This window comes from Petaurus breviceps, unplaced genomic scaffold, assembly GCF_028583685.1.
Source record: "Petaurus breviceps papuanus isolate PSGF00001 unplaced genomic scaffold, PetGlider_PUasm1.0 37, whole genome shotgun sequence".
Lineage (NCBI taxonomy): Eukaryota > Metazoa > Chordata > Mammalia > Diprotodontia > Petauridae > Petaurus > Petaurus breviceps.
This window is the reverse complement of record NW_027186296.1, coordinates 95,961,382-96,105,560: the sequence shown is the minus strand read 5'-3', so window position 1 is coordinate 96,105,560 and position 144,179 is coordinate 95,961,382. Positions and strand designations below refer to the sequence as shown.

Genomic DNA, 144,179 nt, shown 5'->3' with positions numbered 1-144,179 from the left:
CCCCAGCTACTTGTTTTGTTGGTGTTGTTCAGTTGTGTCGGTCTCTGTGACCCCATTTCAGTTGTGTCGGTCTCTGTGACCCCATTTGGGGTTTTCTTGGCACAGATACTGGAGTCGTTTGCCATTTCCTTCTCCAGCTCACTTTATGGATGAGGAAACTGAGGTAAACAGGGTTAAGTGACTTGCCCAGGGTCACACAGCTAGTGTCTAAGGCTACATTTGAACTCAGATCCTTCTCTCTCCAGTACCAGCATTCTATCCACTGTGCCACCTAGTTGCCCATATCTCTAGTAATCACCTAGTAAATGTGGTAGTTATTAGAATTTTCTCTCTGGCTGTCATTTGGTTGTCTGCTCATTATCAAATTTTAGGAAACGGATCCATCCAGATACCCAGAGAAAAGGCAGGGATAGGGAGTATGTTTGTGATGTCTTGTCTAAAAGTCTAAGAGTGGCACTTAACTCATCCTTGCTAGTCTACTGATGGGAATGGGGGTTAAGAGGTCATTGATATTTACCCTCTATTCCTTTAGAATGACTTACAGAGATTGCCCTGCTGTCCCTCCTTCAGGACCACACTTGAGCAGCTCAGAGATGAACAAACCACTTCTGTTGTTCCCCCTTTCATCCTTCTGAAGCACCCGGATATAATTGTGCAAATTAAGGACATACATACAAGACAGAAAGAACCCATATAGAATATGAGTTATAAATGCCCTGGTGCCAGGTCACTAGGCAGAGTTTCCAAGGGACAATCTTTTATCATTTCCTCCCTTTACCTCACATTAAAAAAAAAGAAAAAGAAAATTAGATTACTCCACAGGTCTAGGGGAAGACATCCAGTTGCCTTTGGGAGCATTTACCCCCAAGGCCAAATAGAAATCTCTTTTAGCTTTATTATTCCCTTACACTGTCAGCAACAACTTAGTGCAAAATATACCTTTCCTCTGGTTTCTTACCATTTTGCTGACATGTTGATAAAAACAAAATGGCTGGCTCCTTCCCCTCAGCAGGAGTCTTGCACTGCATGATTTCCTAGAGCCATCCTTCGAACACGCTGGGAGGAAATGAAATGATGAGTGGATATGGCATAGGGTAAAGGAAAAAAAAATCAGGAATTTTCATAGAACCTAAATTGCTTTTCTAAACCCCAGGCACGCTCTTTAAATCATAAAGTACAAGGTAATCATGAAATGCACTGAAGGGATCCTTTCTGGAATCAGGGAACCTTTGTATGATAAAGTAGGAAATTTTCAAACAAGTCCTCCTTGGAGGAGAGAGGGAAATGGAGGTGGGTGGCAAAGGTTTTTATTAGAGGATAATAGAGTAAAGGAGGAAGCTGGAACAGAGGAAAGAGCCCTCTTGCAGGAATCGGGAAGCCTAGGGTCGCGCCTGTGATTTATTGTGTAACCTTGGGCAAGTCAATTCCCACGCTAAGCCTCACTTTCCTCATCTGAAGAATGAAGAAGTAGGGCTAGATGGTCCCTTAGGGTCTCTCTCAGATCTGAGTTTCTGTACTTCCTACCCAAATTAGAACGGCTGTGGAAGAAAGCCCAGAACACACAAGATTGGGTGACCGGTTGGGCGACCGGTTAGGCTCCTTAGTCATGCTAGCCATCGGCGACAGCACCTGTCCAGGTCTCTGAGATCCGGGCTTCCTGCACCTTGTATAATGAGGCGGCAGAGGCGGAGCCAGCACTGCCTGCTAAGCAGGAGGTAAACCATTAGAAAAACAGGTCATTTGGAATACAGAACTATCATCTTTGCTAACATTGCATTAGCGCATAGACCTGCCCTGCTTTCAAGAGGAATCGAAACTTGCGATAGGAGCTGGGATGAAATAGACAGCTTGGCCTCAATGAAAACAAATTGCTGCCAATTCTGTTCCTCTGGAACACAGGTGGTGCGCATTATGCCGGGAAATGAAGCCAACTCATTTTGCTCGGGCAGGAGCTGCCTGCGCCAGAGTCTTGACAGGCAGCTAGCCTTTCAGCGCGGCAATCTGTGTGAGGCGCCTTCCGCGGCTGGGGTTTAAAAGCCGCAGATTGAAATAAACGCGAGGAAGATTGCACGCAGGTTGCATAATGTAGCCAGTTCGCTTTTGCAGAAAGGCCTCCCACCTCTCAGAAGCGAAGCGCCAAGGCCCCCTGGTGGCAATGGCCAATAAGAGAGCGGCTTGGTGTTGTGCATGCTAGGATTTTCAGAAGCCGCTCAGCCTCATTCTAATGATCCGATGCTCTCACAAGCATCTTTGTGGTTTGGTGCATAACCAAAACGAAGCAAAAGTCAAAACAAAACAAAAACCCATGAAACGAATGATGTTTCTCAGTTTGTGGGGGAACCACCTAGCCCACGAACTGCGTGGATCTGAGTGCTTCAAGATTATTGGCTTTCTTGCTTCAGGATAGCAATCCCTGGGCGCTAGCCCACATCTGGCTAGGTTCGGTACTGTCTCAAATTCCTCGAACCCCCGTGGATATTCAGTGTTATTTGTGCAGGACTCTCCCATTTCCAAACCAGGCTTGCATCTTCCACTCTTTCCTCCTCCAAATCATTCAATCCACTTGGCTAGATTCGGCTTGCTTCTACACGGAATCTGTTCCTGCCCCTCTCCTGTTAAACACAATTCTGGGACTCCTCGTTGTCCCTAGTGCCAGTCAAAGAAAGTCCAGACTCCTCAGCGTGGCAGCCAAGGGCAGCCGGCAATCTGGCTCCAAACTACCTTTTCAACCTTATTTCCCACTGCTTTCCCTCAAATATTTTATGCTTCAGCCGAAATACAAGACTACCCATCCCTCCTTTCCCACCTCGGAACCTTTACCCACACCCTCCCCTGTGCTTGCAATCCCTTCCCTTCCATCTCTGACTGCTTTTCGCTATTGATACCCTACTCATCTTTTAGGCTTAGTTCAAATGCCATTTGCATAGTGAAACCTTTCTTGATCCCTGCTGCTATGTGTGTGATATCTTCCTTATCAGATCCCACAGCATCTTATCCACCCTTTTCTGTGCTTATTCACTTTCCCATTTATTTTTATTTACATACATCTTATCACCTTTACCAGACTTTAAGCTTTTAGAAGGCAGATATTATATCTTATATTTTTATGTTCCTCAACGGTGCATTGTACTTAATATTTAATAAATATTTGTTAAGTGAATGAATGAATGAATGCAAGGTACTATCTTTTGAGAGATGATACTGTGTTATGGAAAGAGAATCAGGACTGGTATTAAAACCTGGATTCAAGTCTTAGCTGTGTCATTTACAAGCCATGTGATTTTGGAGAGATTATTTGACCTTTCTGACCTTTAGTTTTTTCTTTTTCTGTTTTTGCATTTTGGAGGGCAATTGGGGTTAAGTAACTTGTTAACCTGCCCAAGGTTACACGGCTAGTTTTTTTGGTGTGTGTGTGTGGGTGTTAAGTGTCTGAGGCCAGAACCAAACTCAGGTCCTCCTGACTCTGGGGCCTGGGCTTTACTCACTGCACTCCCTAGCCACCCCCAGAACTTTAGTTTCTTTATCTATAAAATGGGTATAATATTATCCAGTCTACCTATTTCATTGGGATATTGTATGGACTAAAGGAGATCACATATGTTAATTTATCAACTGATTGGATGGGGAGGGAGATGGAAAAGTCAGACTGAAATTTTGAGCCTAGATGACTGAGAGAATAATTGTATCTAACATAAAAATGGAATCAGTAAGAGGAGTTGGTTTTGGTAGAGAAAAGGTACATACAGGATATCAATGTCCAGCAGGTAGTTGAAAAAGTGAGACTAGAGCTTAGGAGAGCAGTTCAGACATTCATCCCATATAACAAAGAAGAATAAAGAGAGGGAAAAAAGATAGATCAGTAAAACTAAACTACACTCATCTCACCAAGTCCAGCAGTACAAGCAATGCTCCACACCCATAGTTCTCCAATTGGTCCATTATCTTACTTTTTTCCCAAGGCCACGTTCTGTCATTACAAATAGAGATCATTCTGTTTCCTTCTTTCATTCTATTCACATTGTTGTCATTTTGTATATTGTTTTTCTGGTTCTGATGACTTCAACAATTCACATAAAATTTCCCAAGTTTCTGTGTTTTCTTCATATTCGTTGCATCTGATGGGAGTAACATTCCATTGCATTCATGTACCACAGCCTCTTTTGGGACAGCTAGGTGGCACAGTGGGTAGTTGCTGGCTTGGAGTCAGGAAGGCTAAGTTAAGATCTGGCCTCAGACCCGTAGTAGCTGTGTGACCCTGGGCAAGCCACTTATCTCTGTTTGCCTCAGTTTCCTCATCTGTAAAATGAACTGGAGAAGGAAATGGCAAATCACTCCTATATTTCTGCCAAATAGGGTCATAGAGAGTTGGAAAACAACACCACCAATAACAAAACCCCATGACCTCTTTAGTCATTCTCTGCCCAAAGGACATCTACTTTTAGTTCTTTCCTACTATAAAAAGTGCCACTACAAATATGTTGGGGGTCATTTTATATATGCCTAGAAGTGGCATCTCTGTGTCAACAGGTTTGGACATTTTAGGTTGCATTTATTTTTTTTCCTCTGCCTTATGAAGAAAGAATGATTTTTGTTTTATTTTCTCTCGAATACCCTGTTTGTAGGCCCCTGGCAGCCTCCTCAGCCTCAAGCAAGGCATTTCTATTTAAAGTACTGTCGCCAAACTGCCTAGTACGATGCAGTGCCCATGGTATTATTGTGCAGAGTAAATGCTCAATGAATCCTCACTGAATGCATAAGTGAAAGAATGAACGATAATAATAGTACATGTGCTAGGGGCTGAGCATACACATACAAAGAATGAAACAATCCCTCCTCTCACAGAACCTACATTCTAACTTATTCCGGTGTCTTCTATTGATTAATGGTGTTTTGTAGATGATAAAGATGTAGACAAATTCTAAGAAGAATCTGAAATGAGTCAACATATGGCGGGTACAGGATAGGATGACAAATGGGGTTTTGGAAAACATGGTTCAAGTTTAAGAAGTTAAGAGCCCAGTGTCTTTTAGACTACACACTTATCTATATATCATTGATATTTTTTCAACATGGAATATGGGAAGCATTGAATAATATATAAAAAAATATATAAAAAATGAAGCTGATTATTTCTTAAGAAAAGAAATGTCCAAACTATGATATACAATTGGGTGAGGTAACTACATCAGAATCTGCTATCTGTGTGTAGTTAGGTCACTGGCCAGGTAGAACAAAGTCAACATTGAAGAGACAATGTAAAAACTTCAATCTAACCTATTCAAACAATTGTTGAAACTGAAAAGTAATAAATGGTAAAAGGCAAAGATATTAACTTTGATTATCATAATTTCCTGAAACCAACTTACCAAATGTGGAGACAGGAAAGTTTGGTGGAAAGAGAATGGATAAGGAAGTCAGAGGACCTAGGTTTATATCTTGCCTTGTGGTAGGAGCAAAATCCTAACTCCTGTCCCTATACAAACTGGTGTAGTTTTTTTTTCCCTAAGGTATTGAGACCACCCTCAAGTCTTGCTTGGCTCACGTGCTGACATGTCTTCCTTGCCACCTGGGTGCAATACAGTCATGAGGAGACCCAAGGGTGCTCTGATGTTTGGTTGGTGGATGATGAGAGAGCTTTGCAAGAGAGCTTTGTTCAACTGAATCAACTCTAGGTGCCCTAATGCCTGTCCTCCAGCTATGGGCTAAAAATCTCATTAACCATTGAATGATCTACAGTGGTCTCATCTTGCTCCAATATTGCACCTAAACTTACCAGGGGGCTGTCCTGAGTCAGGTCCAGTCCATAACACTTCTGATACTTCCTACCTGTGTGATCTTGGATCACTTAACCCCCTGAACTTCAGTTTTCTTATTGATAAAATGAGGGAGTTGAACTAGAAGACCTATGAAAAGCAGTTATCACAAGGGGGAGGCCAAAAAAATCCATAGCTGTGTTAGCCAGCCAACAGCTGATCTCTTTTCTAGAGGAAGAGAGATTGGAGCCAAGGGCAACACTGGCTTCAAGATGAAAATGTAGTTCTAAAACACTAAAGAGGAGGAGGAGGATGGAAGACCATGACCAATATTAACTTATCAAACAGTGAAAAGCAGCAGAAGTGAAAATAGGTGTTCACAAGTAAGAGCACCGGCTCCAGTGTCAGGATGACCTGGAGATCAAATCCCGGGCTCAGACACTTAGCACCCACCCAGAAACACCTGGCCGTGTAATCTTGAGCAAGTTACTTAACCCCAATTGCTTAGGGGTGGCCAGGTGGCTCAGCGAGTAAGAGCACTGGCTCCAGTGTCGGGATGACCTGAATCAAATCTAGGCTCAGATACTCAGCACCACACCCAGAAATAACTGGCCATGTAACCTTGAGCAAGTGACTTAACCCCGATTGCTTAAAAAAAAAAAAAGAAAATAGGTGTTCAGAAAGCTGTGTATGACACCCAACTGAGCCATGTTATACCAAGGATATTCATTGATCAAAGTGGCAGAAGAAAGAAAATGAGACAGATTTGTTGGTATTTCTGCATCACTCCTTTTGGTAATCTTTGGGTATTTTATGTCCAGTCTGGGTTTAGATACAGTCAACATATTTAGATATATTCTTGTTTGGAGCACCTATTTTCTCTCTCTGACATCAGCCAATATTAATTCTGTGGAACATACTGCAATGGTGAAATAGACAATGTGTCAATGTGTTTAAAAGAGAAATACAGGGCAAATAGCAGGAAAATACATTAAACAATAAATAATCTCAATGCCTATTTCCCTGAACCACACCACCTTCTAACTCCCAGAAATAGCCTAGCTTTTCCCTATAACCTTGGGAGAAGCAGCCTACCAGTGGATCTAGGGAAAGAGAATGTGGTGGGCTAACTACTTGTCCATTAGATAGCTTTGAAAGGTGCTTCATCTCAATGTCTGTAGTAACATCTCACCTATAAGTTTTCAGAATTATGTGGCATGGCTTCAGTGCAGAAGAGAAAGGCTGGAAGGGTGTCACCTAATCAAACCCAAAGGATGATAGACCCTGGAAAAGTCTTGTGTCTGCAACATTGTCAACAGTCTGACATTGCCAAAGGGTGGGAAACAAGTCTCCATGTCTCCAGTGGGAATCCAGTGCAAACTCCAGTGGAATGAAGTAGGGAATGAGGGAAATTCTTCTGTATTATAGTCATTTTCTTCCCTTACTTTCTTCTCTTTCCTAGTTTTTTCAACTTTTGTGTGCCCCATTCCTAACTTCCCATGCAATTTTTTGATAATGTTAACCCTTATGGAATACTCATTAGGGAGATGTATTTTCCTTTGAGGGAAGGCAAAGTGCAGTCCCGTAATTTTTCTTTCTCTTTTCCCTCACTCATGCTTAGAGATGGTAGAACTCTTAAAAGGAAATAATTGATTGGGAAAAATCTTTGCATGAAATATAAGGGCCTAATATATAGGAATTAACAGAAATATACAGGACAAAGAACAATTCCCCAGTGGATAAGTGGTCAAAGGGTATAAACAAATGTATTTCAAAAGAAGAATTGCAAATCATTAACAGATATATGAAGGACAGCTTCTAATCAACAATAATAAGAATTACAAATTAAAACAATTCTAAGCTCCTATCTCAGATTCAGCAAATTGGCAAAACTGACAAAAGAGTCAGATGATCAGTATTGAAGAGCTATGGAAAGACAAGCACTCTGCACTGCTGGCAAAGCTATGAATTGGTTTGAACATTCTGAAAGTGATTTGAGGTCAGCCAATAGGTGACTAAAATACCTTTGAAACAGTGATCTCACTGCTAGGCATTTGCCCCAAGGAGATAGCATACAGAAAGAAGAGTCCCATATATACCAAAATATTCCTAGAAGCACCTTTTTCTGTGCTAGCAAAGACTGAAAAGTAAAATAAATGTTCGTTAACTGGGGAATAACTAAATAAATAAATTGTGTACATGAGTATGATGAAGTTTTACTATGCTGTAAGAAATGATGAATGTAAAAAATTCAGAAAATCACACAAAGACATAAGAATTTATGCAAAATAATGTAAGTAGAACCAAGAAAAGATATATGCAGTGACTACAAGAATGTGTTGGAAAGAACATTTAAAAACCCAACAAATCTGTATTTTGTAATGGCTAAACTTGACCCAGGAAAAAGTGTTGATACCCAGAGATCTATGAGTACAAAATATTGCATATACTGTCAGACATAGTTGATATCTTGGTGGGTATTGCTGAAATGCTTTCTTTTTCTTTGAAAATATTTATTGCAGTGGGGGTAGGGGAAGAATCTATTCAGAAATGAATGTAAAAAATGTAAAATGCAATGCAATGTAAAAATATTTTTGCAGGGGGAAGGCAGAACAATTGGGATTAAGTAACTTGCCCAAGGTCACACAGCTAGTAAGTGTCAAGTGTCTGAAGCTGGATTTGAACTCAGGTTCTCCTGACTCCAAGGCCAATTTTATTCACTGTACCACCTAGCTGCCCCATAAAAACATTTTCAGAGAAAAGAAAAGGGTTGCTTATATGACAAGAGCAAGAACAGAAAGACAACTTGTGTCCTTCACTAGTACCTGTGAAATGTAAAAAGACCTAGAGGAAGTTCATTGGGTGGTTCCTCCCAGAATATCTCCAGAACACAAGAGATAAGAATTGCACAGAATAAACAACCATCTGTGTAGATGGAGAGAGATTAAAGTCTATTGAAATACTGAAATACATAACACAATAGGGTTGTTCCTGGGAGGTCATGGCAGATATATGTGCCTTGGGGAAATCACTTAACCTCTGGATCTGCAATCTCCTCATCTGTAAAATGAGATGGTCAGATTGAATGATTTCTCAAGTCCTTTCCAGCTCTGGATCCTATGATTCTGGATCTGGGATATACACTAAAGGGATCTGGGTGATAAATATGACAAATAAAGACATAAGGCTGTAAAATGACTATGTGTCGACTGTCCATTAGGAGCCAGCTCTTTAGACTTGTGTGACATCAGCAGGGCTAAGCATCGTTTTTAGGCGCCAGCAGGATCACAGGTCATTAAACTTTTCTTAGCTGCCATTGATTGCTGAGTTACATAATGGTTTTGATCATCAACCCTCACCCCACCATCTCCTCCCTTACCTAGCACAGGTCTCTTTATTTAGCAAATAATTAACATCTATTTACTAAAATTGACCATGGAGTATTAGTATTACAGGTATCTTTGCCTAGGAGAAGAGTATCTGTGCATATACCATCTCTGTCTCTCTCTCTGTCTCTGTCTCTCTTTCTCTCTCTCTCTCTTTCCCTCCTCCCCTCTCTCCTTCCCTCTATCATTCCCTCCCTCTCTCTATCTCCTTCTCTTTTTCTCTCCCTCTCCCCCTTCCCCTTTCTTTCTTTCAATGCCAGATATTAAAAGAATCACCTTTAAAAAATAAATCCTCTGAGAAGCCCTGCTAAAGTAAAGTATCCTACTTGGGTGACTTTCTGATTGATGCTTATATTTGTGCTTTCTTCAACATGCAGTTCTATTTCAGCTAGTCCACCGAAAGACCTCACTCTGAAAGGTGTACTGCTTATTGTTTTTCACAGAATTTACTAAGCTGAGTCTTTATCTCCCGTCTCTGCTAGGGAGCAGACTTACTATGATCAAGGGTGCACAAACAAAACCTGACATAAAAAAAAATAGACGAAATAGAAAATGCTCCCCCGAGTGGTTACATGTATAAATTGTAAGTAATAACCTCCACAAAGAGCCTTTGAGATTTGAATTATTTACACTCTCTTAATCCTTTTACCTTCCAATCAAGATCATTCCAATAGCTTCAGAATCAGGTTTCCAATTGTATTAAGCATTTAGAAGTGATTTCTTTGTCAGTTATTGCATTGGGCACTTTTATCAGCTCAATACACTTAAACACACACACACACACACAAGAGTTAGACCCTACTGATTATTTTCTATTGTCTCTCATCTTTATCACCACCAAAGATCATATTTTTAAGTGGTCCCTGCCAATTCTTTCACTGAATTAAATATCAACATAAAATGCTAGTAACAAATACTAAGAAATTAAACAAAAATGTTGTCTCACAATCAACTCTAACTCAAATCAATTCTTTCTGGCTTATTTAGGATATGATTATCCATTCATTCATGAAGTCATTTATTCAATTCAACAAGCATTTATTAAATCCCTACTTTGTGCCAGGCATTGTGGTGAAATGGGGGTCAGGAAGACAAAGGAAAAAACAAAAGTCCTGACCTCTAAGAACTTATATCAGAGGGAAACAATGTGGGCATAAGGAAATGCAAAATAAAAACAAATAGAAAATCATTTACAAAGAAAGGGCACCAGCAAGTGGGAGAATCAGGATAGGCCTGCTTTAGGAGGTGGTGGTGATTGTTGAAGGAAGTCAGGCATTCTCTAAGGACTACATTCCAGGCATGTGCAGAGCTGTGGAGGGGGTAGATGAATTTTACATATGGGCAACTGCAAATACTATAGGTTGGCTGGAATGTAGAGTACTTGGAGAATAGTGTGCTTGGCAAGGCAGCCAGGAATCAAGCTGAGAAAGACCTTAATTGTTAAACCAAGGGGTTTGTATTTTATCCTAGAGACAAGAGTAAGCCCCATGCTTTAAGAGTCTCAGTCTGGTGCCCGTGTGGAGAATGGAGTAAAAAGGAAGTAAGGAAGTAAGAACAATGTTCAGGAAGTAAGAACAATGAAGTGGCTATTACAACTATCTAAGAGAGTAAAATATCTTTATTCTAGTTCAATTCAATTCCACAAATATTAAGTGCTTATTATGGGATGGAAGAGATACAAAGTTGAGACATACCATATATGCCTTCACTGAGTTTATAGTCTATTTGGGTGATGTGTGTGTGTACAAAATAGCATGCTATGTATTAAGATATATAATATATACATAGAAGTATATTATATAAATGTATGTATACTTATGAGTGTATGACAACAATAATAATAGCTAACATTTATATAGTGTTTCAAGGTTTGCAACGTTCTTTATATATGCTCCATAATATACTTGAGTCTTCACAACAACTCTGGGAGGTAGGTGCTATTATGATTCCCGTTTTACAGTAGAGGAAACAAGGGCTGACTCTTGAGGTTAAGTGGTCTGCCCAAGAGCATACAGCTGAAAAGCATCTGAGGCAAGATTTGAATTCAATTCTTTCTGACACCAGCTTCAGTTATCTATCCACATGTGTATGGAGAGGGAGGGAGAGAGAAAAAGAGATACAGAGACAAGTGGTAGGAGATACACACACATGTAAGTCAAAATTGTAGCAATTACATATATGTGCTATATATGTGTGTATTTAAATGTTCGTTATATTATATATTAGTGTATAATATACACATGTGTGCATATAGATATACACATATAACAGTATTAGCAAGGCAGAAGCCTCAGGGTTTGAATTTGAACTACTCCAGAGGATTTTCTCGATATCATTTATATATTTAACCATGTTAAGAAGTCCAAGGGAAAAAAGGAGGGGGCAAGAGTGAGTAGATCAGCCTTATCTCCCCACTACACTCCAATCAAGCTGGATACTGACATTTTGGCCCATCTGCCTTGTGGCTGAGCCCACAGGACCTCTGGGCCTTACTGTCTGTTTGGCCACTAACCCCTCAGGCCCACCTACCCTGCCATCTGCCCTGCAGCTGGGCCCTCAGGGGGCCTGGGCCTTCTTTTCTGCCCTGCAGTGGCCTCTTCCTGGATATGCTGTCTCCTCCTATTAGAATGTGAGCTCCTTGAGAACAGGGACTGTCTTGCTTTTCTGTTTGTACCTCCAGTGCTGAGCACAATGTTTTACACCTAGCAAAAGCTTAAAACAAATGCATTCTACGCTTTCATATATAAATAAGTACATATATATGATAACAAAACATGAACAATAATAAATAGTAATAGTTAACATTTATATAGCACTTACTGTAGGTGCCAGGCACTGTGCTAAATGCTTGAAAATGATGATCTTATTTGATTCTCATCACTAGGTGCTATTATTACCCCATTTACAGGTGAGGAAAGCGAGGCAAATAGAGGTTAAATGACTTGCCCAGAGTCACTCAAATATCTGCAGGACCAGCTCTCTATCCACTATGCTGTCTAGATGCCTTCTGGCTGAAAAATGTAAAATTACAAACCAGGTGCAGTATAGGTCCAAGGAAGGAAAGATCTTTTCTAGCAGGGAAGATGGGAGGGAGGTTTGCTTTACAGAGCAAATGAAATCATAGCTGAATCTTAAAGGATAAGGAGGAATTCAGTAGGTAGAGGCAGGTGGGGGAGGGCATTCCAAGCATAGGGGATGGCATGAACAAAGGTATGGAAATGGGAAATGGGAAAATGGGAAAGTGTGAGTAGTATGGTTGGGCTAGAATAGAATACTTTGAAGGAAGTAGTATGAGATAAGGCCTAAAATTGGGATAGGCCTTGAATGTGAAGCCAAAACATATGGATTTTATTTAGCAGGGAATAGGAATCATTTAAGAGTTTAAAGGAATAACATGATTAGACGTGTTCATAAGAAAAGATTAAGCTGGCAGTCGTGTGATGGATGGGTTGGAAGGGCAAAGCCTGCAGGTGGGAAGACTGGTTAGGAGGCTCTTACAGTCATCTAAGTGGGTGGTGATGGAGGCCTGTACATAGTGGTGGCAGAAAGGAGGGAACTGATGGCAGAGATATTTCAGAGGCAGAGTTGATAAGACTTGACAGCTGACTGGATGTGGGAGGTGAAGGAGATACAAGAGTCAAAGGCAGTGGCAACGTTTCAAACATGGGTGATTGGGTGGTGGAGCCAGAAGCAGAAATAGGGAAGTCAAAGGGAGGAGGATTTGAACAAGAGATAATTAATAATAATAATTATTCTTAAAACTCTTCCTCCTTTTGGCTGTCAGGTTCTGGGATGTGTGACTTGTTGCTGACATCTTAGGGAGTAGTTGAAATTTTGAATAATCAATTTAATTAAATTTTTAAAATTAAAATCTGAGAATACTATTATAGAGATGGCAAATGAAAAAATGAAGCCAGACTGGTAGGGCAGATGGGTATATCTAATGATTAAAGTGTTCTTTTTACATATGTACTTTTCTTTCTGCTTTTCATTAACATAAATAATAATTTGTTTTTTAAAAAATGGCTTACCACTATCAGGAAACAAAAAGACAGAACTTAAAAAATTTGGACGGATTCGTTAGGCTGACTTTGAGATGACAGAATATCTTTGCTTCAGCAATTTTTTAAAAATGTACAAGCTTTCTTTAAGGGCAGTCACTGCCTCTAGTGAGGCAGATTCATCACTCACCTTCTACAGTGATGAATCTCTCTGGACGTGGACTAGACTGGTCCTCAGACCACCAGAAGATCCATCCTTGCTGGGTTCATGCTTGAGGTCTTTCCTGCCTGGTAAGGTCTGCTGGTGCTTGTGCTCCATGACATTTGAGAACCCAGTGACATCTCCATTCCATCACAAGGCCTTGGTGTAGAGTTTGGTGAATATGCAATATCTAATGTTATGGTATTTCAAGTGGTAGGAATATTTTATTGATGCAATTTTCTTATACTTCTTCGCACCAATTCTAAAATAAATTGTATCTATTAAGCTTTTCTACATTAGTTCATCTTTGTGAGTTCAAATTCAGCCTCAAACACTTACTTGCTGTGTGACCCTGGGCAAGTCACTTAACCCTGTTTGCCTCAGTTTCCTCATCTGCAAAATGAGCTGGAGAAGAAAATGGCAAACCATTGTAGTATCTTTGCCAAGAAAACCACAAAAGGGGTCACAAAGAGTTGGGCACAACTAAACCACAAAATTTTGACATGGAATGGGGGGATGTATGGAACACTGGAATCTAATGGCTCTGCCATAAATATTATTGGGGTGACTTTGGTCAAGTCACTTCATTTATCTAGGTCTGTTTTCCTAAATGTATTGGGAGAGATGTTTTCTATGGTCCTTTTCACCTCTACTAGTCTATAATTTCTAATTATTTCCTTTCTCTTCATAAATTAACTCAGTTTTTGTCTTAATTTATTATTGAGGGAAATTGAGAGAGGACTGGAGTTGAGCCCAGGGTTAGGATTGTGGACTGAGATGACTTTCTGGGGATTATATCATTTGGAGTCTCTAGACCCAGGTCCTCTTGACTGGACTATACGCTATTAAACCCAAAGCTGCAGACAGAAAATAGGGTCAAATTAAAGTTTTTGGAATTTAGGGGAGACCTGATTACGTTGGAAAACAGAGAAAAGGACCAATGGAAAGAAAGAGACCCAAGGTACTGGAACAGAAGAATCAGTTTGTGAAGAGGCATAGATTTAGTACTTACCATTTATCAGGCACTTTGATAAGTGTAGGGACACAAAGAAAGGGAAAAGACATTCCCTGCCTTCTAGGAGGGTCACAGTCTAATGAGAGAGACAACATGTAGACAATGATGTGCAAACAAGCTACATCTGCCATAAATTGTAATCATCAGAGAGAAGACAATTGTATTCAGGGAGATCAGGAAAGATTTCTTGTAGAAGGCAGGATAGTAACTGAGACTTGAAAGAAGCCAGGGGAACCAGGAAACGGAGATAAAGAGGGAGAGCATCGAAAAGCCTAGGGCAGGCGCCATGAAAACTCTCAGTTGGGGGATGGGAGGATCTTGTGCAAGGACTAGCAAGGAGGCTAGTGTCACTGGATTGAAGAGCGTATGGAGAGTAGGAGTGTGAGGAATAAGAAGACTAAAAATGTAGGAGGAGGATGCCAAGTTATAAAAGTTTTTAATGGTAAATGGACAATTGTATATTTGATCCTGGAGGTGATAGGGAACCGTTGGAGTTAACTGAAAGGGGGAAGGAGGCAACGGGGACACAGTCAGACCTGCACTTGAAGATTAATTTGAGAACTGAATGGAGGATGGGCTGGAGTGGGGTGATCCTTGAGGCAAGGAGACCAAGGGACAAGTCTGGCTATCTTACTGTCAAAAGGGAGGAGATGAATTTAGGTCTTGACCAACAAAAAGGATCCAATTCAGAACAACTACATAAGCAGTTCGCTACTGAATCTGTAAGATAAATACAAAAATGGTGTTGTAACCATAGTCTAGCTCAGACTAGACAAAATGAATCTAAAGTGGGTCCAGTGTAAAGGGTTCTGTATGTTAGTTGTCTTCGTAGCCACAGATATACCAGTAGCAGCACCAACCAAAGGCCCATTATGTAAATTTATAACTCAATTCCATAACTTTTCATTAAAGATTTATCATGTGCAAAGCCCTGTGCTAGGCACTAGAAATACAGAGAAAAAAATGAAAAAGTCATTGTCTCTAAGCTTTTATTCTATTGAGAAGATAAACCATGCTTAGAGATAAGTAAGTACAAAGTATATAAAAGTCATATGAAGTAAATTCAAGAGGGAATGAGCCTTAATGACTAGAGGGATCAGGAAATATCTTGTGTAGGAGGTGACATGTGAGTTGTACTTTGAATGAAGGTGGGAATTCCAAGAGAGAGAGGTGAAGGAGGGCATTCCCAACATGGGGGAATATTCATCATCTGTTTCCTTTATATGCACACAAATACTACTCCTCCATGTTCACCTTCTGACTATTATGACAAGCCATTATAAAAAACAATTACAGCATACTTTAAAAATAAGAAATATTGTAGTTCCCAATGGAGGAGGAATATGTACAGGGCTAATATAAAAAAAAAATCAATAAAAAAAGAGAATAAAGGAATCCTAGAAATGTGAGTTACTTGTTTGAACTTGTTTTATTCTTTCTGCTTTTTTGATTTCTTTACATAGAAAATTGAATTCACACTCCTCTTCTCCACCAAAAATGAATAAACAGATTGAAATAGAAGCAAAGCAAAAGCAAAACCAAACCAAACCCAATAATTCTATGATAATGAACAACTGTGAGCAGATGCATTTTCTTTAATGGTAGTGGAAAAATCTAAGTAACAATAACTCACATTTATGTGTTACATTTATATTACATGTATGTATTTGTATGTGTACACATTTATGTTCTTACATACAACCTTATGAAGCATTTTAATTATTATTACCTCCATTTCATAGATCATCAAACTGAGAATTTCAGTGACTTGCCCATGACAGTCACTCAACATAATGCAAGGAATTGCATCCAGCTTTTCTGACTCCAGGCATGATGTTATTTCCACTAAACCTGCTTGTTTTTCAGAAGGAGCTCATTGGGATTGAGTTATTTACTCTAACAAGTTACCCCATCCCACTTAAAGTGACTGATAAGATGCTCAATCAGGCAATTAATCAATCTCAACCATGGGCTTTAGATTTGAGAAAAGCCCTTGGAACTGGATTCACTACACAGGAATCAGGCTGAGGAAACTTGGCTTTGCCATGGGGTCTTCTATAAATTATCAAGCTGGTTGAGAAGCAGCCATAGAACAGGCATGACTTTCCAGTAGACCCCTGTGATAGTAATGGCAAGTAAAGATTCCCCTGTATTGGCTTGGTTTTCAAATTGATTGTGTTAAAACCCAGAGTTTGTTAATCCCACCTGTGGGATGGGCTTGTTGATGTGAAAAGAAAGTCCTGAACTGGGAGGAGCTGGTGATGTAGATTTGGAGAGACACTAGAGAGAGGCGGAAGATCTTTTTGGAAGCAGCACCTGGTGGAGAGAGAGAGACTAAGAGAATTGCTGGTGGCCGCTTTGAATTGCCCTGGACTTTTGAGACCTGCCCCCTGAGCTGCCAAGGACTGAGGAGACATGGCTGTTTTGCTGGTACTTTGTCTGTCTGTTTTGATGTTGTTTTGCCAGATTTGTCCACTGGTGAAAGACAGTCCTTTTGTTGAAGAAGTCCTGGAACCTGGCTGTTCGCTAAGAAGCCCTGAGACTGTCCTGCAGACAGAGAGTGAATACTGTCCACTGGTGAGGGACAGTACTGTTGTTGCAGGGGTCTGGAGACTGTCCTGCAGACAGAGTGAACACTGTCCACTGGTGAAGGACAGTGCTGTTGTTGCAGGGGTCTGGGAGCCTTTCTGTTTGTTCAGAAGCCCTGAAGAAGGATTTTCTTGTTGTATGTTTACAGAAATCCTGGAAGAGGGCTTTGCTAATGTGTTCAGGGGTTCTAGGACTGTTCTACAGACAGAGGATAAATTCATGAAGGGACTGGCAATGTATCTTATGGCCTTGCTAAGCCTTGTCTCCCCAGGAACTAAGATTGCTGAGAACTTGCCTCATGTCAAGATGAAGAAAAGACCTCCATTTGGGTATTAAGTGCTGTGTTTAAACTTGATGTAACTCTGGGGTAGATTCAATTGTGATCCAGGGGTGGGGAACTTTTGACCTTATGTTTGGAAACTAATCTCCATTTGAGAAGAGGGGCTTTGTGGTGGACTTAATTAAGGTATAGCCTAGGGGTGGAGAAGTATTTAGAACAGAGACTTTGTAATTGATTGAATGATTGGAAGGTCCTGGGGTGGGGTAGTCCTTGGAGATTATTTAATCACACTTAGTAAATGCTGTATTTTGAATGATGTCATGTTTTGATCTTCTCTGTTCTTGGTTTGTCACTGAATAAAATAGAGAGCACCTATGCTGGTATTTTGAACCTGGGAAGTTGCCTTTCTTTTGGCATTACATTACAACCCCCTGAGAAGGAACTGCCTGGGAGGGGTGGGGTGGGGAGGGTACTTTAGCTTAAGCCTTGGTTTAGGTCTTACTCTTTCTCCTAAATTCTTTTATGCCCCCTCATCCCCACCCCCATGCCTGGCCAGAGGAGGACATTTCAAACTTCAAAGAGTCCAGAGGGTATTGAAGTTTCCTTCTTCCCATTTGTGTCCTAATAATATCCCCCAGTCTGGCTGACAGAAGTGCCTGCTTTTGGAGCTAAGGGGATAGACTGGATGTAGATTCACAGCTTCACAAGGAACCCAGAAAAGAAGCTACACCATACCTAAAGGGAATGTCTTATGTACCCCCATGAATGGGGAAAAAAGAACTTCCAGCAATCTTTGCCAAATTTGAGGCTTTCTCCTGAACTCTGTTATGCATTTGTAGGAAAATGTTTCATAGGCTTTTAGGATGATGCTTTGTAGCTACTTAAGGCTGACTGACTAAATTCATCCTCAAAGATAATACTGGTGAGAACAGACTGGTGGGGGTTAAGCCTTTGGTATTAGAGAATCATCCCTGTCTTCTCTGGGGTACCCATAGGACCTTAATGGCAAGACGTAGTCTTGCCTAAGACTCATCTGTGAGAGTAGGAATTGGGATAATAATAGCAATAAATAATAATAATAATATTCAAGCAATAAATAAACATTTATTAAGCTCCTACTATATAATATATACTGTGCTGGGCACAAAATAGAAATACAAATAATGAAACAATCCCAAACCTATTTCTAGTACTGCTTCAAATATGTAAATTCATCTACAACTTTCTATTCAATTTATCATGGTTTTGTTGAATGCTTTCTTTGTATCTAGTACATTGGGGTATATCAAAGAAGGAAACAGAGTCCCTGATTTTAACGTACAGTACTTACCCAAGGTAATTTGTGAGTTTCTAGAATAAGAAATAGTCTTTGGGTCATAAATAGCTACTAGTCCCATCCAACTGAGTCATTTTAGGAAACTTTTTAAAGTCTGAATTTCTTAATTTGTAGAATGAGAATATTAATACTTACCCTCTTTGAGTTGTCTTGGGAATAATTTAACAGTTTGTAAGAATATTAGCAAAACAGCAAATCTTAGGTATCATAAGCTAAACCCTTTATTTTAAAGATGAGGAAACTGAGATTTAGAAAAGTTAAGTGACTTGCCTAAGGTCATTTGGTCAGTTAGTGACAGAGTTGGAATCAAAGTCTCCTGATTCACAGACCAGTTTTACTTTTCCATTATTTTTTAAAGAATGAAACGATAAACAGTTCATTCTCATTGTACTATATGATAATGGTATAACTAGATATAAATAAACTAATTAAAAAACTACTAGAGAACAATATGTGTGTTTTTTGCAAGTTATGTGTGTATACACATTTTACTTAAATATCTTTTTGTTGTTCAGCCTTTGTTTTTGCAGAGAACCACTGACATCATGGGATGACTTGCCAGTGAATTGGATTTGAGTAAAGGAAAGTTGCACAAAGTTGTTAACCTCACTTTCTCTACCTGACTCATCAAAGTCCAGTGGCAAGACAAAACTCAAGATGACTGGCAATGGTCAGGGATGTAATGGATGACCTTAGCATCTTCCATGTCTGATTAGCCTCTAAGCACCTTTGTGGCTATTGGAACAAAGTGTTCTCATGGATATGAGGGTCAGTTACCTTCAATCTGGTTTATCCTGTCCACTGAAATGGTTCACTAGGGTGTTGCTGCTGTGCATGCTACCGATTCTTTGAGCCACAGGTTAAGAGTTGGTGAGGGGTAGAAAACCTATCTATGTATAGCATATGTAGTGATATGAGTGATTGGATGGTGGAGCAAAGATTGCATATCTAAGTAGTAAGAGATATTCAGAGTAAGGGAAAGATCAATGTGGCACAGTGTTGGAAAAAATTTCATGACCAAGGTCAGTTTCAAGCCATGATCTAAAAGATTTTGGCATTCTAGATGGATAGTATGGGTATTAGTAAATAGAAGGAGCAAAGGCAGCAGGGTGCCTTGAAATATTTGTTGTCTGAGCAAGATTATTTCCCAGGGACAGTAAGTAGATAAGCCTAACTTTAGGGATTAGGAAGAGAAGAGGTTGTATTAGTAAATCGAGGTTTTAAATGTCAGTCCTGGTTTTGTCACAGACTACATGTGTGACCCTGGCCAAGTTGCTTCATCTCTCTGGGGCCTCAGTTTTCTCAAGTGAAAACTGAGGTCAGATTGAGCTCCCTTTCTGCTCTAAACTGTTCTGATTTCTAGGATTTGATCCTATACATAAACAGGGGGTGATTTTAGGTTTTCGAATCAGGGTACTATATTTTAGAAATAATAATCTGGCAACAAACAGTACATAGGGTAGATTAATATGGTGAGATCAGAAGTAGTGATGATGTTATCCATAGTCATTAAGGAGCACGGGCTTTAGAACTTGAATTAGGTTGATGACTGTGAATCAAGACAAACAAACAAACAGATGAAGTATTTGCTAACAGAGAATTGAGAGGACTTGGGGACCAGATAGGAATGGAAGAGAGGGTCAGTCAATCACGGATTTTACTTCAGGGCTTCCCCCTTTTCACTATTCACCAACCAATGATATAGGCCTATCTTGGATGACAAATTTACTCTTTTTCTTCGACTTTAAAACGAAGATGCATTTTGTATTTTCTATCATCATTGGACCCACAAATTCTCAATAAAATATGTATTAATTTGAAAATTGTTCATCATGGGGCAGCTAGGTGGTACATCAGATAGAGCACTGGCCCTGGAGACAGGAGGACATGAGTTCAAATCTGGCCTCAGGCACTTACTAGCTTCGTGACCCTGGGAAAGTCACTTAACCCTGTCTCAAAAAAAAAATGTATGCCATTAATTAATGTGAAGCAGCACTGTCTGAAATTACTTCTAGTTTATTGATATGAATTGTTATTAATTAGGAACATATGAAGGAAGAGAAATAAGTAGGTGGGTCTGGTAAGAGAGATGGAGCAAATGGAGACCCAGGGATACAAAGGACAAAATGTGACAGTTTGGTGACTGAGGTGTTTCCTCAATACCTTGCTCTTTGGAACTCTCACATTCTTTTCTCAGACCATAACTCTCTTCCTTCTATCTTTCCACTTGTTTCACTCCTCCCAAACTATTCTTGAACCCCATCATAGGCTTCAGTCACTCCCCTCCTTGCTTTCTCAGTCCATCATTCCTTCTTTGGCTTCACTTTCCAATCTTGACCCTATGGTTAACCAGTTCAACTTAACATTGTACTTTAACCATTGAATCTCTTGCCCCACTGTTTTATCACAGCACATTCTTTCCAAGTCGCAATTCTGAATTAGCCTGTCCATCTACCTTCTCCATTAGGACTTTCCAAGCTGCTGAATGCTGATATAGGAATTCACATAATAAAATTCACTTTATACTAACACATAATAGTGTCACTAATTTATTTTATCTTATTTCAACTAGGCCCTCAGTGATGTACAGTAATCCATTTACTATGGCAGTTATTTTAGACCTTCTCTTCTATTAAAACCACCTAGACCACATTCTCATCCCTCCCTTTCTGCAGAGGACCTTATATCATATTGTGTACTGAGAGAATGAAGGCCATTTATCATGTACTCCCACTTCTCCCCAATTCTATACTCAAGTCCCCTCAATATTATCATCCATTCTCTCCTTCTTTGCTCTTGACTCAGGGGAAAAGGTGTTCCTCTTTGCCAAGGCTAACCCCTCATCTCATGCCCTCAGTCCCATTCCCTCTCATGTTCTCAAAGGGCTCGGCTTTTTAATCATTTCCTTTCTAACCTTCAATTTCCTTTTATCCACTATCTCCTTTCTTGCTGCCTATAAAAATGCCCAGATTTCCATCCTTAAAATACCTTCCCTTGACTTTGCTATCCCCTCATATTATAGTCTTATTTCTCTCCTTTTTCACAGTCAAACTCTTAGAAGAAGCTAATCTTGGTAATGGCGTTACCATTACACATTGCCTGAACTTCCTTTCCGTTCCCTCTCTTTGTAACACTTTAAAGGCTGGCTTCTGACTCCACCACTGAGCTTAGGCATCTGTCACCAAGGTTACCAAGAATTTCTACATCTCTCTCCATATAAGTTCAGCAGGCTTTTTTCAGTCCTTTTCCTTCTTGATGTTTTCACATCATTTGACACTACTGAACACTCTTTTCTCTGACATGGCTCTCCTCTCTGGCATTTCATGTCACTGATATAATCTTCTTTTCTTCCTACCTGTTGAATATCCATCAATATCAGTTTCCTCTGTAGATTCTTTTATCTACTCTATACCCCTTTCTTGGGTGCATCCCAGGAATTTAGCCAGGACCCTCTTTTTTCTTCTTCTCTCTAACCTTTCTCTATCTAGGTGATCTCATCAGATTCTGTGGATTTAATTATCATCTCTATGTATTTGACTCCCAGATCTATATAGCCCACTTTCATCTCTCACATGAGCTCCAGGGCCATGCCACCTATTGCCTTCTGGACATCTCTACAGGGATGCCCCATAGGTAGCTCAAATGTAGCATGTCTAATAGGGAACTCATTTTTTTTCCCATAAATTCTCTCCCACTTCCTAATTTCCCTATTTCTATTAAGAGCACCATTACCCTTTCAATCACCCAGGTGTATAACTGTGGAATCATCCCTCCTTCCACTCCTCTTTTAACTTAAGCATCATCCCCATCTTTTCACTCCTATAGCCCCAAGTCCTTGTCATCCTTGTCTGGTATGTTGAAGAAATTTCCTTTTTAGCCTCTCTGCCTCAAGTTTTCCCCCTCCACAAAGCTGCTGGAATGATACTCTTAAGACATGTATGACTGCTTCATGCCCTGATCAAAAAACTTCCAGAAACTCTATTGACTCTAGGATAAAGCACAAATTACTCTATTGAAAATTTGAAACTGCTCACAATGTAGTTCCAATACCTCTATCTAGATTGGTTTTTATCTTACTGACGTTCACACATGCCAAACTGTCTAGCCAAAATGGTCTAATTGCTGTTCCCTATACATAATATTGTCTCTCCTATTCTCCCATGCTAGTGTAAGGGAGGGGTCAAAATCACCTATATATCTTAATTTGTTGAGATCATGGTCTTTGGCACAATGGACAGAGTACTGGATCTGAAGTCAGGAAGATCTGAGTTCAAATTCAATTTCAACCATTCATTTGGCTGTTACCTTGTGCAAGTCACTTAATTTCAGTCTGCCTCAGTTTCCTCATCTGTAACTTCATATAACAATAGCCCCTACCTCCCAAGGTTGTGTGAAGATAAAATGAGATATTTGTAAAGCACTTTGCAAATCTTAAAGTGTTATATATATATATATATGTATATATATATATATTCTAACTATTTTTTATTAATTTCATAAAGTCCCTCAAACTGACATGGCACAAGAATAGTGTTCTGATAAGCTGAGTAAAATTGGTCATGTTTCTGTAATCATCTATAAATTACTAAGCTAGTTAGAATCAGATTCATTTGAAAGTTTAGGACAAGAGAATGAACTTCTTGGGGGTGGGGGAGGAAAGGACTCCTCTTTGGCTTTAGCCCAAGTGCTTCCTCCCTCCCCACCTTGACCAGAGGAGGTTTGAAGGGTCCAGAGGATGTTAGCATCATCCCCATCTTCACACTGATGTCCTGGGATCAGCTGACAAAAGTACCTACATTGAGAGCAAAGGTCAGACAGGACTTTAGGTTCACAGTTCCATAAAAAATCCAGCAAAGAAGCTGTACCATACTTAAGGGAAACTTTGTCAAGCAATGGGGAAATGTGTGTTTGTCCTCTGAGCTTTTGCCCACTTTGTCCTGGACTCTGTATGGACTTGCAATAGAATGTATCACAGACTTTCAGGAGAACCTTTTGTATCAACTATTTTTTACTATACTACTTCAGTAAATACCATTTTCTAAAGGTAATTAGAGTTGACTGACAATTTATTTTCAATTGATGATCTTAGTGAGAAGCCAGTGGACTGAGAGAATAACCCCTGACTTTTCAGAGCTCCTCTAAAACCCTGATGGGGAGATACAGGCAAACTCTGGGGACACAATTCATCAATGGGAGTTGGAGTTGGGATAAATAGAGCTTATATAGGCTAATAATCTCCCTCTTAAAACTTTTCCCTCCCTCCATGGCTCACTTAAGGACTACTTCCTTCATTAGAGGTCTTTCCTAATTCCCCAAGTTCTAAATACACTCTTTCCTCAAATTACTTTGTATTTGGAGTACCTCCTTGTAGCAGGACAAAACTGTCCCTTGAACATGATTGGCCCCAGCTTCCCTGATGCAGTTTCCTTGTCATCTAGGAGCAGAAAAAATCCCAGACATGGGGAGTCTGGGCCTCTGACTTGGTGGGTGCCTTAGACCATGTGAGTTGCCATATTCAGATGATCTACTGACTAGATACATTTCCAGATGGAAACAAGAAGGGGCTATGTGCAGAGAAGCTAAGGGTCACTGTATCCTTCTTGCATATTCTTGATGTGTTAAGGCAAAGTATATATCCTTTGCTAAATGTTTGATGACTTTTGAGTGCCTCATTTCATCCCAACATTTCATCTAAATGTTGGTGAGAGCTGGTGTTAGAGTTGCTTCTAACACCCTTCCAGGGTCACTTCCCTGTCTCTTGCTCAAAATGGCTCCAGGTATTCTACTACTGGACTGGCTTGCTGTGCTACATATATGTCCAGAAGTGTGTCCAGTTCTTTCATCATCTTTTTGCAACTGATCCAAGTATTTTACTCTTCCCAGGTTGATTAAGGACTTGCTCACAACTAGTTTACACCTTTGATCTACTGAGAGGCTAGGGAAGTCTGGGCCTTCTGTGTTTACATTAATTGTGGTGTGGGTATTCTACTCTGATATATTTAATTTGTATATATTTTGTATTTACTTACATGTGATCAAGTTGTTCTCCCCTTGTAGAATGTAAGTTCTTTGAAGGAAGAGATTGTTTTGCTTTTTTTTTTTCAAAGCAATTGGGGTTAAGTAATAGCCAGTTATTTTGTGTGGGTGCCAAGTATCTGAGGCTGGAACCGATCCCGGGTCTCCCAACGCTGGGGCCAGTGCTCTTACTCACTGCACCACCTGGCTGCCCCTGTTTTGCTTTTTTTTAATGTTTTTGTATCTCCATTCCCTAGCACAATGCTTTGCACATAGAAGAAACTTAGTAAATTTTGATTTAAATGCACTAATAACCTTTTTAAAAATGCATTTTATGCATGTTGTCTTTATCTCAAAACCTAATGACGAGTTTTTCTCCTATTACAGACTAAACCTTCCTTAGTGAGAAAGAAAAAACAATTGAGTACACATATCCACTATAGTGGCCTTGTCTGACAATGTATACAGTATTCTTCCCTACTAATTCTTCACAATCTTTCTGCTGTAAGGAGAGGGGAATATTTTGTTATCCATTTCCTGCACCTTTACTGGTTTTTCAAATGCTCAGTTTGTTTCCTGTGAGTGATTTTTAAATTTACATTGTTGAAGCCATCTTGCATATTGGTTAGTTTTAGTTCTGTTGCATCAGTTCATGCAAATTTCCCCATGTTTCTCTGAATCTCTTATATTAATTTATTCTATTGTATAGTAATAACCCATTATATTCATATGTCAATTTTTTTCCATCCATTTCCCACTGGGTACCCAATTTGTTTCTAGTTCTTAGCTAGCACAAAGAATATTTTGAATATGAGTATTTTGGTATATATATGAATATTTTGGTATATATAATCAGACATTTGTTTCTGTCTGACTTCCTTTGTACTGAGCTCAATATATTCAAAAAAGAATCCATTTCCTCCCTCCCCCCAAATCCACCCCTATCCTCTGCTTCCCCTTTTCTCATCAAGAGCACCACAAACCTACTCATCCAAGTTTGCTAATTCGGAATCTTCCTGTGCTTTTCATAATCACTTACCACATCCAATCATTGTTCAAGTCTTGATTCTTCTTCTTCCACAACATCCCTCACTTGTCCTCTTCATTCTACTCACACAGTTATTACCTTAGATTAGGCTTTCCTAGACAAATGCCTTCTATGTGTTATTTCTGTAGATAGAATGCAAGTTCTCTGAGGGCACACACTATTTCCTCTTTGTAGCAACATTTTTTTTCCTTTTATATTTCCAATATTTACCATAAAGCCTAGCCTAGCATATAGTAGGTATTGGTAAATGTTTGTTGATTGTGCTTGGTGGTGTGATGGCTGGGTCAAAATACACAGGCGTTTCTAACTTTTCTCACATAATTCCAAATTAATATCCAGAAGAGCTGGGTAAATTCACATTTCCACTCACAGCTAGTGTATAGTTGTGCCCTGTCTCTCATAACCCCTCCAACATTTACTTGTGTTACTTTTTTGGTCATCCTTGCCAATTTTCAAGGTATGAAGTGAAACCTTAGAATTTTAATCGGCATTTCTCTTACTAATAGCAATTAATTTCATATGGATCCCTCAGAGTTTACAATTATCCTTTTGATAAATGTTCATATTCTTTGACCTCTAGTTGCAGCTCTTTAGGAAATGGGGTCTCGAGTTTCTTCTTTTTAAAATGCAGAGGTTGGGACTAGAATCTAGATGACCGCTCCAAGGTCTCTTCTGTCTCTAGATCTGTATAGAATCCTATGATAGGTCCACGTAGCCTAAATTAAAAGCTAGGATTTCTGGAAAAAAAAAAGTGCTATCACCAGGAGATAAAACAGAGTTCATAACAGACGACACGTACTTCCATTATATAACAGATCTTGTAGTTTAGAAAATTGCAGACAGCCTGCTAACCAGGGGGGGATGATCACAGATCAGCAACTCCACTGTGACACAAATATTAAAAGGCTTTCTACTTAGGTTTTATGGAAAGGTACGGACGAGAATGGCACATAGTGGGTGGTGTGCAATTTGCACGGGGGTACGGAGGGAAGAGGGACTGAGTTATGGATCTCCCGAAGCCTCAAAGCAAACCTAGAGATGTGCACGGCTGGACGTAAAGATCTCTCAGGCAGCAACAGGCTATTTTATTAACTGGGCCTCTCAACCGGGTGAGTTGTCCAGGTGCTGTGTTGTCTTAGCAACCGTGTGGGGGTGGGGCGGTGCAAGGGAGACCAGAAACTATCAAATCTCCTTTCCAGTCCTCCCTTGCCCAGGAGTTGCGCAAGCGCAGTGCACTTCCTCCGTCACGTGCTATAGAGCTCATCATTGGTTGCGCCATTGAGAGTCAGAACTCTGCTGAATCAACACTACACCCCCCCCCCCCAACACGTGACCACTTAGCGGCATCCCTGGCTATCCTCCTGCCAATAGAGTCCCGGGGGGCTGACGATGGAGGCCCCGCCCCTTTCACCATCTCTTCCTCTTTTCGCTTCCGTCCGCACCACGTGTTCCGTCGCGCCAGGTCCCCTCCTCCCTTCCTCCTCTTGCTTCCCCATCTGCCTCTTCCCACTGGCTAGCGGGATCTGCCGTAAAATGTCGTGAGCGGCAGTTGGCAGCTTTACGGCTTGGCTGTTCCTGAGGCGAGCCCGGGAGCGGCCACCGGCAGGCAGCACCGGTCTCCCCGAGTGTCCTCCGCTACCTCAGCTCGGACGCGTTCCCCTTCCTCCTCTTCCTCCCCACCCCGGTCCCTCTCTCCTTTCCGATCTCTCTCCTCCCCCGGTCCCTCCCCAGTCTCCGGAGATGTGAGCGCTGCCATGAGGCTGTGGTGCCCCCCTGCCCCTGGATTGAGGCGGCAGGTGTCGCGGGAGGCGGGGAGGGGGGGGCCGGGGGTGGGGTGGGGAGGGCGGGGTGTGTGTGTGTATCGGGGGGAGGGGGAGTCTTGCTAGGCACCCCGCGGCCGGAGGCATGGAGGAGAGCATGGAGGAGGAGGAGGGCGGCGGCGGCTACGAGGCGATGATGGACGATCAGAACCACAACAACTGGGAGGCCGCCATGGACGGTTACCGGCAGCAACCGCCTCCCCAACCGCCGCCCCCCTCCTCTTCCACCTCCTCCCGGGAGCCCCCGGGGGTGCAGCTGCTGGCCGTGGCGGCGGCGGCCTCGGAGAGGAAGGGCCCCAAGGAGGGGCTGGGGCCGCCGCCCGAGGCCAACGGGGTGGCGATGATGATGATGAAGAGCTGCGACGCGGCCGCGGCCAAGGCGGCCACCGCCCCCACCCCTAGCGCTACCATCAACATCAATACCTCCACCTCCAAGTTCTGTGAGTCCTCTCCCGACCCTCGGCCTCCCTCCTCCCTTTGTCCCGCGGATCCCCCGCTCCCACAGCCTCGAGCGGCCGCCGTCCATCGTCCGGAGAGCCCAAAGTTCGCAAGATCGTTATCTCCCCCCTGGCAGCCACCCTCCCACGGTGGGGAGCCCCTCTCTCTTCTTGCTCCCCCTGTCCCTTTAAAGGTTCCACCCCCACTGGGGAGGGGGGGGGAATGTGCTGAGCTGGCCCTAGTCCAGTCCCAGAGGGGTGGGGGCGGGGGGCATGGGGGGGGATGGGAAGGCAGACACCTCCCTCCTTCTTCGGCTGCCCAGAGACAGCATGGAGGTGTTGTTTCTTGGGCTTTGGCCGACCTGGGCGTCCTGGGGGAACTGCAAATGCAGGTGACCCTTGTCCATAGCTCTGACTTAAAGAGACGTGGCGGGTGGGGGCTTCTATAGGGAGCACCATGTTTTTTATTCGTTGGGAGTAGTGATAAGACTCTTGAAGAAGTGATACGGTCTGCCTTTCAAAGGCGAAGTTTCTGAAAAGAACTTTCTCTAGCACCTGTTCCGGATGGAAGTTTGTTGTTGAGTGTAAAACTTTCTGGCCCATGGGTGATCTGGGTCAACACTGAGCATATTTGGGCTTAGAAACGAAGATGGTATACGCTTATTTTTAAGATACCTGCGATAGGGATCCTATTTGAAAAGCTCCTCCATATTCATAGTCCTCTGAGTGATTTTCTTTTTAAATCAAAGATGTCAGTCATAATTAGGTTATTTGTAGTTCCCCCCTTCCCCACTATTATAAGGACTTGGTATTCAGTGGCATCTGATAAAGCAACTTTGAGACTAGGTTTTCAGTTACTGATTAATTTTGTCAGGCTGTACTAGTAATTGCCCAATTTGCTGTACAGATCGAGTATTTGACTGAATTAAAGCATTGAATTACATTATTATACATATTTTTACTAGAAGATAATGTATCAATGCTCATTTTCACTTGAAGATGCTATTGATTCGTAATTGGCTTTTTGTTGTGTGGGTGTGGTGGGAAAAGATTGTTCACATCAGTAGTTTATCCTTGAATTGTTATTAAGGTCCGGGTTGGCACTTATTAGAATATGCAGATTGACTGGTTGACTTGTACAAGAGCTAAGAAAAGCTTGGTTTGATGCTTAATATTTACAGATATTAATGTGAAAACACTCAAGTTGGAGAAAAAGTTAATAAATGAAAATCAGGGGCCAGTGAATATGTTTTAGGTTCTATTACATTTTGTTATAATTAAAAGACGTTTGAAAATAATTTGATCTGGAATTCAGGGGAAAAATATATTTGGGTTTGCTTGTTAAATCCTAAGTAAGACTTCTCCACATCGTTTTGTAGGGGAGTTGATCTGTTTGCAAAGAGGTCAGTTAATGCATACAGACCTTAAAGGACACATGTCTTTCCTTCTGCCTATCTGTCTCACAGGTTGCTTAAAATCCTTGTTAGCATTAAATTTAATTTTTAATTGATAGATGGCAAGTTTGTGTACTGGCTGATCTTATGTATTTCATAGCTGTATTACACTACTGCTATTGTTTCAGTGTTTATTCTTGGTTCTGTTCTATCCTCATAATTGCCCATTTCATCACTCCATATAACACATATTTTGCTCTTAGTTATTTTCTGCATGTTTAGTGCAGTGGAGCTGTGCTGCAATAAATTTTTTTTTTTGAGGGAGGAAGGCAAGGCATTTGAGGTTAAGTGACTTGCCCAAGGTCACACAGCTAGTGTGTCAAGAAGTGTCTGAGGCCAGATTTGAACTCAGGGCCTCCTGACTTCAGGGCCAGTGCACCACCTAGTTGCCTTGAATGCAAGCTTTCTTAACGATTCCTAATCTCTTTTTTCACCCCACTATTTGGCAAATTATTGCAACCTAAATATTTAGATGATAGATTGCTGACTTGACTGCTTTCAGCCTCGAATAACTAACATCAAAGATTTTTAAAGATTTTTATGTGTTGTTTCTCTGGTTTAGACTAATATACGACTTTCTTGAGGTTTGTCAACCTACAATGTAAATTAATTCATTATTTGTGTGTCTAGTCTTCAGTGCAGTTGTCAGCAAATAGAGTTTCTGCCTAAAGTACCTTCAGGCATGACTGTAAAATTGACTAAAAATGACATTTTTGCTTGTTGATTGTGTTTTGAGATGGAATGATCGATTTAGCTAGAGAAGAATTCACTGATATCCTAACTTTCCAGACTCAATTTTATAGATAATATCAAATATTTTTGCAGTGAATTTTTGGTATAAAGATGTTTCATACTCCAACAGATAATATAGTTTATCTTATAACTCAGAGAATTTGTTCAAGTTAATGTTCTAAATTTACTCTGCAAAGATTTATTGCTAATAGTTTCTATATGGCCCTTTATAGCTGCAAAGCACTTGAAAGTACATAATCTCACCATAGTCTCAAGAAGTCAGTACCATTATTTTTATTTTTCCCATTTTACAGATGAAACAGTTTTGAGTTGAAATAATTTTTCTAAGATTGTACAACTAACTATTAAATAGCAGAGCCAGGACTTAACTCTAAATCCAATTTGCTTTCTACTGTTTAATTTTTAGACAAGACCTATGATTTCATTGTAAGAAACTCCCTCTACCAATGCAAATAAGCAGTTTCTCAGCACCTCTTTAGTCTTAGAGAGTTACCTGGAGCACTGAGGGGTAGTGAACTGGCCTAAACCTATCCAGTAAGTGTCAAGATGCAGGACTTGAACCTATGTTTGCCTGACTCAGCCTGGCTATGTACTGCCATGCTATTTCTCCACCAATTTATTGTGCTACCACCTCTAAATTAGTACCATGAAGATAAGCAGTTATTAGAGTTTTGATTATGACATCTCCAGCAATTCAAATGATGAATAAACTTTTGGTTTATTTTTTGCCAAATTTAATATGTTCTTAAATTGAACCTTTATCTCTAGTGGAGGTCTTGATAGTCTGTGTACTTTTCCTGTAACTACCACATAGAGATTGCGTTCACTTCACATTATTGCTTTGCAGCCTAAAGAACCATGTTGTAATTTTAGAAGTGCATAGTCCTGTAGTGCAGTAACTGTTCCAGAGGAACTCAGATGATAATCTTGCCAGCTGTAGAAAGTGGCAAGCTACCCTAAGGAGCTTTCTGTTCTTAAAAATACTTAGTGAAGCTTTCTCAAATTCCAAGGCTTCACCTAGGAAGAAAACACCTCTATCGGAGTTAGGCCTGAAGCCATAAAGGAAAAGATTGGGCGAGTATATTTTCAATGCAATTTCAAGTGTTTTATCTTCTGAAGAGTTAATTGGATGGAGTAAGTAAAGTCTATTGAGACTTGGCAAGTAGCTAGAATGTTACAGACTATTTCTGAAATGATTTAGATATGGTAAAGGCCTTAGAAATGTTGACTGACCCCTGCATATTACAGATGAAGCTAAGGCTCCAAAAAATTGTGGCTTTCCCAAAGTCACTAAATAGCGGAGTTAGAATTTGGACCCAGAATTCATCTAAATGTAATGCTTTTATCATCATTGGTGGGAGAAGGGGGATGTAGGGGAATGAAGGAATCTGACTGAAGAAGAAATTGTGTGTGTGTCTCCAAAGTTTTTAATTTAATTTATGCTTGTCGTTGCTCTTATGAAACATTTTGTTTGAATCGCGACTTTACAATTGACTCAAGGATTTTGCCTTGTTCAGAATGTCTATATCAATACTGCTACAAAAAACAAAACCCGAAAACAAAAACCAAGAAATCTCTTTGAATAGTCTTTCTTAGCCTACTTTTGTAACTGTTGTTTTTTCCTTGTGACTTATCCACATATCTGCCGTGATTTGGTTTGCAACTTGGCAAAAAAGCAAACCAATAAGTGGGGCATCGTTTTGTTCTTTTTAATATTCAGAAAGCAGACATAAATGATTTTTGTTTCCCATTTTACTGACACACTCTTAGATGCAACTGTGAATCCCATCTTGTACTATAAATGTCAAAGAACTTATTTTTTCATTATCAGAAGGAAACTGAAATAATGTAGATTTTTGAAAGACATTTAAAATACCACTTTCTACTTTTAAAATTCTGACTGATAAATTTGGTAAAGGGTGAGCTTGGCTAAAGCTTTTAACCTCTCTGTCATGAATCAGAGTAGGAGAATATTCTGACTATGTAAGTGAAGAAATTTATTTCAAGTTCTATAAAAAAACTATAAACTACAAATATAATTATCATTCTTCGACATATATTAAAATATTTACTCCACTGATTTTTATTTTCTCCAAAAGATTATTAGTGACTGATTTCCTTCATAAATCCAGTGGACTTTTCTTGTTTCTTATTCTCCTTGACTTCTTTGTGGCAACAGATACTGTGGACTAATCCACTCCCTTGAAATTCTATAGTGTCTGAAAAAAAAAATAGGAGAACCAAGCAAACACAAAGCCCTAGAAGTCAGGTGAGAAGATAGTTTCAAGGAGGACTATTTTAGCTAGCTGTTGTCAGGTCAAGAAAACTGAGGACTGAGAAAAGCCTCCTGAGAGATACTGCACAGAAGCAGTCAGGTAGCAGGTAAGAGGTGGGCTTGGATTGTGCTCTAGTTCCACTTGGGACATTTATTGTGTGCGACTCCTTAGCCTTTATCTTTATCTACTAAGACCTTATTTAATTATACTAAAGTCTGTGGAGGGAGTTGTCTAATTACGGATCCCAGGAACACGTTCTTGTTTCTTCTTTGCTAGTATTTTTTTTTCTCTATAGATCTCCTAAATTTCTATCTTTTATCCTCTCATCTGTACTCCTATTCAGTATTTTCAGCAGCCTGGAAGATAATTTACTTGAAGAGTTTGAGATGATTAGGGAATTCCTAGGAACAAAATAGAATTTGTCTTTTCAAATTGCTTTTCTCCTCAGAAACCATTTCTTCTTAGCTATTCCAGTGGTCAGTTATCATTTCTTTAGTCTCCCAGGTTAGAAACCTTGGAGGTATAGGATCATGATTTTAAAGCTAGAAGGCACTTTAAATTGTCACAGTCCAACTGTTACAAGTGAGAAAAAGTTAATCCCAGAGAAGTAACCTGAATTGCTGAAATCCACACAGTAAGTAGTAGAACTGGGATATCAACCCATTTCAGTTTATTTTAGATCCAACACTCTTTCCTTTACACTACCTCCTTATTCTTTTTCATCCTATGTATCCAACTTGTCTTTAGTTGACTATTTCTTCCTTTTGGAACGGGTGTACAACTTAACCCTTCTTATTCTCGGTGGTCCCACTCGACCAAATGCCTAGGCTTAGAGCAGGAAGGGGCAACCTTCATTTTACCTTCTGTTTGTATTATTGCAATAATCTTATGACTGTTTTAACCAGCCTCCATTATATCTATCCTATACATTACTTTCTGGCTAATCCTCCTAAAACATTTTTCTTAATGTTCTACCTTGCTCAAGAGGCAGAGTAGAGTAGTAGGAAGGATACTGAAGTCAGAAACTTGCTCACTGTGTGACTGTGGTTTCTTCATCAGTTAAATGAGGGACTTGGATTAGATTGTTTCTAATAACCTATAAATTTAAATTTATGAACCTATAGTACCTTTTTTTTTTTGCCTTATTAACCTGTAATTTGGTGCTGAGTTACCTAGCCAATCTTATTTCCTTCTAGTCTTTAACACATATTTTTTTATTTTGCCTTGGTGGGTTTTCCCCCTTGTTAGAAACATCTGAAATGCTCAACCTATTGGTATTTTTTTTTACAATTAAGAAAGCTGATATATAGAGAAGTTGAGGTTTTTGCTTGAGATCATAAAAGGCAACTCAGAAACCAAACTCTTTCCAGTGTGTTATTACAGGATCATAGATTTAGGGCTGGAAAGGACCTTAGCTTTTGAGTTCAACCTCAACTGCCTTAGCATGCTGCAGGTGAATAGAATTGATCTGAATAGTCATCACATTTGTGACAGTGACTGTAGGATGAGCCTCCTTAAATTTGGGGCCAGTATTAATTTGTCTTGAGGCTAACATAGTTAAAATTACCAATAGCCCTTTTGTATACTTACGGTGACACTTGAAAATTATGGATGCTACTTTTTTTTTAGAGGGGTGAGTGGGTAGGATTGTGTAGGTCTAAAACATGACTAGAGGATGAAATGATGTTCCCTGCATCAAAATCGTTTCTAGCTGCCCCATTGCTTTTTTTTTTTTTTGCATTTGCCGTTTAGGAAGAAATGCTTTTGCAACTCTTATTTGAAGTTCCATTTCAAATTGTTTGGACTTGTCTGGGCATTGCCTGATGAGACATGTTGATGACAGTCAAAAGATTTCAGAGATTAAAATTTGGAGTTATGACAGTTTTTCGTGGACTACTTAGCAATGACCACTGGCTGACTTTCAGGAGTTGCTGAGATTGAGTAGATTGATATAAGTACATCAATGGCTATGAATCAACTTCTATAGTTAAGACCAAGTCTAAAATATTAAAGTTTTTAAAATATTTCTGAGTTTAGTAGTCATTTGTTCCCTGTGCTAAAGTTACTTAGTTATTTTGAATCTTTTAAAATTTAAAGTTGACAAATTGTGAAAATCTAGGCAATTCTGAAAGATATTATAGGCCCTCGCTGTTTTCCCAAATAACTTGGTTTATCAGGCAGGACTGTACTAGTTAGCTTGAATGGCATCAACTTATGTGTGTATGCCTCAGACTGTTTGATATATAAACATTTAATTTGGCAATGGTTGCTGAAGTTGTGTGGGAGTTGAGAATACTTTTATTTATGTTGGAATAAATTATATTTTAATTGTTACCTAATTACTAGCAATTTGGCATTTCTAAAACCTTATAAAATACCAAATGTATTTTAACCAGCTCTACCTACTCTCATATTTATTTTTATAAATGCTTACTCTTCTGGTCTGAATCACTTGAATGATAAGTGTAGTATCACCTGAGATTATGTTTGAAACAAACCATGCTTTTCACATTGTATAAATATTTGTTTAATATAAACTCCTTGAGAGTAGGGATTATATCATTTTTTATATCCACAATGTCTAGCATAGTCTCTTGTGGACACATAATAAATGTTTGTTGATTGATCTGGTAGAAATAATATTTTTTACTAAATAATTTAGCAAATATTTTTTGTTAAGGTTCTTATCACATGGTGGTGTGCAACAAACACCAGGCATTAAACTGACTCTTTTGGCACAATTCCTAGAGTGCTTAGTCTGGAGTTAGGAAGACCTGAGTTCAAACGCAGCCTCAGATACTAGTTGTGTGACCCTTGGCAAGTCACTTAACCCCACTTGCCTCAGTTCCTCATCTGTAAAATGAGCTGGAGAAGGAAATGTCATGCCACTCCAGTATCTGTGCCAAGAAAATCTCAAAAAGTAGTTATGAAGGGTTGGACATAACTGAAAAATGACGAAACAAAAAAACCCTAGACATTGATGTTTTTACCTCTTAATAAACTAGTTATTGACATTATATCAGTAATTAGAGAAATAATGCAGGAAGACAAATTTGACTTTATAGGTATTGAGCCTTAGAATGAGAACCTATGATTGCAGTGTAATAGTAGCATTAAAGAGTCATGTGAATTTAAGGAAATATAACAGAGGAGGGAAAGGGTGGTATAGATCATTTGGGTGAAGAAGAGTGGGAGCAGAAACAGTAGTATATGAGTATTTTACAGATCATCTGGAAATCAAGAAGAAATTCTTGAGGTTGGGAAAAACTCACAAGCCTATAGCAGTATGCTTTGATAAGGATGGGGGACTTGAGCTATCTAGACATTTCTTGTAGCTCTCCCTGCTTGAAGTAGGACAGCTAATAATTGGGTTTTTTTTTTTAGTTACCTTAATTATAACTAATCATTCAAAGAACAAGATATTGACAAGTTAGAACAGAGGTGTCAAACATGCTCACTTCAAATACTCCCCACTGCAGCCCAAACTAGATTAAGATGTAATTGCGAAATATTTAACAACATAAATAAAAATGCAATAAAGTATAGATCACATTGCATTTGAAAACTAAGTTCATATGTGCTCCATAGGGATCTTTTATGTATGATTGATTGAAGCCCTTTCCCCTTCTTTTTTTTTTTGATGCTACTGGGCTAGAATATTAAGCCAAATTGGTAAGAAATTTAACAGGGATTAATATAAAGTCTTTTTCTTGGGTTCAGGAAAATCAGTTTTATGAATACAAGATAAGGGAGTTAGGGATAGAGAGCAGTTGAGATTAAGGGTTGGTTTAGTAAATTTGTAAATTCATTATGAGTCACTAGTGTGATAATGGTATTCTAGAAGGCAAATGTGATCTAGCTTACAAAATCAAAGAAGTATAACATAGAGGAATAAAGAAGTGATGACTCCACTGTACTCTGTCTTGGTCAGACCACTTTGGGAATATAGTATTTGCTTTGGGGTACTACTGTTTAGGAGTTAGTATCTAATCCTTGATTTAATTCAGCAAACACTTAGGGCTGAATTCAGTGGATTAATGGTATAATTGGAAAGAGCATTGGCTCTGGAGTCAGGACCTGGATTGAAATCTCAACTCAGATACTACCTATGATTTTGAGTAAGTCCCTTATATCTCTAGGCCTTAGTGTTTACATCTATAAAATGAAAGAGTAGGACTTAAGGAGTTTCTATGAACTCAGTTGATCCAGATGAACTATATCCTTTAAGTACTGAAACCTGGCAGATGGGATTGTTGAACCAATCTCATCTTCAGTTACTCTTTGAAAGATGATGGAGAATTAGAGAAATATTAAGAGATTAGAGAAGTGCAAATATCCTAATTTTCATAAAAGAAAAAAATTTCTTAAACTATAGGCTGGTAAGCTTGATTTCCAATTCTCATAACTTTATAGTTCTATTAAAGAGAGTGTTTATAAATATTTGGTAAAGGAGTAGTTATTAGAAAGAAATGCCAGAGTTTCTTCAAAAATAGGTCATGCCAGACTAAACGTGTGTGTGTGTGTGTGTGTATATTTGAGATCATGGAAATGCTGTAGGTATATGTCTTAGATTTTATTAAAGAATTTGGGAGTTTCTTCTTGAGCACCAGTAATATAGTTAGGGCTATTTGGAACTGGGTTAATATTTAGACTCAGTTGTTAATGGTTGGAAGGAAGTCTCCAGTGGATTGCCCTATGAATTTGTGCTTAGACCTGTGCTGCTTAATATTTTTGTTAGTGGCTTAGATAATTAATTCAGAAGTCAAAAAAATCTTGAGAGACTTGAGAAAATTTTCCCAGAAATAACATCTCAACTCTGTACTTTTGATGAGTCTTTTTACCTTTAGTTTTTAAAACAATTCTTCCATCATGTAAATTATAGCTCTTTTTTCTTTTAGAGAAATAGTAAACTAAAAAAAGATTATTAAAACGTTGTGAGATTAAAGTCTTATTAGAAAAGTATAAAATTCAAGACTATTATGGCTGAATATATTGAGTATAAAATTGCATGAGCTACGCTAACAGGTTTTAGAAAATCAACCATCAAGTTAAGAGGAAAGGAAACAAACTCTTAAAGTTTACTGTTACTTTAAGTAGTACGTTTTGGAGACTTTGGTATATAGATCTGTTCCCAAATTGATATATGATATGATACTTCTTTGGGTAACAATACTGTTCCCATCAAATAATCCATCTCTTGTCGCAAATAAACTAGGTTGCTGTGCTTCTGATACTTGCCATTTTTAAGTTCTGCTGCTCTGATAGCATTTTTTTCAATGCTGGATGTGGATGGTTGTGCTAAGAAGAAAGCTGTTAGCAGGGCAGGGGTTACCATGGAGTTTAGTTGGCATGTATAGTTCATTCACAAAGGATCACAAACTTAGAGCCACAAAAGACAATCTAACCTCCTTCTGCTGGTGAGGAAAACTGTGGCCCAACCAAATTGGTTTCCTAGCTCTTAGGAAATAAAAAAAAAGTTTTAAAAGTAGTTATCGGCAATTAAGTATCTTACAGTTTTTGTTAGATGTGGAAATAACATTAAAGTTCTCTACTTTCACTTATGCTTCCTACTTTTATTTTTGAAAGTAACTTTGGAAGTATCACTGAAACAGCAGTTTTGAAATTGGGGCATATTTGTCAAGTCTAGAATGAAGAATTTATCAGTACTACTGTAATAGGACTTGATTATATTGCTTCTTAGTAAATGCCTTGCATTCATCTTCAATAAAACTCTCATATTTAAGTTGTAGATTTTGTTATGTTTGAGAAGAAGAAATGTCTTTTAACATTACTAGATATTGTCTGGTTAATTATGTAGATGATAAAATGGGAAGTATTGTGCATACTTGACTCAGCCTCTTATAGTTTCATTCTGAACATCAAGCTCTTAACCATCTCGTTTTTGGAGTGAAACTAATATTGAATCATCTTTTAGAACTGTATGAGACTAAGAAAAATTTTTTTAGAAAAGTGTGAGAGCTTGAAGTGGAACTGTTAAATCTAGAGGGAAGGATTATCTGTCAGATTAATACTATTAAAGTAATATTATTCTTTCCTTATTGACCTTTTTCCCTGTTCTATTAATGTTAGCCACTGTAGGGGTTCTGAGATAGTTGCTTAGACAGTGTCACAGATCTCACAGGATTCTGCTAGACTATATTAGTTATCAGAACTATGTCTTTAAATTATCATAGGCACTTTGCCTTTATAGGGGCAGTGCATGGATTATGAACCAGAGTTTGAGAACATTTTAATGGCATCTGAAGCTTTGGGAAAAGGAACAAGTGAAACTGATGATATCAGCTGAAATTGCCAAATACTTTCATTGTCAGATGAACTGTTTAATTTCCAAGATGTTAATTCTTTTCAAGGCACAATGGATGGCTATTTCAAATCACTGGGCAATTTTCCTTTTCTATTGAAATGGGGTACCAATTAGGAATGGAGCCATGATTAATTGATAAGAGTACAAGTGTAAAAAATGGGGAGTAGATCTGATATATTTAAAAGTATGTTAATGAAATTGTTTCACAATTTGAAATGCAGTAGATGAAAATGTTATTTTATTCTATTTTTTTTAGTAATGAATGTTATAACTATTGAAGATTATAAGAGCACATACTGGCCAAAATTGGATGGTGCCATAGATCAGCTTTTAACTCAGAATCCTGGTGACTATATCCCTATATCATATGAACAGATATACAGGTAAGACCATCTTTAAAGGACTGAACCTTTTTTTTTTTTAACCATAGTGCATTTATTTGTCCAATTGTAATTTAAATGTGACTTAATTGTTACTGCATATGTGTAGTGTATTAGGTCAATTCTACAAACCACAAAGTTATTTTCAGTACTCACCCAAAGTCTTTCTCGAAGGTGTTGTTAAAATTCTGTTTCAACTGAGGTTTCATTCTTCCCTTTTTTCCTAGCCCTACTTCCTTTTGCAGATATCATAGTTCCTCTCTCCAGACTTGAAGCCCTTTAAAATCTTAGTGTCCTTTGCAGTGAATTATCTCATGACTGACAGTAATTTTTCCGTTATGAGGAAGGTGGTTTCTTTCTAGCCCTTAAGGATACAAGAGCCAGGCTCTTTATTCCCAGGTTTATAGGAATAGCCATTGTGGACATTGTTCTATCTGAAGTGTATGAAAAGTGCATCTGATTAGCCTTGCATAATTTTAGTGTAGATTGATAGTATAAATGTTGCTATGTGCCAGGCACTGTGCTAAGGGTTGGTGAAACAAATACCAGCAGCAGGAGATTTGCAGTTGAAGGTGTTGTCAAAATTCTTATTAAGGATCTTATATTCTGATTGGAGAGAGACAACACATAGGTGGGACTGAGAAAAGGGAAGAGTTTGTACAATTGTAATAATGCTACAGACAGGAAGTCTTGGAGAGAGTTTGGGCAAGAATGAATTGAAGCCTGGCTAGAATTCTTCTTCAAATGGTGGTACCGGTGGTACTTCAAATGATAGATACTGCGGAGGAGGGTTCCAGAAGTAAAGCTTCTCAGGGTGCTGATGTGGCAGACAAGGACAAAGATTAGAAGTCCAGGGTGACATTAGTCGAAAGTCGATTAGCCAGTGAACGTTAATTAAGCACCTACTTTGTGCATGTGCTAAACTCTGTGGATACCAAAAAGGGGGCAAAGACAGTCCTTGCCCTCAAGGAGCTGAACATGAAGCTAAGTATTACAATTTGAATCTAATTATCTTCCAAGAATCTCTATTCATTCTTGCCAGTCCAACACTAGCTACTCTCTAACACAACTTTGCTTCCAAACTTCTCCTGGTAGTTCAACTTTAGAATCATCTTATGTGGCTGACAAGGATATTTGTCATAAATTGTTCTCTTTCAGTCTATGTTCCTACTAAATACTTTCTGATTATATTAATTTCCCAATGATTTGTTGTCTGTTACAAATATTACTTACCTTCTTCCTCAGTGAGACCACTTTTAATGTCTTTATGTTCAGTTCTATGTGAAATTAGAGAAAACTGTAATTCCTTGTATGTAAGTACCTAGCATAGTTGATGTCAAGGCACCTTCTTAGCAAGTTAGGTACTTAGAACCTAGAAGCTTCCAGGATTCTGGGTGACTTGAAAAAGAAAGATTGCTTTATAGCCATAACTCATGTTGTATAATAGATCTAATTTAAACACAAGATGGATGAAAAATGTAATAGGTACTTTAAACTCTTGAAGTAAAGTAATAGCCAGTTTATTTGGAAATCATCCTCCTCCCCCTCACCCCCCATTTCAGCCATCTAGAATGTAATTAAGAACATTGATATGAGTAAAAAAAGAACTCAACAAAAATAGCTGCCACAAATCCATTCAATTAAACTGATATTTACTAAGCTAACTAATTGCTCTGTTTAAGGTGGTACAAAGATAAAAATCCAACATAGTCGCTTCCAACAAGGAGCTTATAATATATTAAGTGATATCTGACAAAACATTAATAAACATATAAATGTAAGAGAGGTACATGCAGAATGGAAGAAGAAATTTAAGTGGAGGGGCTCATTTTTGGTTGAGAGATCAGGGAAAACTTCATGGTGGAATTTGCAACTGAGCAGGTCTTTACAGGGATGGAAGGATTTCAACAACTGAAGATTAGGCATTTTAGGAATAGGTTCAATCACACATAGATTATAGAGGTTATGGGTAAATTGAGATTAGGGAATGGTGAATAATCCTGTTTGAAACCTAGACTAGAAGGGATAGAGTGTGAAATAAAGACTATAAGTAGGTTGGACTTAAGTGATGGAGGGCTTTTAATTTCAGTCTGAGAAGTTTGTATTTTGTTTGATAGGCAGTGGGGAAATCCCCAAAGGCTTCTGAGCTAGGACTGAGGTGATCAGATTATTTCATCAGATGGTAGAGGATGGATTAGAGAATGAGTGGTGGTAGGAAAGGGAACTAGAAATTTTCTAGTTCCATTTTCCTAAGATAATATAAGGGCCTATATTAGATTGAAGGCAGCTAAAATAAAAGGAAAGAAATAGTTGGGATAACTATTGGTGAGGTTGAATTGAAAGGATTTGCCAACTGATTTTATGTAGGGGATTAAGAAGAGAAAAGGCAAATGTGCTGAGTTTTTAACCTTGTTGAGAATAATACTGTCATTAATATGGAAATTGGGGTGGCAGGGCATGAGTGGAAGGGTAGATGATCATGCATTCAGTTTTGGAAAAATGCAGTACTAGAAATGATGATTAATTTTCTGCCTATGAACAGTTTGCTCTAATTCTGTTGACCCTTCCCAACCATACTTGTTAGAGCTGTATATAGTCTGGTTTCCTGACAGTTTAGAAGCACTAAATTAGAATGGTGAGTTAACGGAAGTGATGGACAATAGGTATTGCTATCGACCTCAAGAGCTGACAGTGATAGATGGAAAAACTACAAAAAGACACAATTATTAATGCATAAATAGTACATGCTCATCTTCATGAGTTCAAATGTGGCCTTAGATGCTTACTAGCTGTGTGACTCTGGGCAAGTCACTTAACCCTGTTTATCTTAGTTCCTTATTTGTAAAGTGAACTGGAGAAGGAAATGGCAAATCACTCCAATATCTTTGCCAAGAAAATCCCAAATGGGGTCACAAAGAGTGGAACATGACTGAAAGATTGAACAGCAATAGGCTCAAGTCCAGAGCCAGTGCTTCTTCCTCGCCAAACACTGCCTTCTCATAAACAGCTACACATTTAATTTGTAAAGTATAAAAATATGGAAATTTTAAAATTGTATATTGGTTAAAATGGACTTTGGGGGGAATGGACAATTAATTTTGCAACAGTGATTCCTAGCATTTGTAATGACTTGTTTGAACTTGTGTGTTTTTCTCTGTGAACAAGCATTTTAAAGTGATCATGCTATGTTCCAAAAGTTTGTAATTTGCGGATTGCTAATGTAATGGTTAACATGCTCTACTGATCACAGATGTTGTTCTGGTACTCTTGAAAGGAGAAAGTATCAAGCCTCTTAGTTATTAGTCACATATTTAGATTTGGTTAACAATAGCTAACATTTTTGGCAAGTGATAATATAACCTTAGATTTAGAAACCTTTTGGTGTAGCTGAAAGTTGCTTGAGGGCAAAAGCCTGTTAGGAACCAATTTTTTAAGGTCTCAATTAATTTTCTTTTGGCTACAGTCCATTTGCATAGTTGCTTTAAGTTTCAGTTGCTACAAGTGCCTCACTGTTAAAGTAGGTTTTTTTTTTTTTGCAGCTGTGTGTATAAATGTGTATGCCAGCAGCACTCCGAACAGATGTATAGTGATCTGATTAAAAAGATAACTAACCACTTAGAGAGAGTCTCAAAGGAGCTGCAGGTAAGGAATTGCTTGATCTTTTTTTCTCCCCTAACCTGTTGCAAATGACATTAACATGCATAGTATAGTTTTAGGGAAGTATTCATTTAACAGTTCACAATTCACTGTAATTATCAAGGCTTTCAAAGTTGATTAAACTGTATAATTCTTAGTGTGGGGATGTGCATTTCTTTTTAAAAGTTGAACTGTAAATTGTGGTGGTTTTTATAGTGAGTCTCTTCCTTTTCTTGTTGTGCTACCCCTCCCTATGGTCCAAGGTGTGTAATAGGGCCTTAAATGACAGCATTTGTTGCTATGTCTTTTTTTATTTAAAAACAAAACAGAACAACACAAAACCTAGGCAGTTAGGTGATACAATTGATAGAGGGCTTGACTTAGACCTAGAATACCTGAGTTTAAATCTAGCCTCAGATACTTACTAGCTGTGTGACCCTGGACAAATTACTTCATCTCTGCTTCAGTTTCCTCATATTTAAACTGGGGTTAATAATAACACTTATCTCCCAGAGTTTTTGTAAGGATCAAATGAGATATTTGTAAAGAACTTTACAACGTTAAAGTGCTGTATAAATGCTATCATAATGGTTAGCTGTTATTTTTAGCTATAATTCCATACTTTATATTTAAGCTATTTCCTCCTCTTTCCTCCCATGTCCCTTTAACATTCCTTAGAAGTTGATGGCTTTCTTAAATACCTCTGGGCACAAGTCATATTTGGGTCCATATCATCATAGATCATAGATTCTAGCTGGAAGGGATCTTTAAAAGCTTAGTCCATTGATTTCATTTTTAAAAAATTAACGCATTTTGTCTTGACACATCAAATACATACTTGGAAAACCCTTTTTGCCATTTCTCGTGATCTTATAAAAAGAATTGGCAGCACTTGTAATTCAACATCAAACAAATCAACAAGCATTAAGCACTAGGAATACAAGCACAAGCAAAAAGATAGTCCCTCCCCTTGTGGAGCGCATATTCTTTTTTTTTTTTAAGCAGTTGGGGTTAAGTAACTTGCTCAAGTTATATGGCCAGTTATTTCTGGGTGTGGTGCTAAGTATCTGAGCCTGGATTCGAGCCCCAGGTCATCCCGACTCTGGGGCCAGTGCTCTTACTCGCTGAGCCACCTGGCCGCCCCATGGAGCTCATATTCTAATGGGGGAGGATGAGACATAAAAGGAATTTGAAAAGTGGGTAGTTTGGAGAAGGTTGTTGTAAAATGTAAGGGACTGACTAGTTAGAAGAAGGGATTGCAGGGTAGTGGAGTGAACTTGCAGAGTGAGAAGGCCAAGGGCTGAGGGAGCTTGCATCCTGTGCAATGGTGGGGCAAGTCTAGAGTCAGTAGTGGAGTCTGGAGAGAGGAAGGAAGATGTAACTTTTTAATCTTAAGAGTTAGGTGACTTGTGTAGAGTCATGCAGATAATTTATAGACTTGGGATTTTGAACCAAGGCCTAACTCCAAATCTAGTGCTCCTTAAACTGTATAATTCTGCCATCAGTCTTCATCAACTTTTTTTCTTTTTTATGAATTTTATTTTCAAGAAACGTTTCAATTTGTGAACAGCAAAAGCAGGATTGTATAAGAAACCATGAAATACTTTTATGTATAATTTGTTTTTTAAAATTGTACATATAGATAACGAAGTTGAAATAAAATTGCCCTCTATTGACTTTAGAATTTTTGTTTTCAGTTATGTATTTTTAAATGCTTTATTTATATTGAAACTTTTTATTTGCATCTCAATCACTACCACTAACTCAGTGGTAATTCTGCTTTTTGATCTCAAGATCTTTTCACACTCTTAAAAATTGAGGACCCCAAAGAACTTTTGTTTATGTGGGTTATATCTAACAATATATTAGAAATTAAAGCATCTTAATATTATTATGAGACTAGCTTTGACCTTGCCCTGAAAGGGTCTTAAGAATCCCAAGGGTCCCGTCCCCAGACTACAATTTGAAAACCACTATACTAAGTCATCTCATCCCCACCCAATAGAAACTTTCCCCTATGACAAGTAAGTATAATCAAGGAAAACAAATCAATACAAAGTCCTAGTTTGGAAAATGTATCCTACACCTCTGGGGCAGCTAAAGGGTACAGTGGATAGTAAGCCTGAAGTCAGAAAGACTCATCATCCTGAGTTTAAATCTGACCTCAGACATTTACTAGCCGTGTGACCCTGGGTAAGTCATTTAACTCTGTCTCAGCTTCCTCATCTGTAACATGAGCTGGTGAAGGAAATGGCAAACTACTCCAGTATCTTTGCCAAGAAAACCCCAGATGGGGTCACAAAGAGTGAGCCATGACTGAAAATCCTTCACCTCTAGTTTATTACCCTTCTGCCAGGAAGCAAGGAGCATGCTCCTTTGTTAGTATCATGAAGTCATGATTGGTCACAATGTCGTATCAGAATTCTGAAGTCTTTTTTCAAAAGATATTTCACCCTTTCTTTTATTATGGTAATTGTGTAAATTGTTCTGGTTCTTATTTTACTTAACATTTCCTACAAGTCTTTGCAAGTTTCTCTAAGTCCTTCATATTTGTCATTTATTTTGGACTTGAGATCACATTCTGTTTACCTTAATTTCCATATCTGAAAAATTAGGAAGTTGGACTACATGGCCTCTAAGGTTCTTTCCAGCTCTAAAATCTACGATGCTACTTTGTTTCTGTGTTCCCATTTGTTTCCACTTCTTTGCTACAGTTAAAAATGTTGGTTTAACATTTTTTTTGTACATGTGGTCCTTTATTTCCTTGGGGTACATGCTTAGTAGTAATATGGGTTCAGAAGAGCGATTATATTTCAGTGATTTCTTGGGTATAGTTCCAGATAGCTTTCCAGAATTGTTACCAATTCAAAGCTTCCATCAGCCATTTACTAGTTATGCTTCACTTCCAAAGCTCTTCCGCCATTTGGAGTTTTCTTCTGTTGTTACTTTGGCCAGTCTGATGTTTATGTGGCAGAACCTTAAAAGGTTATAAAATTTGAATTACCCTCATTAGTGATTCAGAGCATTTTTATGTAGTTGTTGATTGTTTACATTTTCATATTTGAAAACTGTCTATATCTTTTGTCCACTTATCCTTTGGGTAGTTAATGTTGTTTTTACATATTTCTCTCAATTTCCTTTATATCTTTTTTTTTTGCCTTTTTTTGGAGGGGGAAAGTAGGACAATTGGGGTTAAGTGACTTGCCCAAGGTCACATGGCTAGTTTTTATGTTAAGTGTCTGAGGCCGGATTTGAACTCAGGTCCTCCTGACTCCAGGACTGGTGCTCTATTTACTGTGCCACCTAGCCATCCCAATTTCCTTTTGGTATCTTGAATTATCATACCTTTATCAGATATTTGGGGCAAAAATATTTTCTAGTTTACTTTCCTTCTAATTCCATTTGCATTAATTTTGTGTAAAAACCTTTTAATTTCATGAAAATGGCCAAGTAAAATTGAACATTTTATCTTTTGTGATCACTTCTAATTCCATTCTCTTAATTTTTAATAATATGAACTTTTATATTTAGGTCATATATCCATTTGGAATTTATTGTGATGTATGGCAGCTAGGTGGTGCAGTATGATTAGAGGTAATGTGGTATTGTAGTAGATAGAGAGCACTGGGCTTGGAATCAGAAAATCCATGTCTGTCCTCAGATACTTGCTAGTTGTTCAATGATCCTGAACAAGTCACTCAGTCTTTTTCTGCCTCAGTTTCTTTATTTGTAAAATGGGTATAATAGCATCAGCTGTGTCCCAGGGTTGTTGAGAGGATCAGCACAGAGCCTCATACCTAGTAGGTGCTTAATAAGTCCATCCTCCCGTCCTATGTCTCCTCCCCTTCCCCCCAGTCCTTTATGGTATTTAGAAGATTTTAAAAATAAGTTATGACTTACCTTCTAGTTTCCAGTATTTTTTGTATTTGGAAAACAGTGAAAATTTTTACTCAAATGAAATGTTTTCTTATCGATGAGCATGATATATACAACATGGCAGAGTAGAAACAGAACCTCCTCTCGGCTCCTGCGCTCACCACCTCCAATGCATATAAAAGGGGACTCTGAACAAACTTTGGAGCTACAGAACCCACAAAATGCCACAGAGAAGCTAACCTCCCACTGAGGACAGCCCAGCAGGCCAGCAGGAATTGGCCATACCGAGGTTTTAGCCCCAGGGTGGGCCTGACCAACCTCCAGCTGGAGGGACTCCAAATCACCAGCATCTGTGGTGGTCCAGAATTATCACCACATAGATGTTAAGGACAAAGTGAGAGGTCAGTGCAGTGTGGACTTTGGGAACCAGTAGTTGGGAGTATATTGGCTTCTGCCCCCGGGGCGAGAAGCCGCTGCCCTGTGGCAGCTTCAGTTCCTGGCCTGCAGATTGTAGGGGGACCAAGCCACCAGTCTGAGGGGTAATTGCTCTTGCTTTAACCTGCTTGGATCTGGATTGTGGTCTAGGGTGGAGGTCCTGGGATGTGTGTCCAGCTTGCCAGAGCGTGTGGAGGCTTCAGAGAGATCACCCAACTAATACCTCTGGCAGCTGAGAAAACCCCAGCATTTGGTGTGAAGCTCCCTTGTCTTGTAGCAGAGTCCTACCTATGGCAAAAAGCCCAAAAGTCAAGTAATTGAGTGGCAACATGACCAGGCAAAAGAAGCAAAGCAAACAGAAGAATCCCAACATTAGGCTTCTATTTTGGGAACAAAAAGGATGAAAGCATGGAACAGGAGGAAGACAGTGAAATCAGAACTGCATCAAAAGCTTCAAAGGAAAATATGAGCTGGTTACAGGCCATAGAGGACCTTAAGAAGCAGATAAGAGAAGTGGAGGAAAAATTGGGAAGAGAAATGAGAACAATGCAAGAAAATTACGAAATTGAGAGTCAACAGCCTGACTGAGGAAAATCACACCTTAAAAAGTAGATTAACTCAAATGGCAAAAGGGGCTCAAAAAGGCAATAAGGAGAAGAATGCCTTAAAAAGCCGAATTTGCCAGATGGAAAAAGAATCTCAAAAGCTCACTGAGGAGAATCATTGCTTCAGAATTAGATTGGAGCAAATGGAAGCTAATGAAAAAATAGAAGGCAATGTGAAATATTTCATTGGAAAAACGCCTGACCTGGAAAATAGATCCAGGAGAGATAATTTAAAAATTATTCAACTACCTGAAGGCCATAATCAAAGAAAGAACCTAGAAATCATCTTCCAAGAAATTCTCAAGGAAAATTGCCCTGATGTTTTAGAACCAGAGGGCAAAATAGAGGTTGAAAGAATACACCGATCACCTCCTGAAAAAGATCCCAAAAAGAAAACTCCAAGGAATGTTATAGCCAGGTTCCAGAATTCCCAGATTAAGGAGAGAATATTATAAGCAGCCAGGGAGAAACAATTTGAATATTGTGAAAACACAATCAGGATAACCCAGGATCTGGCAGCTTCTACACTGAGGGATCAAAGGGCTTGGAATATGATATTCCAGAGGGCAAAGGAGCTGGGATTAAAACCAAGAATCACCTACCCAGCAAAACTGAGTATCATGTTTCAGGGGAAAATATGGTCATTCATTGGAATAGAGGACTTTCAAGTATTCTTGCTGAAAAAAACCAGAGTTGAATAGAAAATTTGACATTCAGATAAAAGAAGCAAGAGAAGCATGAGAAGGTAAACAGGAAAAAGAAATCATAAGGAACTTAATCAAAGTTGAACTATTAACATTCCTACATGGAAAAACAATATATAATAATATGTAACTGATAATAACTGATGAAACTTTTCTCATTATGAAAATAGTTGAAGGGAATAGAAGTATATATATATATGTATCTATTTCGGAGGGTATTATGGGCGTATGAATACATATGTGAATATTTGTTTACAGGTTTACATAGAGGGCACAGGACCAATTTAATAGGAAGGGATGATACTTTATTTTTTTTTTTATAAAGCTTTTAGAACACATTCAATTTAAGGAAACTATAATTTTCAGACTTAGAGCTCTAACTAAAACATTGCTATAGTTTCCCTTTCTGAGGACGCCTAGGGCACTTCAAATAACCCACCCCCTTTACCCGCAGGTCATTTTGACCCGGGCCCCTACCCCGCTGCAATACCCTAGCATTCCAGGCCCCTAGGCCCCGGGCCGGCGCTAGATGGGGGAAGGGGCCCAGGCTCTGAGCTCCCGGAGCCTGGGCCCCACCCTCAGGAAGCTTCCCATCTGTGCAGTTTAGTTTAGCATTAGGGGATACAGAGAGCCTGACCTCCTTCTCCCCGCCCCTCCCCCCGGGGGCTGCCTCCCGATCCGCCCCCCCCCTCCCCGCTCCAGGACCCATCTCCCCGCCCCAGCGCCCAGTGGGGGGCTCGTCCGGGCAGGGGTGCCAGGGGTGCGCCTCCGCCACCACAGCCGGGGCCCCATGCTCCAAGCCCCAGCACAATATACCCAGCCCCAGCAGGGCCGCGGTAAACAAAGAAGGAGGGGGGTGACCCCGCCGGCAGCGGCGGGGTGGGTCCCGCACTCCCCCGACAGTCCAATCCTGGGTCACGTTGTTGAGAAGCAGATGTCATTATGGGTGGAGCTGACACTGCCGAGCAGCTGAAACATTGTTCTAGCCCAACTCACTCCCAGCCTGCCCTGGGAGAGGGTCTGCGCCCCAGACAGGTAAGTCGAGCTCCCTCCACCACCCTCTCTCTCCAGCACCGCCCCCCCCGCCCCAACCCCCCACCCCCTTCAGGGGAACCCGGAAGTTCTGACCCGGGCGGCCGAAGGCATAAACGCTCGAGTGAAGAGTTCAAAACTTGCTCCGGCCTCTGGGCTCCCGTGCAGACTCAGGCCCCAGAGCCTCCCCTAGCCCGGCTTCCCCTCGGGACGCTCAGGGACCGGTTCTGCTCTGGCCCTCTTCTCGTTTCCTACTGCGGGCCGAGGCTTGGAGGCAAGTGGGGGTGGGGAGGAGGGTGGCCGGGGCGAGCCCGAGGAAGGGCCGAAGAGGCCCCGGCAGAGATTTGACTGAGGGAATCTGTGCGGTTCGGAGCTGGGGCTGGGGAGCTTCCGGCCGACTTAGGCCGCGGCGGGGGACCGGATCTGGGGTGGGGTCGAGCGGGGACAAGAAGGTGGCCTGGGTGGGCGTTCGCACTCGCCTGGGACCGGGTGATCTGCAGCTGGTAGTAGTCTTTACTCGGCGCCGGGCCTTGTCTGCCGGCTTCGAACAGAGTCTCTGGCAGCAGCAACGTCATCTTGGGACGCCACCAGGGATGATACTTTAATGGTGAAATTAAGAGGTGAGAGGAATATAATGAGAGGAGATGGGGAGAGACCGAATGGGGTAAACTATTTCATATAGAAGAGGCAAGGGAAAATGGTTACAATGGAGGGAAAGAATAGGAAGGCAAAAGGGAATGGGTCGACCTCATTCTCATTGAATTTGGCTCGGGGAGGGAATGAAATACACACTGAATAGGGTACCTCACCCTACAGGAGAATAGGGGGGAAGGGGATGAGAGGGAGGATGATGGAAGGGAGGACAGGCTGGGGGAAGGGAAGTTGGAAGCACCCACTTTTGAAAAGGGACAGGATCAAAATGGAGAATAGAACAAGTGGGAGGTGGGATAGGAGGGAGGGAAATATAGTCAGTCTTTTACAATATATCTACTATGTTAATGTTTTGTATTAGCTAAACATGTACAACTCATACTGAACTGCTTATCTTCCCAGTGAGGGTGGGTGATAAGAGAGGAAGGGAATGAATCTGGAATTCAAAGTTTTAAAATCAGATGTTTATTAATAATAGTATTTATATTATTAATACTATCTTTCATGTAATTGGGAAATAAGATATACAGGCACTGGGGCATAGAGATCCACCATGCCCTACTGGAAAAGTCGATAGGGGTATGGAAGGAGGGGTTATCCTGTGGGACTGCTATTTTAGGGAGGTGGGTAGGGGAAAACGGGGAGAAAATTTGTAACTCAAAATTTGGTGGAAATGAATGATGTAAATCAGAAGTTAAAGCATTTGGGAAAAAAAAGAAAACAGTAAAGCATATATGTCAAATTTTCCTTAAAATCAGTGAAAATTTAATAAATTTTCATGATAAAAGATAAAACTTTAGTTATCTGGAAAATTCAGTTGTGGAACACTGTATACTCTGTAGAAATGGTTCCCCCTCCTCCTTGGGTGTATATGTATGTGTAATACAAATGTGTGGGCTAACAGATGACCTCACTTCTGAGGTTGATGTGCTTGTGTTGTATCATTAAGTCTTTGCTATTTGAGGACATGGGTTTATATTCTATAGGAGCAAAAGATGACTTCAGATTCCATAGAATTCTTAATGTAGTGGATTTGAGGGCATTTTCCTCTTGAGATAGCATTTTAAAATTGAAGTAAAACAACCTAAAAATCTTTACTCTTTTCATGGTATGTGGTTGAAACAGTTGGCTGCTGATGCTGCTAGTATGGAAGTTTGGAGATGGAATTCATTGCTAACTGAAAACACCTGAGGCTTATATTAATGTGGAACAGTTTTTTCCCCCACAGTGGAGAAATTATAGTAATCAAAATAATAGCTGCATCAGTGACATTTTAAATTAGACTTTCGTGTCACCAGTCATTCTAGTATTTTGCTATACAGTAATAATTCAGATTGTTGTTTGGCTTAGATTTTATTACACAGTATTAGCTCTTTTATAGTAGATCATTGTTTTCTCCTAATATTACTTATCTTAAGTGTTTATAGAAAATGTCACTTCTTGCAAACAAGTTTTTGTAACCTATTGCTGCCTGCCTACCAGCAAGGAGTGTCATAAAAATTATAGTAGCTATATCTGACTAGAAGAGGAGTGGTTGTCAATCATTTAGTGAGAATGAGATACAGCTGGTAGACTGATAGATGGAATTGTATAGTGGAACCCTCATGACATTAATGGAAGAATGCTTCCAGTGAATTGGACACATTCTCCTTGGAGAAGTTGAAGGAAAATAACAGAAAAAATGATAGAGTATGTGAAGATGTAAAGGAGTTGTGAGGTCTGCATCCATCAGAGAAGGGACATGTGACCTTTGTTTTGTATTATATAATACTTTGAAATAATTTAGTAAACCAGAATATGGAAATTTTTCCATTTACAATTATAATAATAATAGCAGCTATCATTTATATAGCACCTTTTATGTGCTAGGCATAGTGCTAAATAAATATTATCCCATTGATTCTTGCAACAACTTTGGGAGATAGGTGCTTTTTTTTATCCCCATTTTACAGTTAAAGAAACTAATACAGAGAAAGGATGTTTCTAGTATTTCTAATACGAATCTATATTGTCCCCTGTTTGAAGCTTTTTTCTGCATCTATTAACATAATCACATGACTTGTTGTTTTTGTTCTGTGTAGTTTTCTTTTTCTGTTTTGACTGTCCTTGATTTAGGTATCAAGTCCATATATGTAGTAGTAGAAAGAAAATGAAATGAACCCTTCCTTTTTTTCCCCAAACAATTTATGTAGTATTGGAAATAGTTGTTTTTTCAAATGTCTAGTAGAATTCACTTATAAATCCATTTGGTCCTGTGATTTTTTTTCTTTGGGAGTTCATTACTCTCCATCTTATTCACCTGTTTACCCTTTCCCTAACCATTTTGTCTCTCATTTTCTCATTGGGTAGATTGTATTTCTGTACCTAACTCTGTTTATGTGTGTGTTCCTTTATCTTTCCCTTCCATTCAGATGAGAGTGAGGTTCAAATGTTGCTTTCCTCTCCACTCCCTTCTTGTATTAATTTCTACTTGTGTGTCCATTCCTGTGTGATAATTTTCTCCATTCTTCCCTTTCCCCTTTTGCAGTGTATTTTTCTTTCTTAACCTTTATAGTTTTTTTAAAGGTCATCAAAGAATGACAGAATCACTCCTAGATTCTCTAATTAGATGGTCTCTATCACCACTGATGCTAATAGAATTCTGAGGAGTTACGTATATCATCTCTCATATAGGAACATAAACAGTTTAACTTTAAATCCTTTATGAATGTATGCTTATTTTTAACTTTTTATACTTCTCTTGACTCCTGTGTTAAATTTTTTTACTTCCCTCTGCTGTTTTCATTAGGAATGCTTGGAAGCCCTCTCTTTCATTAAAGATCCATTTTTTTCCCCCATTCTGTAGGGATTAAACCCAGTTTTGTGGAGTAAGTTATTCTTGGCTAGGCCTTAGTCTGGGAAAGATTTCTTTTAGGAGGTGGCTAGTGGATTCTTTCAGTTTTGACTTTGCTCTGTAATTCTGTGAGATCTAGACAATTTTCTTACAGGAAATGATTTCTTGAAATATGATGTGTGGGTTCTTTTTGGTCTTAGATTTCAGGTAATCCATTTCTTAAATTTTTCCTCCTTGATCTGTTTTCTAGGTCATTTTGTTTTTGCTATGAGATACTTCATTTTCTTCTATTTTTTTTTCCCATTCTTTTGAATTTGTTTTAATATTTCTTGATCTCTCATGGCATGAGTTTTTCTGTGGTCAATTCTAATTTTTAGTGATTTATTTTCTTGGATAAGGTTTTGTACTTCTTATTTCAAGCTGTTAATTCTCTTTTTATATTTTTGCCATGGTTTTCATTCTTTTCCCCTTTTTTGTCCTCTATCATTCTTGTTTGGCTAAAATCTTTTTTTTTGCATTTTGGAGAAGGGAAGGCAGGGTAATTGGGGTTAAGTGACTTGCCCAAGGTCACACAGCTACTAAGTGTTAAGTGACTGAGGTTGGATTTGAACTCAGGTTCTCCTGACTCCAGGGCCAGTGCTCTCTTCACTGCATCACCTAGCCGCCTCTAGTTCTTTTTTTAAATGCTTAATTTAACTCTTTCAGGAATTGATTGGACTTGGCTTTTTCTTGGAAGCTTTACTTGTAGGTGTTTTAGAATCCTTCTCTTCTGAGTTTGTGTTTCTACCCTATTGCCATAATAGCTCTTTATGGTGAGATTTTTCTGTTTGTTGGCTCACTATTCCAGCTTACTAATTGACTTTGGACTTTATGTCAGGGTTGAGCTTTGTGCTGGTGTTGAGGGAATGTCTTCCCTGAGCTTCTGCTCTCTTTTGTTCTTATGCTGCTTTCACAGCTTAGGCTGGGAGCCTGCAAGCTTTCAGTGCCACCAAAGTGGTTGTGATCCCTAGTGAAGTCTTGTCACTACCCGCCTGTTCTGAGTTATATATAGATTCTTAACCCAGGTTTGAGTTTGTTAATGTGTTTTTGGTAGGCAATTTCAGTAGTCTGCTACAGAACTCGACTGCTTTTTGCCTACTGGGAGGTTCTTCTAGTTTCAGGTGATTGAACTGCAAAATTCCCTTTGGTCTGGGTCTTTTGCCCTGATTATCCCACTACAGATTTCAGCCTGGACTGGAGGTTAGAATCAATACCTCCACCCCTAATTCTGATCTGCCTCAGTGATCAGAGCCACACAGCTGCTGTTTACTTCCAAATTTGTTCTTACTTAGTATACAGGTAGGGTCTGCTAGCAATTATTTCACTCTGTCATTGTGAGGTGCAGATCCCTTCCCCTAAATCTGAATTGTAACTGGTATTACCAGATGGAACCTGTTAATACACCCTGCGCTATTCCAGGGATCCCTTGTAATCTCTTCCTGCCTTAGTGATTCCCACCTTGGTGCCCAGTCTCATCTGTCTTTCAGTTCCTGAACACTTGAATGCACTGCACACAGTGCTGCCATGGCCAGATCCTGTCCCCAATGACCAAAGACCCCTTCAGTCCATCTCCCTAAACCTACCTGGACTGGAAAATGACCCATTGTGACTTTTTCTTGGCTTTTCCCATCAGGATTTGGTCTAGTACATTTTCTATATCTTTATTGGGGAGCTTTGGTGAGGGAGCTGGCCTGTTATTCTTCCTTTTATTCCACCATCTTGACTCTGCCTCTGAACACAATACGATTAAGTTGGAATGGAAAGTCTACGAAAAAGAATATTAGAAGAGCCTGTATAAGTAAGTTGAACTGGATTTTGGAGAGGACCTGGCTTGCCAAGATCAGCAGGAGTTTATATTTTGTATGGTAGACAATTGGGGGCAGCAAAACAAACAGGAAATGTGGTCAGATAGATGGAAAACCATGATATTAATCCATTCAAAATCTTGGGAGTAGAAGGCAGTTCAGGAGCATTGGGTGGTCAGCAATGTCAGCTGCTGTACAGAGATCATTAATGATGAGAATAGAAGAAAAAAAATGTCATTGGATTAGTGATAATATGGTGATGAGTGACCTTAAAGACAGCTGTCTCTTAATTTGCAAAGGATTCAGGCATAAAATTAACTTCTTTCCCTTTCCTCAAAAGAAAAGAGCAGTGGAATTCTTTTGTATTCAGCGAATACTTATTATTTGTAGGTGACTTCCCAAGTTATGATCAGTGAACTTTTAAAGCAGCAGTTTAGTGTGCTGCTTTCACCTTTGCCCTTGAAGAGAGGTTAGGGGTAGGGGTGTTCAAGACCCCCAAATACCAACACACTGAATGTTTTCATTCAGTGAATGAAAACTGAATTGAATGAATTCAACTCAAGTCTTCTCTCAGCCAAAGAAAAGCAAAGTTTATTAAAAGTTTACTAGTATTGGACACAGAGTAAGTGTGCTAGAAAATTCTATGGTGCTCTCACACCACATGGAGGTGTGAGACAAGATGGGGTCTTACATACAGAAATGTTGTGGGAGGAATCTAGGGGTGGTCTAGGGGAGGAGTTTGGGGAGGGTCTTCAGGAGGAGTCAGATGAGGTCAGACTCCAGTAATAAGTTTGGGGAGGGTCTTCAGGAGGAGTTAATAAGGTCAGGTAACAGTTGATTTGGGTATAGATATTTTGATAGGCTCAAGGGTGGGAAGTAGATGGACAATGGAGGGCCAAGCTAGTAACAAAGATTTGGGCAGAGCCACTAGGAAAGGCTTATGGCCTCATGCAAATGCCTCATCAAATGGGATGATTCATTCAGAGTTCAAGGGGAGGTTCCCAGAGCCTATACCTGAAAGATTCAAGGAATGCTCAAGGGGCTTCCCAGAGCCTGCACCTCATCACTCTTTTGCCTTGGAGAGCAATCATACTGACCTGGGCTTAATAGCACAGCTTTAGTGGTTGGTTAGTAGTAGTCATGGTGATTTTATCCTACCCAGCCATGTTTGTGCAGTATTTTCCTCTAAACCTTACTCTGTGCTATCTTTTGCATATGTATGCCTCCCTTTTAAACCCAATTCTTTTTCTCTTTTAACTCCTCCCCAGTTTTCTTAGCAAAATTCATTCTCTTCTTTGCTGTAGCAGAGTGATAAAGCAATTCAAACAAAATATGACAAATAAGTTATTTTTTAACTGGTCAATTTGAACACTGAAATTAGAAGGAACAAAAAACTCACATTAAAAGTCTTTACATGTAAAATGTATTTCTTAGGTGGGAGCAGATGGGAACAAAGTGAATTGAAAAGATCCCCCTCTTAATCTGTTTTCCTTCATTTTACCTTTTGATTACTTGAGGTCAATTTTCTTTAAACCTATTATACTGACAGAAGTGATGAAAGGCTATCTGACTTTGTGTAGGGAAGGTTATTTCAGTTAAGTAATGGGGCAAATTGTTTAAGGTGTGGAAAAAACTGCAGCTTAAAGAATTTCTGTACCTGTGATTTACTATTTTTACAAATGACATCTCTTTAAGAATGTTAAAAGTCACCTATCTATATGTATTTTATTTTCTACTAATAAGGTTTTGATTAACAATAAGAAAATCATGAATTAGGTAAATTAAAACACTAAATTAATACAGTATGATTTCTTTAATATCAGTCTTTTAGTATGTTTTATAAGTAATGAATTATACAAAGTAAAGATATTTTCAGGTATTTTATAAAACAACAGCTCTATATTGTACTGATGATATGTGGTACAGTATTTGGAGTCAGAACCTGGGTTCAAATCCTGTCTCAGCTGCTTACTATATTTCTCCAAACCTCAGTTCACTCATCTGTAAAAATGAGTTAGATTTTACTTCTGAGGTTCCTTCCAACTTTAAATCTATAATACCTATATCTTTGTGAATTTCATTTCAAACTTCCCAGTAATACATACAACATGCAGCATATTTTATTATACTACCCTCCATATAGTTAAATGAAGCAGTACTCTTTATTATCTGTTTGAATCAAAGCATTTACACATAGAGATTGGTTTTAAATCATTTCATCTACCTTCCTTATTCTGTGGATGAGGAAACTTGATGTCTGCAGAAAATGTCTTGCTCATTGAGGTCACAAGCAGAGCCAGAATTCTAACCCAGATCTCATTCCTGTGCTCTTCTCATGATGTAATATTTTCTCATGTGTAGAATTAGATTGAATCTGAAAACTAATTTATTTACTATGTCTTCAGAGGTTATTCTTAACTTGACTTGCAGAGGAATGCATATGTCCTTATTTCAGTTTTGCTTTGACACCCAAACTATGAATTGAAAATAGCTGTAGGGAGCTGAGGAAACAAACTTAGATTGAAAAAGATAATTGGTTAGGCCTGGGTCTGCCCAAAAATCTATTTAGCCCTGTGTCTCTGCTGATGGTAAGAGTGTGAGTTTTAAATTTTGGAAGCAGAGCAAATAAAGTGAATGTATGGTTAATTAATAATTACTTTAGTTTCAGGACTAGATTAATTTAGGAATATAAGAAAATTAGAATGGAATTGGTTTTATTATAAAGGAATAATCTTGTAAAGAACAATTTTTAACTTAAGTGAATAAAAGACAATAGTTGATAAACCCAACATGAATAGTTAAAGAACCAGTAGGATTTAAGATATAAATTTGAGTAACAGAAGCCTTCTCTGTTCTTTGATGTCCAAATTATCTGGTTTCTTTGACTTTGATGTTAATTTTAATATTCAGAAGTCTAAATTCTAAAATACTGTCATTTGTTGTTTGTCCTTTGTTCTGGAAGAGGACAAAGGGAGGTGATACCATGACATGCAAGTGAATTGGATTTAAGTGAAGGAGGGCTGTGCAGAGTCACCAGCCTCACTTTCTCCTCCAGAGCCATCTGGGTCCAGTGGCCAGATATCTATCAGGATGACTGGAGATAACCCTGGATGCAGTGGGAGACCTTGGCCTATTTAAGCTAAAATCTTTAACAAAAGGTCTCAGTTTGACTGAGGCAATGCCCATTAAGTGATTAAAGCTAGGTCATTTACTGACCTTTTCGGAAGTCAGTACTTTTCAAAGCCTCTTTCTTTGTATTATTGAAACAGTCTCCTTTCAGTTTTACTAATTTGAAGAAATATGAAAATGAAAAGTTAAACTGGAAGTAACATACATAATTGTACAATCATTGCTGCTTTTAAAAAATGTTACAAAGTGAGAGAAATGCTTTGTACATCTACACAATATGTGTGTATACATGTATGTATGCGTGCATATATGTACAAATCTGGGAGATAATTTTAAACTTATATTGTGATATTGTAATAAAGGCACATAGCTACCATTAATCCTTCCATGAAAAATTGCTGTGGGTGAAATGAGAGGGAGAATGTGAGATAATAATATACTTCATTTTGTGATAATCAATGTAGAGTAATTAAGAATATTCGCTATAAAAGTTTCACTTTTTAAAAAATCAGCTTATTAAAGTAAACATTTTGGGGCGGCCAGGTAGCACAGCGAGTAAGAGCACCGGCTCCAGTGTTGGGACGACCTGGAGATTGAATCCCGGGCTCAGACACTCAGCACCACACCCAGAAATAACTGGCCGTGTAACCTTGAGCAAGTTACTTAACCCCGATTGCTTTAAAAAAAATAAAATAAACATTTATCCTAGTGAACTTTGATTATAATGTATTTTGTTGCTTTGAAAATGTGGCAGAATGTTTATTTGATGTGAAGGCACTTTTGCTGCCTCCTTGGTTTCATTTTTTATCGCTTACAGATAGTAATTTGGAAGATGGCTTAAAAATCAGTGTTCATAGGTTAAATGATGTTGCTGATTTTACAAAATATAGCCATTTAAATAGACTCACAACATTTTATTGCAGAAAGATTTTAGGAACTTATTTTTTTTATCTTCATATTCTGATTTTGTTTAAAATTTTGCTAATTGTTTTTGGACATTGGGCACAACTATGAAAAATAATACTGCTTAAAATTAATCTTGTACCATTTTCTGAAGTATTTCATTTCAGTGGAAAAGGCAGTGCTTTTATTTTGGGGCTAGGAAACTTCTTAGGTAATGCTGTGAGATAAAGTATAATGTATTGATCTGGGATTACAGGACTCATAAGTATTTATAAAAAGATTCACCATGAACATAATTGCAGCTTATGGATTAATGTTAGTTCCTGTGTCTGAAGGGGAAGAGACATCCTATGAAGAGCTTAATAAGACCCTTCGAATTAAATCTTTAGGCACTTTGTTATTTAGTCACTTGAATGCAAAGTTGTGGGAATAGGTGAAGCTATTGAGAAATATATCAGGAAGCATGGATTAAAAACAAGGTATGAGAGACTTTAGACAGAAACTTCATGACTCCTTATTGTGAATACTTCTCTTAAAAAAAAGCAGGCACAGAATGTGATGAGTCATTGTGAATAATGTCACAAAAAATAAAAATAGACAACATTTTTTAATGCACAGGAGAAAGCTTGTTGTTGATGTGTTGTTTGGCTATTTGGATATAGTTGGACCACTCTTCCTTTTTTTTTTTTTTTGCCTTTTGGAGGGCAATTGGGGTTAAGTAACTTGCCCAAGGTTACATGGCTAGTTTTTTGTGTGTGTTTTGTCTGAGGCTGGAACCGAACTCGGGTCCTTCTGACTCTGGGGCTGGCGCTTTACTCACTGTACCACCTAGCCACCCCAGACGACCCTTTTTTTAGAACAAAGATCAGTTATTTTTAAAAGAAAAAGAAAAAATATTGGAAAAATATATGGTACGCATTTGAAATAATTCAATCTTAAACTATTTAAAAATAAATTATAATGAAAAATGAGTAATGGACAACAGAAATTACATTGACAGTGTATCTAATTTTATGCAGATATTTAACCCGCCCACAGCTCACCTATAAGAGGAGACTTAAAATGGTCTTACAGTCACCTTAAAAATTTTTGAATTATCTGTCGAGATATAATCAGAGATAACATCAGCTTAGAATATAAACTAATTCATAAGATTTTACAAATAATAAATGAAACAAATACCAAAAAATGATTCTTTTACAAATAATGATATTGAGTATATAAATAATTGCCTTATGAAACACTGGAAGACAGAACCAGTTTGAAGAAAACTTGACAAGAGAGCCAGTAAAGCAAAGTCAATCTGAGGATATTAAAAGATGAAAATGGAAAATGAACAACAGCTAGAAGAAAAATGGTGGGAAAAGACAGAAATTTTTGCAACAATTTTTCAGTCAAGGACAGTAAAGCCACTGCACTTGAACACCAGGGTAATGCCAGATGTGCTTATAGAAGTAGAGATAACACTAGCAAGGACAAAGATAGAAGAGCCTCCACTTAGGACCAATTACACATAGATGACATAGGCATTGAAGATTTATTTAGACACTTGGGTAACTGTGTGACTCCGAGCAAATCACTTGATTTCTTCATCAGCCTCAGTTTTCCTATCTAAAAAATAGGGACAATAAAAAAAAATCTCTGAGGTTTGTTGTGAGGATGAAACTAGATAAAATTTGTAAAGCAAACTTTATAGTACCGTATATACATATATATATTAGCTATTATTATTGTTGTCAACTCCTTTCTCATCCTTTTTGATTCTACCTCAACAGGTTCTTTTCCTTACTATTCCTTGATCATCCTTAATTCTCTTCATCCTTTAACTGCCTCCTTAATTGTCCTTGATCTTATTTTTCTAGCGAAACACAAACATAATCTGAACCAGCATCTGGTTCTGAAGATTGTTCTTTGAATTTTTACAAATTTCTCTTTCCTAAATTCAACTAACTACTGTTTCATTATTCTTTTCCAAGTTACCTACACAGTTTTCTTCTTTTTATTAAGCTAAAGTTTTTCTCTTTTCTCCAGCCTGCCTGCCACAGAAACTAGAAGTAAAATCAACAAAATAATTGAAAATTTTTAAATGATAATTTTGGCGTTTCAAACTTGTCTTTTCTTTGTCTCCTTCTGAACTCTCTTCAACTTTCTTTTGAACATTTTAAGGAGTTTCATTAATTTTTTGTGTTTTTTTTAATTAAGCAGTTCTTTTTTAAGTAGTATCACTATTGTTCCCCTTCTTCCACCTCTTGCCCCTCCCCCAAAAGAGTTCCTAATTAAAAGTTGTCTTCCCAAAAGACAGGTCTAATCACTTGTGTTCCACTCTCCTCCCCCTTTTTATAAGTCCCATTGGCTCCCTGTTAAATTAGTATCAAATGGAAAATCCCATTTATCTATTAAAACCTTTTATAACCTGGCCCATTCCTACCTTTCTAGTCTTCTGATTCCTTACTCCTTTCTGTTGTCTGTCTTTTGTTTTTTGAAGAGGACCATGACATTAGGAAGGTGATGACATGACTTGTAAGTGAATTGGATTTAAGTGGGGGAGAGCTGTGCAGTCACCAGCCTTACTTTCTCCTCTGGAGTCATCAGGGCACAGTGGCAAGATATAAATTAGGGAGGGCGGAGCCATGATGGCAACATAGAAGCAGGAAATTCCATGAGCTCCCCCAACAACTACCACAAATACTTATAAAATATGATTGTAAACAAATTTTAGAACTACAACACCCACAAAGTGACAGAGAGAAACAAATATCCCATTGACAGCAGCCCGGCATGTGGACAGGAAGGACATCACAGCCTGCTGGGAGCAGAGCATAGTCTTGAGTGAACTGCAAGGTTTTGGCCTCAGGGCGGCCCCGACCAGAGACAGCCAGAGCAGACTTCAGGAGAGTGAATAACCAGCAGGTGTGACAGTTTCCAGACTCCTCAATCCATAAATGCTGTAGAGCAAGTACAAGGTCAGTCGCGAACTCTGTTGGAAAGTAAGGGCATGGTCTGGCCCCTGCCACCCTGGGCAAGAGGTGGTGGAGTTGCAGCTGCTGCCCCTAGTGGCTGCCTCCAGAGCTCCTGGTCTTGCAAATCATCAGGGAACCAAACGACCATTCAGAGCATAATCGCTCTTGCTTTAAAACTATTTGTATCTGGATTGCAGTTTGGGGTGGAGGTCCTGTGATGTGTGGCCAGAGCTTGTGGGGACTGTAGAGAGGGTGCTCCAGCAGCTGCAAAAATCTCAGTGATTTGGGACAAAGCTCCCCTCTCTGGAAGCAGAGTTCTACTGTGGCAAAAGTCAAGTAATTGACAGGCAACATGAGCAAGCAGAGGAAGCAAAGCAAGCAGAGGAATCAAATCTTAGATTCTTTTTTTGGGAACAAAAAGGACAAAAGCATGGAATGGGAGGAAGATAGCAAAGTCAGAATTCCTGCCTCAAAAGATTCCAAGAAAAATACGAATTAGTTACAGGCCATAGAGGAGCTCAAGAAGGATTTTGAAAATCAAGTAAGAGAAATAGAGGAAAAATTGGGAAGAGAAATGAAAATGATGCAAGAAAATCATGAAAACCTTACTAAAGAAAATAGCACCTTAAAAAATAGACTAATTCAAATGGCAAAAGAGGCCCAAAAAGCCAGTGAGGAGAAGAATGCTTTTAAAAGCTGAAATTTCCAGATGGAGAAGGAATTTCAAAAGCTCACTGAAGAGTAAAATAATTCCTTCAGAATTAGATTGGAGCAAATGGAAGCTAATGACTTTATGAGAAATCAAGACACTATAAAACAGATCCAAACAAATGAAAAAATAGAAGGCAATGTGAAATATCTCACTGGAAAAACCAGTGACCTGGAAAATAGATTCAGGAGAGATAATTTTAAAATGATTCGACTACCTGAAAGCCATGATCAAAAAAAGAACCTAGAAATCATCCTTCAAGAAATTCTCCAGGAAAATTGCCCTGATATTCTAGAGCCAGAGGGCAATATAGAAATTGGAAGAATTCACTGACCATGTTTTGAGAAAGATCCCCAAAAGAAAACTCCTAGGGATATCATAGACAAATTCCAGAGTTCCCAGGTCAAGGAGAAAATATTACAAGCAGCAAGGAAGAAATAATTTGAATATTGTGAAAACAAAATCAGGATAACACAAGATCTATCAGCTTCTACATTAAGGAATTGAAGGGCTTGGAGTATGATATTCTGGAGGTTAAAGGATCCAGGATTAAAACCAAGAATCACCTACCCAGCAAAACTGAGTATCATGTTTCAGGGGAAAATAAGGTCATTCAGTGAAATAGAGGACTTTCAGGCATTCTTGATTGTGAAGCTCACTCTAGTGGTTTCTTATGCCAACTCTGAAATGGCACACTAGACCATGGAAGTGCGAAAATAAATCGTGGGCCAGGTAAGATCATCAATGCAGTCCATTTATTGATACCATGTGCAAGGTTTTGTAGTGTAATGAGACAAAGAAGGTAAGTATAGGTCCTTTCTACTGCTTTGATCAGTTTCAAGATGCCAGACAGTGCTGTCAAGTAGGCCTTGATGTTAATCATGTCCTTGCTGTTTCCATACCCAATGAATAGTATCTAAAAATGTATGATAATCATAAAAGGCAGCTAATATCTTCTGGCTAAAATCCCAGAACAGCGCAGAGCCCTGGATCTCAGGATATCAGGCAGGCTCTAATTTATAGCCTCATCATAGAGAAAACCAGGACTGGACTGGTCACATCACTGGAAAACCTGGAACTAACATATCGAGGACCAGCCTGATTCCTGGATCAGATGTTTTGGTTCCCTTCATCTCCCCCTCCCCCCTTTTTTTTGAGGGGGAAGGTAGGGCAGTTGGGGTTAAGTGACTTGTCCAAGGTCACACGGCTAGTTTTTTTTGTGTGTGTGTAAGTGTCTGAGCCCAGATTTGAACTCAGGTCCTCCTGACTCCAGGGTCGGTGCTCTATTCACTGCACCACCTAGCCTCCCCATATCTCCCCCTTTTCTTATTAAATAATTTAAGGGCATGTACCTCAGTGCCTAAAGCCTTGAAATCACAGGACATCATTTGTAATAATAAATAGTACAAGTATACAGAAAATCACTATAACATAATTAATATAGGAAGCAAGTGCATACCTAGAGCCAGTATGTACTGGAATGGAGAAGTTTTCTTCAGTGTACCAATAACTGTCTTTTCTACTCTTTTTGGGTCAATCCCAGGAACTTTACTGTGTTTGATATCTTTGATAACCTAATGGAAAACAGTTATTTCCATTGTGATATTGGAATCATGTCGTGCTCCCAGTAAGTGGGCTCTAATCCTGTCCCAGGTAATGTTGATCTGGGAGCAGTTATAGTAACTGAGGGTGACACAAATAAATGTATATATATATATCTGTAATCACATCATAAAAATAACCGAGTCTTAAGGTCTCTACCTCATCTTCTATATCTAATATAGATTGTTCTGATAAATCAGTTTTTGTCTGGAGTGTCCTGATTGATTTTTTTCCTGTACTTGAAGTGCTTCAGAAAATTTTTTTGCTAGTTCTTTAGCATAGTGGGCAGTATGAATTTTGAATTGTAAAGACACAGCAGAAAATGTAGCAGGTGTAACTAAAGTTATGATTCCTTATAGTACACTATGAAATACTTTTTAGGTTTTAAAGCCTTACTGATACAAACTAAGCTGTGCTCTCCTGCAGATTGGTACCAAGCATGAGATAAATCAGTTGGAAAGACAGCAAAAGAAGGTTGTTCTACAATTATAACATACTGTTAACCTCCAAATAATACATTGTGTGAGATTACAGTTTTTAAAATAACATTCCAATATAAATTCTGAGCCTAAAAAGTTGTGTGCATACATCTGAGTTAAAAATTATTTTAAACATACAAGGAAATAATACAATAATCAATACAGTTAAAATATGTAAAATCATTTTAAAATCATAATGTAAAATCATAGACCTCAAATTAAAAGGAGATAACTTTAACAATGTAGAATATATTGTGTTGGCAATGTTCCCTGATCAGTTCCCGAGCAGTGATTATTCTGGATGTTTTCTGATATAATTTGTAATATTTGAATCATGTTAAGCACCAAGAAATTGGGCAAATATTTTGTCCCAAGGAGCTGATATATGGTAAAAGAGTTCCACAAATATATGTATATACATAATCATATCTAATAACATTTGAGTTTTTTTTAATGCATCATATATGGTAAATATGGTACTAATTGTTCTAATACATTGATCTTACACAAAATGTCCTTATCTGTATTCTGTTGTGTCTTAAAGGCTACAGAAACATTTTATGAAAATTCATTTGCATATTGTGCAGTTTGGATTTCTTTTTGTAGAGAAATTGCAGATAACAGTGGTTGAAATTATCAATAATATTAGAGCAGTGAGTCTAATAACAAGAAATCTGACAAACCTTTCCCCCCCTCTTATTAAGAAATCAGGAATTTTGGAACCTGGTGGGTAGGGGAGCTGGACGCACAGCAGGGAGGTCCTTGGCAGGAATGGCTGCAGTGTGGCAGAGTTTGGGGGCAGCCAGAGGCTGCAGGAGCCACCAGATGCTAATGGAGGAGAGTCCAGACCCTGGCTGGGGGAAGCTACCAGCCAGCTGTCTGGACAGCCTGTGTACCCGCCTAAGCAGACACCTGTCCCTGGGAGTCCTCGATGCCAACTTTCAGGATGGGCCCTCCTGGGAGCCCCTGGGGGGCTCGGAAAAAGCCCGGGGGGCTGGCTGCTTGGCCAGGACAGCCTTGGGATCCATGGCTCAGGAAATCCAGACATCGCGCCAGGGAAGCAGCCAGAGGAGAGACCCGGGCCATGCCCCCGGGGGGAGCCCACACCCAACGAGGGGGAGGAGGAGTGCCCAGCTGTCGGTGGCTCCCTTGCCAAGCTCTGGGCCCCGGCGGTGCAGTGCCACCTCATGCCAGGCTGAGGGCTAAGAAGGCTCTCCAGGTGGATCACCAAGGACCCCCTCCTTCTTCTGCGGAGGTGCTCCCAGCGGGAAGCAGCCCTCCACAGCCCATATTTGTCCCCGGCTCCTCTCTGCTCCACAAGAGGTGGGTGCTCGGAGGAGGAACAGGAGGAGCCTGTGGCCATGGGCATCCAGCAGCTGAAGCACCTGTATCAAGCCTTTGATGAGGCCATTGCCACAGATGAGAGGAAGCAAGTCATAGCACATTACCACCTGCTCGTGACCCACAACCTGAGGGCTGTGCGACAGTCTGAGAGGTGTCCCTGGGCTTCTGGACGGAGGTGTGCCTGGGGACTAGCCACCAACATTAAGGTGTGACCTCCTGGAGTGGAGGGTGGCTCCCTGACCGGACACCCACAACCCTCACGTTTGGACTGAAGCTGCTTCTGCACCCCCATCATGGGTAGAAAGGGGCTGCTGCCACAAGGTGGCATTTATGGGCACATGCAGCAGCAGCTAAGCCCAGCCACAGATGGTGGTACTTAGGCTGGGCATGAGGTTGCCCCTCCCCATACACACTCCCAGCACCATCACTGGTCATTCTTCAGCTTCTAGAAAAAATAAAAGTGCAGCCTCTCCCCCACAGTAATAAACCCCCACCTTACCTTCATTTTGGGGGAGTATGCACCTTGTCACATTGTTTTACTGCTAGTGTATACTCATTTTCTGTGATGCTTAAAATTTTTTTTAGGATATAAAAGCAGTAGCTAATTGCCTTTGTGGCAGATTGGCCCAAGGCCCACTCCCCTTTTTTATATCATAAATAGGTTTTAATGACCTGGGATTATAAGGATTATGCCTGTAATCAATTTTATTAGAGAAAGATTCTAATGATTTGCTAGTGTAGGTGAGAACATTATCAGTTTTCAATTGTTTTGGAATAGCCATTGAAGCAAAAGACTGTAACATATGGTTAATTACATTTTTAACTGCTTCCCCTGTCTAACGGGAAGCTGGAGGAATAATATAGATAACACATTGAGGGCAGTTTTTAATGAATCTCTCTAGCTTATTCCTTAGTAACATAGAATTGTTGACATAGAGTATATGCATATTGATGAAAATTAGGATGAGATAACGTAGTTCTAATAATATTTGGGGGAAGAAGTTGTAAAAAACTGGAACTATTTGATCAGTAGTTCAGTAGTCATGTTGATTTGGGAAAGAGGCACAGAAAGTGAAGAATGAATTGTAATATAGGTAAATAGGTTGTGACCGTTATCTTAGGAGAGTTGGTAATCTTATGAAAAAGGTTAAAAGGATCTGTATTCTGTTTGTATAAGCTTAGCAGTATCAATATGTTAGCATACTTGAATATTTGCTATCTGACACAATATTAAAGGGAGAAGAATCATTTAACAGTAATATCATAGCTAAAAGCTTTGTATTATAAGCAGAAATAAAGTGAGTAATAATAACTCTTATAATTATTAGAATCAATGAGGTAGGCTATATTTCTAGTTTTAAGATTTATAAATGATCATCAAACTTTTGTGAGAGAAAAGAGAAAAAAATAGTCAAAAACTTTTAACATGATAGCTTTGTTTATATTTTAGAGTAAAACCGACTTTTAAAAATCTAAGTTGGTGTAAAATGTTCTTAAGTAACATGAATCCCCAAAGTATAACTAACAAACTAATTTTCTAGTTAATTGCAGAATTCTTTAGATATTAAAAAAGTGTTTTAGCCAGGGAAGGTATAGTATTTGAATCTGATCACCGTACTTTAAAAGCTGTTAATATTAGAATCTTCATAAGGTGAGCCTTAAGTAGTTTGTAAAAATTTCTGTATATGTTCTAATTCTTGAATGAAAACTAATAGTAAATTTCCCATAAAGCTAATACAAAAGAGTTCATATCTTTTACCTACTACTTGCTTTGATCATAGAAAAAATATAGTCTTAAGTGCTTTTTATCTTAAACAACAATTTCCACCAGTCATGGTTCATAGCCACATTATAGTTAAATTTATTCTCATGGAGCTGTAATAAACAATATAGATTTACTAGGTCCCTCATACTTCAGGGATTTCATTAACATTTTTCTATCTCAAATTTAAACTTATCCTGGTATAAAAGCCAATTGTTAGATTTGGCTCATTAATCTTTTTATTTTATTACTATTAATCTTTTGCAACTTCTCAGCAAGTCAGGTTCATTAAAAAAACTACATAACTGAAAACAAGTTCCTTTCCCAGGCTGAATGACTTTGCCTAATAGAGATAGTTTCTAGGGTCTTTGGCAGTTTTACAACATAAGGAAAATTGATAGGTATTCTAGGCAGGAGAGACTGGGGGAGGGGCTAATAGTGATGCCCCTGCTTAGCCAATTCTCATACATACAGGAGGAATGTTCTGAATAAGAAGAATAAATCCAAATAAATTTTTTTTCAGTCTCCTCTTTCTACATACAGTAATCAGTCAATAACTAGGATTTATCAGTAGAACCATTAAAGTTTCTTAGGTAATAATTTTCATATCTTATAGCCAAATTGTTTTAGCTGTAACGTTTTTAACTACAGGTAAAGGTATAAATACCAGGTTTTCTATATGGCAGATATAAACATTATAAGATGTAAGTAACATAACTGTTTTTACACAAATTCTTTCCTCTAATAGTTTCAATAAAATTCAGATTAAAAACTTACTTGAGGGGTGGCTAAGTGGCACAGTGAATAGAGCACCAGCCCTGGAGTCAGGAGGACCTGAGTTCAAATCCAGACTCAAGACACTTAACACTTACTAGCTGCATGACCTTGGGCAAGTCACTTAGCCCCAATTGCCATGCCTTCTACCCTCCAAAAAGCAAAAAAAATCCCAAACAACCCAAAACTTATTTTATCTACCACTATTTCTGGATTACAAATGATCCCTCAATTTTTATTTTAAAATAGAATTTTACTACAATTTAGGAAGACCAACAATAATATACAATTATATATTCAAATAATCATTTGCAAAAATTGATAGTAAATTGGGCTTATCAAGTGCAGAAGCTTTTCTCCTCTCATAACTGCAGGGTCTGATTGTGTATTTAGAGGGTTTGAATGGAGAGGTTCATCTTGCTTGTTTAGAAATGTGTGGCTGTTGCTAGTGGGGTCCTTGGTAAATTTAGTATGACTCCTCCCTTTTGCCATATTTGGGAAGGAAACTCACATTCCCTATTATTCTATAGCACTATCTCTATTTAATCTGATCTAGGACGAGAGGCTTGAATAAATTTTTGTAAAATGTTTTCAGTTAAATTTAACTTATACTTCAGTAACCCTCAGTGCTATGTTTATTCCTAAAAGTTTCCTAGAGAGTAAAAAGCTTTTAACTTTCCATTTAGAGGGAGTGGGACTCTGGGAAATCCCTTCTCCCCCAAATTGGGGAGTTCAAAGCCTTCACCTTTTAAATGTTTCTTTATCAGATGTAAGCAATATTCCAGTTCACCTTAATGTGAAATAATATAATAAATTATGACTTACCTTTAGTATCAAGTTAGGAGTGACACTATTAACTTTTTCACATTCCCTAAAATAACCAGAATGAGTTCAGTAAGACTGTTAGTTGCATTCCAATACACAAAACTTTTCTCTAATATGTGAGGCAGGTTAAATGCTTGTCCCTTTGCCTCTCAGATCTGAGGGGGAAAAATTCCTTTCTCTTATCTCTTTGTCCGCATTCAACTTGGCCAGAGTTGAATGAAGAGGAAGAGATTTGGGGAGGAAGGGATTTCAAACTTAAAAAAAATCACACTTTTTAAATGCAAATAGTTTATGCCTAAATATTTTTTTCAAATTCTATCTTGATACTTCTTGTATATATACTCTATGACTTGCTACTACTATCTTATAATAATAAAATAAAAATACTTATTCTCTTTCATACTCCCTTATCTCCTGCCAGCCGTTTATGATTCTGGTATGCAAGAAGGGAGAGGGGGAGAGAAAGAGATAACATTTCAAGGAAAATCCAGCTGCATTATAAGTCTTGAAGTATGACAAGTTATTCACACACACTCATTCACACAAAGACACAAAAACAAAGCAGAATAGATACAGAAAATAACAGAATGGATCTAAAAGCTCAGAGAATTGTAGGAGATCTCCTGAAAAAGATTAATCATTTGCTTGGCACTCCAGATGATAACAGAGGCGATAACAGAGGCCATGTAAGACTTACTTGATAATTTTCTTTTCATCTGTTTCTAATAGAGACAGCTGCATCACACTGAATGGTTTGAGCCATCTTTGGCACTTTCATCTCTGATATTAAACATATCATTGGGGTGGCCAGGTAGCACAGCGAGTAAGAGTGCTGGCCCCAGGGTCGGGATGACCTGGGATCGAATCTGGGCTCAGACACTTAGTACCCACCCAGAAACACCTGGCTTTGTAACCTTGAGCAAGTTACTTAACCCCAATTGCTTAGGGGCAGCCAGGTGGCTCAGCGAGCACTGGCTCCAGTGTCGGGATGACCTGGATCAAATCTGGGCTCTGATACTTAGCACCACACCCAGAAATAACTGGCCATGTAACCTTGAGCAAGTTACTTAACCCCGATTGCTTAAAAAAAAAAAACCAACGTATTAATATATTCCATAGAAAAAAGACAGAAATGGGCTTCCTCTTCCATTAGTCTCTCACTCATCTGTGCCCTGGTTGGCTCCCAATTTACCAAATCTGTTGTCCCCTTCTGTGAAAACCAGGGACAACATATTTCTGCATATTCCAAGAGTTCTTGTAACTAACAGCTAGTAATAAGTAATCCTCTTTCTTTTAGTAATCTTTTTAACAGTCGAAGATAATAGTTTCTGCTTTCACTTTGCACCTGTTCCATTTTCTCCTGACAGCCTTTTATTGACGCCGGGTCCTAATCTTAATGTTTCTAGTCCCTCAAGCCTGGTGACTCTTTTAGCCCTAAGACTGCTAAAAGCTTTCCCTGTTAATTAGCCTAGTCCTTTCTAGCCCTAAAAACTGCTAGATGCAAGGTGACTATTGCTTCCTTCACAAACTCATACCACGACGCTGCAGCCACTGAGGTACCTCTTCTGTCGAGGATTTCTTTTCTCCGGAGTCCCAAGGAAGCACATTCCCTCATACCATCTTTCAGGTCTCTGTTCAGGTGCCACTTGTGGAGTAAGTGGTTTCTTATGCTATCTTTAAAATGACACACTTGACCATGGAAATGCAAAAATAAATCAAGGGCCAGGTAAGATCATCAATGCAATCCATTTATTGATACCATGATCAAGGTTTTTATAGAATGAGACAAAGAAGGTAACTATAGGTCACTAAGTTTTCTAATACTGCTTTGTTCGGTTTCTTTTTTTTAATCAAATGCTTTATTAACTTCTAGTTTACATCATTAATTTCTGCAAGATTTTGAGTTACAAATTTTCTCCCCGTTTTTCCCCTACCTACCACCCCAAAATAGTGATCCCACTGGATATCCCGTCCTCCAATCTGCTCTGTCCCATATCTTCTCCCTTACCCCCTCCAACTTTCCAGTAGGGCATGGTGGATCTTTATGCCCCAGTGCCTGTATATTTTATTTCCCAGTTACATGTAAAATAATATTAATAATAGCATATATATATATGTGTGTGTGTATGTGTGTGTATATATATATATATATATATATATATATATTTTTTTTTTTTTTTTACATTTGATTTTAAAACTTTGAATTCCAGATTCTTTCCCTTCCTCCCTTGTCACCCACCCTTACTGGGGAGATAAGCAATTCAGTATAGGTTGTACATGTGTAGCTATACAAAAACATTTCCATAGTGGATATATTGTAAAAGACTGACTATATTTCCCTCCCTCCTATCCCACCTCCCACTTGTTCTATTCTCTACTTTGATCCTGTCCCTTTTCAAAAATGGGTGCTTCCAGCTTCCCTCCCCTCCAGCCTGCTTCCCTTCCATCATCCTCCCTCTCATCCCTTTCCCCCCATACTCTCCTGTAGGGTGATATACCCTATTTAGTGTGTATGCCATTCCCTCCCTAAGCCAAATTAAATGAGAATAAGGTTGAACCATTTCCTTTTGCCTTCCTGTTCTTCCCTTCCATTTTAACCATTTTTCCTTGCCTCTTCTGTATGAGACAGTTTACCCCATTCTGTCTCTTTCCCCATCTCCTCTCATTATATTCCTCTCTTACCTCTTAATTTTACCTTTAAAGTGTTATCCCTTCCTATTAAATTGGTCCTGTTCCCTCTATATATACCTGTACACATATATACACACATTCACATGTATTCATATGCCCATATACCCTCCTATATATACATATATATGTATATACACATTTCTATTCCCTTCAACTATTCTCATACTGAGAAAAGTTTTCATCAGTTACAATTATCGTTTTTCCATGTAGGGATGTAAATAGTTCAACTTTGATAAGTTCCCTATGATTTCTTTTTCCTGTTTACCTTCTCATGCTTCTCTTGCTTCTTGTATCTGAATGTCAAATTTTCTATTCAACTCTGGTTTTTTCATCAAGAATGCTTGAAAGTCATCTATGCCACTGAATGACCATATTTTCCTCTGAAACATGATACTCAGTTTTGCTGGGTAGGTGATTCTTGGTTTTAATCCCAGCTCCTTTGACCTCCAGAATATCATATTCCAAGCCCTTCGCTCCCTCAGTATAGAAGCTGCCAGATCCTGTGTTATCCTGCTTGTTTTTCCACAATATTCAAATTGTTTCCTCCTGGCTGCTTGTAGTATTCTCTCCTTGATCTGGGCATTTCGGAACCTGGCTGTAATATTCCTAAGAGTTTTCTTTTTGGAGTCTTTTTCGGTAGGTGATTGGTGGATTCTTTCAACCTCTTTTTTGCCCCTCTGGTTCTAAAACATCATTGCAGTTTTCCTTGAGAATTTCTTGAAGGATGATTTTGTAGATTCTTTTTTTGATCATGGCTTTCAGGTAGTCCAATAATTTTTAAATTATCTCTCCTGGATCTGTTTTCCAGGTCAGTGGTTTTCTCAGTGAGATATTTCACATTGCCCTCTATTTTTTCTTTTGTTTGGATCTGCTTAATAGTATCCTGATTTCTCATAAAGTCACTAGCTTCCATTTGCTCCAGTGTAATTCTGAAGGACTGATTTCTCTTCAGTGAGCTTTTGAGATTCTTTTTCCATCTGGCAGATTTGGCTTTTTAATGCATTCTTCTCATTGCCTTTTTGAATCTCTTTTGCCATTTGAGGTAGTCTTATTTTTTAAGGTGTTATTTTCTTCTGTCAGGTTGTTGACTCTCATTTTATAATTTTCTTGCATCGTTCTCATTTCTTTTCCCAATTTTTCCTCCACTTCTCTTATTTGGTTTTCAAAATCCTTCTTAAGATCCTCTATGGCCTATAATCAGCTTGTAATTTTCTTTGAAGCTTTTGGTGTGGGCGTTCTGACTTCATTGTCTTCCTCCTGTTCCATGCTTTGGTCTTTTTTGTCCCCAAAATAGGAGTACAAAGTTGGGTTGCTCTGCTTGCTTTGCTTCCCTCATTTGCTCTTGTTGCCACTCAGTTACTTAGAGTTTTGGGCTATAGGACTCTACTATCAGACAGGGTAGCTTCATCCCAATTGCTGGGGTTTTCTCAGCTGCTGAAGGTTTTAGTTGGGTACTCTCTCTGAAGTCTTCACATGTTCTGGCAAGCTGGTCATGCAACCTAGGACCTCCACCCTAGACCTCAATCCAGATCCAAGCAGGTTAAAGCAAGAGAGATTACCCCTCAGACTTGTTGCTTGGTCCCCCTACAATCTGCAGGCCAGGCTCTTAAGTAGCTACGTGGCTGTTGCTGCCGACTGCCACACCTCAGCTGCTTCTTGTTCAGGGGCAAAGGGCAACCGCATTCCTGAACTACTGGATCCCAAAGTCCACACTGCACTGACTTCTCACTTTGTCTTTAATATCTATGGGTTGATAATTCTGGAAACTGCCACAGCTGCTGGTGATCTGAAGTCCCTCCAGCCAGCGGCTGGCTGTGGCTGCCCTGAGGCTATGACCTCTGGCTCACGTGACCTCAGTGCTCCCAGAGCACTGTGCTGGCTGCTTCCTGATGGCCTGCTATCCTCAGCCGGAGGTTAGCTTCTCTGTGTCATTTTGTGGGTTCTGTAGCTCCAAATTTTGTTCAGTCACCTTTTACATGAATTGCAGGAGATGGAAACTGGAGACCTGCGCAAATCCTGTTTCTACTTCTCCATTTTGACTCTGCCCCTTGCTTTGTTCAGTTTCAAGATGCTAGACAATGCTGTCAAGTAGGCCTTGAAGGTAATCTTGTCCTTGCTGTTTCCATGCCCAGTGAATAGTATCTAAAAACGTATAATAATCATAAAAGGCAGCTAACATCTCCTGGCCAGAATCCCCAGAACAGGGCAGAGCCCTGGATCTCAGGATATCAGGCAGGCTCTGATTTATAGCCGCATCACAGAGAAAACCAGGACTGGACAGTACAGACTGGTCACATCACTGGAAAACCTGGAGCTAACTTATCAAGGACCAGCTTGATTCCTGGATCAGATGTTTTGGCTCCTTTCATTTGATGAAAAAAATACAAGAAGCAAGAGGAGCATGAGAAAGTAAACAGGGAAAAGAAATCACAAGGAACTTATCGAAGTTGAACTATTTTCATTCCTACATGGAAAAAGATAGTTGTAATTCATGAGAATTTTCTCAGTATGAGGATAGTTGAAGGGAATATATATGTATATGTGCATATAAATATATATGTATGTGTGTGTATATATGTACATGTATACAAAGAGAGAGGACACAGGATCAGTTGAATATGAATAGGTGATATCTAAAAAATTAAGAGGTGAGAGAGGAATATAATGAGAGGAGATGGGGAGAGACAGATTAGGGTAAATTATCTCATATAAAAGAGGCAAGAGAAAACTGTTCCAATGGAGGGGAAGGCAAAAGGGAATGGGTCATCTTACTCTCATTGAATTTAGCATAAGGAGGGAATAACATCCACACTAAATTCGGTATCTTACCCTACAGGAAAGTAGGGGGGAAGGGGATGATAGAAGGGAGGGCAGATTGTGGGGGAGGGTATTTAGAAGCACACACTTTTGAAAAGGGCCATGGTCAATGTAGAAAATAGAATGAGTGGGGGACGGGATAGGATGTAGGGTAATATATTGCGTCTTTCACAATGTATCTGCTACGTTTTGCGTACTTATACAAGTACAACCTATATTGAATTGCTTATCTTCCCAGTAGGGAAGATGTGACAAGGGAAGAAGTGAAAGAATCTGGAAATCAAGAAGTTTTAAAATCAAATGTTAAAAAAATGTTATTATCATTATTATTACATGCAACTGGGAAATAAGATATACAGGCACTGGGTTATAGAAATCCATCTTGCCCTACTACAAAGTCAAAGGGGCTTGGGGGTGGATATAAGAGAGAGCAAATTGGAGGAAGAGGTATTCAATAGGATTGTTCTTTTGGGGTGGTGGGTAGGGGAAAGACAGGGAAAAAATTTACAACTCAAAATCTTGTGGAAATGAATGTTGAAAACTAAAAATAAACAAACAAAAAAAGATATAAATCAGGACCACTGGAGATTTCCCGGGATGCAGTGGGAGACCTTGACCTTTTTTAAGTTAAGGTCTTTCCCAGGTCTCAGTTTGATTGAGGTAATGCCCATTAGGTGATTAAGGCTAGGTTGCTGTCCTGTATTCTCAAAGAGGACCAAAATGACATCACTATGCTAGAGTCAAGTTACAGTGTGTCTGAAAGTGACTGGACAGACCAATACAAACTCAGAAAGTTCTACTACAGGTTGGGCACAAATAGTCCATGTGAACATTTGGGGTAGACTCTTTAAATTTTTGCATCTCATGTTTCTTTTGAGTACTTCATTTCTGCTTTGCTCATAGAACACAGCATTCTCTTGTATGTGGGCATGCCATGCTTAGTGGTCCTGTGCCATTGTCTCCCATGTCACACAATTCCAAAGTTCTTAAGAGAGACCTTGAGAGTATCCTGGTACCACTTCTTCATATCACCATGTGAATGAGTTCTCCATAAAATAATCTTTTTGGCAAGCATTTATTTTGCATTTGAACAATGTGGACAGCCCATTGTTGTTGTGCTCTCTGCAGTAGAACTTGAATGCTTGGTAGTTTAGTTTGAGAAAGGACCTCAGTGTATGGTAAAACCAGGCTAGGTAAGAAATGAGGCAAAGAATGACCTATTTTACCTAGTTCAAAAAAAAATCAATCTGGGAGGGGAAGACCCTCTGGCCAACACAGAAACCATTGCTGTAAGTCTGAGCTTGAATAGTGACCAAGTAAGACTTGGGCTGAGACTTAATGTTGGCCAGTTAATGAGAGCAAGAGTGATTTGGGTTTGAGGCATGGTCCTTAAGAAAGAAATCTAGCCTGTAAACATTAAGATATAGGTAAGGGTATGATATCCTATGTGGGCAGAGGGAGAGAAGAAAGGAAAGTAGAGCAGAGACCAAACCATGACAGAGAGGGCTGTGCAAAGTCACCAACCTCACTCTCTCTGGAGCCATCTAGATGTAGTGGCAAGACAGCCTACTTCCTTCTGTGTACTTGATGACCCTGAGACACTGGCCTTCCTGCTCCATCCATTTTCACTGACTGCAAGAGACCTTTATCCATCCTCATTAATGCTAGTGCCTTTCTTCTGAGGTGACCACCAGGTCCTGTATATATTTTGTGTGTACATAGTTGTTTGCGTGTTGTCTTCTCCATTAGATTGTGAGCTCGTTGAGGACAGGAACTGTTTTTATATGTATCATCAGTGCCTAATAGTGCCAGGCACACAGTAAATGCTTAATCAGTGCTTCTTGACTTCAAATTGTTATGTTTTTCTAGTTTTATAATGGTGGTTTGAATGGCATGGCAGTGAATTTGCAAATTAATTTAGTTAGTCTAATTTTTATTTTATTGGTAAAGCCCAAAGAGGCATAAGCAGTTAATATTGCTTTGATTATTTACTTGTATTTGCTTTTGTAAAGAGTGTTTTATAGTTATATTAATACAAATTCTGTGTGTCTTGGTAGATTCTCAGATATTTTGCATGTTCTGCATTTGTTTAGAATGGAACTTTACTTTCTGTCTCTTGCTTCTGGGTTTTGTTGGTATTATACTATATAGATATGCTATATATGTATACATGCCTGTGCATGCGCATGTGTGCGCGTGCACACACACACACACACACACACACACACACACTCTGTCTCTCTGTCTGTCTCTCTCTCTTTCCGTAATCTTGAACTAACCCTGAATTCTTGGGTATAAATGCTCTTGGTCATCACCTATAATCTTTAAAATACATTGTTTTAGCCTCTTTGCTAATATTTCACTATTTTTGTGTTGATATTCTTTAGATTATTTTATACTTTTCTGCTTTGTCTCATTAATTTGTCAAGATCATATTTGTATTACAGAAGCAGTTTGTTATGATCCTATTTTTGCTCTGTTTTGGCAAACAGTTTGTATAATATTAGAATTGTTATTTGATATAATTCATTGGTGAATCTGTCTGGTCCCAGGTTTTTTCTTTGGGAATTCATTTATGGTTTGCTCGTTTTCTTTTTCTGATAGTAGACTAATAAATTGTCTGTTTTTATTTCTATAATCTGGATATTTTGCATTTTTGTAAATGTTCTTCCATTTTGTAAGTATCTCTTTTTTAGAGTATAATTCAGAAAAATAGTTTATAATTTCCTTTTCTCTTTATTTGAATTCTCTTATCCACATTGGAAATTGGTTTTCTTTTTTAATCATCAGATTAGGATTTTTTTATTCACTAAAAAGATTCCCCCTCAGTTTTATTTTTTAACGATTTTTTGTTGGTAATTTTACTTATTGTTTTGATTTTTTTGTGTTAGTATGATGTTTTTTTAATTTGTTGCTTTTTCCATTTAAAAATTAATTTTCAAAAAAAATTTTAAAAAATTTCTGTGTTCAGTTCATTGATCAGACCTTTCTCTTTTATTATGAAGGTATTTAAAGATATTAACATGACCCTTAAAACACTTCCCCGCAATTCTTTTTTGTTTGTTAATTTGCTTTGATGAAATTATGCATGAATTATGAGTGAAGGTAGAGAATATCTTGCAACCCTTTTATCTGGGTCTACTACAGATTTTTGTTAGATAATCCCAGCTGGGCTCTCACTACTAGTCAGTTGTTTTATACCTGCTTTATGAACTCAATATTCCACTCTCCATAACTCTTGTAAACCTTTTAATCCCTTCTCAAACCTGCCATGGCTCCCTTTTGCCCAGCCCTCTCAACTGAAAGCCTTGCCTCCCACTTTATAGAAAAAAATGCCATGGCTCCCTTTTGCCCAGCCCTCTCAACTGAAAGCCTTGCCTCCTACTTTATAGAAAAAAAATTAAGAAAAAAAGAAAAACATTCACTGTGAGCTCTTTCTTTCTCCCTCACCTTCTATCATTCAGATACCTTCACATGTCTCCCATGAAGAGCTGGTTTTATACCTTACCAAGGCTAACTTCTCTTTCTGCTCAAATGATCTCATTCCATATGAGGTTTCCTCCGTCATCTCCACTGTTATCGCTTATTTGGCATTTCTCTTTGTTAATTGGCTCATTTTCTATTGTCTACAAATATGCATGTTTCCCCCATCCTGAAAAATCTCTCACTTGATCCTTCCATTTCCGCTATCATCCTTTATATCTTCCCTTTGTAGCTAATCTTTTCAAAAAGTTCTGTAATAGGTCCTCCTACATTCCAGCTTTCAACTTTTATCATTTCACCGAAACTCTCTTCAGAATTACTGATGACCTCTTAGTTGTCAAATCCAATGTCCTTTTCTCAATCCTTATTTTTTTTTTACCTCTCTGCAGCCTTTGATTCTGTTGATCATTCTCTTTTCCTTGTTATCTTTTCTCTCTAACCATCTTCTGCCTTTCTAGTCTTTCTAGTTTCCATATGTACCTTGATCCAGTGACCCTGTCTTCTGAGTGTTCCACAAACAAGACATAACATCTCTTGGCTCTGGGCATTTTCTCTGGCTGACCTCCATTTCTAGAATGCTTTTCTTTCTCAAATACTTCTTACTGCCTTCCTGGCTTCCTTTAAGTTCCAACTAAAATTCTGCATTTTACAGGAATATTTTGTCAACTCCTCTTAATTCTAGTGCCTTTCCGTAGACATTTAATTTTTATTGATTTATTTTTTGAATCACCAGTCTTTAAGATTTAATGCCCTAGCACATGTCATTTTTTATACATGTGTCATTCACAGCTAATGAATATGGATAGTCCTTTCTATTCTTAATTAGTGATTATCCAAGATCCACTGTGTCTGTACTATGAGAATGTTATTTAGATTATTAACTTCTTAGTTTTTGTTAGATTTGTTCAAGTCTGAAAGGGGATCATTGAGGTCCTCAGCTCTTATATTTCTATTTCTCCATGTAATTCAATTACATTTTCTTTCATGTACTTAGATCCTGTACTATTTGGTGCCTATATATTAAATATTGACATTATTTAATTCTCTTTGGTATATTTATGTGTAATGCAGTTTTCTTGCTTATTTTTTAACTGTTCATTTTTATTTTTTCCTTGTCTGAGATTTTGATTTCATTGTAAGCACAGTAAAATATACTTTAGTTTGTCATTTTAATTCAATCTTTGTTTCCAGTGTGTTTATTGTAAACAACATATTGTTAGATTCTGCTTTCTAATCCATTCTGCTATCTTGTTATATTTTATGGCTGTTTATCCCATTCATATTCATGGCTATGGTTAATTGTGAATTACCCTTATACATTTTCCTTGTTGTCCTCTTGTCCCCTTTTTGAAGAAGGTAATAAAGAAAAATATGATCGGTACAGATAATCTCTAAACTGATGTGCTCCTACTCCACTGTTCTTCCTCTTATTTAGTTTAAATCCTGTCTACTGTTTTTAAAAGATAAGTTTTAATTGATATTTTCTATTTTTTACATCACCATAGTATCCCACGTATCTCCACCCCTTCAAACCCCCCCCCTTCACCCCCACCCCTTTCCATATGACAAATAGTATTTTTTTTTTTTGGAGAGGGGGGAAAAGGACTACACGACTGATGAATACATCAAAAAAATCTGAAAACATGTACAAGGTGTAGTGCTTATTCCCCCCCTTGAAGAAGGGGTAGGTTGGGGTTGTGTATAATTTTGTTATATTTACTTTTAATCTTTTGGTGTATCATTCTTTCTATTTATAGTTCTGTAGTTACTATGTACAGTATATTATTTTCTTGGCTCCTGCTTACTTTACCCTGCATATGTTCATATGGATCTTTCCATGATTCTCTTACAGCCCGGTATTATCCCATTACATTCACATTACATGATTTGTGGAGCCGTTTTCCAGTTGATGCTGCCTATTGGTTCTTATATTTTCTTTCTTTAAGAGAAATTCCCTTTTATGATCCATGCTTCAAAGTTAAAAGTTTGTTTTACTTGGGGCTGTTCACTTCTTCACTGTCCTCCCTCATATGTGCCCCTTTTCTTCCTCCTTGTTCCTACCTATTTCTCTGTTCAGAGTTTATTGTATTTCTCCACAAACTTTTTATATGTTCCATCCTTCTTTGTCTGGTACAGATAACAGTAAGGTTTATAAGATGCCTGTTTCCTTCGCCTCATCATCTGTGTTTGTATACTCTTCTTCTCATGCACTCCATTTATATGGACTAACAGGTTTCTCTTCTGTCTTCCTTGTTTTTTCCCTAGTTCATTTCTTTTTCTTTCCTCTCAAAACCATTAAAACAAATGAAAACTGCCCATAGGCCTTGTGTTTGCCTTTGTTAATATACCTCTTTTACCTGGGAATACTCTCTCCTTATGTAAATAATTGATCAACTTTTAGTCCTTTGTGATTGCTCAGATGGTGTTACCCTTCTTGGTTTGAGACTTGGGGCCAAGGTCAGACCCCATTCATCTACTCCCACTGCTTCCCCAACATACTTTGGGTTGTGGTAAACAGGCTTTGTTGCTCCTCTCCCTGTAACTAATGCTAATGCATCTTACCAGGACCCTTCTCAGGCTTCCTGAGCTAGCTTAGGTGACTCAGTGGATAGGACCTTGGGCTTGGAATCAGAAAGGCCAGAGTTCAAATTTTATATCAGACACTTAACCAGTTCTGTGACCCTTGACAAGTCACCTCTCCTTAATTCAGTTTCTACCAGCTTCTACCTCAGAGAGTTTTCCTAAGAATCAAATGAGATAATATTTGTAAAGCACTTAGTACAATGCTCGGCATATAGTAGGGTCTATATAAATGTAGTAATACTAATGATTTTATTAATAATTATTAGTAATTGTTGTTGCTTTCTTTTTGTGCAGACCTACATTGGATGGAAGAGCTTTCTTTGGGAATCTTGATCATTATTTAATATGATGGAGTGTTTTTTGTGTGTGTTGTATGTATGTATGTGTGTGTGTGTGCATGCATGTATGTATGTATATATCAGGGAACTGGACCTGTTCTTAGGTACTTTTTAGAATTATAGGATGTTAACATGGGACAGGATTTCAGGGTCATTTCAGCTGATCTTTATATGTTTTATAGATGCTGAAACAAAAGCATGTTTTTATTAGCTTTAATCATGATCACTTCTTAAGCTCTTTCACTTAGTGTTGGAAGACTGTTAACATTCATCCAGTTTTTTGGAGATTCCCAAATGGTCTTACTAGAATTTGTTAAGTTTTTTTTTTTTTTTTTTTTTTTCTCTTTTACTTAGTGTTGGAAGACTGTTAACATTCATTCAGTTTTTTTGAGATTCCCAAATGGTCTTATTTTAATTTTTTTTTTTTTTTTTTTTTTTTTAGAATTTCAGTATAAAAACTCAATATATCTTGTTCTGTTTAAGAGTTTAAGTAGTAACAAGCAAATTTTGTTTCCTTTTTTTTATCTTTTGTTTTATTGTCACTTTTATTTTTCATTTTATAGATCTTTCCCCCACCCAAAGCATTGTATATTGTAATAAGGAATAATGAAGGGGAAACAAAAAAGCAGTTCAGCACAACTAACAAACAATGTTAATTCTGAGTATGTGCAGTGTTTCACATCTATAACCCCCTAAACCTGCAAAGTAGAGGGTTCAAGTTTATCATTATTAGAGGATTTGATTCCTATTTTAATTGTTCTTTCCAGTTAAATTATAGTAGTATATTTAGTTCTCCTGGTTTTGTTTACTTCACTTTATTTCAGTTCATAGAAGTTTTTGCATTCGTTTCTTATGACATAGGAATATTCCTTCACAGTTCACCACAATTTGTTTAGACTCAGTTGATGGCCATTTTGTTTTTAGTTCTTTGCTACTACTACAAGAAGTGATTCTATGAATATTTTGTTGTCCGTTAGCCCTAAGGTTGACTTCTTCAGAATATATATCCCTAGGAGTAGGACTTCTGGGACATTTTAGTCTTTTTTTGGCCTTTTTTGGAGGGCAATTGGAGTTAAGTAACTTGCCTAAGGTTACACGGCTAGTTTTTTGTGTTGTGTGGGTGTGTGTTAAGTGTCTGAGGCTGGAACCAAACTCAGGTCCTCCTGACTCCAGGGTTGGTGCTCTATTCACTGCGCCACCTAGACGCCCCACTTTTTGTTTCTTTGTCTGTAAAATAATAACTTCATTTCTTCAGAGTAACCCACTGAAGTAGGGAGAGAGGTAAGAAGATGATTGCCATTGTGATAGAGATAAGGGCATTGAGACTCAGGTGAAAATGAGTTACACAGCTGGTGTCAAAGATGATAAGAATGTCCTAGCTTCTTAGAGAACTGTTTGATATATAAAAACAAATAGTTTATATTTAAGGAAAATGTAAAATGCAAGGTGGTATTGGTGTTTTTCACAGGGTAGGTTTATGACTTGGGATTTCATATTGTATGAAGTCTTCCAAACGTCTTCAAATTTTGTCTTTCTGCCCTGCGTTGAGCAAAATGAACTGTTGGAGGTAGCTATAAATTCAATAATAATTTTGAATTTTTAAGCATTATTTCATCTAAACATTAATAAATATTTTCAGCTAGGAAGAGGTCAGGTTTTTTAATGAGCCTTTTAATGTTATGTTTGTGTGTGTTTAAGGTTTCTCAGCTAAACTATAGAACTTCTCATGGTCAGATTTAGTAGTTAGAGAGTTCTAATCTTTGTTTAATTTTCAAAACGAAAGTTTCACTTCTTTTTAAGTATCAATCTTGGTGCCATTTTGGATTTCTTGCTTTTCAAATCATGGTAAGTGATCATTTTGTAGCTATTAATCATATTGCTTTTTTCCTTAGGTTTTTACTCCCTATCCAGGCCAAAAAAAAGATCACTTTTTTTTTTTTGTTGCTTCCTACAGGCCAGCCCTCCAGAACTCTATATTGAAAGATTTAACTTAGCACTTGGACAATATATGGGAGCATTGCAGAGCATTGTGCCTCTTTTCATATATATGGTAAGTTTAGGCCATTAAAAAAAAAAAGACCCTGAGGAAAAATATATTAGCTAGAACCCATAATCTGATCAGTGAGATAAATACCCTTTGAGATATTTGTGGCATTTTTCTGTCTTTTTTTCCCCATTTTTGAAATTGTCATGAAGTAACAACTGCAGAATTTAGAATAAACCACCTATTAATCAGGTAACAACACTTGAATATCTTTAAAAATCTTGATTTCTCAAGGAGCTTATAGTCTAGTTAAAGAGGTAAGACTTGTGGAGTAGCTAACAGCACCAGACAGCACAAGCCAAGTATCAAATAAGGGGTATAGTCTGGGTGCTATAAAATAAGACAAATTTATATGTTGTTCCTGTCCTATTGGTTGATAGGCCATAGCTACATCTTTTTCTTGGTCATATTTTGTAGTCTGTTAGGATGTCAGACCTTGCTCATTTAAGTTACAATTATTAACATGATTTGGGCAGTGAGATATTTTACTTAACCATCTACTCAGGCAAATAAAGAATGTATATGCCACATATATAATATAAATTTTAAAAACTGCTTCAGAAGATATATGACCTTTTTTTAGTGCAAGTACTCATTCCACCAATTTAGATCACAGGTGTTGTTGATGATTGTGTTTATGTTATGAGTTTGTATTCAGACTAAATAAAATACACAAACATAAATTACTATATTATAAGCAAAAATCATGGCTAATAGGGACTTTGTGAGTAGAATGCTGGGCAAACTAGTGTTATATTTCCTTTGTAAAAAGGTGAGTCAAATATAATCTTTAAAAAAAGGTCTTCTTTTTGTAGTCCATAAAGATGAATTTATTCATTCCTATTAAGGAAATGACATTAACTTTTTCTGTGTGAATGATTGGACAGTATTTATCCCTTAGTGAAGTCAGCTTTGAGGGGGAAAGACTTTATCACCTGTTTTTTTTTTTATTGTATAAGAACTTTGTAGGCACCTCATTTAGGAAAATTTAGTTATTTTGGGATGTGGTAATGTTGGCAGTTAAAGTAATAACTATTGATATGGACTCACTTTTATTTCCATAAATTAAATTCCCTGTCTCTTTGACATTTCCACTAGAGAGAGGGTAGATCAGAAGTAGTTTGTAGGGATAGGTGCTATTTCCGGATAAGAGAATTGGGTGTGAATAGATGTTAAAATTTAATTTCAAAGTCTATTGTGTGCATAAATTGACAATGACTAGGTGTTAAGAACAAAATATGGTAACTTACAGCTCTAAGATCTATTTGTGATCTAAGATTGTACAGTTAACAGCTTGTTTTTTAAAACTATGACCTGAAGTTAGGCTTATTGTTTTGTTTTGATGAAGGAAAACTTAGTGTCTATATGTTAGTCAGGGTATGTCATATAATATGTCATTGTACCTATCAGTTCATTGATGTGAGTAATCTTTCCAGTGTTGCAAATCTCAACCCATTTTGTTCATATCTTCATGTTCAAGCCTACATTTTAATATATTCACAATATTGGAGACCATTCTTTTAACATTTTGTGGGTGTTCCAGTGAAACTTGTGGTGTGACTATTGGTTGGCCTTTCCTCTTCATAATGACTGAACCATACCCCTTTCCAGTCATAGCTCTGATATTTTTCATAGGGTGTCTATTTAATATTTTAAAAGAGCATATATTGTAAGCATTTAAGTTATTCTATGGAATATTTTTGTTTAGGGTAATAGTACCACATATACTCACTCGTTTTGTAACTTTTCTATTACAATCGGAACAATGTATCAAACTAATGAGTGGTAACATCAAAGTTCAGTGCCTTGAAACTTAAATTTTAATTGTGTAATAACCCCAGGAGTGAAAATAAATCATATATATTTAAAAGATTTTCCTTTGGGACTTGTATAAGCAGAATGATTTCATTTCTTTGTGTTATACACATTAGTGTCACGGATATCTTGTTTACTTGGCAGGATGAAAGTGCCCATACAACTAAAAATAAGGTTTTCTTTATATTTTTATTTAAATAACAGTGGAAAAGATTTTTTTTTTTAAAGCAATCGGGGTTAAGTAACTTCCTCGAGGTTACATGGCCAGTTATTTTTGTGTGGGTGCTGAGTATCTGAGGCCGGAACCGATCCCAGATCTCCTGATGCTCTTACTTAATGCGCCACCTGGCCACCCCTAAGCAGTTGGGGTTAAGTAACTTGCTCAAGGTTACATGGCCAGTTATTTTGTGTGGGTGTTAAGTATCCGATGCTGGAACCGATCCCCGGTCTCCCAACTCTGGGGCCGGCGCTCTTACTCACTGTGCCACCTGGCCACCCCCAGTGGAAAAGTTTTATTTAAGATATTTAAGTAATTTGTAGTGTGAATGTAATAAGTAATTTACTGATATGGAAATGCTTTACATAATTGCACATGTATAATTTATTTCCTGAATGCTTCCTGTCTCAGGGAGAAGGGAGGGAAAGGAGAGAGGGGTAGAATTTGAAACTTAAAACTTTAAATAAAAATGTTAAAAAATGGGAAAAAGAAGATTTGTATTAATTTAATTTTAAAAATCATCCCTAAGCTATGCTTCACTAACTTTATATTTCTGGATATGAAAGTTTCAGCTGAAACAAAGCTATTGTAATTCTTTTTGTTAAAAAAATTTTTTTGTTTTAATTAGCCAAGATACACATACCCTTTATTTGCCTATACCAGCTTCATCCCCATACCCCAAATTGAGAACACAAGAAAAACAAAACTCATTATAGACACATAGAGTCAGTCAAAACAAATTTCCACTTGGCCAGATCACCAAAAAAAAAAATTTCTCATTCTGCATTTGAATCCTTTACCTCTGATATCTGGAAATGAGTAACATCATTAAACCTCTGGAATCATGATTGATTATTATACTGGTAAGAGTTCAATGCTACTATTCCATCACATTTATATACCATGACTTGTTCAACCATTCTGCAATTTATGGGCATCTCTTCAGATTCCCATTTTTTGCTACTTCAGAAAGAACTGTCAATATTTTTGTACATCCCTTAGAATTTATTTTGCTTAGTACTAATTGTTCCCTTCATCTGCCCTCCTTCTAAATATCCCTCCCACCTTCTCTCTTTTCTCTCCTGTTTGCCTGTTGAGTAAAATGTATTTCTGTGCCATCTGTATGTGAGTTTATATGTAAGTATATATTCATAATTCTTTTGACTGATTTGCATTTTGACAATGTAACTTCAGTTCAAGTGTTACCTGTTTGCCTACTCCCTTCTCCTTGTTTGTATAGATGTCTACTTGCACACCCTGATTATGTAAGATAATTTTTCCTAACCTTCCTTTCTCCTTCTTACCAGTGTATTCCTCTTTACCTTTCTTTCTGTTCTTTTCTTAATATCATCAAGACAAAACAGAACCACTTTCAGGCCTTGTTTGATTGGACTTCCTGTCTGAATTCTAGTGATGATAGGGTTCAGAGGGGACATGTGTTATCATGTCTCCATATTTGAATGTAAGTTTTATTCTCATTTAGTCCTTTATCATTGTTCATTCATATTACCTTTTTAAAGTCACTGTAATTTTAACTTGAGAGAGGTGTGTAAGTGAGGTTGATTTGTTTGACTTATTTTAGAGAATCAAACAGTTTAGAGATAGAAAGGACATTATAGCTCATCTGTTTCAACCCCATCATTTTGTAGGTGAGACAGTAGAGACCTAGAGAAAGGAACTGTCTTAATGAAATTGGTGGCAAGTTAGAATTTGAACCTGTCTTCTAACTCCAAAGCTGAAGTTCCTCCTATACCAGTCTGCTTTTTTCATACTCAGTAGTAAGATACTTTTTAGTGGTGTTTGTATAGTTTAAGGTAACTGAGTCTCTAAACTATGAATAAAAACATAGAATGAACATGGATACTGCATAATGTTTTGTCCTTTTATTAATGAAACTCATTAACAGGTATGCAGTCTGACATGTTACCTGGTATATGTCACTTAGTTAAGTATAATTCATCATTCTTTTGGAGTCAATCAGTAAGTCTTTATTAAGCACTTACTATGTTTCAGGCATTGTGCTATGTGTTGGGAATAAAAGAAAGGCAAAAGGCAGGCCCTAATCTCAAGGAGATCATAGTAAGAGTAGAGTCACAAACCCAAAGAAGAGAGAATATCCAGGAGAAGATAGTGCTTGGTAGTGTTAAAGGCTATGGAAAGGTCAAGAAGGATGAAAACTGAGAAAAAGCCATCAGATTTGGCAGTTAAGAGATCACTGGTAAGTTTGGAGAAGGGGTTTCAGTTAAATGATGAGGTCAGAAGCCAGACTAAAGAAGAAAAAGAGAGGAGAGTGAGCGGAGGCACCTGTTGTAAACAACCTTCCCAGTGAATTTGGCCACAAAAGGGAGGAGATGGAAGGGTTGGTAGCTCATTGAGAAGGATGAATCAAGGGAGGGAAAACAGGCCTATTTATAGGCAGTAGGAAAGCAGCCAGTAACAGGGAAAAATTGAAGATAAATAAGATTGGTAATGATAGGGCAGTCTTAAGAGAAGATGGGATGAAATGCGGTCAGTTGTGAGTAAGAGGATTTTACTTTGGAGGCAAGGAAAAGAGGCTACCTCATGTGAGATGAGAGTGGAAGTCACTTGTTGGTTGAGGAGGGGAGAAGAAGAACCTTTCAGCAAATGGGCTCATTTTTTTCAGTGAAATATGAGAGAAGTTTCTCAGCTGAGAGGGTGGGAGAGAGGGAGCCATGAGAGATTTGAGGAGAGAGAAAAGGGTTTGGAAAAGCTGCTGTGGTAAGTGGAAGTGCAAAAGGGCTGCTTGGCCAAAGCTATGTCCAATTGAGATTATGTAACAGATCTATAGTGGACCAGTGTAGAATGGTTTTGTAATTTTCTCCACTTTTGTTTAACAGCATATGAGAAGGAGCAAAGGTCATGGATGGTGGGAATAGTTCAAGTCTTAAAGGTGGGTGAGGCCAGATTGATGATAAATAAGGTGGCAAAGGACTTGAGAGAAGAGGACCATGTACCATGGATTTGGTTCTCCAAGATGTTAAAATGGAAACAGGGAAAAAATGTAGCCAGTGTAGGGATGATGGTCTGGAAAAGAAAGAAGTAAAGGATGGGAATGATTGGAGGTCATAGTGAGGACAAAGAACAGGGTTTGAGGTTGCAAGGCAGAAAAAGTGGAATGACAGCAGAGAGTGAATCAGATAAGGGAATTTCAGAGTTCAGAAACAATGCAGTTTTGTATGATGGCAAAATCAAGAGTATGACCAACTCTTTGTGTAGCTGTGGGTGAAAATGAGAAATGAGTAATTTGAGAAGTGAACTTGTGCCATATGATTAAATTGTAATGATATTGGACCAAGGAACTATCAGAATGGTCCCATCTAAGAATAGTAAGAAGAGAAAATAGAGTGATGGAAGAGAAAGGAAAGACCAGTGAATTTAGGGACTGGTTATATATGTAAATCCCAACTTTTTTACTTAGTGTCTTTGTGGTTTATAGAAGTCTCTTGACTTTACTAGACCTCAGTTTCCTCATCTGTGAAATAAAGATAGTGGATTAGATGTTTTCTGAGATTCTTTTGAGCTATAAATCCTTTGAAGCTGTGATAATCTTAATGTTCGATGCCTTTTATTAGTACTTAGCAAACTGTAGCATACAGTAACTATAGTATAATTACCAATATTCTTTAGAAAAGAATGTGTTACTCTGTGGATGATAATTCTGTACACACAAAACCTGCCAGAAACCAATTTTGTTAAATTACGGATAATCTGAGCTTTCTTCTGCCGACCAAGAGGTGATAGTTTCCCCATTTTGGAGTTTACAATTGTAAATATTCTCCACCAATAGAAAAATTTCAGAGTCAAGATTAAGCAAGATAAGTCTTAAGAACAATATTGAATTAAAAATTTTTTTTTCCCTAAAACAATTCAGTCCCTTTTTTGATTATTCCCTCTAAAAGTTTTCCTTTGCATCTCACCAGAGATGATTTAGAGATACTTGCATGAACTGAAAAATCAGAGATTTCTCCTTAATCTGATCATTACTCCAATTTGGTCAATGCATGAAGAAAGAGGGTGCCATTCTTATATGGATTAGTCAAGTACTTCTTGCTTTTGTGGAGTCACCTTTGAAAAAGATGAGCACAATTTTTCCTAGCAGTTTGATTTAAGTATTGTTAAGGTTTCTTAATTCAGGTTGGGATCAAAGATTTTAGACTAATACATTATTTTGTAATGTATAACTTAGAGGTAGGAGGAGGATAGAGAACAGAATGGAAGAGAGAGAAAAGAGCCAACTCTGTATCCTTAGTTCTTTTTCTAAACTTTGTTGTAACAATAAAGTTAAATTAGCTGACACAAGCCCAACTCAGATATTGCACTAACCTCTTGTATCCCTGGCTCCCTTTCCTCTGTGGTTTTAAACCTGAGAATGGTTGGAAAGTTACAGCTTCTTCCCCTATTTTCTCCTCTACTGAGAAGTCTTCATTTCTACTTACCTTGGTCCTCTGAAATTGACTGTGGAACAGAATCAACAACATCATTTCACTTAAATTTTTGTGGATTTTAAAACTAAAGATGACTTTGTTATTTGTGGTAGAAACTATTTTTAGAGATTTAGCACCCTTTACTACTTATTTAAAAGTAAAAATATTATTAGTATTTTAATGAATCACTGGAATGATTATTTGCTTCTAAATGTTATTTTTTAATCTTATTTTCCAGAATAAATTTTACATAGAAACCAAGCTTAACAGAGACTTAAAAGATGATCTTATAAAGCTGTTTACGGAACATGTTGCAGAAAAGCACATTTACAGCCTAATGCGTAAGTAAATATGTTAACTTTTGAGAGTTGAGGAGACTTTAAAATTATTCTGGCAAAGGTTTCTGGCTAAAACTAAATCATTTAGAAGAATCATGCTTTCATGATTATATCATTTGCTTTATTTCTGAAAACTGAAAATACTTTGGCATTAAAGGCACAAAAAGAATATAGTATTGTATTTTCTTAGAACTGCATAAAACTACATCATATAAATTAGTATATAACATGAAAATCCAGAGTGAATTTTATTTTAAGATATCTGCATATTTTTCATATTTTGCCTGATGTAATACTCAGATTACTGGACTTTAATGGTTAGTCTATAAACATCATTCTGTTATGCTTTTCATTTTGTATTCCATTTTATTTCATCACTCATTAAGAAATTTCTTTAATTTTAAATGGTGATATAAATGTGCTGTGAATAGAGATGAAAGGAGATAATTTTTAGAAAGCAATGCTTTAGTTTTCCGTGGCATTTGGGCAATAACTGACTTTTATATGGCACTTTAGATCATTAATCTCATTTACAAAGCCCTGTGAAGTAGTACAGATATTATCTTTATTTTTGTATATGAGAAAACTGAAGCACAGAGGTGACTTGCTAAAAATCACACAGCTAGTTGTTATCCTAAAAAAAAAGTTAGGAGAAGGAATTTTACATCTGGTAAATAACTCTCCCTCAGCTCCTTTTACACAGTATGTATTCAAATGAATAAATGTTTGAATGAAGCCTTTGTGTAAAGCTAAATGGTGAGAAAGTATTGGGCGTCGCTGACATTTTTGAAAGTTATATACAACTCACACCCAAAAAATTATTTGTGAAGGTAAAAGGTAGGAGTTATCTGTATCTTTTGTTTAATTCCTGAGAAATCATAGAATCGTTTTAGATGCCTAGGATTTTAAAAGAAATACCATCCATTTTTTTTCTTTTTCTTTTTTTTTTAAGCAATCGGGGTTAAGTAACTTGCTCAAGGTTACACGGCCAGTTTTTATTTCTGGCTGTGGTGCTGAGTATCTGAGCCCGGATTTGATCCAGGTCATCCCGACACTGGAGCCGGTGCTCTTACTCGCTGAGCCACCTGGCCGCCCCAATACCATCCATTTTTTAAAAGCTTGAACAGATGTTTTAAGCCATTTCATATGTTAGTATTCTGACTGTTAATTAATTAATAAGTATTTCCTGGACTGTGGATCTTTTCACGTTTCTTCCATTGTGTTTATGTAGCGTGTTGAAAATCCATGTTGCCAAAATCCTACGGAGAAATTATGCCATCTGACAAAAAAACTTATTTACTTTGTAATTATATGTTTGCATTTGGCAATAGCTAGGAAAACAATTTCATTTTGCTAATTTACCACAGCTCTAGGACATTTCAGAGATTTTAGAAGTTTAGGTCAAATGAATAAAAAGTTTCTTTGCTTTATTTTCATTTACGTGGTGCTGAAGAGATGAGGAAAAAAAGGCATTTGGTCTTTTCTTACCTTTAAAAGAGCCTCCAGTTAAATTTATTTCTGTTTCTTAACTTGCACTTATCCCAGAGCTTTCAAATTTGTCTAGTACAATGTATTTTGAGATGTGTAGCATTTGTATCTAGATGTTTATGTTACTTGGCAACACAATTGAGGCATTTATCTTTGCCTTTACTGAAACATGTGGTTGAATAGTGAGAATTTAGTGACAGTAGTGCTTATTGCACGCGCATGATGATTGCTCTAGGATTAGGGTAGAGCCAATATCTTGAAGTTTTCAGGAGCCTTTAGATATGGCTTAAAATTTGATATCTAATTTAAATATCCTGAACTAACAGAGAGTGTGCAACAATGCATCTCTAATGTATATAGAATTAACCTTATTGACAATTCGTTATTAACAAATTTGAATATAAATATAAAAGTTGTTACAGCATTCAATATAGTCAAGATTTTTTCCAGGTGAAATTAGAATTAAGAGTAATGCATATTGATGATATGCTTCATAAGGTTATCTTTACATCTAACTTACTGAGCATTTTTTAAATAATGAAAGATTAAGTTTGTCAAAAGAAGTTCCTTAATGTCTCTCATGGAAATATTTCTCATTTTAGAAATTATATAAACAATGATCCCATTGTACTTACTGATTATGAAAAAATTTGACTTGGTAAGACAAAAAGCAACCTTATAGGATCTTTTACAAGATGTCTTCCATCTATGCATCAAGACAATTTAGATTTCTTAGAAGATGTAACAACAGAAATAATCCTATTCAGTGACCTTCTGATAATAAACATCAGGTGAGCCATAAAACAGGGAGATTTATTCTCACCAATGGTATTTACCATTGTGATGGAAGAGATCCAGCCTTCACAGTCCAGGTTAAGGAGGGATAATCTCTGGATGGAGAAGTCCTCCAGATATTCCTTTCTTTGGATAGTACTGTGCTGGTTGCACCAAATATGTGGCTTCCTGGAAGAGATCTGTAACCATTCAAAGAAGTTTGGCTTGTTCATTCACATAGGAAAGACCAAGTGGATGAAGAATATCTTGTGCAGACCCTTATCTATTGCTTACATATCAACTTGTATTTTGATGGATGAATTGTAGAGTTTTTTCAGCTAAGAGAAGAACAAACTGGATTACTCTAGGAAAATTGCCAAGCTATTTTACTGCTCACAAAACTTCTCGTGAATACAAAGGCCCAGATTTTCAATACTAACATTTTACTGGTGTTGCTCCATGACATGAAAAACTAAAAATGAATAGCAGACAGAGAGCAGTATAGGGGCACATGACTCCTGTAACACATAACCAAGTAGAGACTCTGAGAAATAGGAGTAAAAGATGTCTTCAAAGAATTGCGTGACCAGAAGTGTAGTCTGGTCACATAGCTGTGAGTCAGATAAGCAGCCACTATGTTCTACTACTACCCTATGAGGAAAGCAATTAAGGCTTCCAGCGAATTGGATGAACCGTTTGGCAAGACAAGGCTGTGAGCCTGTGTAAAATGAAATAGGCAGGTATAGATGGATTGTAATCTTATCTTGTAATGAATTCCCTAATTAGTGGGATCACAGATCCATTTGAGTATTTATGTATAAATGAAGAATTGTTTTCTGTAACTTTGTATCATACTGTAGTAAAACTCTGCTATTGACTTATTTGAAAGACTTTAGCTATAAATAAATAGTAGTGACCATTAAAAAAAATTAATGCTATTGATTTACACTGCAGTATCTGCCAAAAAATTACTTACAGCTTACTGAACCTTAATGGAAAAATAGTAAAAATTTGTATCTGTTAAAGATTGGTTCTTTAGGGTAATAATTTTTATAATGAATACATTAGTATTAATGAATCTCAGTGAATCCTTAGTAACAAAAAGAAAACTCATTTTCATTTGGAATTATTAAAGCAGCTCAGTTGTTAGCCCTATTGCTGTGTTCAGAATATACTCAACCATTGCAGTCCAGAAATTTTATTTTTGACTCCACTTAACAGTAAACATTTCTCTTATGGAAAGGTAGGGAATAGGGACTTTATTGAGTTTATTTATTCTCTAAAATTCAAATCTAGAGAACGTTCTGCTGCCTCAATGAAAATCCTTTGATTTAGCAGTTTAATGGAAGCACTTAAAAGTTCATTCATTATAGTAACATGAACAGTATCAATATTCCGATGTGATATATGCTAGAATATTTGGAATTTTGGGTCATTTTCATTAGACATTCCCATAGAATCTTGTGTTTTATTAGTAAGCCAGAAATTACTCTCTTTTTAGTTATATGTAATCTTTTGTAGAAATTTTGATAAGCTTTTTGTAGAGAAGTAGGTGAAACAGGAACGTCATAAACAGCAGCCTTGGGGACCAGTAAGGATTTTAGCCTTTGTAACCATTTTTTCTTTTTTATTTCAGCTTTACTTTTAGAAGCCCAGTCAACACCATTTCAAATAACACCTTCAACTATGGCAAATATTGTGAAAGGCCTGTATACACTTAGACCAGGTAAACATTACCTTTTTCCTTTGAAAAGGATTGAAAAGATTGAGGGTCAACTTCAACCAAGAGTAAAATGGCTCAATTTAAAAAAAATTAAATGTGTATTTTAAATCTTCTCTTCTATGAAGGTTAATAGTATGATGTTTAATTGTATCATTTTAGTTTACCACTTTATAGATTATTCTAATATTAGCCAGTGTTTATACATCACTTTTAAGGTTTCTATATGTTACCTCATGTGATCCTCACAACAACCTTGGGAGGTAGTTGCTATTATTATCATCCTCATTTTACAGATGAGAACACCAAGGTTTTGGAAGGTTAAAGTGCGGGCAGCTGGGTGGCACAGTGGATAGAGGACTGGCCCTGGAGTCAGGAGGACCTGAATTCAAATGTGACCTCAGACTTTTACTAGTTGTGTGACCCTGGGCAAGTCAGTTGACCCCATTGCCTCCTCACCTCCTCCCCAACCCACCCAAAAAGAAAAATTAAGTGCCAGATGGGTACCAAAGTTCTGAAGTAACTGCTTTGAAAAAATTTGAAGTTTTAATTGCATCTTTTGGGGATGATGTGGAATAGCTCCATACCTTTGATTTCATTGGGTTATGGAATGCTGGGTGAAGAAACTCCCTCTACCAGTGCCAACATACAACTGTTCTGTCTCCTATGGAATTAGAGACTTGCCTGGAGCAATGAGATGTTCAGTGACTTGACCAGGTTCACCTACCTAGTACTTATCAGAGATAGCACTTGAACATAGTGCTAGCCATCTCTCAGTTGTACTGTACTACCACATAGCATGGAGAGGTATTGATCATTGTGACATGAGAACAGTGATCTAGGCAAAATTGTACGCTAAAATAGGATTTAGGAAAAGAAAGGGTTAAATGGTAGCAAAAAAAAAAATCCTTTGAAGAAACCGAATCTCATGTTTCAGGTTTTAACTTTTATGTATTGATATATATATACATTTAATTTTTTTATTAATTAATTTATCTACTTTTAGTTTACAACATTAAGTTCCACAATCCCTTGAGTTTCAAGTCCCGCCCCCACCTACCACCCCCCTCATGGCAGCATACAATCAAATATAGGATCTACAAATACCTCCACATTAAACATTAGTCAGGTTGTAAAGAAGGATTATAACCAATGGAATGAACAATGGAAAAGGGGAAACAAGAAACCAAACAAGAAAAAGAAAGAGAGCACATAGTTTGCTTGAATCTGCATTCAGGCTCTGTAGTTCTTTCTCTGGATGTGGATATCTCTTTCCATCATGAGTCCTTTGGAATTGTCTTATAACCTTACATTGCTGAGAGGAGCCCAGTCTATCAGAGTTAGTTGTTACACATACGTTGTTTCTGTAATTGTGTACAAATTTCTCCTGGTTCTGCTCTTCTCATTCAACATCAGTTTATATAAGTTTCTCCAGGTTATTAAGAAGTCCGTCTGCTCATTTCTTATGGCACAATAGTATTCCTTTACGTTCGTATACCACAACTTGTTCAACCATTCTCCAGTTGATGGGCATCCCCTTGATTTCCAGTTCTTTGCCACCACAACAAGAACTGCTGTAAATATTTTTATACATACATACATGTCCATTTCCTACTTCTATGATCTCTTTGAGATACAACTGTAGAAGTGGTATTGCTGGGTCATAGGGTACACACGTATTTATAGCCTTTTGGGTATAAATCCATATTGCTCTCCAGAATGGTTGAATCAGTTCACAACTCCACCAACAATGCATTATTATTGCAATTTTTCTATATCCTCTCCAGCATTTATTATTTTCCTGTTTTGTCATCTTAGCCAATCTGACTGGTGAGATGTGGTACCTCAGAGTTGTTTTGATTTGCATTTCTCTAATCAATAGTGATTTAGAGCATTTTTTCATATGCTTATAGATATCTTTATTTTATTTTATTTTTTTTTAAAGCAATCGGGGTTAAGTAACTTGCTCAAGGTTACACGGCCAGTTATTATTTCTGGGTGTGGTGCTGAGTATCTGAGCCCGGATTTGATCCAGATCATCCTGACACTGGAGCCAGTGCTCTTACTCGCTGAGCCACCTGGCTGCCCCTAAGCAATTGGGGTTAAGTAACTTGCTCAAGGTTACACGGCCAGGTGTTTCTGGGTGGGTGCTAAGTGTCTGAGCCCGGGATTCGATATCTAGGTCTTCTCAACACTGGAGCTGGTGCTCTTACTCACTGTGCTACCTGGCCGCCCCTTATAGATATCTTTAATTTCTTCCTCTGAAAACTGCCTGTTCATGTCCTTTGACCATTTATCAATTGTATTCTTATAGATTTGACTCAATTCTCTGTATATTTTAGAAATGAGGCCTTTATCAGAGACACTGGTTGTAAAGATTCTTTCCCAGTTTTTCCACTTCCCTCTTAATCTTGGTTACATTGGCTTTATTTGTACAGAAACTTTTCAATTTAATGTAATCAAAATGATCCATTTTGCATTTTATAATGCTCTGTACCTCTTGTTTGGTCATAAAATCTTCCCTTCTCTATGAATCTGACAGGTAAACTATTCCTTGCTCTCCTAGATTGTTTACAGTATCAACCTTTATACCTAGATTGTGCACCCATTTCGACTTGATTTTGGTATATGGGTGTTAGATATTGGACTATGCCCAGTTTCTGCCATACTATATTTCAGTTTTCCCAGCAGTTTTTGTCAAATAGTGAGTTCTTATCCCCAAAACTGGGGTCTTTGGGTTTATCAAACAGTAGATTACTGTAGTCATTGACTGCTGAGTCTCGTGTACCCAGTCTATTCCATTGATCCGCTACTGTGTTCCTCAGCCAGTACCAAGTAGTTTTGATGACTGCTGCTTTATAATACAGATTAAAATCTGGTGTGGCTGGGCCACTTTCCCTAGCATTTCTTTTCACTAATTCCCTTGATATTCTGGACCTTTTGTTCTTCCAAATGAATTTCGTTACTATTTTTTCTAGCTCTATAAAGTAATTTTTTGGTAGATTGATTGGTATAGCACTAAAAATGTAATTTAATTTAGGTAAAATTGTCATTTTTATTATATTAGCTTGACCTAGCCACAAGCAACTGATGTTTTTCCAGTTAGTTAGATCTGACTTTATTTGTGTGGAAAGTGTTTTTGTAATTGTGTTCTTATAGGTCCTGGGTTTGTTTTGGCAGGTAGATTCCCAAATATTTTATAATGTCTACAGTAACTTTAAATGGAATTTCTCTTTCTATCTCCTGCTGTTGGATTTTGTTAGAAGTGCATAGGAGTAGGGGCAGCTAGGTGGTGCAGTGAATAGAGCACCAGCCTGGAGTCAGGAGGACCTGGGTTCGGATTCGGCCTCAGACACTTAACACACGCAAAAAAACTGGCTGTGTGACTTTGGGTAAGTCACTTAACCCCAATTGCCCTCCAAAAAAAAAATACATACATATATATATATATATATATGTATATATATATATATATATGTATAGGAATGCCGAGGATTTGTGTGGGTTTGTTTTATATCCTGCAACTTTGCCAAATTTATTTGTTATCTCAACTAGTTTTTCATTTGATTCTCTAGGATCCTCTAAGTATATCATCATATCATCTGCAAAGAGTGATAGCTTAGGCTCTTCTTTGTCTAATTTGATTCCTTCAGTTTCTTTTTCTACTTTTTTCTACTTTTGCTACTGCTAACATTTCTAGTACCAAATTGAATAAGAGGGGTGATAGTGGACATCCTTGTTTCACCCCTGATCTTATTGGAAATACTTCTAGCTTATCCCCATTACATATAATACTTGCTGATGGTTTTAGATAGATGCTACTTATTATTTTAAGGAAGACTCCATTTATTCCTATACTTTCTAGTGTTTTTAATAGGAATAGGTGTTGTGTTTTGTCAAAAGCCTTAATATATATTTCCTTTAAAGAATCTTTACTTCTTCTTTCCTTACATTTAACATAGAACTTTATCTTACTAGGCACAAATGGAAACTACTGGTCTGGAATTGTCACAACAATACTCCTGGTTTTGAACAAATATTTCCAAAGCCTATATACATTAATGGAACTAAAATCCACACATTCATAGATGTATTTTTTGCATGCTCTTCTGGTATACCTGTCTTGAAATCAGCACAAGTGTGAAGGGAACCACAAGAGACGTTCTTGTCCAGATAGAATTTCACAGATACTTCAAAGGAGCTTACCATGCCTAGACTACTGTACTAGTCATAAGGGGAAATGTAGAAATGGTTAAAACGTCGTAAGATCTAATTGCAAGATGGACTAATAGGTAGACTGCTGTCATTGTTGAGGCAGATCTAGGTGTTTGATATTTATTATTTGTCAAACCAAGTAACCCAGAATAATTCTGAAGCTTAGTTTCATCTTGGTAAGATTAGGTTATTCACAGGGCTATTGTAAGGATGTGAAGTATAGAATTTTTACCCCCTCAGCTTTATACATAAAGAAACTAAGACCTAGGTATACTTGCTTGGGGGTCACACAGGGTAGTGAGTTACCAAAGAATTTGAAATCAAATCCATTCTCTCTCCACTCTACCACAAGATAGATAGCCTTTATTATCTCTATATAACAGAATACAAATTCCATAGCATGGCATTTAAGTCATATGTTTCCAGTGTACCTTTCTACATTATTTCATATTATTCCCCTTTCATGCGTGCTACATTCCAGTCAAACTGGACTCCTTTGCTGTTCCTCAACTTGACATTTTCTCCTGCCTCTGCATTCATAACATCCATCACCATAACTAAAATGCTCTTTTTCCTGAGATCGGTCTCTCAGAATCCTTAGCTTCCTTCAAGTCTCATTTTGGATATAACCTTTTCCAAATAAGCTCAGTGGTTAGTTTCTTCTCCAGATTACTTTGTAGTATACTTTTCTATGTATGCATTGTGTCCTCCCCATAGAATGTAAGCTCCTTGAGGTCAGGGACTATTTAATTTTTGTCTTTGCAAACCTAGTGCTGGGCCTGGAGTCAAATCAGGCTTAGATACTTATTAGCTGTGTGATCCTGACCAAGTCACTTAACCCATTTGCTTCAGTTTCATCATCTATAAAATAGAGAAAGTGATAGCACTCAGGGTTATTGTGAAGATCAAATGAGATGATTAGAGTGCTTGGCCCAGCACCTGCTGCATAGATGTTGGTCATCATTGTTATTATTATCTTATTCATGCATACTTACTCAGTGTATATTGAATTGAAGTATAAGATACAGTGATGTGAGTATGCCCTCCAAAAAGACTGTATGTAGTATGTTTCTTGAAGTTCAATCTATTCTGGAGAGTTTATTTAGAGGCCAAGAATTTTCATAGAATGGTCTTCAAGAACTTAGTAAGTATATCATAACAGCCTTGCTTCTTCCAATTAATGCTTCCTTGAAGTAGGACATACTCTTTGGAGGTTGTGGATTTCCCTTCATTGAGAGCTTTTTAGGCAAAGGCTGAATGACTACTTGTTGGGTATGTTTTCTAGGAGATGGTTTTTTTGTTATGATTTGGACTAGGTATTCACAGATATATGGTCCAGCTTCAATTCTGTGAATTCTACTGTGGGAGAAGAGGAACAGGGAAGGCTTTGTGGAAGAAGCAACATTTAAGTAAGGTCTTGAAAGATTGTAGTATTTCACCAGCAAAAATTTGGGGTTAAGGCCATTCTTAGCCTGTGGGATGACAGGAGCAAAAGTACAAATGTAGAGATATAGAAGCTACCTGCGGTCAGTGAGTAATTAAACTAAATTATAAAATTAGTAATGGGATATTAGCATAGGATGAGATTTTTTAAAAGGTGATAATCTGGCAGATTATGAACAGTCTTGAATATCAGACTAAGAAGTTTTGAATCTTTGTTCCATCTGAATGGAAAACTTCCCAAGCAATTCCCTTTGTTTAAAAAAAAAAAAAACAACTTTAAAAAATAATCTCTAGGAACAGTTTCTTTAATTTCCCAATATGAAACATTATCTTACAGCTTACAAAACTTAGATGTTTCTTTGAATGAGTTTGTAAAACATTTAATAACTATTTGTAAATATTACCTTAATTCGTGAAATGCTGTAACCATCTAATTTAGTTTTAATTACTGTATTTCTGTTGAGGATTCTAAGGAAAGTTTCTCTTCTCTTTAGTCAATGATGCCTGTCAAGGTTGATGTAAAATATAATGACTGCTCCTTCCCCCCATTCCTAATTCCCTAAAAATTCCTAATTCCTAATATCCACAGATAGTTATGAATACCAGTGGTTTTCTAGTTGTTTAAAAAGCTTAATGTAGGGGTGGCCAGGTAGCACTGTGAATAAGAGCACTGTCCCCAGTGTTGGGATGACCTGGGGGTCGAATCTGGGCTCAGACACTTGGTACCCACCCAGAAACACCTGGCCATGTAACCTTTTACTTAACCCCAATTGCTTAAAAAAAAAAAAAGCTTAATGTGATAGTACTGCAAATTTGTGGTGGGTTTTTACTAGGTTATATCCCTGAAAATTTTTGACCAGAAGCCCCTGAGTAATCTATTACACATCTTATTGAATTGAATTGGAGCTTTTTTTTTTTAATTAAACACTAGTTCTGAACAGGCCTCTTATGATGATTTTTGAGGGTTAGTCTGTGAATAATATTTTTTGTGTTGGATGGCAACCAGGTACTTTATGGCATTTGTGTACTCTGTACTGAATAGAAGCTTTATTGGATGTAGCTTTTATCACAAGTAATGAAGAGAATCTTAGAATTAATTTCTTAGGGTAAAAAAAAATGTTGGTACATGTTTCTTTGAAAGATATTTTATCTAAGCTGGAACACTTGTAATAGAATTCATAGTGTTGTGAGAAGAACTTGATATTCAAGAATTGATCTGTTAAACAATTTTCTTTTCATTTAGACAACTTTTGCTATTCTAGATATTTTCTGAGGGACTTATTTTTTGGCACCTTTATGTTACTAGCAATAGCCGTATGGAGGGTGTCCTGACAATGATTATAAAGTTTCAAAATTAAATACAGTTTTAAGCTTTGATAACTTAAAATTGCACTAAGACTTTCATGAACCCTGTATTTCTGTTTTATTGGGAAGTTTGTAACGTACTATACTCATCTCACAAAGATTCAGTTCCTAATAAAAGACATAGTTTTTAAAACCCCAAACCCTTCCAGCATTTGACTTTTACCATTACTTACCACATTGTACCTGTTTTCTTTTAGCTCTTTGGGGAGGGAGGGAAGTGTCTGAACTTAATGATTTAATTGGTAAAAGGAACTTCTGATGAGCCAGTCTTCTACCTATGCTGATTAGCAACTGTTCTTAGATATGTATTGCCTTAGAATTGCCTGAGGGCAATGGAGAAGTTAAGGTTCACTGCAGTCAGAGGGAAGACTTGAATTCAGGGCTTTCATCTTAAACTCAGAGCACCTAAAAGTTCTTTCTTTAATAGAAATGGAGATAAGTTTTAACTAACTATGGCTTAAAATAGCATTACTATTTTCTGAGATTGGGGGGATCTTTTACTTTGAAAAAATTGTAGGGGCAGTGTGATTGTGTGTGGTGTGTATTTTTTTAAATTTATGTATAAAATAATGTTTGTGATCATTGGAGTAGAAAGAGAGGGTAGGGGAACAAAACCTTACTTTAGCTTCTGTCTAGATTCATATTCCTTCCAGCCATTTCCTTAGGATATCAGGGGCCTACACAACATAAGCATCTTGTTATTTACCCTGCCACTGCATATAAGCAGCTGAGGGGATGGAGTGCCAGGCCTGAAGTCAGGAAGACATGAGTTTAAATTCAGCCTCTCGCACCTAATAGCTGTGTGATCCTGGGCAAGTCCCTTAACTCTGTTTTTCTCAGTTTCCTCATCTGTAAAATGAGCTAGAGAAGAAAATGACAAACTGGTATTACTCCCAAGAAAACTCCAAATGGAGCCACAAAAAGTTGGATACAAGTGAACAGCAGCAGTTGTGCATATATCACTCCTTCACCACTTTTCCGCCTCTTACTCTTAATCTGTAAGCAATTAACGAATTGGTACTACCACTGGAATTAGGGAACAGTAGCCTCCTTCCCTGTGTCTCCACTTACAATCCCAGTGACTGCCAAAACCAAAGTTCTTTCCCTGGCTATCGTTCCCCAGAAAGTGTCCTTGTCCCTACTAAAATTCTCACAGCATTCTGGGCATCTTTGCTACATTCTGTTTTGTTCCATACTTACTTATGTGTTTTATATTCGCCTGCTCCTGGAGGGTAGTGACAGTATTATTCATCTTTGGCAGCCTACCACATGACTTAACACACTTAAGTTAGTCAAGTATTTAAATTTAGTAGTAGAGGAGAACTTTTAATGATAACTTTTTTCCTTTTAACGTTTACTTTGATATAGAGTTTGCCTTTCAAACGAAATAAACTCCCAAACTCCATATTTCATTTAATTTTTCTTTTTTTCCCTCCTTTCACAGAGTGGGTTCAGATGGCACCAGCTTTATTTTCTAAGTTCATCCCAAACATACTCCCACCTGCAGTGGAATCAGAGCTTCAGCAATATGCAGCTCAAGATCAGAAACTCCAGAGAGACCTTTTACAGAATGGATTTGCAAGGTATATTGGATTATGCTTCAGTACCAACTCTTACAAGCTAGGAGCTGCAGCCACAACTCAGTATAAGGAAGACCTTTTTAGTAGTTTGATCAATGTTAACATGGGTTGCCACAAGATAGGAGAACATTTATAGCATTAAAATGAATGGATTCCATGGCAGGGTTATTTAAGAAATTTTATTGCATTATGTGAAGTTCTGTAGCAGAGGTTCTTTATCTGGAGTCCATGAATATGCTTTTTAAATAGCGTAATGACTGTATTTCAGTGTAATTGGCTTCCTTTATAATTCTTTGTGTTTCATTTTTTGCATATAAAAAATTCCAAGAAGGGATCTGTAGGCTTAACCAAATTTTTAAAGTGGTTCATGTCACAAAAAAGTTCAAAAACTCTTGTTTTAGAGGTTTCCTAGAGGAGGGATTCCTAGAGGAGAAGACACATTTTTACCTATACAGCCTTCATGCTGCCCCCACTCCCAAATTGTAAAAATTGGGGATGGGACATAATTGCTTTTGGACCTTTGCATTTCTAATTAGACAACATTTTAATCAAATTGAGTTATATAAAATACAGTTTTATTAGTCCTAAACTGACAAGGCATGCATAAAGAATGTTTTGTTTTTTGTGTTTTTTTGTCTTTTTGGAGGGGGGAAGGCAGGGCAGTTGGGGTTAAGTGACTTGCCCAAGGTCACACATCTAGTAAGTGTTAAATGTATGAGGCCGGATTTGAACTCAGGTTCTCTTGATTCCAGGGCTGGTGCTCTATTCACTGTGCTGCCTAGTTGCCCCAAGAGTGATTTTTTTTTTAAAGGGTATTTATATGTTTTTATTTTTCCCTGAAAAATTTTCCTTTAGAATTTTCAGAAAATTTTTTACTTCTAGTTTACCATACCTTATTATTTCTTAAACATATTTCTTGAATGACATACACCCCTTTTGCCAAAGTGCCATACAGTACTGCATTTAAGTTGAAATAGATGAAAAATATCTGAATTTTGACATCTATTGAAAAAATTGAAGATTTCCCTAGTATATTACAAAACCAGACTTGGCAATCCTTTAGTGGGAATGAAGATGCTTGAATACTTCTTTTTAAAAGAATAATTGCATACAGGGTATTAAACCCCAGAAAGGAGCTGCCCTCTCCTGGCTCCTTTCTTTAGGGTTGCAGATGAACATACTTTTGCTGTTGGGGACATCTCAGAGGTTCTTGTGTTGACCTGAGTCTTTGGGGTAACCTTGGCTGAGATAACTGCTTTTTCAAATCTACCGTTACATATATTTTACCTTTAGTGATGAATATTAAATATGATCGTATTCTCTTTATTAATACAATGTTTTATATGGAGCTGTTCAGACTCTTGTATTCCTTTGTAAATGAAGATATTATTGATGGCTATACCTCCATTTGTAGGTGCCTGGAGGGGGGAAGCCTGGCAGTGGGGTGGGGGGATAAGGAGAAAGGACCAAACTCTCACATTGTTTGTGAGTACATTGTGTTTCATGTTGCTTCTTCACATTGTCAATTTATGTAGATGGGCAAGGTAAAGCCTCACTGCTTAGCTGCAAGTGAGTGGCATGAGTTGACGGCAATATTGCCCCATCTTTTATCCCTCTAGTGGCCACGATTCAAAGAGGAGTTACTCTCACTTTGGTTCATTGTCAAATAAAGCTGTCTCTGTCTCATTATATAGCAAATTATAGGTTAGTGATGTGGGAGACATTTCTTAATCATCTGTCTCTACCATCAGACTAGCTGATTAAAAGCAAAGGCCATCATAAACATCAAATTATTAAAAAAAAAAAAGGATAAAGAGAAAATATCACATGTTATCCTTCTGTTTAAAAAAGTTGTTGACTCTGAAAAATGGCAACCAAATGAACATCATTAGCTTTTATTATTTAGCTTTACCACCACTACTATTTCTTAGTTAAGTTTAACTTATGTAACTTAAGTTGTCACAACATGGAGTCTGAAGAGTCCCTAAATCACCTAAATTGGTAAACTCTTAGTCTCCTTGTCAGTGGAGATGGGGAACAGTCAAGGATTTTTAATGCAAGTTTGTTTTTAAATACAAGATTGTTTAATTCACCAAACACTTGCAAACCATAGTGATGATTTTCTCCAGATACTCTTTTTTGTGGATGACATTGTTTAGATTGAGTCAGGTCCCTAAGGCTACCTCAGTGTGGTCCACAGCCCCTAAAAAGATAAATCAGCTTGGTAACATGCACAGGAAAAGTAAAGTGGATGATGGGAGAATGCATACTATCCAGATTATGACATGCAGTTGGATGGAACGGCTCAATTTTAGTCTATCTCTATCATTGCATTTACCTGGAGTATTGCATGTGGACAGTGAGCTGGACCTAAAATTGAATAGAAGAAGAATGAACTGGATTACTTTTGGGAAGTTACCAGCACTTGGGTCCTAGACTACTTTCTGAAACACAAACTAATCTTTTTAATATCTATATTCTCCTGGTGATGATACAGATTTGGTGTTTATTGATACAGATTATAGCTTATCTCTAAAGAATCTCAATTGATTGGGTAGTTAAAAGGAGGAGCAAGTTATGTGTAAAGAGGGTGAAGCGGTTTACCTATAATATGCATATAAGAAGTAGTGTAAAAGGACTTGGGTGAAAAAGAACTGAGCTAATCATTAGAGGAAAAACAACTGATTAGCTTAGGTATCCATGAAAGATTAAGCCCTAAAGCAGAGGCTGAAGTGCTTTAGATAGATCGTCTTGTGGAGAACTTCTGGGAAGACATGGACAGGAGAGATAGGATGAAAAGGCAAGCAAGCATTGCCATTTGTACTGGTAGAAAGAGTGCCCATATGAAATCACAAACGCCTTAATCTGAAATTAGTCTTTTCAGATGCTGGGGGGAGGAAATCTAGATTTCTTCATTCAAAAATGTTTTTATTATTACTTTTTTAACATCATATTCATTTCTGTCTCACCCCCTTCCCATCAAAGCATTTCTTCAAACAGAATAAAAAAGGAAGGGGAATAAAGAAGTCAGCAAAACCACACATCAGCTGTGTTGCATTACTGTATTAAGGCATTTGGGCTTTCTTATTTGTCACGGTCTGTTGGAATACCTGTGACTCCTAAGTTGTCTCTGTCTGCTACTCTGAAGTCTTGCAGAGGTGGGGTTGTAATGGGGAAGTGCTAACCAGGGCTTGGACCCAGTAAGAGGAGAGAATGCTTTTACCCTGCTATAATCATTCCTCCTCACTCCACTAGGCAGAATCACTGTTTGCTTACCTTTGTGAGTTGTGGGCATAAAAGACGAGGTATGGAGCAGAGCCTTGGCAGCAGCCTGGATCCTAATATACGTGGGCCTCAGGCACAAGCCTGTGAATTGGTTTGTGCCTTCCTGCCAGCAGCATGATGGCAGATGTGAGGTATTAATTCATAAAGATTTTACCTTTTGGGAATTCTCTCTTTGACTTATGTGTTTTGCTATAATTGCTTTCTCTGAAATCTTTTATTTCAACTGAAAACTTTTTTGGAGGTTTCAAAGAATTAAAGTGGTTGAGAGAAAGACAGCTATCTTGCATGACCCAGCAATATTTGTATTTGTTTTTTAAAGATCATCTTAAAATTGTGTGCCTTCTAGGTTAAATATTCTCTTAAAAGCACTTAGATGTTTCTAAGTTTCCATCAATGTGGGTGTTTGTTCCACTCGTGCAGAATACTCTGCTGGGGTCTACCTTAAATCTCTACAGTGACGAGCCCACCCATTGTGCTTAGGGAGTCTTCCTTTGTATCTCTTGATATTGCATAGATACCAATGGAGCAGGAAGCAGGCCATCAGTTAGCCTTCTACTTGTGCTGTGTGACCAACCCTCACTTCTTTTCTGGTTAGTTATGTCTGGCTGCTTTTGCTACATCCTTTCTGGCTTCTTTTACTTCATTTTTTCCTCCTGCATAGTTCCCTCTTGGTATTTTTTTTGCAGTCTGTGTATGCTGGTCATGTACAATGTCATTGACCTTTGGGTGACTTTTTTTTTTTTTAAAGCAATTGGGGTTAAGTAACTTGCTCAAGGTTACACGGCCAGTTATTTCTGGGTGGGTGCTAAGTATCTGAGTGCGGATTCGATCCCCAGGTCATCCCGACACTGGGGCCGGTGCTCTTACTCACTGTGCTACCTGGCCGCCCCATTTGGGTGACTCTTAACTTGAATTCTTTGGAGACTATGATACTTTATATCCCTTCGCCATATGGTAGCAACTGTAGATGTTAAAAATAAAGCCCTTTCTTTCCAATAGACACTTGGGGTGAAAGTGAAGCAGTTTTGCAACATGGTGGATGGGAGGAGGGAGGAAATAAACATTGATTAAGTACCTACTATGTGCCAGACACTGTGCTAAGAGCTTTATAATTACTGTCTTATTTGATACTCACAAGAACCCTGGAAGATGGTGGGTATTATTATTCTCCCCATTTTATAGTTGAGGAAGTAACTTGCCCAGGATCACATATCTAGTAACTGTCTGAAGCTGGATTTGAACTCAGATCTTCGTGACTTCAAGCTCAGTGCCTCATCTGTTGCAGCATCTGGTTGCAAAGCTGCAGTACAACTTTTCTATTGTTATTTAATTCTGAGCCCTTTATAATTTTCCTTCTATAATATCTGTGTACCATTTCTCACTGCTTTTCATTCATTCACCCACTGATCATAATTTTCTACCATCCTACTCTGTGAAGTTTTTTGAGTTTATAAAAACTCAGGACTTCTATCACTTTGACAAGGAAATCAAGTGTTTACCAGTTGAGATGGTTTCTAGGTTGTTTTAATTTACTGATTTAGTATTTTAATTTCTTTAGGAAATGGTGATAATCTTTTATCCCATTTTTCACTTTTGTACATAAACAGCCTATTTCAGGTTAGGTCAGAATTGTGTCACATGCCATGTCTTATTGTCCTCTTAATTTTATATTGATTTTGATGTTTCCTCTAACTAGTCAGTGGTCAGACTATATAGAGAGTTAATTTAGAAGTGCATCCACATCAGTAACCAGTCACTTTCTTTCAGTAAAATATAATTTTATTTTATTTTCCAATATTATTTGGACGATTGCCATGTTTACAGCACCTTCATGATTTTCTTCTCTAAAAAAATACTCTTGCCATACAGGTGTGAGTCTTCTGTGTGTTGTGTGTGTGAAGAAAGTGAAGAAGATAGGAAGTTTATTAGGGGGATGAGACACATTTTGATAACTATCTTATATATTTTTATATAAGATTAACCATTAGAGAAGTATACCAACAAAGTCCTATGGGGGAGATCTGGGGGAATGTTTCTACTGACTAGGAGTGTCAAGATGGTCTAGAGGCTGGTATGCATGATTAGGAACTAGGGCAAATCAGGTTAGGGCACTGATTCTTTTCAGTGTCAACCAAACAATAATTATTTGTTAAAAATGTGCTATTAAAGGCAGCTTTTGAGTATGTTCTGTATGCCTTTGGTCTTCCTCATTTTTTAATTTAAAACTGTGCTTTTTAGATTTTTTTGTTTTAATCCCTAATATCCAGTCATGAAATAAAGTTACAAAGTATATGAAGAGGCTTAGAAGCTTTTTCCTATAATTTTTTTTTACTTCATTGGTCTCTGCAACAGGTGATGATACATAAATGGCCCTTATTTTCATGTTGGTTCCTTTTTTATATATATCAGCTTTCCTAGTATCTTGTGAACGCTTTCTTGCTTTTGGATGCGTGAGTAAAAATACAACCAGCTCCTCAGTTTGCCTCTTTAAGGAGAATCCATGCTCCTTAATTCCATTTAGATGAGGTTTCCTTTTGTCTCCTATTATCTTTTATAATGGGAATGTCAAGATTGATATAGTTTAGTTTATGTTTTTATGTCTACTCTTTGGTCACTGGATTATTGGCTTATGTACCAGTGCTTTAGTATTTATAAATGGCCTAAAGTAAGTTTGTTTTTTAACCTTGGCACCAGTAATTTTTTTTAACCATTTGATAACTACATTTTAATATCATTGGTTTCTTTTGTAATCTTAGGTATTTATATATTTAGGAACACTTTTCTGAGAAGGGAATATGTAGGTTATTGCCAAAGAAGTCCAGTACTCACAAAAAGGATAAGAACCTAGCCCCTAGGCTAAAAACTATTTATTCTAACCATGAAGCTGTTTCTACCACTAAATGGTGGCCTATATGGAACTGAGAATCACTTTTACTATTTTAAACATTTTTTGTTTTTTTTTATTTGAACTATGAGGAAGGTAGTAGTATAAGATTGTAGTTATACCATTCATTAAATACCTTTGGGTACTGTGCTCTCTGATGGGGAAATGAAGACCAGAAGGACAGTCACTGTCCTCAAGTCGCTTTCATTTTATTACTTCTTTGAAGAATGACTATGCTGTGTGTCAGAACAATTTATTAGGATGAGTAAATATGTAGAACCATTGTTCTAGTCCTTTAGGACAAGACTTAAGGTTTAGAGTCCTTAGGCATGGTAGGAATGCCTCATTGAATCTTTTCATGTATCAATTCTGAGTACACACAATACGAATTTAAACATATAACTGAATCATACAATTAAGACCAAATCCCTTATGTCTGTAAAAATGATTAAAAATTTTATTTTACATGGAAAAACTCCATTTTCTTTGCTCAGTCTCTGGCTGAAATTTAAGTACTAGGCAATATTCCAGGGCATAATAAGATTAAAATAGATTTTATTATAATCAAGTTAATTGTGCTTTTTGTATAATTAAATTTATGGTTTACTTTTATTGTGAGGATTAAACTTTCCTCTTAAATTATACTGACAGTGCTTTGAGTAGAACAGACAATATAAGCTCACGTCATCATATACAACTATTCCAGTCCAACTTTTTATCCTCCCACTACTATTCAGGGAGGATTTGCAGAAACCATACTTAGGCTAATGCAAGAGCCACGCTTTTACTCCTAAGAGCTTATTGATGGGTCTTATAAATTATGCTCTGTAAAACTCAGTGCCTTCTTTGATCATTTATTTGGCCAGAGCAGTTTTTGAAGAAATTGTATCCACTGATGCGAGAAGAATCAAGAATATAGTACAGTTATCTAATAATAATTCTGTTACTGGCTATTGTGATATGAGCAGTCATTTTATGGTTTATGCTCAGCCAACCACACGATTATACTGCACAGCTTTGCAAACCACTTTTTCATTTAAGATTATATTCCCATCGCATTATGTTGGGGTCTAGTACTATGCCCAAGATTTAATAGAGTGTGCCACAGAATTATACTTTGCAGTGTTTTGTCCTAATATATAAATGTTCTTGCATTCATACTCTGTTAATAGTTGCTAGTGAGCACATTCACATTTGAGCTGGGTTTTTGGTGAATTGGAAAAGATGTTTGTGAGTATAAAGAATTCTATATAGTGGCCTTGTTTTAAAACACAATTAGTATTGTGAGCCACAGTCAACTTTTCCTATTTAACTTTTTTTATTCTTCTTTACTGAAGTCAGCTTTTTAAAATTCTTTAATTGAATTGACTTTGACTGGTTTGTCATTTGAAATCAAATAATGGAAAGTAAGCTTAACTCTGAGCTTTTAAATATGTGCTCATCTTGAAAAGGTATTGAACCATCCCTGATTTACACCTGCATTTGGGGTCCTTGGAGGTGACTACCAACTACTTTTAATAGTAAATGAAAACTTCCTAATAGTGTAATGAATAGTTTAATTTTATAAAAGAAAATTAAGCCCCTTAAATGTGTTGGTCCATTTTCCTTTATGTAGTTGAATCTGAAAACTCTTACTCTATCCATGTGGTCATAAGAGATGACAGCTCTAGAGCCCCTCACAGTTTGTCTTTGGTATGGGTCAGATGGTATGTCATTGGCTGTATATGTATTTGATGGGTAGATTAGTTCAAGGGATTATGGCTTTAAGAGTTCTCCTGTGTTTATAATCTTTCTGTATCGTGTGCAGTTTTGTAGTCCCCCATGGTACCTCTTTAATGTTTTTAATTGTGTCTGTTGAGATGAAGTAATAAAAATTTTTCATGGATAGACGGAGGGTCCTTTGTGCAAAATGATTCCTGTAAATAACATCATGATAAACAGAATTTCATTTGGCTTTTAGTTAAGTATTGCTAAAAATAATTTAGAGTTTTACAAGCTCATTTATTAATATTATTTGCTAATGGAATCTTTTTTCCTGAATTGATAACATCTGGATCCAAATTACCCATTGAGTTGAGTTTAAAAAGAATGTATTTTTCTTAGAATTTTAGACCTAGAAAAGAGAACTAGATGTCTACTTTAGTTAACTTAGTATTTTTCAGATCGGAAAAATATATACATTTGGAGAGATAATTTGAAAGTAGGAAATTTATACTTGTTCTTTAATAATTCATAAATAATGACTACATGAAATGAAAATATTACTTGTCATCTTAAGCATAAAAGAGATTTCATATATTAACTAAAATGCCTGGATGAAGGCAGAGAAGAATGTGGATTATAAGTGATGCATGGGCTAGTGCTAGCTTTTGCCACTAACATGCTCTGAATTCACCAATTTTATCTTCCACATTTTCTCATCTATAAAGTGAGGAGTAAAGAAACCTGTGTCCCCATCTCTGCTGCATATGTTTTAAGGTATATTAGATAATATCTAAAATGCCCTTCCTTTTCTTGGAAGAAAGACGTTATGGTACATTAAGGTGATATTTATGAACTTTTCAAAATACTTTTAACTATTTTCTTTAGCTTCGTTATATATCTCTCTCAGGTAAGGCCCTTCGAGTGTTCATTTGACATTTGGGTAGTCAGGATTTGCCTCCATTTGTACAAGTCAGTAGCAGTGCTGGCAACCCAGTTACCTCTTATTATCTTCAAACTATATGATAGGGTTTTTTCAGGGGATAAGCAGGGGCCAGGAGGAGAAGAGGGTTGTCCCATCGCTGCCTGTTTTATAAATTCATGTTTAAAAAAAGACTTTTCTTGTCTGTCAGAACTTGATGATAAATCAAATTCAGAACATGGAAACATTGCATTATTAGACATACATTTCTTATCCCATGCAGATCTTTTAAATATTGTACAAAAACACATTCCAAAACAAAATATAAGTTGTTGTAGTCATTGTTCTTCCATTAGATATAAATAATTGAAAGTTGGATGCATTTTAAAATGCATATGATTCAAGTTTCAGGTTTGCAGCAATATTGCTTTTTATTATCATGATTTAAATCTGTTGCTTGAATTAGAACTAGTTAATCAACAAACCTTTATGTGCTAAGCAGTGGAAATACAGGGACGAAAGAGAAATGGCCCGTGTCCTCAAGGAGCTTTTCTTCTGTTGGGAAATATGTACACATATTAATATATGCCAGGTCACTGGGGAGCAGAGTCACTAGAAGGTGGAAAGATCAGCAGTGGCCTCATGTTGTTGATGACACTTCAGTTGTGTTTTAAAGAAAACTAGATATTCTGATGGATGGCAGTGCATTCTAGGAAAGGGAGACAGTCTGTGCAATGGAGTAATTAAGACTATGCCATATATGTCCTGTTACCCTTCTTACTTTTTGTTTTCCTAGAGGTGATCAGTCACGTAAGAGAGCTGGAGACGAATTAGCTTATAGTAAGTAATAACATTTTTGTTGTTATTTATAAAAGTCAAAAGTTTTGTGACCTGATACAGATACTGTTGATAACGATATGATGAAGTGTTTTAACATGGGTTCCGTTTCTTGATGAAACAGGTGTCCACATAAGGACCAACTTTTCATGAAGTTCAAACTGACTGTCCTGCAGGTAGTTTCAGTAGGGAAATTGTGTTGGTGGGGTGGTTGTGAAGAAGCTAGCATCATTCAGTTCAGAAACTGGTGAACCAGTTTCACATGCTAGCATATATTTAGTGCTATTTAATCCTACCCAGAATGTTTTTGTAAAACCCTTCCTTTGCAACAAGGGGATTTGGGAGGAGGTCTTGTGGGATAGGGTAATAGCAGCAGCCCCCTTAAGTACTGTTGAATGGTGTTCTGTGTATATAGTTGCTTAGTATTCAAATGTGTTTTTTTTTTTTTTTCAGATGGCTCATCCGCATTTGCCAGTTCCAGGGGGTACAGATAGTGAATGTGTCCTGGATGTGCTTTCATTCCTAAAAGGAGACCCTGGAGGAGCTGGGATTGTATCCAGAGCACCAGCTTGGGCCCTGCTAAGACTCAGGAGCTCTGTCGCCAAGATAAACTTGGAAGAGGAGGTTGGACTTCATGCTTGGTTTTCTAATTTTTCTTAAAAAGTCAGTTGCTGCTAAACCTGGGAATAATTTTGAGAGGTGACAATCTTTCAACAAATTGTATTCACACCTCTTCTGTGAGGAACAGGTATCTTGAGAAGCATTACTCAGTGAAAATTGGCAGCCCAAATCAGCAGCTTCCTGCAGAAGACCAGAAGAATCTTTTTTTGCACTTATTTTTTGTTCATTTGTGGACTGTTAAGTGTGTTGGTATATATCAGTTTCATATGTCAAGATATCTTTTACTTTAAAAAAATCATTACAATACAGTATTTTTTGTCCATAACCAAAACAAAATCCCCCTTTTAAAGAGTTGGTCCTTTGTTTAGCATTAGAAAGTATGTTAAAAGAGATTACTAACTCTGCTTTGTCATAAATATTCTGAAATCTCATTGGTTCACTTTTCTACTCTGTGCCTTGAGCTTTGTGCACTTTGCAACAACTAATTTCAAATTCAGATATGCTTCCTGACGATGCTCATGCTGTCATATAGAAACCCAGGAAGGCACTAACTGCTACTCAGATGGCAGGGTGCTAATTGAGGGAGGAAGATTGTTAATTTGTAGCAGATTGGTCAGATATTCCATCTGCTTTAATATGTGTATATTCATATTAGTGTTGGGGACCAACTCTTGGAGAACTTTCCATTCCCTTTATCACTTAGCCATGAATATGTCAGCTGCTGCAGGTGATGGAGGTGAGTTTTTGAACCTTAGAACCACTCCTGTGTTTCTAGGGTCGTCAGAACAGCTAGCACCTTTTGAAGTTCTGAGTTAGATTTTAAATCAAAATACAATCAGCAGTGTAGGGTTCCTGATCCATTTCTTTTTAAATGGGTAAGAAATGGTACTTGACAAAACAAAGCAGTTTGACTCTAGCTTTTGGTAGACAGAGCTCCTTGGCATGGCAGAGGTGGGGTTAGACCTACTCTGCTGTCACAAGGACCTTTCCCAGCAGAGGCAAAGGAGCATTTTCTCTTCTACACTCACAGTACTCTCTCCTGGCCAAATTCTTTTAAGTTTATTCCAGTTTGAAAGGGGGAGAAAATTGCAAGATGTGGCAGGGGAAAATATCTCTTCTTTCCCTAAGTCCAGACAGACTATATTGCTTTGTGTTACAGACTTCAGTTTTATGTGGCTATGTCAGAATAACTTTTACCTCCTCAAAAACCGCAGAGGTAGCAAAGAGGCCTTGAGAGGGATCCTTTGGGTTGGTCCACTCACTCCTGTTTTGAAGCCTTATCTCATGTAGCCTCCATAAATTCCATCTGGCTCTTTTTGGGAGGGAGTTAGGCAATAAGACACAGGGTTGAAAAGGAAGATGCAGGGGAGCAACTCATCCTTTCAAAGGAAGCCTCTCCTTTGGGAAAACTTGTTTCACTAGGAAAACAAGAATTGAAGATGTTACTGAGTTTTCCAGTTAGGATCGGTGGTTAAGGAGAACCTTCCAGTCTTATGGAGCACTTTGAGCAGGGTCCATTTAACCATCTAAGGATCTATAGGTTGTGGTAATAGATATTGAATTATTGTAAAAAAAAAAATATATATATATATATATATATATATATATATATACATATATATGTACATGTACAGGAACAAAATGTGACCTGAGAAATTGATTTCTACATCAGTAACATTCTGATTCAATTTAGAGTGTTGAAGAATTTTTTCATCATGCAGTTAGAATTTTACTTTGTTTAGTAAAAATTTGATAGCTTGTAAATAGTACACAGAACTGAAGTCTCATGTCTGAGAAGGTGGTTATAACAAATTTTCATTAGGAAGTAAACTTCAATGTCCTGCAAGAAGGAAAAACTGAACATTCCTCTTAATGTAGATGAATGCATACACATCCTAGCAGTAGTGAAAGCCTTTTTCCAAAATGTAGCATTCTTGCTTGTCCAACAGTATGTATGAACTTCCTTTGTAAGAAAAAAAAATACTGTATTATGTTGTGAATTGGCATTAAAATTTCTGTATGTTTTTGCATTATTAACTTAATGCAGAGGTATTTTTATACTGTCTTCTATGGTTTTATTATTGTGTGTGTTTTAACATAATAGATAATAGTCTACATTTAGTTCTCTAAATTTTACACTGTGATTGAAGCCAACTCCTTTCTGGGAGTTGATACTGTAAAGCCATGAGGATAAGGTAGAACAGAACTGGTAACTCTTCTAACAGCATAACTGGTTTTGATTTGTTTATTGTTCCCAGCTCCACTCCACCCCTGAAGTGAACTCATCAGTAACAGAAATACAAACTATACTTTGGAACATATTTCTGTATTAATGTTAAAATGTTTTTATTTAATTTGTTGAGTTGAACAATGTGATATAAATTTTAAGATTACATATACTGAATTCTTATTTGTAATTTCCTGGCTTGAGGTATGCTAAGTATTGGCAAAATTTGCTGCAAGATTTAAATAAATAATTGGGGTGAGGAGGGTAGAAGGTGGGATTGGGAAGTAAAGACTTATTAGGATTTCTTTGATACTGCAGAGCTCTAGGTGAGGAGTTGCCTCTTTGCCAAGGCAGGTCAGCTCCTTCTCTGTCTGAGAGTGGCCTAGAGCAGTGGTGTCAGACTCAAACGAAAATGAGCTGCGAGATTTTATCTTCGGATCCTTGTAGGACTAATATTAACTTAGAAAACCTCAAAGTAACATTATGTTCCATTATTTATTTTGTTAAGTATTTCCCAATTACATTTCAATCTGGTTTGGGCTCCACAGTGGTCCTCATGTTTGCCATAGCTAGTTTATTTCAGAGCTGTTACTCCAACCCAGGTCTTCATGATTCCAAGACTGACTCAGTTCATTACAACATGCTGACTTTATATAGACAAAAATTACCATGAAAATGTTACGTTGAAATACCTTTTGCTTATTTTTTCAGTACCACGTTATTAGAAATGTCTTGATAACCCTCCCTAATTAAACTTTGTACCCTGGATCAAAAATAATTGAAGGCAGAAGGCCTTAAAAAACCTTCAAACAGTGACATAAAAGTTTATTAAATTAGTGAATTTTTTTTCACAAAGATTACTTGTTTTAAAGATCTGCCTTAAGTTTTAAAGATTTACTTTTAGTACTAGCTTCATCTTGCTATCTTTGTGTCTCACCACTTTACCCTTACCCAGAAAAAATGTTTCTTATTTTTCTTGTAAGAGTAAAAAATGAAAATTTTGTCAGGAAATCTGAACTTACCATAAGCTTCAACCAAAAAATATTTTAAAATATTTATCTGGTGCATACTTAATTTTCTGTCAATAAGTTTTACATAATTGGTATTCTTTGTGTCATAACAGGTTTTGGAAAGGTGTGTTAAGATCAGATGAGAAGGGTGATTTTTCCTCCCTTCTCAGGAGAGTAGAGTTTATCCCTTTAGTTCTAGAACTTGATTGAATTGTAGTGCTAAGATCTAAGATCTAATTTTTTTAAAAAAATTTATGTGATACAGGCTCCTCTCTAACAATACTTTGTGAACATATGACCTTAGTAGTATAAATATGTAAGTTTTCCTATTTTATCCCATGTATGAGTCTCTTCTGTTATAGTTTTGTATGTACTTTTTAGTCCTCAAGAATACTTTGCACTTGGATGAAATAGCAGGCTCTCGTACTAACTGAACAAGGAACAAATCTCTCTCAGCTATTGCACGTAAGTCCACTGGCTTCCTTGCAAGAGGAGCAGCTGTGACTTTTAAGAAACATATTCAGCTTCTGATACTCTTTAAGCTGAATAGTAGCTTTGCTTCTAGATCTCCTACTCTTCTATTTCACTTTCTCTCCCCATTATCATATGTTCCACACAAAAAATCCCCAACCCTGTATTATTAAGATGGGCAGTATTTCCTCCTCTTGTTTACTCTGCTGCAGAGGAATTGTTTTAGTGATTATAGTGGGAGAGACATTGCCCTCCAGGCTAAAATTAAAGTATTTTGTCTAAGTGCAGTTACTATTAATAATTCTAAATGTTAGGTTATGAGTACAAACTAATCCAAGCTATTAAAAGCCTTACCATTAAAATGAAAAACACAAAATCCACATGGAACATTGGACTGATTTTTATGGTCTCTTTCTTTTGAACCTCTCAGCTTGGTCTTTAACAAAGGACAATGAGACCTAGCCTTCCAATAGCAAGCTTGAACATAAGTATACTATGTATGGCTAGTGCCTATAAGAAAACAAGACTTTTTAGTGTTAAATTAGCAATTTTTAATAAGATTTCATGTAATTGTAGGAAGAATTAGAGATTACACGAGCTCCTGGGGAAGCAGCCTTCTTTAAATCTTCATTGCTCTGGCCTCACCTTCTAGCTGTTATACATATAAAAGGACTACCTTCTCTCCTCTCCTCCCCCCCATGTAAAATTTTAAAAACACATCAGAATCCTTTTTTATATACTGTGTTGATTAAAAAATGATTCATCAACTTCTGTCTTATGTTTATTGAGTTTTCTGGAGATAATTATTTCAGTGGTTCTTCAAAGGCATATGACTAAGAGTCCTCCCTTCCTCTCCCAAGAAAAGATTTGCTAGATGATATTGTGGGTCCTTAATCCACAATTAGTCTTTGTATCTGTTCTTGGAGGACAGTAAATATATTTAATAAATCTCTTTATTTTAATTGGATGGCTTTAAGAGGATTATTAAAGAAAATGCCATATCAAGAATAAATATTTTTATGCATCACTCTTTTTTTCTCTTGCTATATATGTTGCACACGTGCTGATTTGAAATGTTTAATCTCTTTTGCTCTGACTTTTGTTTTTAAAAACCATGTACACAAACACAAAGAAATTACAATGGCTTACAATTCTGAAAAACAAGGTAGATCTGAGGTTAATAGTTTTAAAAAACCCAACTTATTACTTCTTGCTTTATTACTTTAATGTGGCAAATATATAGCCAATGCAGTAAGCCTGTGGACATTCTTCCAGAAGTATGTGCTAAGTTCAAAACAGGTAATGATTTAGTGGCATTTATTGTTTGGCCCATTAAATCAATGTTACAACAGTGGTGTTCTGATGAAATTATTAGAAATGTAGTTGCAAAGAACTGTGATTGAGAAACGGAAAGTTAGTTCACTTACATGATACCCCCTGCACCAGCCAGATCCAGGCAAGAAGCTTCCATTACTTACCTGCTAAATTATAATGATGGCATTAGAGAATCTTGTATATAATTCGTTTTGGCGGGGAAGGAGAGGACCTGGGAGGAAGAGAGGAATCTTAACATGCCTGATGCTTCACTTTACTGGGCATTCAGAAGAGACCCTGCTGTATTCCCTGAAGTTTTCCCTCAAAATTATGCCAAAACTTTGACTGTAGTGTTTTACTTCACGGTAGGTCATCAATTGTCCTTTCTGTTTCAGGGAATAATATCTTTCTTCCATGAGTATTATTATTGATGAAATAAAGCTTATAAAGCTGTTTTGAATCTTGCCATGTTGATATGACAAGTATGATACGGTTACTATATCATGGTTACAGATCTGATCATATCTTCTGAAATACGACAGATACTTGTTCAACACCTAACACGTGAACTGGTTAGACTATAATATAAGATGTTGTTCATCTTGTCCACTAATACCAAAATTTTAAGTTCTGCTTCTTTTCTACTTCATCTTCCTTTTTTTTCTCTTTTGCTACGCTTTAATCTTTACCTGCTTTTCAATTTGGAAATTTTTCTTTACAATAGTTACCTTATTCTTTAGATATTGTTCCCTTTGTTTGAAATTAAATTAAAAGCGTCTGCTATTTTTTAAAAAAAACTTGCTATGAATATTTACTTTTTTGTGTGTAATTGTCTTTTTTGAAATACTATTATATACCACATTCTCAGAATGCTAATTCCCAAAAGCTCTTCTCTTATCACTTGGGTTATTGCCTCTTCAGTTTCATCATATCCAGTCTTCTCGTACTACATATGCAGTGTATGTGTATGTAGTATACATATTATATATGATTATTTTTTATTTGGTCTAACTTTGTTTAGCCTCCCTGACCTTTATGTCTTAAGTCTTTATGTCTTAAAGTCTTATGCTTCTCCCTTATGTCTCTTTATGTGAGTTTTTAAGAAGTTTCCCTCTTCACTTACCATTTCTGTTGAGCACACATCATATTTCTGTTAGGCCCGATTTTGCCTTTCTTTTTGGATCAAAAAATGTTATTTACTCTCTGTTGGCCTATTTTTTTAATACGCCAAGGCCTTTTGAATTTTGTACTAATGTTCATTCCATTTATATTTCTTTCTAAACCTGAACTGCTTCAGCATTTTTAAAAATCTGAACTGTGTATAATCGAGCAGACTTGGTCTGTTTCTCAGTTGTACTCAAATTTTGATGTTTGCTTTCCAGCCTTAAGTCCCATGTCCTTGCCACATTTGCAGTTATTAAGCACTATACTGTGTAGGCAGCCATTCACCATGATCGTCAAAGGGTTCCAAGAAGAACCTATTTCTTCATATCTTCTATTTACCTAATAAGCTGACACCAAATTAGAGTGGTTATTTATTTCATCCAGGCAAGGTAGTTGAGACAATTAAAGCAGTTGTGCCAATGTTGCCCTTTGCACTTAAATAAAAAGGTTATTTGATTTCACTTTAATCCATTTTTACTGGGTGATGGATATAAAACAGCTTTGTTTAGAAAGCTCATATACTCTCAGCAGATGCTTATTTCCATTTCTATGGGGTTGTCTACTAAGGTTTTATATTACTTGTTAAAAATGTCCCCTCCCTCCAGCCTGTTAATTCTAATTAAAATTATATTTCAAAACTTATGCTTACTTTTTTTTTGGGGGGGTTAATTTGAAAGATAAAGGGAATACTAGTAACTGTTGAAGAACAACTTCATCCCCTTTCTCCCTCCTTATCTTGGCTAGGAATGTAGCATTCCATCAACCAACATTACCATCTTTTTTTTTTTTTTTTAACAACCCCCTTTCAATGCTCTCTGGGAAATGGAACCATCAATAGCTTTGGAAACCGAAAATTCGGCACACTGATAGTCTTTTACAGTCCATAAAGTGCTGCTTGGGAGGAAATGCTGACCTAATATATGAGTCCTTTGAGAGAGACCCTAGTTGTGCCATATATGTATCTCTTACCTCACTCTTTTGTTGGATGTGTGTTGATCAGTTCATTGTATCACATGCTTTCCCTGTATGCAGCTTCATGTTGGAATCCGCCAGTAGCGGTTAAAATGCCTTATCTGTACTCACATTGCCTTTCTTCATCCAGCCTTAATTTCCTTCTACAGATCATAGTGTCAGCAGTTCTCACTACCTCTGCTACTGCTTTCTATTTTCTTTTTTTGCACTATGTGCCTCTTTGATTTGGCATAGGAAGAACTTAATTTTTATTGTCATCTTCAGATAAAAGTGTTCCTTTCTTCTGGGCAGGGAATTGACCAATTGCAGTTTCCAAAAGAATCTTTTTATCTGGCTCAACTCTTTGGAACTTTAAAGTACTTTAATTCCCCTCTTCCCTTTCCCAAATTTAAAGTGCTTTAATTTGGAACTTTAATAACTTTTCTTTAATTCAAAGGTCCCAGATGCCCTAGACAATTGAGTGCTAGATCTCAGAACAGTGAAAGGTAGTTACAAAATACTTGCATTTCTTGGAGTATTCTTGGATTTTAAAACATAAAACCAGTCAAGTACTGAGGACCACTATGCATATCTTTCAGAGGATGAGTGTAATCTGATGCCAAAATATTGAGATTTATCTTTGTCTAGAATACACTTGTAGTTTTTAATTCTAAGAAGCTTATTAATTTCAAAATAATGTAAAGTCAAACTACTTCACTCTTCCCTTCCCACCCCCGGTCAAATGGACACCATGGTTGTCTGGTTTCAAAAGGCCTTTAATTCCTTACCTAAAGCAGTGAGAAGTCTGTTGACATTACTGCTTTGCCCAAGTAAGCATTTTTCCCCTTTATTTTTTATGTAGTATTTTATTTTTTCCCAATTACATGTAAGGACAATTTTTAACATTCAGTTTTCTAAAATGTTGAATTCTAGATTTTCTCCTCACCTCCCCCCTCCCTAAGATAGTAAGCAATTTGATACAGGTTTTATATATATATATATATGCAATTATGTAAAACATTTCCGTATTCATGTTGTGAAAAGACACAGACCCAAAGGGGAAAAATACATGACAGACATAGTTAAAAATATGCTCTGAATTGCATTGACTTTATCAGTTCTTTTCCTGAATGTGGATAGCATTTTTCTTTATGAATCCTTTTGAATTGTCTTAGATGAGTGTATTGCTGAGAATAGCTTAAAGTCATTTATAGTTGGTCATCGTATAATATTGGTGTTACTTGCATCAGTTCACGTTCACATAAGTCCAGATTTTTTGAAAAACATCTGCTTGTCATTTCTTACAGCACAATAGTATTCTATCACAGCTATATATCCGGCATTCCCTCAATTGCTAATTCTTTGCCACCACAAAAAGAGCTGCTATAAATATTTTTGTACAAATTGGTCTCACTTCTCTTTAAAAATCTCTTTGGGATATAGATCTAGTAGTGGTATTGCTGGATCAAAGTTTGATTAACCTTTGGGCCTAATTCCAAAATTGTTCTTCAGAATGGTAGAATTGGTTCACAAATTCAGTAACAGCACATTAGTGTCCTAATTTTCCCACATCCTCGCCAGCATTTGTCATTTTCTTTTTCTTGTCATATTAGCCAACATGATAGGTATGAGGTGGTAACTCAAGAGTTGTTATAATTTGCATTTCTCTAGTAGTGATTTAGAGCATTTTTTTCATATGATTATTGATAGATAACTGATTTCTTTATCTGAAAACTGCCTCTTCATTTCCTTTGACCATTTACCCATTGGGGAATGACTTAAATTATAAATTTTATTCTATTCAGTTCTCTTTATACTTGAGAAATGAGGCCTTTATCTGAAACACTTTCTGTCGTAAAGATTGTTTCCCAACTTTCTTGAGCATTTTTAACAAATGGTATTTCAATCAATAAGTGAATAAAGGAGTCATAAGAGTAAATAACCAATAACTTTTGAAGTTTACTAAACCAGAGATATGCTGCTTGTCTAAGACAAGACAAACTTCCAAAGACTTTTCCATAAAAGGGTCTGTAGAGGAAATAGTGTTAGAATTTCTTTTCTGGAAACATAAGGGTGTCAGGGTCCTCTATATGGGCTTGTATAAATAAGCCTTCTTTGGAGATCTGGGCTATACAGTTCCAGCTATGCCATTATTCATGTGACCTTTAGGTAAGACATTTCTCCTGTCTGATCTTCCATCTTTTTAAAGTTCCTTCTAGCCTAACCTTTGATTTTGTAAGATCATTAGGGATATGGGCAGCTGAATAGAGCTGCAATGAATAGAGCACCAGCCCTGGAGTCTGGAGGACCTGAGTTCAAGTCTGGCCTCAGACACTTAACACAATTACTAGCCATGTGACTTTGGGCAAGGCACTTAACCCCAATTGCTCTCCAAAAAAACAAAAAACCCAGGGATACTGAAAACAAGTCATTATGATTTTTATTATTTTTAATTAGAAATGTTACTTGCGTTTATCTCAAAGCTGTTATAATGATCTAATGAAATGAGACTTCATGTAAAGTGTCATAATGTATCATTTATGCCAGATTGACAGCATCCTTTATAAAGAAAAGTAAAATGATGTAGGGTTTCCACATAGTTTTTCTCTTCAGAATGTAACTGGCAATGAGAGACTTTGCTTTACCATATCTCCTTTCCATATACTTTGACCGGGGCTGGGAAGGGACACACTGGTAAAGCTATATATAAAGATCCTTGCTGGTTGCATATTGACTTAGTTTAATGTTATCTATGTTTTACTGTGTTTTTATTTTGTTAACATCTGGTTCGGCAGCACTCCAGAGTGTTGATGGCATGCATGAGACTGGATATGTGTTTGACAACTCTGATTTATCCCAGTCTGTCCCAATGCTCTGGGTTTAGGGGGCTGTACCAGGCTCTAAATGATTGCCTTTGACACCTTGTGGTGGGAATATTGGGAGGTGGGGTAGGAAACAATTAGAGGCTACCCCTGTTGGTAAGTGATAGATGTCTCCTCAGTGTACTCCTGGAACCTAATTTAGCGCCGGGCAACAGGGGATGAATGATTGCTGATATGTTTTCCCTTTGTACCTTTCCCCCATCCCTACCAAAAAAAAAAAGCCTCCAAGACTATGATTTGGGAAAGGGAAGAGGGGAAAAAAATGACTCAAATTAGAAGCATAGGCTTTGCTAGAATTTGACAAAAAAATTACCATATTTTGGTAATTTGCACTTGAATTTTTTTGAAATCATAGAAATCGTAAAAGAAAACCTAGAAGGGATACTTGGGAGTATGCTTCGATGATGAGATAAGAAAGAAATGGTGATATGCAGTTAATGTGCTTCTCTACATCGGAGAAGCAGCAGTACTGAAGTAAGCAAACATTTCCCTACATCTCCTATGTCCCAGTTCCTTTGAGTGAACAGCAGAAATGATTCTACATAGCAGTGAAGACTGATGTCCTGAGAGCCTTCACCCACCCCCAACTCTTCTTTAGGCCAAAGAGCCTCATTTCTTAAGACAGCTCTGGATCTAGCAACTATTATGTACCAGGCACTATACTAGATGCTGGGGACTCACAAAGTAAAACAGTCCCTGCTTCTCAGGAATCTACATTTTAATGAAGGAAACAGTACATTTAAATATATACCTTATAACTATATAGTTAACGCAAATGAATACAAAGTAAAATACAGTAATTTGGGAGGGGGAGGACACTAGCAGTTGTGGGAATTGGGAAGGGCTTCATGCAGAAGATGGTTCTTGAGCTGCATCTTGGGGGGGGGACTCGAGAGATAAAGAGGGGAGTACATTATAGGCATATGGATTGGCTAATGCAAAGGCATGGAGATGGGGAGATGAAGGTTGTATGAAGAGCAGAAGGCCAATTTGGATGGATTGTGAAGTTGAGAATAATGTCCATTGGTACTAGAAACATTAGGACCAGGTTATGCAAGGCTTAAAACTAATCAGTATTTGTATTTGATCTTAGAGGCAATAAGAAGACAATTTTTTTGAGTAGAGTGTTGTTTAAGGGAAATTATTTTGACGCTATTATGTAGGATGGGGAAGAAATGAAACAAGTCTATGGCAGTCATCTAGATGAGATGATGAGGGCTTAGCTTATGGAGGTAGCTGTGTTAAGAGGGGTCAGAGGCAAGAGCTATTGTACAATTAGAAAAGGTAAGATTTAGCTACTGATAGGATGGATGGATGAGGTGAGAGCAAGTGAGGAACCTAGGATAATTACATCCAAAAGACTGCAAGGATAATGATGTCTGACAAAATTAGGAACTTTGAAAGAAGGGATTCGGGGTAAAGATTCAGTTCAGTGTTAGATAAGATCTCCCTGGGACATGGAATGTGAAATAACCCATCGGCATTTGGTGATGTGAGACTGAAGCTCAGGAGAGAGCCTGGAGATGAATATATAGATCTAGGAGTCATTGGCATCGAGCTGATAGTTAAACTCATGGGAGCTGATGAAGTTAGGACAGAATCTTGGGGAACAGCTGCTTTTAAGGAACATGATGTGGATGGTGAATCAGCACAGGAGAGATTATCCAGCAGGAAGAGATGGTCAGGTGCAGTAGAGAGAGATCCAAAAGGATTGGGACTAAGAAAAGCATTAAATTTGGCAAATAATGGACTCTTACTGTAACGGGAGAGAGTAGTTTTCAGTTGAGTGAGGAAGTTGGAAAACAAATCTGAAAGTGTTAAGAGGATAGGAAGTGAAAAGTGTAGATTGCTTTTAAAAATGGTTTGGCTAAGAGTGGGAGGAGAAATGTAGGTTGATGGTTTGAGGGGAATGTTTGGTTTTTTTTTTTAGCAGAGTTGGAGCATGTCTGAAGGTAGGGAAGGAACCAGTTGGTCAGAAAAGATTGAAGATCAAAAGAGAAGGGGGATGATTGAGGGTGCTGTCTACTGGAGGAGGTAGAGGGAGGATGGGAACAAGGGGAATTGGCCTTGACAAGGAGAAAAGCTCCCTCTTTATCAAGAGACTGGTAGAGGAAGAGATAGTGGGAGGAGATTTCAAGGGCTTTTTAGATGAAGAGAATGGGAAAAGACAGCTCTCATCAAACTCCCCCCGCCCCCTCTCAGTAAAATAGGCAAGTTTCAGTTAAAGAGGATAGCAAGGGAGGGCAATTGAAGATGGAAGGTTTAGAATAGATTCAGCAGGGTGGTAGGGAATGAATTAGGGAAGAATAAAAGCTGCCTTTCAGATGAGATTGGATACTGTGAATCTATAATGTGCAGAGCGCCATTGTGAGCTTTATACAGTGTCTCACGAGTAGAGACTGAACAGCCAGATGGTTAGGAGTAATTCAGAACTAGGCCTTGGCGAGAGATAAGTGATAATAGGACAAGGAATTCAAGAGCAGAGCGTGTTGCTGAGTTGAAATAGGAGTATTTGAGTTGATTTTAGTGAAGGAGGAAAAGTGAAGTCAGAAGGGGATTATGGCCTAAGAAAGTACTGAGGGGTAGAGCCAGAAACCACAATGAAAGCAAATAACAGGTTCAGGAGGATGGAACATAAAGAGATGAAATGATAAAAGATTATGGTCAGAGGAATGTCAGTTTCTAATTGGGGATTCCCTGTCGTGTTGGGCTTGCAGTATACTAACAACTCAATGTTTTAACAAGAATTTTGGCCGTATCTTCCATCCTCTGCATGTGTCCCTTTAAAAAACCCTAGCATAGAACCATATTTAGGCCTATTCTGTCAAATATGAAAAATAAAACCTACCAATTACTTCTGCTGAGATCTTTTTAGATCATAGTTTATAAAATTGTGGTAGGGGAGAAAGGGACTTTGGGGGTTACCTAGTACAACCTCCCTCCACAACCCCCCTCCTTTTAGGAATCTTTGTAATGAATGTTGTGATTTTGTTATTCAATATATTAGTTAATCCTCCTAGCTTTGGGTCATCCATAAATCTGGTGAACATGGCATCTGTACCTGTATCCAAGTCTGACAAAAATTTGATCAGAAGACAAAAAAACCCCCAAAATCCAACCCAAAAATGAATAGACCACTAGTGGAACTTGCCATTGTGCAACCACACTAACAAACAAATTTAGTAACTTTCTTGTACAGTTCCAAGTTGTCTTGTTTAAGCCAGAGAATGCAGTCAATCAATAAACGTTTATTAATCACCTGCTCTGTGCCTGGCATTGTGCTAAGTGCTGGGAACACAACAAAAAATAAATGAATGACTGAATAAAAGGCAGTCCTTGCCTTCAAGGAGCTCACAATCTAATGGAAATGACAGCATGCAAACCAATACAAAGCAAGCTTTATACAGGATAAATAACAAAGGAAAAGCATATGAATTAAGAGGGGTGGATGAAGGTTGGGATTTAAAGGTTAGTAGTTGGGGTAGATGAGGGAGAGCACACCAGTCATGGAGAATACCCAGAGTTAAGATGGAGCGAGCTGTTCATGGACAGCCAGGAAACCGGTGTCACAGGACTGAAGAGTATCTATGGGGGAGTTAGGTTTAAGGATCCTGGAGAGAGAGTAGGGGGCTAGGTAAGAATGCCTTTTGCATTTGCTTCTGGAGACAGTAGGGAGCCACAGGAGTTTATTAATTGGGGGGGCTGGGGGAGTGGGCAGGTGTTGACCTGATTAGGTTTGCACTTTAGTAAGAGTAGTGACTGAATGAAGCATGGATTGGAGTGGGGAGAGAGACGTGAGCCAGACAGGACCCCGCCCCCCCACCCCCACCCCAGGAGGTTCTTGCAACAATCTAGGTGTGAGAGTAATGGCAGTGTCAGAGGAGAGAAGGGGATGCTTTTAAGACGTTGCAGAAGTGAAATCGATTGGTGCTAGCAACAGATTGGATACGGGATCGAGGGTGAGAAATAGTGAGGAATCCAGGATGACTCCTAGGTTGTGAACCTGAGGGACTGGGAGGATTTTATCGTTCTCTGCAGTAATAGGAGGAGATGGGGTTAGGGAGAAAGAAAATTAGTTCCAATTGGGACATAAGTTTAAAATGTTTACTAAACATCCAGTTTAAGATAACTAAAAGGCAGTTGGAGATGTGAGATAGGAGGTCAGCAGAGACTGGGGCAGTAGAGGTAGATTTGAAAATCATCCGAATAGAGTTCGTAATTAAATCCATGAGAGCTGATGAGATCACCAAATAAATAAAAAGTATAGAGGGAGAATAGAAGGAGGGCCCAGGCCAGAACCCTGAGAGACTTGTTTATCGGGCATGATCCAGCAAAGGAGACAAGAGAAGGAAATACTGGGCAGATCAAAAACACAAAAAAAATCAAATGTACTAGCATATCCATAGCAACACTTTTTATGCTATGGGAGAAAAAAACCAAACACCGAACTATTTGCCATAGTGGAAACTACCCATCAATTAGGGAATAGCTGAACAAATTGTGATAATGAAGTGTGATGGAATATTGTACCACAAAACTATAAATGAAGAATTCAGAGACACATGGGAAGTTTATGAACCAATGCAGACTGAAGCAGAGCCAGAAAAATGATCTACACAATCACTACGGTAATATAAAACGCTAAAGCTAAGTGCTGTGTAATCATAATGATAATCTTGGCCTTAGAGAAGAGAATTTTTTTTGGTAAAGCAGTTCCCTGCTTTTGTTAGAGAGGTAGGGGTGACAATCCTCATTTTTTCTGCTCCCACCCACTCTTTTGTAAGGGATTTCACAGAAGGGGAAGGGATGGGATTGTGCTTAGTCTCATCCCTATGATACAAGAACTAGGTATGGTTACAACCCACCCCCCCCATGCTTGAGTTACCCAACATCTAAACCATATGGTACCTGATGAGGAACATCTATAGAGATCTGAATAGTAAATATTGAATGAGTGCTGAACAGAGATTAACCATTTACCCTATATGCAAGGAATGGTGTAAGTCCATTAGTTAGAAAGGGAAGGGACATGGCTTTCATATTAGGAGGAATTCTGATTAGGAGGAAGTCACCTCTCCTGACTAGTCTAAGCTCTGCCTCCTACCCCACTCCCCACCTCCATGGAGGGAGCAGTTGCCAGAACCTACTTGAAAGCTGGAAAGGATAAGACATAGACATGGCCTGTGACCCATCTTGGGAGAAAAGCTCAGTGGAGAGAGCAGGGTGATTGTGCACACGCAGTTTCAGCCGACGCTATTTTCTGTAGTTTGAGCAATTGATAATAGAATGATCTCTGGGACTCTTTAAGCACCTAAATTGCATTACTAATTAGCACCTTTACAAGTGTGCCAGCAACACTCATTAACAAGCAGAGCACCAGCATCTGTGGAGTTCAGCGCTCTTTGGGAAGCAAGTTCTTGCCCGTGGGAAGGAGGTAGATAAACAAGGTACAGGTAAATTACTTCTCGGCCCCAAAGGGTTTCTGGGGCCTCTTGAGTGCAATAGTGCTCGTGGTCAGAAGGGGACCCAGAGGTGAAAGATACCTAACCCAGATGGCTCAGAACAGAAAGGAATGACTGATGCCCCCTCCCCAGGCTTCCAGGGGAGGATGTAGCTTGAAATGTTGAACACACTCCAGGAGTGAATCAATTCAGCCACCATGCATACCTTTCTCTGCACCTGACCCTTCACAGTGGCCTTGCTCCTTTGTGGTTCTCTGGAGCAGCTTGCTAGGCATGATCCAGGCACTTTAACTATAGTAAGGCAAATGAGGTCTGTTCATGATTAATCCTAACTTGGCTTTGCAAAAAGAGGGGAAAGGGGGTCTGGGGAGGAGGGACCCCAGGATTTGTGGTTGGCTGGCTCCGTGGCCTATCATCTCCACCACAAGTACACTCCCTGGTGGAAACTAAGAATGTTCCATTTCAAGGCTTTTCTATGAGGCGGCTAAATAATCATGTGGTGGAAAGGATTTAAGATCACCAAGCACAAAGTGAGCCCTCCATGAATACATCTTGTTCAACCAGGTACAGGCATGTGTACAGAGGTCTGGATTCTCCTGCCTCTTCTCTCCTGGCTATGTGTAAGACCTCATTTACTTTCTTTGCCCCAGGTCATTCATTGAAAATAACAATTGCTTTCACTTACATGTCATGCTTTGTGATTACAAAATACCTCATTTGATCCTTACAACTGCCTTGTGACTCTGGTGCCAGTCTTATCCTTACTTTAAAGATGAAACTGAAGGGCAGTTAGGTGGTGCAGTGAATAGAGCACCAGCCCTGGAGTCAGGAGGACCTGAGTTCAAATTTGGCCTCAGACACTTGACACACTTACTAGCTGTGTGACCTTGGGCAAGTCACTTAACCCCAAATTGCCTTGCCTTCTCCTTCCAAAAATAGATGAAACAGATTCAGAGAAGCTGACTTCTTATCGGTGACAAATGAAGGAGACTTACCCACATCTAACTCTCTCATCCAATGCTCTTTTACGGTATAATAATAGGTACCATTTGAATTTGAGGTTTGCAAAACACTTTACACATACCTTCTCATTTGATTCTCACAACACCTCTTTGAGGTAGGTGCTTTTATTGTCCCCATTTTACAGGCCAGGAAATGTCTCAGAGAAGCTAAATGACTTGCCCAGTCACACAGCTGGTAAACGTTTGAGGCAGGATTTGAACTCGGGTCTTCCTAGCTACAGGTCTACTCTGCTCCACTAGCTGCCTCTGTAAATTGAGCATCTGTGATCTCTCTTCTATGGGGGGGTCCAAGGGAGTGAACAAGAAGTGAAGAGTGAATGGGGTACTTGTGGCACAAACCACGGGGTAGCATTGCAGAGCAAAGTCAAGAACTGGGTTTAAATCCCACCTCTGACCCATGACCTGTGTGATAATGGGTAAATTGCTTTGTGAACTTGAGCATCTATTTAAAAAAAAAGACAGTTATTTACTGGAGCCATAATTGTTGTTGCTGATGGACACACATTTCAAATGGATTGTAGTTTCATGGTATCTATATCATTAACCTAGGATCTGCCTTGAAAGGGTGGGCAAAAACCTTGTGATTGAATTGTCACAGTGGGGCAGCTAGGTAGTTCAGTGGATAGAGCACTAAGCCTAGAGTCAGGAAGATCTGAGTTCAAATCCAGCCTAAGTCACTTACTGTGTGACCCTGGGCAAGTCATTTAACTTTTTTTTTTTTGGCCCCTGTTTCCTCATCTATAAAATGAGAATAATAATAGTACCTGCCTCCTAGGGTGTTGTGAGGCTCAAATGAGAGAAACACTTACCTGGCATATAGTAAGTGCTTAATAAATGTTTATTGATTGAAATGAGATAACTGCAAAGCGCTTAGCACAGTGTCTGACACATGGTAAGCTAATTGTTAGGTAGTATTGTTGTTGGCTATTACAATGAAATTGCCTGCCTTTCTGCCCTTGTAGGGTACATACAGTGAGTTCCCAGAAAGATCAGCATACAAATACAAGTTCTTTTTTTCTGCCAAGCACTCTTCAGATTTGCTAACCAACAATTTTTTAAAGCCATTTATTGTTGGAAAAATTATCTCTTCTTGGAAAGACCAAAAAAAAAATTAAATGGTTTAGAATATTGTATAAACAGCACCAATAGGAAGAATACCAGTCATTGGGTCTGGTTTTAGAAATTTCATTAACAAGATAGCGGTAATGGAGCGGGGCGGGGGGGGTCGGAGAAGGGTGAAATAGACAGTCAGAACTGACACCAGTTTATAAGATCCATTCTGAGAAGCAGATTATCTTAATTCCCATTTTACAGCTGGGTAAGCTGAGACCCCCAAAAATTATGAGTATTGCCCAATGTTACATTTCAAGTTAGTGGCAGAACCTGGAATATAGGTCAGGGTTCTCGAGGCCTAGACCATTGTTTTGATCACTAACTTATACTGGAAGGTCAGTAATAGGAGGTCTTTTTCTCTGTGTGTCCCTCTTATTTCAGAAGTGTATGGAATTTCTGGTATGGACATCCTCTCCACAAATGCAGATTGACACGCTGTTGATAACTTACTTACAGAATTGTCTGGAACACATTGCTGCTGGAGTTAGTTAATACCTTCTCTGGTAGTGAGCAAAGGGACACACTGTTGTGGGTCATCTCCAGGTGGGAGAGGGACCTTGGGCCCTCTCTCCCCTGAAGCTGCCTGTACATGGCCCTACCGTTTCTGAGAGAGGTAGCAGCAAGGGAGGCAGTAGCCTCCTGCTGCCAGCTGCCTCTCTGCTTTGTCTAGCATGTAGTCCAAAAAGGGGAAGGGAATAAGTATTTATTAAGGACCTACTGTGTGCCAAGTGCTATCCTGGTTGATTTACAAATATTATCATTTGATCCTCAGAACAACCCTGGGAGGTAGATGCCATTATTATCCTCGTTTTATAGTTGAAGAAACTGAGGCAGATAAAAGTTAAATGGCTTGCTCAAGATCACACAGGAAATACCTGAAGCTGGGTTTGAACTCACGTCTTGCTCATTCCATGTTCAGTGCACAATTAATGTGCTACCTCTCTATCCATGAACATGGGCATCTCTTCCTTGCCTCTTTGTGTCTGTTCTTTCCTGCTCTTAGGTAGAGTATAAACCAGGCTGATACCTTGTGAGCTTTGAAAGTTAAGGCAAGGGGTGGCTAGGTGGTGCAGTGAATAGAGCATCAGCCCTGGAGTCAGGAGGACCTGAGTTCAAGTCTGGCCTCAGACACTTAACACTAGCCATGTGACCTTGGGCAAGTCACTTAACCCCAATTGCCCCTCAAAAAAAAAAAAAGAAAGTTAAGGCCAGAGTGAGATGTCAGAAGTCTGGAATATGGATTCTGTGCCATAGTTTGCTATTAGTATAGCTACAAGAAGTGACCTATGTAACTCCAGTGAATTAGTGATGAGAAGAAAGCCAAGAAAGAGTGACAGGGAATCATCCATTGGCTCTGCCACATTTGGAAGTGAACTGGGTGGGGTGAATGCTGTGTAGAAACTGCTATCAGTTTCATCTCACTCTCCCTCTAGGACAGAAGGTGGTGTAGGGGAGAATGTGTCCCCAGGTATTGTTGGAGGAAGGGATGTTTGTACTTCCATTTTTTTCATATTTTCTCAATAAATATTGGTTTGCAAAGGCGGGGGGGGGGGATTGGTCTATAAATCAAAAAAAGTACTTGGAAGAAGAGGTTAAGTGTCTTTCTCATTGTCACCTAAGTATTTATACCAGAGGCAGAACATGAACTCAGGTTTTCCCAACTCCAAAGCCTGCCTTCTATCCTGCTTTGCCATGCTCCCTCTCATGAAGACTTTTCCTTTTTTAAGATAAAGAATCCCAGAGTCCCTCAGTTCCTAACTCTCCTTTACTTCCCTCCCACCTCTGCATCACTCACAGCACCTGAGAATCCTCCACAGCTCTAAAAGAAGGAACTTTGGTTATGCTAATGAGAAGCTTGAGAAGAGCCCCACAGGCAGCTTTTTCCAGGGTTACCCTCCCAGAAATACCCACTTGGACTCCACATTTCGAACTTCTCTCCAGGAGGATCATGACTCTCTCTTCTCCTTTCCCCCTTTCATTTATGGAACCTCTAAAACAGATTGGATAACATATCAGGGATGGGGTTAGGAGGTCACAGAGCTGCCTTTCATAGCAAGATCCCCCACAGATTTGAAAATAGAACCAGCCTAACCTTGAGTTTGAAAATGCATTTTCTTCCTCTCAGACTTTGGTGAGAAAGCAATTTACGGATGTCTGGAGCCAAGTGTAGTCTCTAATGGAGTGTCAGTCCTTTGGAAAGAAGTTGGTTGACTTTTCTGAAGTTGTACCAGAAAGGACTTAAGCAGGGGGTCAAAAGACATACCCAAATATATTCAAAAACTCCTGCTCTTTCCTGGTGGACAAATTGATTTTCAGACCAATCTGACCACAATTCACAGCTGTTTTCTTATCCCTGGGGGTAGCCTGAGGATATATCCTCTTTGGGGGCTTCTATTTAGAGATAAATGTTTACAGTTTTGCTTCAAGTTCATGTCTTCAAATGCCAGTCCTTGACAGTAAAGACTTTGTTTTGCCTTTTCTATTCTGAGGATCTTGCACAGTATCTTCTTGTTGTGCTTCTAAATATTGGTGGAATCAAAGAGAACACCAGTTACTGTGCATATGTCAGACAGGATCTGAAGGGAACTTGAAGCTAGTCTGGCCCAATACCTTCATTTTATAGTATGACCCAAGGAGACAGAGGGTCCCTTCCTAGGGTCCCACAGTGAGTTAATGTCAGAGCTGCTAAACAGCCCAAGTCATTGGTTCCCTCTTCCATCTTCCTGCTGGACCATCTAAGGCCTTTGAAATTTTGACTAATATCTAATTTGACTAGAAACATTGCATAAAAGAAGAAAACCACCTTGTGACCTTCCTTCTCCCCCTCCTCCGTCAATGTAGCCCTTTCAAGTAATTTCCTAATAATTTTATTAATATTGTGTCATTATTGTTTGGCCATTTATAACATTGTTCCTGTGAAACCAACCTCCTGGACCTTTTAACATTGTTTTGCCTAATGTTTTCTTTAAACCAACTAGAAGATGCTAAGATTTCAGAGCTAGGAGGAGCCTTGAGGTTATATAGCGGGAGTGTTCCTTTGGTCTACCCCTCCCAACTCACAGCAGTAGGCTGGATCCCTTAGGTGACAGCTCCAGGTTTAATGGGAGACTACATTCCTTAAGTTAGAGCTCATGAACTCTCAAACATTTGTTAAATGCCTACTATGTGCCAGGCACTTTAATAAGCACTGGGGATTCAGAGAAAAGCAATCCAAACCAAAACCAGGCAAACAAAAATCAATCCCTGTTCTCAGGAAGCACATAGAATGATGGGGGAGACAAAAAAGTCACGTACAGGAAAACTGGAAATAATTCCCCCAGGAGGGCACTAAGATAAAGGAAAGGGCTTCTGGCAGAAAGTGGGATTTTAGCCTAGACTTTGAAGGAAGCCAGGAGGTGGAGCTGAAGAGGGAAAGAGTTCCAGAGATGGCACTTAGTTCAAAGCAAAGACTTTTTCCTGAATTGGCCTGGTAAGAAGCTAGGCTATGTTGAGGGCAGAGTTTTGGGAGAGCGAGGTACAGGTGTGAAAGAATTCACTTAGACCTTCTCTTTTAGCCAATGGGAGCTTTTGATTTTATGTGAAAAAGCATCCCAGGGCCTCCTTAGTAAGAAAGCTAAGTGAGACTCCGATATTTGGGGGTGTTATTGTTTATATAGAGGTTTCAGAATAGTGATGTAGTTTTAGAGGTTTTTATGGAGGTTAAAGATTAAAGACATAGGACAAGAAAGGATAGGATGAAGAAGACAAAGGGAATTCTCTATGGTTTAAGGATTTGAGGATCGGCAGAAGGATATGGTTTAAAAATTAAAGGACCACCAGATAAGGGAGACTAAAGCAATTCTTTTGGTCCAGGTTCAGGATAAGGGGGAAAGGACTTTAGGGCATCTTTGGGTTGCAGAATAAAGTTGGGGCTTCACAAAGTACTGGAAAAGCAACTCTTAAACCTTAGGGCACCATTTGTATCCACAGCAGTTTTCTTCTTTGATCACTTTTCTGGCTGGTCAAGTCCCAGGCTCACATCCTGCTTGCTCATCTGCCTCAAACACTTTTTTCTACCTCATCAGGCTAGATGAGGTAGAAACATCTCTTCCCTATACTGGAGGTACTCTTGAGTACACCGGACATTAGCCAGGAGAATGGGCACATGTGGCCAAACACAGCTGTGATAAGGCCTTTAGTGTCTTCCTGCCCCCTCACCTGAGCTGGGTGAGAAGCTCTTCTGGGCTCTGTTCTGCTGGACTTTCAGGACCTGCTTCATGCTGGCCATGGCAGCTCCAGCTTCCCCTTGCTGGTAAGCAGGCTCTATTCTCCATGGCCTGTAGCTTCTGCCTCAGTGGAATGTTTGTTTAGGGCACTGTCAGACTCTTTCAGAAAGAACCAGAGCCTTTCCTCTGGGACCAGCAGAGGATCTCCCCAGTTTTGCTCCCTTGGCCCTTTGGTTCTGAGGCTTGCTATCTCCCAAGCAGTAGGTCCCAAGGCCTTACTTCTTTCACAGATTATTTCTCAAGGGTCAATTCTCTCCCAACTGTATTTTTTTTTTTTTGGTGAAAGCAAAATTAAAATTTATTGTTACTATTGGTTAGTTATACAACTAATTCATGACAAATAATCAAACAGCAATATACACTCTGTAGTTAATCCTCAAGACTAGGGTTTAGGTGCCTCTTCAAATTTGAATGTTGGGAATGTATTCATGTCTGCTTTACCATACATCTGCTTAAGTTTGAATAGCTCCCTTTCTAGATCTTGTTGGTATTCAGGACCTATATCAACAGGTCCTCCGGCTGCTTGTCTCTTGGATTTATATTCTCTAATCTTGTCTACAAAGAGGTTTTGAACAGGATCAAGTTCCTTGTTAAATGCAACAGCTGTAACACCAATGTTCCTTTGAAAATACACTGATGTTGCAGACTGAACAAGAGATAAAAACCTGGAGAGCCTTCTTTCTAAGAGCCATGATGATCCTGGCCCGACTGCTCAGTCACAGTCACCTTGCAGCAAGGTCCGGACTCCCCCAACTGTATTTTTAAACTTTCTGGTTTTCTGAACTGATTGGAAGGGCAGAAAGCTGTTAAGTAGTATGCATGCAAAGGCATGGTTTGTCAACTACTCAGTCCCAGTCCTAAACTTTTCATATGCAAATGTAACCACTAAAAGTCTTTGAGGGGACCTTGTTTACATAAGATAATAAATCCTTCACTCACTGGAGGTTGCATCTTCCTGAGAACCTTTGCTCTGAAAACCAAACTTCATTTTCTCTTGCAATTCACACCTGCTTATGAAATTCTAGCACTCTGTCTCTTACTCTGAGGCCAGGAAGAAGTGGTCGAAAAAGAGGTCCTTGGTTTAAATAAGGAACTCTAGATGACAACATAAAGGTAAACAAACAAGACCCGGATCCCTGAGAGCTTTTCTGTTTTCTGAACTGTGGCCCAAGTCCAATACTCCTCTAGGATGCATACTCATCTCATTTCCTTTAGTAAATGTCTCTTATTAGTGTTCACAATTGTAAGGTGGATTTTAGTGTGTGTAAAGTGGATTTTTGTTATTATTTCTTAGAGTTCAGTTTCCCAGGATCCATAGCCATAACAATCTCTTGTTCCCAGGTATTAGATATGAGTTCTCACAATTATAATTCAAAACATCATCACACTTGCACAGCATTATATAATGATAAATAATATAAACATTTGTGCTTAAGCTGTAAAATCTACTGTGACTGCGATACAGGGGTGAGGTGATGTAAACTTGTGAGGCAGGTGGGCAGTGAATGGGAAACCTTTGGGTTGAATACATAGGCTGGAGTGCTGTGTGCCTCAGCCTGGCTCCCACTGAAGTTGAGGGGAACCTTAGGTTTGAATGCACAGGTTATACCTGTCTCCATTGACCCCATGGAGACATGGGGTCGTTGCTCCCCCTTCTGGCCGGCCCCTGCAAGAAGGGTGCTTAGGGAATGCTGTGGGAGTTGTGCTCCCATTATCACTAATCCTCTTCTGAGAAAAGTAGACTAGAAAAAAGTAAGATTATTAACCCCTTCTTAGTGTCTTTCCTGTCTAATCAGATCAAGAGTGAGCCTCTGCTAGCAGTCCTCCTGTGTGATGTGTTTGTCTGTCTTACAACAATCCAAAGGAAATTTCTGTGGTTTCCTATGAAACTTGTAGGAAATCTTTCCTAGAATAACCCTATAAACTGTTAAACCAAGCTACTCCGTTTGTGATTTCTCTTATTTCCTCTACCTGTAGCACTTCCTGACTCCTCCATCCGGGACTCCATCTCACTACTTCCTCTCACCCCAACAAGATCTGGGGACTTAGTCGCTGTTCTCTACAGTGCAGTGTGGTTGTCCCAACTGGTCTGACCTGCTTTCCCATGAGACCTCTGAGACATGTAGCCAAGCCACCCCCTGTTAATTTTTCAGTTCTCTTCCTTAGAAATGGATTTTCCATCAATCTTGTATTGAACATCTGAATTTCATCTTGCATTTCTCCATTTTGCATTCCAGGGGTGCTGTGTGGTTGGACTCCCCAGCTCCTAATCAGATAGCTGTTGGGGGGAGGGAGTGGGGGAAAAGAAAACAACACTTTCATCTTGGAGTTTCCTTCTTTGATGTCCTTTCCTACATCAGCCTCTGTGTTTGGTGCCTTTAATCTTTTCCCTTTTGCTGCAGTCATACTTCTCAAGTAATTTTCAGCCTCCCTGCAAAGTTGAATTAGTTTGATTCCTTGTGATTATGTCAGACTAGTCAGAAATTACCAGGTCTGTTGGGGGACCTGGGAGATGCAGACCACAATTATGTTGGTCATCAGAGAAAAGGAAAGCACCAGAGAACAGGATATCTAAAGAGTTTAGAGGGAAGAGAAGGAGAGAGACAGAGACAAAAAAAGAGACAGAGAGAGAGAGAGAGAGAAAGGCAGAAATAGAGAGACAGAGAGAGACCTTCCTAGGAACCAGCCCTGGATGACTAAGGGACAAAGTATTGATGATAGCAGTCCAGGAGGTATCCTTGCTGTCCTGTGCCCCTGATTGCAGAGGGTAGGGGCAACATCAAAGCAGTACCATTGCTCCACAGGTGGCAGTATCAGTTACCATTCATTTATCCATTAAATGTTTATTAAGTGTCCGCTAGATTTCAGGCAAGTACATAAAGGCATGTAAAGACAAAAATGAAATAGTCTCTGCCTTCAAGAACTGTTACACAGAAAAGAAAATATAAACATATATAAAGTATTTAGAGACAGAGGGCACAAGCCACTGTAGGGATCAGGAAAGGCCTCCTGTAGAAGGTGGCCCTTGAGCTGAGCCTTAAAGTGAGGAATTTTAAGAGGCAGAGGTGGGGGAGGGGGGGTTTGTTACATTGTAGTCAAGGGGGACAAGCTTAGTAGAGACAAAGAGAGGGGAGGGAGTAATACTCAAGGTGAGCTGGGGATGCCTATTAAAATTTCCTTTTATTATTAAAGACTCGAGGCCTTTCTTTTTTTTTTTAATTTTTAATTTAAAAATTTTTTTTAAGCAATTGGGGTTAAGTAACTTGCTCAAGGTTACACAGCCAGGTATTTCTGGGTGGGTGCTAAGTATCTGAGCCTGGATTTGATCCAGGTCATCCCGACACTGGGGCCCGTGCTTTTACTAGCTGTGCTACCTGGCCGCCCCTCGAGGCCTTTCTTCCTGCATATTTTGGTTAGCTAAAAGGTTGTCTTCTCTTAGTATTAACCTTAACTGACCAAAATCTGACTCCTGAAGTAAGGAAAGACTGACATTCATCAAAGAGAAGCCAAAGGAAAGTCAAGGTGATTTAGTTATTTGTTGGCCCCCCCTAGATAACTGTTGAAGGACTGACTTCCCTGATGTCAAGTGTTTTCAGTTATCTTGGTGATACCTGTCAGTATATTTGTGAATATTTTTCATGTAATCTGACTCAGTTTACCTATAGAGTTTGTTTAGCATGGTTTATTTCCTTAGTGGATATATGAGATTATGATTGTTTGTTCAGCTTTTATGTCATTGAAGGAATTATGGGATTATGCAGATTATGCACCTATCTTCTCTTTAACTTCTTTGACCTTGTATGTTAGGAGGAATGTACAAAATTACAATATGTAAAAGAATTATTTCTCTGTCACTCTGATGTAATTTGGCCTATAAGAAGTTTGGTTGGAATCCTAATGGCTGTTAAGGTTTTCTCTGAGGTCTGAACCTATGCTTGAGCATAGTAATAAAACCTAGGTTTTGGCCTCTATAATTTCTGTATTGTGGTAACTATTCTGGTAGCAATTACCTACCACATGAACTCAGAGAGGAGACATTTCTCCCTTAACAGTAGAGAAATCTGTGGAAGACAAAACACAGAAATGACAAAGAACCCCGACAGGGTAGGCTTAAGCCAGAAAGTGATGGCATTTAAATGCCCAACAAGAGGAATTTCTATTTGATCCTATTGGCAAAAGTTGTAATTCTTAGAGCTTTGTGAGCAGGAGAGGGATGTGCTCAGATCCTGGCTTTAGGAATATCTATTTGACAGCTACGTGATGGGTAAATTAGAGTTCAGAGAGATTTGAAGTGGGTTGACTTTTAAAAAGATTTAAGATACTTAGTTTCTGGGTAATTTAATCATTTTTATTAATGAAGCCAGCAGGTTACTTAAGAAGGATGGTCTTTTGGCCATCTCTCTTAGACAAAAGACAATCATGCGTTTACATACCCTTTGAAGCAATGAGGAGTCAGTGACATTATGTCACCTTTGGATAGAGAAATTATCTCTACTTACACCACAGTAACCTTGGGCTATCTAGACAAAAAGCTGCATCTCCATCCAAGCTTGAATAGAACACAATGGGCTTCTCCACTTTCCATTAAATTCCTCCTAAGGTTGGGTGGGCTTTGGCTAAGATCCAGGAAAGTTAATGTAGTACTCATTATTAGTAATGCCCATCAAGAGACAACTTCAATGGGGACTTTGAAATGAGGGGAGAGCTCTGAATTATTAATGATTTTATTAATGATAATTTCTCACAGTGGGGAGACCGTTTCTGAGACTGTTGTAATCTATGTGACAGGTGAAGAGGGGCTAAATTTGGGCAGCCAGATACCACAGTGGATAGAGCACTGGGCCTGAAGTTAGGAAGACCCAAGTTCAAATTTGGCCTCAGACACTAACTAGTTGGTGTGACCCTAGTTTCCGCAACTGTAAAATGGGGATGATGATAGTCTCAGGGCTGTTGTGAAACTCAAGTGAGATGATATTTGTAAAGAGCTTAACATGCTGCCTGGCACACCCAATATTTGCTATATGATGTTAGCTATTGGATTGGGGTAACAAGAATTCTAGCTAGGCAGCTAAGTGGCACCATGGATAGAGTGCTGGGCTTGGAGTCAGGAAGTTGTTGTTCAGTCATTTCAGACATGTCTGACTTCTTGTGACCCCATTTGGATAGTTTTCTTGCAAAGATACTGGAGTGGTTTGCCATTTCCTTCTCCAGCTCATTTTACAGATGAAGAAACAGAGGCAAACAGGGTGAAGTGACTTGCCCAGGGTCACCCAGTTAGTGTTTGAGGCCAGATTTGAATTTGAGGTATATGCTTAGGAAAACACGAGTTTAGGAAGACCTGAAGTCAAATCTAGCCTCAGAAACTTCCTTGCTATGTGACTTTGGGCAAATCCCACATAACCTTTCTTTACCACTGGGGAAGGAAATGGTGAATGATTCCAGTATCTTTGCCAAGAAAACTCCACGGACAGAGCTCCAGGAGTGACAAAGAATCAGACACAACTGAAACAACTGAACAATGGGCATTCTAGTGGAAAGAAGGGGATGGATGCAAGAGATGCAATGGCCTAGTACTGATAATTGTTTATGGAGTGCAGAAGCTTTTCATGAGCAGAATATGTCTGGGAAAGCAAAGGATAATGAATTCTTTAAAAAAATAAGAAGCTGTTTTGTAGGAAAGAGCATCAAAGAATCTCTTTGAAGGAAAAGGAGAAGGACCACTATTCAGGATGACTGGAACAAATGATAACTGGTGCCAGAGAGAAGGAAGAGCTATTTAATTCTTGTTTGCCTTCTGTTTTCTTTGCCAAGGAAAATGTTCTTTGTACTGGAAAGAATAAAACAAAAATTGCTGATCAGAAATTGATATCCAAGACAAGGAAGGCCACGCATTACAGGACCACCTACCTTCCCAAGAGGTCAAATCACATATCCCAAGATGAACAATATTCTTAAATCCTGAGGAAATTACCACACATGATTACTGAGACCCTGCACGTGCTACTATGGAGAACAAGAGAGGTGCCATCACAAAGCTAATGAGCAGGTTTTCAAGAGAGGGAAGAAAATGGAATCTGCAAGTTACAGTCCAGCAAGCTTGACTTAGATTCCTAGCAAAATTCTAGAATGGATTATTAAAGAGATTCTTAGTTAACATCTAGAAAATGAAATGGGTAATCACAGGGAGATTTCTTGACCTTATTAAAAGTAGGTCATCATTAATTGGGGAATGGCTAAATAAATTCTGGTATTTGAATGTAATAGAGTATTATTTACTGTAAGAAATAACACTTAATGGTAAATCTCGAGAAGCATCGGAAAATTTTTTGAATTGTTACAAAGCGAAGAGAACATCTACAATTAAAATTAGTTGGAAAGAACAATTACCACAAAATGATTGAAAATGAAGCTTGCAAAATTACAAAGAACAAACTTAGCCCTAAAGAAGGGAAATGAGAAGACAACTCCCCTTCCTTCCTTTGAAGAGGTATGAAGTCAGTGGTGTGAAACATTGCATAATAATGTCAGATTTTTTTTCAATGTATTAATTGGTTTTGCTGAATTTTTCTTTTGTTCTCTTGCTGTCTTAAACAAAAATTCCTTGTCGTAAGGGATGACTCTTTGGGAGGTGGAGAAGGAAGGATATAGTGAGACTACAGACAATGTAAAAATATAAGGGGCAGCTAGATGGAACAGTGAATAGAGTGCTGGGTGTGAAGTTAGGGAGACTTGTCTTCCTGAGTTCAAATATGTTCTTAGATGCTTACTAGCTGTGTAACCCTGGGCAAGTCATTTAATCCAGTTTGCCTCAGTTTCTTCTTCTGTAAAATGAGCTGGAGAAGGAAATGGTAAATCACCCCAGGATCTTTGCCAAGAAAACCATAATGATGTCATGAAGAGTTGGATGCAACTGAAATGACTGGCCAATTAAAAAAAAAAAGGATATAAACACAAATCTATTTTTAAAATATATCATGCCAGACTGACTTTTCTTTGTTTCTTTTTGTTTTTTTCTTTTATTCTCTCTCTCTCTCTTTTGAGAGTTAATATACTGGTAGATCAGAAGAATATTGTAGATATAGTTTAATCAGATTTTGCAAAACTCATGCTATTCTTGAGAAAAAGATGGAAAGATGTGTTAGATGGATACTGGACCCAAGTAATACTCATTGATGGCTCTCTGTTCATTTGGAAGGATGGCTTTAGTGGAATATTCTGAGTTTCTGGATTTGGTCCTTTGCATATACAGCTTTATCAATGACTTTGGAATGGAAAGAATAAAACAAAAATGATTGAGCAGAAATTGGTATCCAAGATAAGGAAGGTCACATAGTAAGGCACCATCTACCTGCCCAAAAGGCCAAGTCATAGGTCGACTATATGGCAACTTTATGGAATTTACAGATGACATACAAAGCTATGTGAGATGATAGCTAGTGCTTTGAATGATAGGATGTAGCAGTATCTTTGGAGGCTAGACCTTTGGGCATATGGTGTTTTAAAAGTTCAAAAGGCACAATTTCTGGATACCTAACATTTTATTAATAATACTAGCATTTTAGTTAAAGAGGTCAGTGGCACTCTCAAATGCTGAAGACCCTCATGGCAGTGGGTACAAGGCTTATATGGTCTTGGAAAAGTGTATATTCCAGAGGGTGGTAATCTACTCTGATTGGTGAACAAATAATGAGAGAGAATGAATATTACAATGAAGGGTGGACCTATTAACCTTGATTATTTCATTTACTTTTAAATTACCCCAGCCTGGGGGAAATCAGGACAAAGAATCTGTATCCCCTGTTCAAGCCTGAACAAAAAACAATGAATGGTTAGTGTCACCTTATTTTCCTTGAAAGTTTGGGGCCATGAGTCTGACCAAGACTGAGGAGAGTTCATTCAATCTCATTATCAGTGATGTCCTTCCAAAGACTGAATTTTGAAATGAGGACTATAGAAAAAGGAGGTACTCTGGATCTCCCCAAATCGTTGTTTAGTAATAATCATTTCTCTCAGACCAAATCAAATAAGGTGAAATTAGAGGGTTAAGTTTAAAATCTCACCCTTGGGTTCAAAAATCAATTTTACAGTTACAAAATGTGAGAGGCATGGTTAGATAACAGTTTGACTTTATATAGGAAATTTCAGTGGATTGTAAGCTCCATATGAGTCAACAGTATGATAAGGCACTCCTCCCCCCCTCCCCAAACAACTAGACAGGGGTGGGAAATCTATGGCCTCAAGGCCATATGTGACCCTCTAGGTCCTCAAGTTCTGCCCTTTGACTGAATCCAAATTTCATAGAACAAATCCCTTTAATAAAAGGATTTGTTCTGTAAAAATTGGACTCAATCAAAAGGTCACACCTAAGGACCTCGAAGTCTATAAGTGACCTCAAGGCCTGAAGGTTCTCCACCGCTGTTAGTATAACTGGAACTGTGCAAAATGAGGCAAGGCTTCCAAAAATAATGAGGCAATAGACTCACCTATACCCTGCATTAGTAAAACCACATCTAAATCACAGGTTAGAAAATCATTGATAATTTGGAAAGTGGCCAGAGCAAGGCAACCAGAATGGTGGAAGGCTGTGAATTCCTGCTAGCCTAGAATTGATTGAAAGAACGGAGAATCTTCACTTTGAAGAAGGGAAGACTTAGGAGAGGTATGATCGCTGTCTATAATTATCTGAAGGGCTGTCATATGAAAAGATTCAGTTTATCCTTTTGGGCTCTAGAGGCTAGAGCTAGGAATAGTGGGGTAAAGGTTACAAAAAACCAGTAACTCTCCATTTTCCACCAGTAGCTGCGTTTGGTGTTGCTTCTTTGGAATATCATGCCCCCGTGCCAGGCATTCCCTGGTATTCTTCTCCCTTCCTCTACTCCCCCAAGCCCCTTCAGCTTCTTTTTGCAGGTTGTCTTGAATTTGGCTGTCTTTGAGTGGGAATGGGGACTGTTACAAGAAGCTATATGGGGGCCATGCAGTTCACAGCATAGTTATGTGACCGTAGGTAAAACACTTAATTTCTTGAGGACTCAGTTTCCTCATCTATAAAATGAAGGGATGGGACTAGATGATCCATAAATAGGTAGATAGACACATCAGAAGAGAAGAAAAGGATGTGGTAAGGAGGCCAGAGACTTAGAAATGGGTATGAACATGGTGTGTTTGTAGGAACAAGTGACCCAGGCCATCTAGGTAATTCCCTCATTTTACAGATGTGAAAATCTGAGACCCAGGAAGAGACTTGCCCAAGGCCACCCAGAAGCAGTAGGTATCAGAATTAGGATTTAAATGTAGGAAATCAAACTCTAGATGCGGTGCTCCATGAAAGGGTTCACTGAGATATCTAGAAAGGTAAGTGGGGGTCAAGGATGGGCTGGTAAATTTTTATAAATTTATATATATAAATTCTATGTATCTATTTAATTAAATTATATGCAAACATATTATATAACATAGTATGATATATAATATAATGTATAAGTAAACAATATGTGTGTATGTATATATGGAGGCAATCAG

At 38.1% G+C, this 144,179-nt stretch overlaps 1 protein-coding gene and 1 pseudogene across 5 annotated transcripts; both read left to right on the top strand.

Moving 5' to 3' along the window:
- Positions 1-27,488: 27,488 nt before the first annotated feature.
- CACUL1 (CDK2 associated cullin domain 1) lies at positions 27,489-140,581 on the top strand. Of its 5 annotated transcripts, none has more exons than XM_069099061.1 (10): positions 27,491-28,032; positions 38,947-39,073; positions 42,610-42,712; positions 83,040-83,135; positions 89,845-89,947; positions 93,843-93,932; positions 102,394-102,532; positions 112,118-112,161; positions 112,283-112,334; positions 112,612-118,598. In XM_069099061.1, the coding sequence occupies exons 1-9, from the start codon at positions 27,531-27,533 to the stop codon at positions 112,309-112,311; spliced, it is 1,233 nt and encodes a 410-aa protein (XP_068955162.1). In that variant the 5' UTR covers positions 27,491-27,530; the 3' UTR covers positions 112,312-112,334; positions 112,612-118,598. The 5 variants fall into 5 exon arrangements, with proteins under 5 accessions (XP_068955161.1, XP_068955163.1, XP_068955162.1 ...); XM_069099064.1 differs by having other exon boundaries at positions 27,493-27,885; XM_069099060.1 differs by lacking the exon at positions 112,283-112,334 and having other exon boundaries at positions 27,489-28,032.
- On the top strand, positions 53,291-71,251 carry LOC138169532 (protein PIMREG-like; annotated as a pseudogene).
- Positions 140,582-144,179: the final 3,598 nt, after the last annotated feature.

Excerpts from the sequence above, each read along its gene's own strand:
- CACUL1 (XM_069099060.1), top strand. The coding sequence starts at position 27,531 with ATGGAGGAGAGCATGGAGGAGGAGGAGGGCGGCGGCGGCTACGAGGCG. Across the intron at positions 28,033-38,946 it reads CTGGCAGCCACCCTCCCACG|TAATGAATGTTATAACTATT; the intron begins GTGGGGAGCCCC and ends TATTTTTTTTAG. Across the intron at positions 83,136-89,844 it reads TGCCTCTTTTCATATATATG|AATAAATTTTACATAGAAAC; the intron begins GTAAGTTTAGGC and ends CTTATTTTCCAG.